Source organism: Oreochromis niloticus, linkage group LG19 (genome assembly GCF_001858045.2).
Source record: "Oreochromis niloticus isolate F11D_XX linkage group LG19, O_niloticus_UMD_NMBU, whole genome shotgun sequence".
NCBI lineage: Eukaryota > Metazoa > Chordata > Actinopteri > Cichliformes > Cichlidae > Oreochromis > Oreochromis niloticus.
This window is the reverse complement of record NC_031983.2, coordinates 12,810,667-12,943,001: the sequence shown is the minus strand read 5'-3', so window position 1 is coordinate 12,943,001 and position 132,335 is coordinate 12,810,667. Positions and strand designations below refer to the sequence as shown.

At 41.3% G+C, this 132,335-nt stretch overlaps 1 long non-coding RNA gene across 2 annotated transcripts; it reads right to left on the bottom strand.

Moving 5' to 3' along the window:
• Positions 1 to 48,540: 48,540 nt before the first annotated feature.
• LOC102078006 (uncharacterized) lies at positions 48,541 to 115,133 on the bottom strand. Of its 2 annotated transcripts, none has more exons than XR_270123.3 (3): positions 115,067 to 115,133; positions 90,405 to 90,643; positions 48,541 to 49,365 (listed from the first exon to the last, which is right to left on the bottom strand). It is a non-coding gene; the product is annotated as an uncharacterized LOC102078006 (long non-coding RNA). The 2 variants fall into 2 exon arrangements; XR_002057412.1 differs by lacking the exon at positions 115,067 to 115,133 and adding an exon at positions 95,995 to 96,088.
• Positions 115,134 to 132,335: the final 17,202 nt, after the last annotated feature.

The following is a 132,335-nucleotide window of genomic DNA, read 5'->3' as shown; positions in this document are numbered from 1 at the left end:
CCTCATGGCTTGCTGTCACAATACTAATACACCAAGTTAATCCAGCAGTCGCCCACTTACAGTTAAATTGTCTTGGTTGCCTAACATCTGGCGCGAATGCTAATGTGGGTGTTTTTTTCTGTTTTTTTCTGTGAAGTGGTTCTTTCAGCTGTTTAGTTGCACTTAAAGAATCATTGTTTGTGTGGACACATTTTTGTGTTGAAAAATGCAACAATTCATTTCACCTTAAGGTTCTCTCTGGAAGTTGAAACTTTCTGACGTTGGCACATCTTACTCATGATAAGTTAAGGATTAATATTCAAGCCACATACTGTACATGTACGCAATAAAGAAAACATGAATGCTAATTGTTTTGGTAACAGAAGCAGATTTTTATCAATGATGTGGCATCCTGTATCATAGGTAGTACTGAAGGTGCAGTTTGGCCTTTAAGGTTCTGTTTAGAAAGACTTGAGGGGTTTGACATGCACCACCAAAGTAGATCTCAAGTTGCACATGTGAGTGTGCATGAGTGTGCACAGAAATTTGTTACTGCACGTGAATCAGAGACATGCCCCTGGTTGCAGTAGAGTGTGCATCTCAAGCAATCCATAATAGATGATGAAATTTGGCAAGCAGTCCAGCCTTATGGTCCTTTCCTCCTCCTGCAGCTGCTTGTTTTCCCAGAACTCATCTGTGCTGCTGACCAAGAGTTGTGTGCGCATGTGTATCAGAGAGAGTGAGAGAGAGATACTGTGTCCGTATGTCACTGTCTTTGCCCACAAGCACTCCACGAGCATCTTTCCATTGCTCAATATGTCAGACTTGAATATGAAAATGGGCAACTTTTTCATCACTCACCCACCATGTGCACATAAGGCCACAACGCTGATGGTGAATGTCAAAGTTGAGCGGAAAGGCCAAGGACCAGTGACAAAGCACCACAGACTCTAAATACATGCTGCACTCTGGTGATAGACACAGATCACAGTCTAAGTTTGGCCACTCCAATAATCAGTCTAATGTTAAAGGAGATCAATTCACAGATGTAATGACGGCAAAAAATCTGCCAGCAGGTATTGCACTGCAAACAAGTAAAAGTTGCTTCATATGAGAAGTGTGTATGTATATGAACTTGTAACTCTCTGTAACAAAGCAAAGAACTAATCCTTAAATTACCAAGCTCTATGGAAGCACAATGCATTGTCCCCATTAAAAACTCATTTTTCAGGTAAACTCACCTGAGGCGAGTTGAACTAAACGATGTGTTTTAGCTCAAACTGTAACACTGCTTAAATGAATGCAATGACATGCAGCCATATGTGAAATATAAAGTTTTCACAGATGTGCAATCTTACTGTTTCCATAGGAATTGAAAGGGTACGTTGCAGCCAGGTGCTGCTAATCAAAAGAATTGATTAACTGATCATTACCAAGCGGGAGCACTTCTATAAAAGTAGATTTCTTTGGTAGTTTGTTGCTCAGGAACGTCCAGGTGCCACACACAATGCCACAATCTTTCCAGGAGTTGATGTCCCAGCTATTTCACTCCAATGTCTAACCCCTCCCAGACTCAGTTAACATATTAAATGTTAAAATTCATGACAGTGCACTTAGAAGAAAGCTGAACAAGTGTGGCTTGTTTGCAAGGGCTGCCAGGAAAATGCTTCTTTTCTGTATGAAGAATGTGAAAGACATACTGCACAGTGCCACGTCTGGCAAAAAACCCAAACACAACATCTCAGCCTAAACACCTCATACCAACTGTTGAGCAAGGTGGTGGAGGGATGATTATTTCGGCTTGTTTTGCAGCCAGAGGACCTGGACACCTCACCTTCTGTATACCAAAGTATTCTAGAGTCAGATGTGAGGCCAGCTGTGTGACAGCTAAAACTTGGCTGAAACTGTGTCATGCAACAGGACAATGATCCCAAGCACTGCAACATCTCTACGGCTGAATGTCTGAAAAAGAAATCAGGGTTTCCAGACCTTAACTGATTGAAATGTTGTAATGAGACCATAAATATGAACAAATGCCTGCAAACCTCAATGAACTAAAGCAATGTGGTAATGAAGAGCGGGCCTAAATATCTTCACAATGATGTGAGAGACTAATAAAATCCGGCAGAAAAATTATTACTTCAAGTTACTGCTATTAAAGATGCTTCAACAACCTATTGAAGTCCCATGACAGAACTTGTTGGGACCTGAAATCCCAACATTTTAAGAAATGTGGTTGAAACGCTGCTTGATCAGCTCATCGCTGTTGTCACTAACTTTGGTTCAGGAATGGGTGCAGCCATGTTTTCAGATCTCTGCAGTTACTTTAGTAACTACATTTTGTTCATTACTAAAAGAAACAATGGCCTAAATTGTCAAAGTAAACCACATCTTGTTATAAACCTTCATGATCTTGTTCATATTAATATATATATAATTATTAATAATCACTGTGCCTTATTTGAGTAGTTCACTTCAACCAAGAGATGCTGAGGACAGTCAGGGAAGTATTGTCGTGATTTCGGAAACACTTAAAGCTGGAACAGCGGCCTTAGGCCTCCTAGATAAGTTCTTTCAAAGTTATTGACCCACAAAGTTCTAAGTTTCTCCCTTTCTAGCACACTTGCATTCATACAAGCAGGGGTAAGCAGTGTGCCATGATTGATGGGATAGGTTGGGCTGGTAAGGGGGGATGCCTGTGTGCAGGCTGTAGAGCAGCTGTTTTCTCCGAGCTCGAGGAGAGCAAAGACAGAGAGAGTATGTGCGAAAGTGAGAGAGAGGAAAGAAAGAGAGAGAGGTCGAACAGAAAGTGAAGGGAGGGCAGAAGGAGGGAGAAGAGAGAGAGAGCAAGTGTGCCTTCCTCGTGCCCTTCAGGCAGACCAGGTGTCTACAGCTCCACGCTGAGTCGTACCACAGAACCTGGCACGGCAGTTCTCAAACAGGTCCTGCTCGTCGTTCCCCCTTTCCCCAAGGATGGCTGCAATTAACACACACACAGAGTGCACAGTGTAGAGAAAACATGCCGAAAATGACAACGCCCCAAGCCACAGCACATGGAAAGGAAAGGGAGAGAGAGAGGGAGGGAGAAAGAGAGAAATGAGGGAAACAAAAACAGAGAGAGGGAGCCAGAGAGACACACCGGAGAGCTTGTTTTATAAAGGTGCAGGTGCAGGATTTGAGTGACTGCCAGGTTGCACTCTCCTTTTCGTTCCATATTAACGTTGTCAGCTTTTTACCTCCCCTCTCCTCACCTGCACTGCTCCATACCTCACCATGTTCTGTTGTTTGCTCATTATCAAGGGCTCCCCTCACACCCAGACGCTACGCGATCCACAGAGGTGCAAGAAAGTTTGGCAAAAAACTTTCGGCTTTGCAGAGTTGTAATATTTTCTGAACCCTTTCATGTGACAAGGCGTTCTCAAATCAAAGCAATGCATATATTTAAAAACGTCATTATTGCTGAAAGAGTGAAGATTTTTTTTAAATGAGTGACAGATGTCAGTCATTTCTGCTGAGCCAGTAAACTGGGACGTGGTGTCACTGTGTGGTAAAGCTGCAAGGACACAATATATGAGCAAGTCCTGACTTTCCCATGATTTTAATTGTGTGCGTCTGAGTCATATGTCAGCAGGGATGATCCAGATCCTGACAAAAGGATTTAATACAGCACATAAAAAAATGCTTTCTGAATTACCCAAATATTCATTCTGAGGAAGCCTTTATTTTGCATGTATTCAAATGGTTACTGTCCATGCTTCATGTCCCACCTTACCAGTTTCTCGATTCTATCATGGCACAGTGCATGGACACAGCTCCTGTGTTATATATGATAAGTGCTTTACCCACCAAGCCTGTTATGGTTTTTGGTCTGTAACACTGACTGACAGACTTTTGTCTAACTGTGGCATTCAAAACTACCATGTGACCAAAAACACATATAAATACAAGATGTTACAGTAAAATTCAGTATGCCTGCCTAGTAAAGTGTGTAATAAAGTGATTCATTGCTACCTACGTAGACCTATAATGTACAAAACATTATTATTCAAAATAAAATATATATATAAAATATATAAGCATAAACAACAGCTGTTGGTATGTCTGAAAAACAGCTGAAAGTTCAGAAACACTTACTAAATATGTCGCTGCACTGGCCAAATCACAGTGCACAGTGTACATATTTAAAATATACTCCTCTGCGTGTGCCATCTTCAGCCCCTTGATTCTACACTTACTAAATATCAATGCCTGTCTACATTATTTGGCTTTCCAGTATCATTTTATCACATTATCTGTGTAGTTTTGGCCCTGCAGATGTTTTCCCTCATAGGAGAGTTGCATTTAATCAGTGAGACAGATGTTTCTCATGACAAAAACAAGTGATCATAGTTGATTTTTTCTATAAATTATACAGTTAGTAGCAATAAATACAAGTGCTTCACATATAGTAATGTGCATCCGAGCTCTACACACACTTCCATCAGCGAAGAGGCAGAAAGAGTCTTTTGTCTCTGGTATATAGTACTCACAGTTTTCATACTGATGAAAAGTATTACAGTCCTCTATGAGCTATAAGGCCATCTTTGACAGAAGCTGAGCTTGGAGAGAAAAAAAAAGTTTCACAAATGGCCAAATGTCACTAATTAGTTTGAACTCTGCATTTCTGATGAAGCCAGTTGGTGTGGTGGGGTGGTGGTGTTGGCAGGGGGCAGCAGGAAGAGGGGGGGATTGATGGGCTGTGCCTCAAAATGTAAATTAAACAAAAGGCGGGAGTTCACATGACAGCTTTGGAGGGGCAGGGCTGGAGCCTTCTGATTTTCTGTGTGAGAAGGAGAACAAGTGGAGCACAGTGCACCAAACATTGGCACATGGCAAACAGCTCGGAGGCAGCGGAAGCAAAATAACTTCTGTTCTAGGGAACAACAAAGGAGGAACAAACAGCGTGGCCCACAACTTTTTGGTCCTTATTATTCTGTGATTTCGTAATCAAGAGGATGGGATCTGATCTACAAACCATGGACAGCTGGTTCATTTCCACCGCCGGGCCTTGTGGGAGATGTAGTTTCTTCTCTCAACGACATATGCAAATCCCAACTGTCCCTCCCCTCTCTCTCCATAATTGCCGACTTTTCAGTAACAGAAGGAGGCCCATTTGCGTGTGTGTGTACACGTTTGTGTGAAAAGAGTGTCTGTGTGTGCAGCCTATGCTCTCGTCAGGGTCCAGCCTTATTTCAAGGGATAAATAAAAGATGCAGAGTTCTTCTAAAGGAGCCCAGCAGAAGGTAGACACAGACAGGCAGATATGGAGGGATTCTTCAGAGAATCTGGGTTGTGCATGGCGCTGCATCGATTCTCCATTTGGGCTTCGCGAGGTTCAAACACACTGCATTGTGGGCCACAGATTGTGTTGCATGGGCGTCCCTCAAGTGACATGTAAAAAGCCGGCCCCCCATCTGCCTGACAGATTTGTGCGGGCAGCCCCTAAAAGCTTTGGCAGAGAGAGACAGGTGGGGACGGACAGACAGACAGACTGAAGGACGAGTGCCACTCAGCACCCCTCAGCTGTCATGCAAAAGAGAAAGTGAAGCTTACTTTACTGGCGACAAGCTGTGGCAGACAACAAACTAAATGCAGACGATAATCTGAACCTGCATCGAGATTCACAGCGTGACTGTGAATAGCTAGACCTGTCTATAAGCTCCTGGAAGCTCCGTAGGGCAGGAAACAGACCTGCTGATGATACACCCTGACAGCCTGCATCAGGGTAAATTATGGTAATAGCATGCAGTCATCTGCCTGGTGCCATTTGACTCGACAAAAACACTTAAACACTCCATCTATTTCTCTAAGTGGGAAGCAGAGAGGCCATCTTGGATGGGTGGGCCTGTGGGTTTTTTTGACAGGAACAGAGCAGAAGAAACCCTAGTGACGCTACAGTGACATCCCACAGTCTGTTCAACACAGAGGCAGGCGTGCTTGCCTCCTCAAAATCTACCAGCACGGATGGATGTGTTACCAAATATTTAATATTTTAAGGCTGCTTCTTGGATCGTGACTTAACCTGAAAATGCAGGTTTTTATAAATGCGCTTTGTTGAACAACCAGTTCAAAATCTCTGGACACCTGAACGAGCCACAGGTGCGTCAGGGGAAAGGTTGAGAATCTTTTCTTTTTTTTTCTCTCAAATAAGAAAGAGAACAAGTGTTTTATCGCTGCACTAGCAGAATACTAGCTCCTGTGTTTGCACTATTATTACTGTTGTTTGCATGCCAGATACTCCTATAACATTTTCTTTTGCTGAAGCATTACCTTTCTACAAATCACTGCCAGCAGACAGAGCAGATTTGCTGCAGTCAACATGTGTTTACATTTCTGGGGAGCTGCACGTCAAGCTAGCTCATTAGCTTAGCCTTTGGATACATGCCTGCAGTGTACCTATAGTGTTGATTCAGCACACAAATATAAGCCAGGCTTAAGTGTCAGCTGATTGCTTGCAATCTCACGGTGACATCAAGTCACTGCTCTGGGCTGCAGGACATTCAGTAATAGCAATGTATTTTTGGACTACACAACCAGGCTCCATGCTTCCCCCCTACCATCTATGCTCAACTAAGCATAGCATTTCAGTTTTCTAATGCTATACCCAATGCGCATGGTTTTGAAATGAAATGTGCCTAAATGCTGAACTATTGCTTTGAAGTACAGTATCGTTTACCATGCACACTGACAAAAATCCCTAGCTAAACAGCATTAGACATGCTTTTAGTCTGATCACATTAGGGTTGTGAAGGGTCACAATGTAATGACAGTTCAATCAAATCAATGCTTTGTTCAAACTTGGAATCGATAGCAGTATATTGTGATTATGAAATGTATCTCCTTGCAGTGCTGAGCAGATCTCCCTCTGGGAGCTTTCTCCTCTCTCTATATATTGTTCATCCAGCTCAGTTTCACTACTGAAACAGGACTATCTGAATACCAGGCAGAGAGAATCGATGCAAAACATGTCAGTGACAGTTCTCTGTTTTCTGAGTGCGTTGTTACACTATAAAAAAGAATGACATTCACTGTAATAATGTGCAGATTTTAAATACAATTTGTTACAAGATATTTTAAGATGTACTGAACCAGAATAAGAATCTAATTCATTATTTATGTCCCAGGACACTTACTTTTACTTAAACTGCAGAAGGCAACATCTTTAAAAATCATAAATTTACAATAAAGACACCAAAAAACCTAGAATTTAGAAATGCCCACCCAAAAGACAAATTTAAAACTAAAATAATTCATGAAGAAATAAATCTCCCTCCCACCCATTAAAAATGTTCAAGAATATCTTAAAAGACTTGAACAGCAGTATTTTACAGGTCCCTCTGGCAAAAGACATCATTGAGAGCTGTTTTTGGGTACAGTCATTTTTGAACTTCCAGTATCACCTCACCATTACAAAACATGTCTACATTTGAAAAGCTGGAGATCACTGAACAACTGCAAAAAGTATTATTTTCAGCTGCTGTCTAGTTCAGCTGGATATAATTTATAGTTTAGACCAGGACTGTGCTGGAGTAAACATCATTATACTGACTGGTAGAAGTCACTGGTAATTCCTAAAATACAGTACTTCTTGTCCCTCAGCTAGAACCCTGTATGTGAAGCACATAATATGTAGTGTGAAGGTTTGGCTGTTTCTGAGATGTTTTTACATCATCATTTTTCCAGTTTAGGTTCAATGGGGGGCTAGATCCTATCCCCATCATGGGATGATAGGCAGGATAGACCCTGGACAGACTGCCAGTCTGTTGCAGGGCTAACACATAGAGATAGACAACCATTCACGCTCACACCTATGGTCATTTGCCAGTTAACCACATGCATGTCATAGGACTGTGGGAGGAAGCCAGAGTCCCCAGAGAAAACATGCAAACTCCACACAGAAAGGTGCCGCATGGGATTCAAACCCAGGACCGTCTTGCTGTGAGCCACCACCGTGCCACCCTCAGATTTACATATATTAAAGATATTTTGAGCCACTTTTGCAAAAAGTTATTGCAATAATTCAGATTCTCCCAAGTCATTTTCTGTTCACATTTAGTAGTTTTTACTCGTTTAAACTAAAAATAAAAAAAACAATGAATCCATACATTGAAAAGTTCTATAATGCGTTTATCTGGTCCTTATTGGTCACTGACATTTGTTAGAACACATGGATTCATATTATATATTCATTCTAAAGAAGACAGATGGGCACCGAGCAATCAGATGCAACACGTCAGAATGACATTGCTGAGAGGCCACCTGACTTTCCTTTCCATTTATGTATAATAAATTATACATAAATATATATATTATACATTTATGTATATTATATGCCTTTCCTTCCACATTATACTGAATACTAAGAGGGCAAATGCAGCCAATGGGCTTAATTAAAGACCCTATCATTCGCATGCATGGTGACTGGTTGCAAACAGACATGCACAACACTTATTAAAAGGAATAAAACTATAAAAAGTCCATGTAAGTAATGGAAATAAAATGTTAGAAAGTGAAGCAGGGAGCGAGGCTTCATCGGGCCACGGCTGGGTCTGAGCCTCAGTGAGATAAATGTCACTTCTAACCCTCCGTTGGCCTATACAGCACAAATGGAGCGACCGCTCTCCTCTTATCATCAGCTGCACACGCACACACTGCTCTCTCCCTCTCGTGCTAGAACAATTAGCTTTATGGTGGCTCAGAGCCTGTGAAATGTCATTCTGCCAGGTAAACTAGCTATTATATCACAAAGGCTGCAGCTGAGTCAATTATACAGCACAGGGAAGAGGGGTAAGGCCCGAGAAGCAGGGCAATGAATTCATGAGTTCATCAAAGGAGAGGTCGGAGGGGTCAGCGGTGAGAGAGGCCGCGAGGCAGGGAGGAAGTGAGCGAGAGAGTGGGAGAAACAGAAAAGATAGAGCGTCAGTTCAGTAGGTTGTCAATGGTATGCTAATATGACATTCACATCAGAGGAGACTACATCATCAAATCAAATAAGACACAATTTAGATAAAAGGCTCCATATGAGTGTTTGCATCTTGATTTATTAGCATTCGCTCTGCTGAAAAATGAAGGTCAACAACATTTTGTGTACATATATTTGAAATTTGGAATATGGCTAAATTAAGCACAGCTCTGTGTATATTAATTAGTTGACTTGGAAGATACTTATTGGGTAATGTAATTTAGCAATGTGAGTATTTCTTTACATATTTTGCACTTTATGTTTGGTGATGTACTATGTGCCATTTTTCCTGTTCTGTTGGGTTTGGAGACCATGTTCATTCAATTAAAAAATTAACTCACTGCATTCAAAAATGTACTTTATGTATCAAGAACAAATGAGTTTACTATGTAGATGTGATCCCCCTCATTATTTATTTTATTATTGGTTCATTTAGTACTAGTTAGTGATCTATGTTTTGTTGTGAGCATTAGTTAGTGTCTTCTTATTGCGTCATATTTTGCATGTTGCAGGTCATAATATCTAGTTTTAAATTCTTATCTGCAAACTGATGACATTAACTCTCAAAGTGATTCTTTCCTGCTGACATGTCAAAGTATTAAATGAGAATACAAGCATCTCAAAACTGCACCTAAGTGGTGTAAATCTACTTCAGTTACACTCCACAGCAGTTATGAGGTGTCCTTAACATTTTGCAAAACAAAATGGTGATGGAGAGGTGGACAGAGTGAACCAGAAGCTGTAAGGCGTATCTGTCTTGCGAAGGTAGTCTTGTCACAGATACTGCCCTCTCAGCAGAGCGACCAGATGGAGCCTGATGCTCAGGGCACATAAAGGCAGCCCCCTGGGGGACTCTGAATCCATCCCCTCACCCCTTCTCACCCCTAAACTGGGGCTCTGACTGGGCAAGGGGACCAGTTCTCTGCCTCTCTCCTACTTTTGAGGGCACTTCCCCTCCCAAATACCCCTCCTGTCTACCCCTTGCCTCCTGCAGCGGACACTGCCCAAATGCCAGCACGTCCCACCTGGGCCTAGCCAAGCCTGACCCTACTGTCGGGGGGGCAGGCGTGACATGCAGTGCACAGAGCACTCACCCTTGACAGAAACACAATGGCCCAAGGACTGGCTGGCTGGCTGGCTGGCTGGCTGCACTAGGTATAGATAATACTGTTAATCGTGCAGAGTAGCAAACAGCTTCACAGAACAATGAGAAACCAGCAGAGCAGTGATTGGAAAATATTTTCCAGGGCTTCAGGTACCATACTCTCATCCACACACACATACAGTAAATGAAGCCACACCAATACACTTTCACAGATGTGTAGAAGAACATGCACATGCATTTATTTATGTTCATGTTTATTTAAAGTCCTCCTTGGCATAGAGGATACTGCTAGTGTTCCACAAATTTGGGGAATTTAGCTTTTTGCTAGAGGCGTTGTGTTGTGTTGCTTTGGGGAAGACTTTGGGGAAAATATTCTGTAGACTAACAAGATAAAAATTTAACTTTTTTGAAAGGTTTGAGTCCCATTATATTAAATGTAATTTAACTACAGGTAATTGCATAAAAAACACCATAAACACAGACAAACATGGTGTAAAAAACAACCAAAAATGAAGAACTCAGGACTTTATCACTGAACTGTATTCTCCAAGGCTTCTGGAGCACGAGTCACCTTGCAGTTTAGTATCAGTAGGTTCATGATGCGTTATAAGCATGAACTCTCTCAGATCTTTTGCACTGGTGGTCCCTGGCATGTGCTTGCCAACAATGCTGGATCCAATTTAAGCCAAACAAAGTTACATTTATCAGGCTTCCTGTTCCCTTTCTATCTTGTTAATTGAGAATAATAGTGCAGAGGATTGTACTTTCTTCTATTATAGACTGACAAGATACAGTAGATGACAAATTAAAGAAAAAACTAAAGGAAATGCATTTGAATTTAAGAAGTGATCTCCCACTGACGACTTTTCCAAGAGTCAATTAGTGCAAAAGCCTTTAGATGATCTGTAATGAATTTAAACTGAGAGAGAGTGAGATAGATTCGATTTAAACAACACTATTACAACTTGCTTTGTCTCTGCTGTAACTTTGCATTCAGTTGAACAATACTTGAACTACACTTGCATAAAACTGTTATACAGTAACTTTTGGTCTCCACTGTATTTCTCATTTCTGTATCTTTTATATTTTCTATGAGCCTCATTGCCATACAGTCAGGCTGTTGTAGCCAATTACTGCTGCTAGCTGCTCAGATGTCGTCAAATTGAGTGGCAGCCTCCCCAGCTCGCCTACATCTGGGGTGTGAGGGGTATGTGTCGCAAACAGTCACACATCCTAGAAATCCACTCTGTTTATCACCTGCTGACATTCATATTCATGTCACGATGCCTGTCTGGCCTGTGATAGGATTTGGTTAGTTCACTGACCAGCAAGGCTCTAATCTGTCTCCAAGCTACTATAAACTTTTATCAAAAAGATTTTCAAAGGGATCTTCATCTTCAGAGTGATGCTAATAAGTGTCAAGACACTTTCACACTGAGGAGGTTTGAACATATTCCATGTTTTACATAGATAAAAATGCATATTTGCTAAGTAATTTACACTCAAAAACCATTAATAAAAAAGCAAAAATGTTTCTTTTTTCATTTGTTACAAACTCATTAAACTGCCTGCTGGCAATGCTTTTGGTTTGGTGTGCTCTGTTTGCTTTAATTATAGTATCCTTGAGACATACTTAAAGCATACCTATAGCCCACTTACAGCATTGACAGTGATTAGACATAGTTTAGAAATTCACGTTCCTATCTCTAAGTTTTTCACAGGACCCTAAATCAAAGAACCAGAGATTGTGGCCAAAAATCTCCACACTGAACTTGTCTGTCCAAAGGACATTGTTCCAGAATTCTTCCATGTTAATTCATATGGAAGCAGTAAGTGTGTACTTATATTGGAGAGCTTAGTGTTCTGTGAAATATTAATTTTTTATATGCCCATATAAGGTCCCACTATCATCTCCAAAGAACTACAATGAAACTATGGTGAGGCATAGAGCAGGAGAACCACAAGTACTCTTCTTGTTGTTGACCATCTGGCCAAATCAACAAATTTGGTGAGTTAGGTGAAGTGTCTGTTTCAGTAGAGCTTCAGCTTAGCAGCACTTCATCAATCAGGCGGCAAGTAACATTTAAAGGACTCTGAGGAAAATTAAAAAGACTGATTGAAAGACCCTCCCATATACAGTAGTGGTGTAAATGGGGGATCTGGTGTGAACACTACTAATATAAAGAATGGTGATAAATAAACTGGGCCTTATATGGTGTTTTTATACTCTACTAAAGCACTCAAAACAATTTGTTTAACTTGCCTTATTCACCCATTCACTTTGTCTATATAACATTCACACTCTGGTGAACACATCAGAGATCAGTATCTTGGTTATGGATACTTTGGCTTGCAGACCAGAGCAGCCCGGGATCAAACCACCAACCTTATGGTTAGGAGGTGACCTGGTCTACCTCTTGAGCTACAACCACCCCAGGATCATGGTAGTAGTATCATGGGAGCAACAATTGCCCATCTTACAAAATATCGATGAAAAGACCTGAAGAAGTTTTCATATGTTTCCCATCCTGATGAACCTCCTGGGAAAAACGGGTGTGAATAGCCTGTAGAGACTTTTTAAAATATATAGTACTATTTTACAACAGCAGTCATGTAATGGTGCTTTATACTATAAGGTAAAGAACCTACAAAATGAGAGTGAGAGCCCCAATGGTCCAGTGATTCCCCGTGAGAAAGCTCTTGGCAAAAATTCAGCAATTACTCAATGCTATGGTTGCTGCCAAAGGAGCTTCTGCAAAGTGCTAAATGAAGAGTCTGAAAAATTCCAATTTTCATTTCAGATTTTTTATTAATTGCAAAATGCAGAAAAAAAGCATGTTTGCAATTATTAGTTATTGAGTGTTGATGGATAAATTGCATCTCATAATATTTACAAATTAAATATACAACACAATAACATGTCCAATAACTGAAAGTGGGTGAACCTTATGTTTTTGTAATGCAGCTTAAACAAAAAAAAAAAGCTGTGCTGATCTTTTTTGCACCACTGTGCACTGTATATGCCTGTAATTCAAAATATATATCTATAAATTCCCCACAAAGTTTATGTTTTTAAATCATTTTTACAGTATATTAAATAATGTATCCAGCTTTTCATTCCTATGCATGTTAACCTTCATGATGGGATTTGGCCCAGGTCTGTGAGTGTGTTTACTCATGTCTCTGTTGGTCGGGGTGTGTGTGTGCGTGAATCACAGGGGGCTTCTCTTCCCTGTTTGGCTCAGATTTTGGCAGCCCTCTGTATTCTGCCATGCATACGGAAACATGCAGGAGTGGGCCTGGAATCAAGGTCAGGCCTGGAAAATGATGTAGCAACACTCCTAAAACCTGAATTTCTGCTGAGTTTGGCATTGTGCTCGCTGTCCCCCGAGGCCACAGCCAGGAGTCACCCATCATGCTTATCCAGACCAACCTGTAATGAGCTGCTGGAAGACGTTCCGATGTAGGAGTAGTGTTTGGAGACTGTTGGCACAATAGTTCTGTTGAAGAGACTACATGGTCTTCTGGCACAAAACTAGGGTTGACTTCAAACTCCCATAGATTAAATGTTACTTAGTGGTAACCTCCATATGTGAAGGAACACACTAAAAATCTCAAAATATAGCAGGTGAGAAAGATATTCAAAAAAGAATTTGAATTTTAAAGTGTAATAAATCAAGAAACTTCTAACAAGTGACAGTTAAATGAAAGCAATTTTAAAGCAAAATTTAAAAAAACCATCATCCAGTTCAGCACCACAATCATCTAATCCACGGTCAAAAAAAAATCCTAATTTACTTCCTACAAGTGTCAGGAGGCAAGAGCGCACAGACTGAAAGTACAAAGACACAGAGATCAGAGAGCCCCCATACCACTTTTGTGCTGACCTTAAAAGGAGCAGCGCACTGTGCAAACATCTGGTCCATCAGCTGGATCCTATGCATCAGCGGGCACAGGGACACACTGGGACAGGTTGGCGGCTGCCTTTGACAGCAACAGTTAATTTCCAACATAATCAATTTATGTGCAGCTCCATAATAACCATCTGTGTTCTGCATGAGGAGGACAGTCCTGAGGAACGAACAGTGCTGGCTGCTCCTCCTCTCCATGGGCGACGCCAGGAGCAAAAGGGAGGAGAAGGAAGCGGAGGAGTTGGAAAACGGGGAAGCGAGGAGTTAATGAAGTAGGTGGGTGAGTTGAAAGTGTAAGAGGGGGTTGTTGCAAGAGTTAGGTAAAGATCAAGTGGGCTAGGAGAAGTAAGAAGAGAGGGGGAAGTAGGTGATGATGAAGAGGTCAAAAAAAGGAAAGATGATGAAATTAGGCGACTGTTTCTAACATAGCCAGGGGCAAGGGCACTTAAGCGGTGGAAGTCAATAAGGTTCAGAGGATGTGAAAAAAAATCCCAATTTCATTTCATTACAGGATGCAAATACAATGAATGAACGAAGTAGGTCTCCTCAACATTTCCCTGCTATAAATGTGGTTTGCTACCAAGGTTAGCTCCCTTGGCACTTGAAACCCACCGCATCCTCATCCACCTCCAATGTCAAAATTTGCCAGGGAAGGTGTCACTCAGGCGATTACTGAATCACCTTAGTGAGCCAATTACACTGCAGGCTGTCAAAGCCAATAGCAAACAGTGCCTCACGCACAGACACCCACAGCTTGGCTAGTGTGAAACAAAACATGAAAACAGAATTAAGCTCTGGTGACCCTTCACCCCGCGACATGCAATTTTCATAAGAGTAATCAGCATAATGTGCTAGCTTCTGCACATAACTTCTGACTTGTTTTGACCCTAAAAGGAATGTTTGTGTGCTTCATAAATTTGGTAAGACTTTCTTTGAAGGTCATGTCTGTAATGCATGCTAAACTTTAGACATTATAATACATTTATGAGGATTTAGAGAATTCTTAAATACATGTTCATAATCACACATGACAACAAGGTTTATAAAGCATAAGTGTTTCTCCATGGCAACGGGATGACACTGGTCCAAGTCCTGAGTTGTGCAGCTTATAATTTATCTTCCTGTCAAAAGCTACGTGAAGACTCTAAATGTGGTTGCTAATAACAGCAATGTCAGTTTAAAGTCAATTTATGAGCTTATTTCACATCAGAAACTTGGAATTTATCAGTTGTTATGATACATTTAAAGACATCTCTGTGGTACAGTTATGGTTTACCTGTTGTCACTTTGGCATGGAGGCAAAAGGCATAATGGAGACTTGACTCAATTTATATGATAGTATATTCAAACTTCAAGTATTTTTTATACCTTATTGCAAGTTTTCATGCAAGATTATAAATATTAGGAGTATACTGTAACGCCCCCTGAATGCACTTCAGGGATGAAAGTGATTTCTCTGTGGCGTAAAGTGCTTTTATCACCCAGTCTGAAACCTCAGCCATGTTGTTTTGGTTCAGGTGTGAATAAAAATCTAAATTTCACATCTTTTTCTTAGGTAGTCTTCGAATACAATCCACCGTTTCCCTCTTTTACCTTGTGATGTGTTCACAAAACTAGAAATTACAAGCATACAAACACATGTAAGTCCACACAAGCCAACTCGTATTGAATCCACCTGCTATTTCGAACCTGATGTGTGCGTGTGATGCCGTCTGAAGTTTTTATATACTTTTACACACCACTACTGCGAGACCTCAGTACAGTCCATCCAACCTGTCATGCATTATACATGTGCTGTGCGAATGTCCATGTGTCCCTGTACATCCTCTGCCATCCTAATTGACATGCAGTGGGCCCTAGCAGCTGTGAAGCTTTCTATCTGTGTGTGTGAAAGAGTGTGTGTGTGGTGTGTATAGCTCTCAGTAAAGCCCCTGCATCCTCTAGGCCACCTGGACATAATGGCCTTCAGCTGCCACCATCACCACCAATATAAGCAGCAGCAAGAGCTGAGAGAGACCCATTTCTAACACATGCACCCATTTTCTTTTTATGACGCATGGACCTCTGCTACTGTTCATTTAGCTGTGTGCAAGGAGAAAACAGACAAAGTGACAAGCACAGACCCTCTCACATATGTACATACCCGTACTGTATCCCTACTGTTTCCACATTTTGCTTTCTTTAGGATTTCAGCCAATGAACAACTAGGGGCCTCCTCTGTCTAATTTTTAATGTTTCATTTTATGTTGAACCCTATCGCAGCTGACACGGGGCAAAAGGTACGATATACCCTGGACATGTCACCAACCGATCACAGGGGCAACACAGAGACACACAAACATGTCACTAACTATTTAGAATGAATTATCCAACAAGCTTATCTTCTGATTGTTAGAGGCACCCGGAGAACAAGTGGCCTTGTGGTTTCAGATCAGGAAATTTCTTGCTGTGAGTGTTAACCACTTCACCCAAACTGTTCAGTTCAGTTCTGCCACACATGAGGAACAGTACAGCTAAGAGATAACAAAGCGTGCCGGAAGCTAATAGCAATGGGTTGGCAGTTTGGAGGTACTTAACACGCCAGCAGTCTTTCCTTTAATGTCTCTTTTCTGTTTTATGCTCAGTCTCAGTCTAATTATGTTCTGCGTAACACTTGTAGTTCAAAATTGTATTGAAAGTATGGTAACATAATGTGTTTTTGTTAGCTATACTAATATCATTTCACTTTACCGTCTTCCTATCAGTTCCGATCCACACGCAACATGTGTGTATTGTATGTCTGTGTCTGTGTGTGAGCGAGTGCACCCTCACAGAGAGCAGGGAAAGGAGAAACTAGAAAATAAGCACCTTCATGACTTTGCCAAACATAATTACATCAGGGATTATTAATTGTTCTGATTCTGATTGAGTTGAAATGAGACTAGTGGAAATAAATTGTTGAGTAATGGAAATAATTTTATGTTTTTTATGCTGTCATTTATAAACAAATGCCAATTATGAATATACAACTGTATATTTTTAATATATGCAAGATTTTTGTTATTATTTTACAAACCCAGAAAAGAATTATTTGGCGCAAGCCTGATATTACCTAAAAAAATGATCCTCAGTATCTTCCTCAAAGGGATTCATACAATGAGTAAAATACTAGAAGTCTGGGAATATGTCATCTTTTATTATTATACAATTTACCACTGGTATTAAATTGATCGTTTGTATTGGCAGATACCAACTGTTGTGTTATTCTGGGAAGACCTTGCATATTCCACCAGGACATTAAAACAACAATTTTAAAAAAGCATAATATTTCAAAAACCTATTTTGAAAACAGGGTTGTTTTATTTTTATCCTAAACCCTGAAATTTAACTTGAAAGTAAAGATTAGTAAAGATGTGTCTACATGAACTGTACTTTACGGAGCTGCAGATTTTTCTATTTAAACTACATTTCAAGCAGCTGTCTCTATGGCAAAGAAATAGAGAAGCTTTATTTGCAACCTCTGATATGTTCTTTGTTCACAGTGTAAGTAAGATCTACTGTGTACACGTGTGTGAGGAGGGCTTTTTTTTTGCCTTCTTCCTCATCTTGAAGTCTTGATTCAATATTTTTTCTCCTTTCCTATATCAGAAGCCTTTGATTCTGTCCTGCTTCTCAATTCTTCATGGAACTCCAGCATTTCAAAGACTTCTTCTTCTCTCCCCTCCTCCTTCCCAGGCGGAGTGCTGGCCAAGTCTGGGAGAGGGACTGCCCATCAGAGGTTGGCTGCTATCAGCAGGGGGCCGCATGTCTCCAATTCAGGTCAGCCTTGGCTACAGACGGGGACTTAAAAGCAAGCCACAACGCGTCCTGTGATCCCAGTAAGCACGCTTGTTAGTGGAATTGATAACGGACCCATACACCTGGGTCCTCTGAAGTTGGCATGGCATTTTAAAGGGGAAGACAGGGAGCCAGGGCAGCCAGATACCGCATGAAAACGTGTCAAACTGAGGAAAGGAGGGATGGGGGGGAAAGGTCTTTTTGGCATGTGACGAAACAGAATATGTTTGAGGGAGCGACCTAGAACATTGTGGAATTATGTACAAATACAGGGCATATGGCATGGAATCATTCTGAGAATCCGAAATATGTTTTGGCTCTATCGTGTTACCCCCTGTAATTTTCTTGCACAAAGTTTGAGTCATAAGTAAACGATTACCAAACGTGTGCAGACACATGCTTGAGTCATAATGTTGCATTTTTATATTAAAATGATTTTTTGTTATGAATTGTATATTTAAGCTTCATATTATTCTCATATGTTTCTGCATGTGTGCATTTTGGTGACAGCAGTGCACCTGATACACTACGTGCCACCATTTCCCAAATAACAGTAATACAAGCGCCATGTTCAGATGCCACATTTATGATAATCAGAGTATAATTCATTTATCGAGTCTACCTTTGCCATGTGTTGACCCCACGGCCATGTTGCCAGCTCACATCTGGCTGCATGGTGCGGCGCTCAGTCCTGGATGGGATTTGCCCCTGGTGATGGGGCATCTGGGAGGCCAGATGAAGCTGAGGCTTGATGAGTGCTTTGTCTATTATGGATATGGGGCTTTATGGAGACATTGACAGCTGCACATTGACAGTCTCCTGAGCAGGAGGCCTACTTCAGCAGTTGTGCTCTTTCTGTTGTCTAGAACAGAGAACAAGTGCAGAGCTTTAAATATTAAATGGATTCTAAGCTTGCTAGCGCAGGTTTCAAGTCAAACCTTCATTTAAAGGGAAAAATCTTTGGATTATAAAGCTTAGTTGTGAACTTTTAGATGATTAAAATGTTGAACTTACATATATGAAAATACATAAATTAGTCAAACTCCTAATCGTCTGCATGGAAGCTGCAACAACTAGAATCAATACATGTTTCGAAAAATGATACCAATCAAGCTGTCAAAACGAGGTTGCAACCGAATGAAACTATCAGTGCATCTGTTGTGCGTCCTGGCACTCCTAAGTGATAGGTTGCGGATCGGAGAGGTGGATGGAGAGAGCGGAACGAGGAACTCGAATGAAAGATTATCCAACGACAAGAGACATGTAGCTACAGACCAGGCAAACCGAGCTGACGTTCTCCAACCTTCCCTCCTGCCCGCCATTTGTGAAGGATTTGGGGATTTCATAATTTCCTGTTCTTTCTGAAAGGGGGATGGCAGCACCTGGTCCACACAGCTGTACTTCATTTAGAGAGCAATTTGAAAAGAGCGAGGGGGAGAGGAGAGGAGCGAAGCAGCCTTGTCATTAAGGGCTCCAGAATGGCCTCCGTTTGTTAGACACATGGCACAGAGTTAATGCCGCTGAATGGGGAATAGGCGCTGTTGATGCTGTCACAAATTTCTCATAAGTGCTATGACATCTGAAAAAGCCACTCCAAGAGCAGGGAGGGGGAAATTCAAATTTTCCTTATCAAAGAGGGGTTTTTTTGTAGGTAATTGACAGCTGTGGCTAGGATGTAAGCATGTGTTTCTGTCTGTTAAGATGGATATTCTATTTGTGTATCATTTCATCTTTCATACACCTTGAAGTTTGTTGTGCGTGCAGGTGATGGCGGCGGTGGAGTTTATATCAATGAGCTGACAATGAGAATAATAAGCAGATTGTTGGTAAACTAAGGTGATGCAAAAGGTTTGTTGTGCGGATGCGCAGCTGCCTCGCCTCTTCAGAGTTGATCTAATTGATTTTGACGTGCACATGTGCAGGGGGGGAAAAATAGTGAGGCGGGATCAAAGGCAAACGCTTTATTGCCACATCACAGGCCCCTGCTGCATTTTGAATTCTACCAATCTGTCCAAACAGTCAGATAAAATCCTGCGATGAAGAGATGTGCTTCTCTCTTTCTAGTTCACTTGCTCTACCCCTCCTCTTCTCCTCTCTCTCTCTGTCTGTCTACCTTGACTGCTCTTTCTTGCTCTTCCTTTCCTTCAGAGTAATTCCCAAGCGGTAATAAGTGATGCAAGAGTCACCAGGGCACTATGAAAACACTGATCCACAAAGGTAAAAACAGCTTCCACAACAACATGTCAGAGACTTGACTGAAGAACTGGAAAACAAAAGATGGTAAAATTTAAGTTTGCGAGTTACAGAAACTGCCATATATGCAAAACTTTACACTGCGTGGTAAAAAATGTCAAGAGTGAGTTTCCGGTCAGTTGGTGAGGAGCGATCAGTAACCGCAAAAGTTTGTGGAAATCAAGTTTAATTCATTAAGGCATACTGTCACTTCCAGTGACGCCATGGAGCAGCAACTGAACAAATCTGGGAATGAAAGCTAGAGTTGGAGTTGAATGGCTGGATTGCATGAGTCTTATTCAAAGATAAACAAAATGCTTTGTAAAAAACCAAAAATAGAAAGGATGACAGTCTGAGATTCAAGACTTAGTATCATTCTGTTTCTGAAAAATTATTTAAAGCTCACATTTAAGTAGGTCGGCAGCACGCACAATAGAAACCACCTTCTTTTCACACCCGGCTACCTCACACAGTTTGTTTTTGAGGTGTGTGCATCGCAGCTGTCTTTTCTTTTTTCTGTAGTTAGACATCTAGACCGCTCAGTGAGCAATAGGCCCGTGCTCTGTGCTCACCGTTAATGGGATGTTGGTGTGCAGAGCTGAAAGCATGTGCCTGAATCCGTGGGCAGAGTGTAATAAAAGAACCACAGTTGGACTAACCATGCTGAGCTCAAAAAGCTACATAGAGAAGATGAGAACGTACACACATGCAAAAGTGGTGCACACACGCACACACACACCTGCCAGGTGTGTGAGGAGGCTGTGTGATACGGAGCCAGGCTCCCACAACCAACCAGTCTCAGAGAGCTGCGCTTCACAAATGAGTCAGAAACAAATCCTGGTAACAAGCACAGCAATAGAGCAACTGCATTTAACCCAGCCATCCTCTTCCACAACAATATAATATATAATACATTTGCTCGCTGAGTTTCACCTCAAGCTGTATTTCTGTTCCAACATTCACTGACACTGACATAACAATGATGGATTCCTCTGCAGGAACTGGAACCAAGAAGCATCCCTTACAAAAATCCAACAACTTGATGAGATCTGTATGAAAACTTGCGAGTGGGCTCTGCTGTTTGTCAAGTGTGCCTTTGGCAGGGCAGTGGTGGTAGTGATGGCTGTGGGTGGTGGTGGGGGTGGAGGGGGTCAGAGGGGCTCTTGGCTGCTCTCCTCCCTCCTGTCAGCCCCCTCTCTCGGCCAGGCAGGCAGGCTGTGTTGGGCGGCCCGGCTCCTCGGTAGCAGATGCGAGCCCTCATGTCAGAGGCAGGCAGTGGCCCGACGGAGTGCCGCTCGTGCTCATACCTCATTGAGCCATCTCCCCTAGCAGATGGCGCGCTGCTGCGGGCGCTCCTCTCCCCGATAATTACCAGGCCTCGCCACAGATGGAAATGTCAGTCAGCCTCACAGGTCCTGGTTCCTGCCACTGCCTCCGTCCGCGGCCCCTCTACCTAGGCCGGGCGCTGCCAACACTCACCATGTGTTCTGTGACTGCTGACTAGGCAGGCAACAAAAGAGAAATCCACCCACATGAATATTCATGCAGGGATGTTAGGTGGCTAGCTGTAGACCAGGCTGGGCACTGGCAAATAGTTGGCCAGGTGCAGGTTGTGACACCGATTTCCAACCTTTTTTGTCTTCCACTTCTATAGTGTGTCACCGTTCACGTTTCATAGCACGGTGCCGAGAAGTGTGCCTTGATCAATCTTGTGCGTGCTGGAGAAAGAAAGGTGAAATTGTACATACTGCTTTGTACAGTTGTGGAATGACATATTTAGGAGATTAGGATAACTGTGTTTGCAAAATGGATTAATTCTAGCAGATGCCAGGACTAACCCCCACTTATCTGTGATAAGGTGACCAGATGTCTCAGCTTGGCAAAGGCAACACTCTCCGAGTTTTATTACTCCGCGCCAAAGCATCCCCCGAGAAATTTCTCTGTGCATTCACAGATAATCTACCTTCGCAGAGAACAAGGCGACAGGGTTTTGCCGCTTTGTGTATTTGTCCATGTAAGAATTTATGTGAACGTGTTGCATGGTTGTAGAAAGCTCAAGAAGATTAAACTAAAGTAAATACCTTTGTGCCTAAGTGCCAGGATAGTGATGGAAGTAAGTAGTGGTTTCCTGAAAATACCACTTTGATATAGATATCGTACAATTAAGTTTCCTAGCAGAAAAAATAACATAACATTTTAAATCAGCACCAGTCTGCTTATTTCCAAACAGGAATTATACAACTTATATTATGATATATTATGTTATAGTGTTAATCTGCAACAACAGTCGCCTCGAGGCGCTTTACATTGGAAGATAAAGACCCTACAATATTAGTAAGAAATCCTAACAATCACTAAACCTGCTGTGATCTAGCAGTTGGAGAGAGTGGGAAGGAAAAACTCCCTTTTAACAGGAAAAAGCCTCTTGCAGAAACAGGCTGCTTTGACCAGTTGTGGGTGAGGGGAAGAAAAAACCCATTTGAATCCCGTAATTAGTAAACAGATACCATATTAAACGTGGAAATTGAGAGATGTTATTTATTTATTTACCTTTTTTTTAAAATAGGACCTCGATTTTAATTTTATGCCTGCAACTCATTTAAGAAAAAAGTGGGAAATGGTGCATTTAGTTTCTTTTTTAACAGTCTGTAAGCATTTGTAGACTAAGAAAGCCTATTGGGGTTGCTGGAAGGCCACATGTTTTCATATTCTTGCTCGATGTCGGACTTAAGCCTGAGCGTCTCTGGGATGTACTTTTTCTACCCAATCATGTCCATAATTAACCTAATTGCTAAATATTTCACCTGGCATTTCTGTTTCAGCTTTAAACAACTTTGTCAGTTGGTTGTTGCTCCATTCCAACTTTATATATTGCTGGCTTCAAATTCAAAATATTTGTGTATATTTTCCAAAAACAGTCAAATTTGATTAGGGTTTAAACGATATGCAAATCACTGAATTCAGTTACACATTACATGTACATTTTACCCGTAATTCCACCTTTTTTTGGAACTAGCACTGTATATTTCTACTGGGGGTGCTTAAAATTTACAATCACTGATTATAGGTGATGGCCATGATTGGATGTCATAAACAAGGGCATTTTATGGCCCATATGCCTTTTTATACATTGAGATCTGATCATTTCCCTAGTACACAGTCTAGGGTGCACTATCTCACCACAGCACATTTGTAGGTCACAGGAGTGTACATAACAATAAAAACTGCCAGTGGTTAACAGAAAAAAAGAGAAATGAGTCATAGCGAAGGTGCATTTTAGTTGATGCAGAAGTGACATTTTGCTAATTGCAGTGCACCGTTGCTTACAGTTTGAAGCCCCAGCCGCAAAGCCCACTTTGGAGAAGGAGAGGAGGCTGTACTGTTGCAGAGCAATGCAAATAACAAACTTGAAACCCCACTCTGCAGTTGCATTTAAAGTCAGTTTCAATGGCAGCCTGATGGCCAGAAAAATGGACTATACTTAATTATATCTTACATCTGGCAATTTCAGAATGATAAATTTACCCAGCCATAGAAATGTGTGATTCCTTATTTCATCATATTTGCCTTTTTACTTAATTTTATTGTTTCTATAGCACCTACTGTCTACCTTTGTAAGATAAAGAACTTCCGGGACACTACATTACCCCACTTATCTACCAGACAATGGCACACGTGGTTGACCTCTCTTTAAAAGGCAGTCGAAGGAACCGATGAAACAAGAATAACATTCTCCCCAACAGCAAATCTGTCACTTTATATATGAAAAACCGAAGACACACATACATATCAACAACTCCAATCAGCGGGAGTTTGGTAAATATCTGCTGTGCAGTGAATTTGTAAAACTTTTGATTGTTTAAACAGTGCAGAAGATCCTCTCTCATCATGGGGATTAATTCGAGCCCAACTTCCAAACCTGCCAAGTCCTTACTCACTGATATCTTGTTAGACAGACTGAGAGAAGAAACTTGGAAACATATGATGCAATATGAGTGAAATGCAGTCAATGCAGTCAGAATATAAGCAGAGAAGTCCTTCCCCCTACAAGACTGAAAGCTGTCAGCACCGCAACAATTTACTCCCACCTCCACACGGAGCCTGAAAAGTAGAAAGGAAGCTTTTGAAATTAAAATCCTATTAGCAGCTAATAAAAGGCAAATATGTATAGGCAGGTATTCCTGCATCATCTGTATGCATGATGTTTAGTTATCTCCAATTTAGCAGCCACTTATAAAGCCTTTGTCAAACTGCAAGAGTGGCAGTACTCGATATAACCTCTGATCATAATTAAAAGTGGTCAAATGAGACTCAAGATATCACACCTTTGTGTTGTACAGATGCAGTTCAACAGAATGGCATCAGTCTGCCTCCCTTTTTTCTTTCTTCTTTTTGTCTTGAGCTGACAAAGCTGGCCCCTCATTTCCATTCTGCCCATTATGTAAATGAGGGCGGATCACATATTGGTTCTGATGAGTAAAGCAAGTGCAGAGGCCAGGTCTCCTTTAGGACCAAGTGGAAATTTGCACTTAAAAGCCATTTTGTGTGATAAAACAATGGCCCAGGTGCTGTGCCCTTGACCAAGGGCTTTATCGTCTCCTGTGAGGCAGAAAGTTGGTGTCACACCTGTTTCAGCTCCTTTCTGTGAGCGCCTGGCCCGGCTCATTCTGTCTGGCTGACAATTGAGTACAGATGATGCTGTCAAAATGAATTAAAGGTTTCACTGCTTTCTAACCCCTCCACTTCCACTGACTCACAGCAAATTTGTTGCTTGTTCAAAATAAGTGTTATGTGTACATACTGGGCATTGCTGTGACAGGTGTGAAAAAATCACGGGCTGTCTTTTTCTGTAGACGACTGTTTCTGTGGATACCACATTCCCATTTGTTTTATATTCTCAGTTTATACTCCTGCAAAACAAAAGGCCAACAAAGCCGATCAACACTGTTAAATATTCTATATTTTCATAAACTGTTTATTGTTGTCAGGGGACCGTCACATTTGATAGATTAACAACAAAGGCCGTATGTTATTCGTCGCCTGGTAAGACTTTCGCTCCTTTGTCCTGTTGGTAGTCAACAAACAAAGCTAGATCAGGGAGATTAGCATCCATCACCCAATTCATTTATACAACAAATCACCTCAAACCATATCAAACAACACTGACGTTTGGCATCCAACCAAAGACAAAATCAGCCCTCTGAGGAATTCCCCACATAATCTGGTAGGATTTGAGAGTAAACAACAGAGCTTGTGGTTTTGCCACTTATTTTGCACATACTTACTATGCTATAGTAACTACAGATTACAGTGGAGTCATATGGCACATCCTTTTGTCTAAAGCAACAGAGAAAAGGCTAGATAACATCTAAAAATGTAGGACTGTAGAGATGAAATTTGTGTTGGAAGGCTGGAAATATGTTTATGAAGCCACAAATGAGAAAAACCTGAGATGAACAACCATGGGCGGGGGGATTGAACAGTTACTCCTGTTGCCCCGTGGGCGAGCACTAGGTTTTAAATTGATGACTTGAATTTTGTAGACTGAAAACTAGGTGGGAAACAGTAATGTGGATTTACTACACAAAAGCACAAAATCTGAGATTTTAGTGAAGTGCTAGGCTATCAGCTAATGTTAGCAAGCATGGTTAGCAAGCCTGATCGATGAACTGACACATATATTTGCTGAAAATACTAGAATTTCAATCAAGAACACTGACCTTAACTTGCATGCGACTGATAAATCAGTGTTGTTGTCTAAGTAATTGCTAATGACACATCATAATAATAAGGCAGTAGCTAAATGTAAACAAAGTTAAGCTTAAATGAATAGCTTAAATGCACATTCAGGGAGCATGATTTTGGAAGTGCCTTGAGGCGACTGTTGTTGTGATTTGGCGCTGCATAAATAAAACTCAATATAATTGAACTGAATTGGAACACTTATCCTACTAATGGAGTTTGAAGTTCACACTCAAACTTACATAACTTTACCGTTATTTCTATGGCTAACACTGAATGCCGTTGTAAGCTAAAGAACACCAGGGACACGGCAGTACCTAAAAAATCTACCAGACAGTGGCACCAACTCGACAAACATACTTACTAAAATCAGGGGAGCTGCGGCCTAGCAGCTGCTAGTCCAACAGCATAAGTCATGCAAAAATATCACCCTTACACACAGATGTTATTAAGGGGAATATTTTAAGTGTGATATTAAAATAAATATCATTGTCTGCAGTTTGTTATATTTGAAATGCACAGATGGACTAGATAGATCACGTTCAGTCACCAATATGCTAAGCTGCACTAACTACTCTTTTGGACTTTATACTGAATGAGCTGGTATAAGAATGGTATTCTTTTGTGTAACTACTGTACCATTTCTTTAATAATTTAACACTGTGAGGTCTAAGCAATCATCAAGTGACAGCACAGAGTTAAGACTTTTAAAGGAAAAAAGCATTTACTGACTTAAAGTTTTTATGATGCCTTAAAAATGGCTTCTAACATTAAAAGAAGTCATATTATCTGAATATATTTTGGTTCGACTTAGTTTCTACTGACACTTTCATCAAGTTTAAGTATTTAAAGAGAAGTTAAATAATTTCAGTATATACAGTAAATACAGCTACAACTTCCCCTTCGGGGTTTGTGCATAATTACGATTTTGTACAAGTTTCATAAGATAAGGAGAAACAATGGTGGTAAAAGAAATAGTTTCAAAATAATCTTTTCTCAAATTGCAAGGGCCAATTATTTTCTTATGATGAAAGTATCCCTTTATCAAGCGGGATCATACTAAGCAATTAACACTGGGTGCAGATAATGAAGAAAGCATCTAGAGTTTAAAAAGGAAAAGCTGTTCTGCAGCGCTATGCACATTTGCATTACATTCACATAAATTCCACTTCATTCCAAATATCACATGCACTCCATTTTGCAATCTGCGCTGCACTTAGGGCCCGCTGCTTTCACAACACGTCCTGAAGAGAGAGCGAGAGTGAGGAACTGTCTGCAAATCGGGGAAAGAAGTACGGAGTAGTTTAGAGCGGGTGTGTTTGAGTGAGAGAAAGTAAGAGTTGGGTGACCTTGTTACCAGTTGGGTTGAGTTGGACAGGCTGGTAGGAGGTTGCTGTCTACGGGGAGGGACAGACAGATGCTCGCTCTTCTCCCTGGGCAAAACATCTCGCCTGGTGCAGGCAGCACACAATCTGGCCCGGGCAGCTGTAACCCTAATGATCACTGGTGGCACTGCACCTGACCAACCGACCAGCTCAATACTCATTCAGCCCTCCCTTTCCTTTCCCTCCACTCCCCAGCCCTCCATCTCCTCTTTGACCTCCAATGCCTCCAAACTCTGAGTAGAAACTAGCTGTGCTCTCAAAGCATAGAGAAAGGAGGGGGGTGGGGCTCAAATACAAGGGTGGTTTAAAGCAGACAGGAGGATCGCTAAGAGAAGGGGATGATATGCAAGTGATGGGGAAGAAAAAAATAGCTGCTAGCATTGCACAAGATGCTTATAAGAAGAGAAATAAGGGACTGAGACATGCTTAGTATGTAAGAATGTAAATAATAACACAGGAAACAGAATACAGAGTGATCCATAAGAAATAAATGAAGCTGAATGGATGCAGGGATGGTGGATATTTAGACAGGAGGGCAATGAGAAGCTCTCATGCTTCTCTACTACAACAACTGATCAAGTCTGAGCTGCTTATCAGATCTCACGCACACTGCTTTCCAGTGTGAGGTGTGAGGGCTTGAATTCATGGGGTTTTGATTAGATGCCCGAAAATGCGAACTGAATGTATATGTGTGTGTATATTGATGGAGGATTTAGATTAATATCGGTGCATTCACGAATGTTCAATACATTTTTGTAAAAAATAGAAACACAACAGACTTTATCAAGAGCAACATAGTATATGGAGGGCATATTTCCACCATTGCCCTAGTGTCTATAAAGTTTACCAACAGTTAATAAAAATAAAAAGTAAACCCAACTTATAACTTGTTAGCTAACTATTGTTGTAGTATAGAAAACTTTGGATAATCAATAACATTTAAAACGGAAATCAGGACATAAAAGTCATCCAGATTACACTCTGTGGGTATCTTCTTCCTTACTGAGACTATTTATTTTTAAAAAACAATATTTTGCTCATCTAAAGTGATCATAGTGATTTTCTTACCTAAATGAAAAAATCACTTTATAATTTCCCTTTCATTCATCCATTTTTCTTTAGCATTTTTTTTTCATATTTGAGAGGAATTAGGGTTTTACCAAACATGTTTTTGTTCCGTGTGTGAATTATGAGTTGTAAGACTCCTAATCCATATTAATCAAAGCTGAGCCGTTGTTTTCTCTAGCACACGCGATGCACGCGCGCACACAGGCGCACAGAGACACGCAGACATTACATAAAAAGGTCATTCACAACAACCTCCCGTGGTAAACATTTTAATCCCAATTAATCGCTAATTCAGCTCATCACTCCATCCGTTCACTTCCGTGAGACGGACCGATCTGGATCCGCGCGGGTGACAGAAAGCTCATCTGCTTCTCGAGCATCAAACATGATGAAAAGAGAAAGAGATTTTTTTTTTTTCTGGTCAAGTGTTAACTTTCAAAAGGGGGTGCTAGTTAGCTTCATTTGGCTCCTCTGCCTGTAGTGCTCTGAAAGAGTTAGAGCCCTTGTTAGACTAAATTAAAGAGGATAATGTGCCGCAATAGAGAAAGCAAACTATTCAGGAGTAAAAATCTAAAAACAATCACTTGAAGTAAAATAATCTTAATTTAATCTTCAATCAGCATAATAAATATTTCCTGAAATATGCCTCTTTTTCGATGTTGTCACTTAGTCCGTCTTAATGTTTTGCTCTTGACTGCTCTGTCCGGTCACACGGCACATTAAAGTATATGCGTGCATGTTTCTGGTAACAGAGATCGAAAAAGCAAGATCTAGATGTCAGAGAGGGAGAGAATAGAGAGCGAGCATCTGTGAGTGAGAGAGGAAACGGAGTGAGAGCTCGAAAGTGCAAGGAGAGGATTGTGGTAGTGTGTTTGGAGATCGGCCTGGGCCAAGAATGTGTCCGTGACTGCTGCTCTGTGTATCTGCCTTGCCTGGGTGACACCGGTGACACAGACATTTCCCAGCAGCCTCCTCGCAGTCCTGAGCCACCGCTGATCTTCCGGGAGCCAATCAGCACACACACACATGCACACACCATCAAACACTATCTCTCTGTCTTTCCCCTCTCTAGGCCGGGCAACAGGCTCTGTGTTAGCCTAAGCAGACCAGGACTGTCAGAACCATATGACCCCGGCAGGGCTGCTCAAACTGTGCTGCTGCTCTTTAATTATACTACATCATCCAAGATTCCCCGTGATAACAGTGTGTTTCAGCTGCTTCACTAGGAACTATTATCTACACATGAGCTTGATTTGATGATTTGTGGGGTGTGTGCCGCTCTTGTGCAGTTGGATAGATGAATGAACAGAAAGACAGACAAGCTCTGAACCACTTTAAAACCCAACAGCCAGCATCTGGAGAGTTCACATCCTCCTCCAGCAGCCCAGCTGTCTATCTGCCATGTTTTCTTTATCAGCCCTCATCATCCGGCAGCCCTACACATGACCAAATTAGTCCCAGTATCAGCCGTTATCTGGCCGCGGATGGCCAGCCTGCCTGACCAGAATCACTCTTTTTCCAGCCTTCTGCTACACTTGCTGATCCAGACTGAGGAAATCCAGGCTACAAATCCTGGGTTTGAGCCTCAACAGACTCCACAGTGCTCCGGCACAAAGAAAAGGGCCTTGCTTCCTTTTAAGGTGGGCTGGCCTTGCTTTGGTTTATAAATATGTGAGATATAAATTATATATTTATATACCAAGCACAGGTCCATCGGTTCCCTGAGGTAACATGAAAAGCACTGGGAAGGTGGAAGAAAAATAATAAATGAGATTGCTAGGCTATAGACCTGCAGATCTTTGCTTACTTTAGTTTCTGCCGGCAGCAGATGTACATCGACCTTGTAACTTTGAATTTCTGCAATGGCTGTGCTCAGTGGACGCCCTGGCAGAGTGCTCTCTCCTGCATAAGCATAGCTGAGGGAAGATTAGAGTTTGCACTTGGCTGGTATTACCACATGAGTCACTCATGCCCTGCATGTGACGTCTTAAGTAAGTTTCAAGTAGCAAACTCAAAGTAGAAGATTAGCCACTGGCATATGTATTCATCTTAATTCATGTAGTATTTTTCTTCTTGGAACGTTGAGTATTGCAGTCCCATGACCTTAGGTGCACTGGAGATTAGTTTCCATTTCAAAACCACTTTCTGAAAAACTTCTCATGCTTAATTAGAGGAGCTGGTAGTCATTTCTGGGAAAAAAAAAAAGTACAGATAAAAGAGTCAATGAAAAATTCATATAAAGCATTCCTGCTGTTTCTTTTACATGATATTCGGGGTAGAAAACAAATCTTAACTGTAGTTCAAAGAACATGTAAACACGAGTACACGGCATTTCATGCATAGTTCCAAACACATGCAAATGCATACGTGCACACAAGATGCTACAGAGGCCCAATGGAGATAGGGAGAGTGTATGTCAGGGGGACAGGATGGATGCGAAGAGGTGCCAAAGACCACAGCACACTGTCTGTGCCAAGCAGAACTGAGCGCCCACTGCCATCCAAACATAAATAAAGTGCTTTTGGCTCCCTGCAGCCACCAGTGTGTGCCGTGCATCCGCCAAGCATGTTTTTTCTAACAAAGTTAAAAACAGGACAAATTTGATGCAATCACTTGCTGGAAATAAATATGTGGCATGTCTTGGACAGATAGGGTGTGAATCAGATGGTTGGTCAGTTATTAAGTTTCATAACATAACTTCAGGATAGATTTCCTCTTCAGACTTTTAGAGCATCGAAGGGAAAAAGACACAAATTGGGCACGCGGCACAAGTTTCTTCCCTGTTTACTTTCTTTGCAGCTATGCAAGATGCCAAGCAGAGTTGCACATATTGAACCATATGAAGTTACTGATCCTCTTCACTGCTGCTATCTACTCTTGTAATTATCTCAGTATTAGGTAAGAATGGCCCTTTTCATGCAAGATATAAAATGCAAATTGTTGTTAGATGATTTCATTTGTGCATCAGATAAGAATGTGTGGGTGCATGTGTGTGTGTGTGTGTGTGTGTGTGTGTGTGTGTGTGTGTGTGCATCCGTACTGATGTTCCTGTTCCAAATAGCCTCAGGCTCAATTCCCACTCTTCACCCTGGTAGCAGTGCTGACTGATTAAGGCCCTGATCTCCACTGCTTCTTGAACAACACTCACACCAATGATACTGCCCTGGCCCGTGACTCTTGGGTGGTTAAAAAGGCATTTTGCCATAGCAACACAGCACTTCTTCTGCCAAGAATTTGACCTGCTGGTAACATGACCCGCCAAATTGTCTCTATCTATGTTTTCTCTCTCTCTCACTCTTTTTTTTTTTTAATTCCTGATGTCTCTCTCCCACATTGTCTCCTCACCTAACTTTGGTCTCACACGGTTCCCCGCATATAGACTAGGGTAAAAAGCCTATAAGCCCCAGCTTTACTACATACCCTGCTGGGTTACTACTGACTTTAATACCTTATGATCAAAGTTTTAAATCCAAGAGTGGGGGGAATAAGCTGGAGAAATCCATAGTGGCAAATCACCGCCACTAACACTCACATGCCAAATTGCAATAACTTTCAGTCACTATATCCGTGAGCCTGTGCCATATATGGAGTGTACATTACGATTTGAAAAGTGCCAATTAGCATATGCTAAGAATGTCTGAATCAAACACTTCTTGGCTCATATTTTCAAACTGGCAAAGATGCAGATTTGCTGTGCAATCGTATTAAATCCTCTGTGTGATATATCCCAGCCTTAACCGGACCACCAAGGCCTATAGACTGGGTTTTAGGTGACACGCACTGCTTTAGTGAAATGTATCTCCTCCATCACCGGCACTGGAAGGCGCTGATTGGCTGACTGGCTGGCTAGCTGGCTGGCTGGCTGACCAGCTAAGTGAAACCCTGGCCTGTGATCGCTCTGATGTGGGGATTTTCTTCCGGCACCAGTCACTCAGCTCCATTCCAGAGAAGTGACTCCAACAGGAAGTAACACATTAACAGAACAATCAGTTTCCTTGTTAGGGAGCTTTACGCCGCCAAAGCCTGCTATTAACACCACTGGGAGATCTGGTCAATTGATAAGACATGCCAGATGAAAGAAACAGAAGGCTGTGCAGGTTACATGGCTGCATTTATTTTTGTCCTTTGGGTAGAATATGCTTAAAAAAGTGCTTTTGAATGTTCTGAAAGGAGATATTGTCAAAACAGTACCTTCATGAGACTGCACACTATGCCACACTTGTTCAAAATGTTTGCTTTTACAACATACACCTTCTTTCTTATTGTTACTGAACAAAGATTACTCATTGTTTTTATCATATCTGTATTAAGTTAGCCCGGATTCAAAACTCAAGTCATAAAGCCGAACGGATAAAGTCATAATAAGAATCAATTCAATTAATTTAAGACAAAAATATATGGAGAAACCTGACCTCATACAACTACCTGCTGAATCTGTCTCTTGATGATGTTATGTGATCGGCATTATATTCAAACTACATAAATTCTATGCTGAAAGTTGTTATGGCTAAAATGAATGCATGCAATCACTAATCAAACCACAAACTCAAAAAGAAACAATGAGATGCAAATCTTCCCAAGCTGCTAACTGAGAGAGGGCAGACTGGTAATGGCTCTTTTGAGATAACATTGTTCATATCAGATAACATTCATACAGATTTGCAAAACTCCCACAACTCTTTGAAATTCCAATCTAATGTGCTGTTGATTTGTTAAATATTTATTGTTGAGACAACTATTCAAAATATTCAGCCTGGTATCAGCTGTGAGGGTGCTGTATATGTTGGGAAATTATGGGACTTTTTTACCGCAGTAGGACACAACACGGGATAAAAGTTAATAATTCTAATAATTATTGTTTCTATTGTTATCACACAGTTTCTCTCCTGCCCTCTTCCCATCGCCTCCCTTTTCTCTCCAGACTCTCCGCCCTTTGGGAGGCAGGGGAAACACAGTCGTATGTGTGGCAGGTGGACTTCCTGTCTTTGTAATTAGAACCAAATTAGGTTAAACTGCAGTTCTTCCCTCAGCCCACAGTCCGTGGAGAGCCTCTGCCCCTCCACCTCCAGGCACACAGAATTAGCTGGGCCACATACTGGGAGCCTAATGGACAACCGTGTACACCATGGCTGCTGCTCATGAGCTAGATAACACCTCACACCTGCACATATCACACATCTCATGCTCTCTCATCATTAAACATCGCATTATATAGCTCCTGATTGTTTACACGGTAGGGCTGCTGCTGCTGCTGTTGTGCTTTTTGCAGGTGGGGTTGGGATGTGAATAAAGCTGGGGTCCTATTGGTGTGAGATGGAGTCTTTATTTTGGGTGTGAGCAGAGCTCTAATTGAAGACTGATGGATTTACATTAATTTCCTCCCCACACCTGCCTCCTTTATCTGCTCTCAGATAGCACAGGAGCGATGGGTCTGCTGGCCAGCCCGCCAGCCTTTCTATTATGAATAATGGGCAGAGCTGAGCGCATGCCTCTCTTCAACATACACAACCACACAGAACACTATTATTCAGTGCAGTTGGTAGCACAGTAGCAAATGTACCTGAGAAACTGTGAAATCCAGCCTGTTTGAGCTGCCAATAATAAAAAAAAACAGCAAAACAGGGAAGAGGACAGGTGCAGCTCCTCTCCTGCTGTTGTCTGTGTACATTCCACACAGCTCTGACTGGTCAACAAAATGAGCAGCTTTTTCAAGCGACAACATGGAAGACAATAGAAACCACAATAAGTTTGTCCATGTTTGGCAGTAATCCATATTTTAAAAATGGAATAATAAACCACAACAGTCTCTTAGAGCTCTAGTTTCAGCAGAAGTTTTAACATTCACCTGAGGCGAGCAATAAATAGCATCCCTTATCTGTCTTTTTAGAGTTGGAGGGGATATCTGACCTAACATGGAATCTGAAGGCTGGGAGGCCAGGGGCTAATGGCGAAGGGCTGTGAGCTGTCAGATGTGACTGACAGAGCTAACTGCTCCACAGAGATGACAGAAAAGAAGCGAAGGAGGAGCTGGGAAGACAAAGCTTCATATGGGAAGTCAGGAAAGGGAGGGTGAGGGTGAGGGCGAAGCAGGAGGTTAAGGGGTGGAGGCGGTAGGAAAAAGAAATGATGGAAAAAAGAGGAGCATAATGTCTCCACCAATGGTTCAGGGCAGATCCAGCCAGCTGGAGAATAACTGCTGAGCTGGGGAAGTGAGAGGAGAACAGACTCACATGATTGACTTGTCATTGATCATAATCTTAACTGCATGCATCCAAGTCCTCTGGGTGTAATTTGTCCACTTGACACGTGTGTGTGTGTGTCTGAGAGAGAGTGTGCCCATGTATGCACGTGTGCCTTTTGTGTACATGTATAGTGTTCATGTATATTACAAAATGTTAAAGCAAACTTTCAGACAAATGAAGGCCTTACTTATAATGAACCTATGTGTAAAATGAAGATACTTTCATAACAATGGTATGAATGCAGCCAAATCAATAGCTGATATGACCATTTTTTTCTTTTTAGTAAATTTATTAATACACATAATACCTGCACCATTTCTCCTGTGCACATACATGTGCACACAGTTATTTGAATTGTTTGGTATATCAGATATTCTGGGAATGTCTGAGAAATTTTCACTCCACTCTCCTGTGGATTTAGGCTGCTTTCTATAGCTTCTGTCTGTTTCATGTAATCACAGAAGGACAATAATGTTGCCCCACATCTGTGGTTTGGCTCATCATTCCTCTTGTTGAAGAGGATCATTCTTTATGACTCTGGCTGTATATTTGAGGTCACTGTCATGTATCAGAATAAAAATGGGACAGATGAGAAGCCTCTCTGATGGTATTAGATTACTGAGATGAATGTAATCTAAAATTCCTAAGCAATACTGTCTAAACATCACAAATCACATAGGCTGAAAGACTGGTTAGCAATTGCCTAGCAACCACTCCCCAACCACTTGTAACCACTGGTTGCTAGGGGAAAATGTGTATTTCCCCACCAGTTGGTTAATGGTTTTGGGAATTTGCTTGCTGTTGCTAGGTAAAACTGGTTGTAGTTGGAAAGCGGTACCAAAAGGTACTCCACCAAAAACCACAGAGGATCACTGGCCAGTCTCTAGACCTGTGTGACTCTGGACTTAGACGTAGAGGTTTCTGTTATCACACTTTGCACTCATTAGGTTAACATTAACATCTTTGTCCATTTACTGCCTGCCTTGGAAAACAGTTCAAAAATTTGAAACTAATCTTTCAACAGGATCAGAAAATATGACGACATGATTGTCATGAAGCGATTATTTCAACTCGACTACAAACAGTGGATCTGTTTTGTAGCAAACTTGAAACCATAGCTGACTCACTGTTTCCCCACAGATAGGCGCTGCTTAACAGATGCCATTATATATTTGGAAACTCGTTATTATTTTTGTTATTTTAAGCTGGTGAAGGTGACAAGACCAGCTGTGATCAATTATAGGCAATTTCTCCTCCTAACCTGCCCATCAAAAAAATCCTGAAAAGCTGTTAAAGATGACTTTCCCAAATGTTTACTGACTATCACACATGTCCAGCAAAGGAACACATAGAGAAAGATATTCTTTGAAGTGAATCATGCTGGTTATGAGGTATCATATGAAGGTCACATCACTAGCTGTAGTCCATGACGACAGCGTTGGAGCCCATGCCTCGCCAACACCAAGCCCAGTGTTTGTGTGATTCACACGAGAGGCAGCTGAATATATTGTTCAGTTATTGATTTATTATTAGAAATCATTTAAAGGAAGGGCAAGTGGATTTTTCACATGCCTGCATAATCAGATTTAAAATGAATAATTGACAGATATCTTGAAACACAAATATCTGAAAAGTATTAGACACCAAGACCAAAAAAATAAAAACAAAATAAAGGATCAGTGGGGGCATCAGTGGAAATTACAGGGAATTCTGGCATTTCCACTGAATAATGGGTTTTATGAGTAAGGGAACCCACTGATTTAGCCTTGTTCCGAAATACTCTATGTTTATATTAACTGACCGAAAGTGACCAGAAAAATGATCTCACTCCCTCACTCAAACACACACACACACACACACACAGCGTATCCAGTCATTCCCATGTGTCTTCTTCTATTATGGAGGGATTGATGTATTGTTAAACAGCAATCTGACAGTGAGAAACTGACCTTTCTTTTATGCTTTCCTTTAGCATTTGCACAAATGGTATTTTCATGTTCATGGCCCTGGTGAGCATTAACACAAAGGCCAACAACTGGAGGAATATCGTCGATGCCAATGGAACCGCTGTGTTACGAGAAGGAAAAAAATATGCACCGTGATCTATTGTACACACTTGGATTGCTGCCATTAAATCATCAATAAAAACAGAGGACACCATCTGTAGCTTTTCACAAATATGTAGATAGCATTTAGTTTGTTAAAGAAGGTCTGTCTTCTGTGTGTATGCGTCTGTACATCTGGATGTGAAGTCATGTGTGCTGTGGTCATAGTGGGTGATGTTTCTGTGTTTTAGTAACCCTAGGGAGCTCGGCTGTAGGACAGCAGGAGGGTCTAAAAACCACTGGCCGGTCATGAGACCTTTGACACTCAACAACCATAGATTCTGGAAAACAGAAGGAAAAATAAGTCAGTGTTTGGGAAAAGGTGTGCGTATAAATGATGGCACAGTGTTACGAATAGCTCTGAAAACTAAAATTAGAGTAATTTTGCTTTTTTCATCCAGTCATTTTAATATTGTCACAATAAACACCTTTATTTTACTAGACTGGAAGAAGAAAGAGACATAACCGGGCCAAATTCAATCAAGAATGAGAAGTTGTAGTGTGGGTCAACTGACCTCACAGGCGCATAAACTAGTGAGTTCAATGGAGAGTAGCGTTGTGTGAAGAAAGACATGCATGCACACATGTAGGTAAGTTACTGGGGGTAGAGCGGTAAAAGGGGAGAATAGGAGAGAGAGAGTGCATATGCGTCAGCTGCCCGAGAGAAGCAGGAAACAGGACAAGGTTAATGTTCTATGACAGACAGAAGCCAGCAACTCTCTTTAATGTTGCTCCCATTAGGGCGCTCTCGGTGCTTGCATCCCACTCTAGCATCCTTTAGAAGACGCCTCTGCCAACAACTGGTGGGAGAGCAGCAGCGTGCCAGCTGCCAAACATGACATTTGCTGGCTAGGCCACTGAACCCCAGCGGGTGACATCTGCAGAGCAGCCTTTCATCCCCACACCGGGTACCTGTGTGGCCCCCGGCCCCTGAGAGCCAGGATGAATGCGCTCACTCTTTCTCCCAGCTGGGTTCCTCATAGCCACAGGGCCACAGCTTTGACACACATTCACACAGACAGAGATACAGCGCACGCGCACACACACACACACACACACAGTTGTGTAAGTACATGTTCATACACCCACACACAATCAAACACACACTCATAAACTTACACAAAAGCGCGCCACCTCTACCTCACAAACACCTCCACACAACAAACAGCTTCCAGCGTCAACATCTGCAGCTCTGGGGGTTGCTTTTGTTTCCCCATGTCGTTTCATCATCAGGGGCTGGCAGTCAAGTTGTGCTGCTATTGTTGTTATTTCAACCGCAGACCCTGCTGCAACTGGCAACTAGGGATGCCATCTAATCCTCACTAGACGTTGATCAAATATGCAAACGCAAGCTGGGGCTGGAGTGGGTGAACAAAAAAACCCCAAAAAATTACAAACAAAGTGAGGAAGAGACACAAATGCAGAGGAAGAGCCGGTAAAGAGGCGATGTAGGAAAATGGCACCAGTCTGATGATGGAGGGAGACACTAACAGGAGTAACACAGGCTCCCATTAAATAAATAAATAAGCTGGAAATATAAATCTGGCTTGTACAAATGTGAGATACAGACTACAGATGTACTTTACCTTGTGGCTCATCTTAATGATGTATAAATCTGCTGTTTTGCAGCTCAACAAGGTTTGAGTTATGGACATATAAAGCTGATACATTTAACACGCTCGTGCAAAAACATCTGCAATCTGTTGGTCATTAAAATACAATGCTACTGTTGTTTTTCCCACATCCTAATCGTGCATCTAACAAAACAGTAATACCCTACTTTTCGTGTACCCATTCCTGCACGGTGCGATGATACAGCTGATGGTCAGGACTCATAACTCACTTAAGTGTCTACTTCTTCATCACCAGTGCCAAAGTGTTCTTCCTTCTCCTCTCTATCTCTTTAATCAGCCTTGATCTTTGACCACTTGTTGTTATGAGTGGTTCTGTGTAGGGGTTCTGCTCCCGGCTGACATCCCATTAGCCCCACATTAGGAAATTCTAATCACTGTGCCACCGGGACACTGGGACTCACAGCTCCTATTTCACTTAACCTCCAGCAGGAGAGATCAGACTCAGCGTCTCAATGTTTGTCCCTAATTACCTCCCTACAGTGAGCTGCCACACACAATTTAATCCAATTTTCATCCCCTCTCATCTTTAACATCTCGCAAAGCAGTCACACACCCATGCAGTGGTTTATATCTACAATCCATATGCTTCCCACTGGTATTGTAATCACATGTTGGATCTGCTTAATTCTATCAATCCATGGCTTGACACCTGTCACTTTTGCTTTTGTTTTGGGTATTAGGTTGCTCGCATTTTAGTTTGCAAATGGTCACAGTTCTAAAAAACAAAAGACTGCACTGCAGCAGCCAGCTCTGCAAATGTCAATAATACCTGATTTGTATTTTGAGTGCAGCTTTCCTACTGATTCCTGACCCCAACTGCACTGTTCAAAGCTTGCTATAAACTACTACAGTCAGGAACCACTGACTAATTCTTAATCAGAATATGTCTTTTAACTAAAACAAGTCTGTTGGACATTTTTATCCTATTAAAATTAGTAAAATCCTGTTTAAATGTAGGAGATAAAAACAATTTACCCAATTTGTTACTTCTAAAATTAAATGCTATAATTCCTTACTAGCTGGATGTCTCAAAAATACTAATAGCCAAATGCTAATCAGTTAAATCAGTTTTATTTATATAGTGCCAAATCACATCAACATTCGCCTCAAACTCTTTACATTAAAGGTAAAGACCCTGCAATAATACAGTAGAAGTAAGGAAATAGACAGAAATGTTAGCCAGATTAATTTTTCTTCTTTGACCCACGTAAAATCCAGAATACAATTAAAAAAGTTTGCACACCCAAAAAAAGCATTTATAGCCAAACATTTAAGGCATCACATTACCCCAAAAGCATGATTTGCTCTCAAAATCCACGTTCACTTGTTTGTGTTTGAGAGGCAGACGGCCTCTCTGCTTCTGAGAACGTGCTTTTTGATAAAGCTTATAGTTAAGGTTGGCTATATCTGAACCACCCTTTGATTCTGCAGCTATAGCTTTGGGCTTCTGGGGTAATTCTCACAGTGTGCACTGCTCCTCTACCTTCCTCTCTTTCACTCCACATGCATTTATATAAGCCAGCATTGCATCTTATTCGTTTTGTGTCTTCTCTTTCCTGCAGTTTTTGCTTCATCCATTCTGTCCTCTTTTCTTTCTTTCTTTTTGTGCGCTTGTGGTTCAAGACTTTGTCTATTATATTGCCCACTTCTTGTTTTTATTCTGTGCTCCTCTCTTCTGTCTTTACTCTCCTCTAACCCCAACTGGCTGAGGCAGATGGCTGCCCTCACTGAAGCTGGTTCTGCCAGAGGTTTGTTTCATGGTAAAGGGGAGTTTTTCCTCCCCACTGTCAGCAAGTGATTGCTTAAAGGGAATTGTTGTGTTTCTGTATATATTATAAGTTCTTAACCTTAATGAGTAAAATGCCCCTGAGACGACTTGCATTGTGATTTGAAATGGATTGAATAAAATTAATTCTTCAGTTTTGGGCATCCACAAATCGAAAGAATAAGCATATAGTCTCAGGGCTGGTTCCTGGCTCACACATACAAGCCTTCTCATAATGGCTGACATACTCAGACTGCGATGTTTCTAATGTATCTTCGAGTGAGAACCCATTCTTACTTTTCAATCTTACTACTTCATACAGATAAGATGAGACAAAATAAACCAGCACTTGGCAAGTGGAACACTCAACACCCCATTCACACAGCTAAAGCTGACTTCTGCACTTTTTCTTGAATTTCTCATTTGATATCAAATAAGCTGCACGGGTACAATGGAGCATGCTAATAAAATTAGTTTGCATAAAGGCCATTCTTGCACAGTTTCTCAAAAAAAAAAAAACTAACCCAGATGCGACTTAAGGCTTTTAGAGCACAGTTTGACTTTTGCATATTTTTAAATCTCTTTGTTATATTTTTTGGACCTTGTGTCATTTCCTTAGAATCACCCTCTAAATCAGTTCACTGTTCACTAGTCTGGCATTGTGACATAAAACAGAGGTTCTCTGATTAAAAAACACTCCAATGAGCAGCGCAGAAGGATTAATAAGTAGCCAATCATTCTGTTCTGCTTTTAAAACCCTTGACGAACCAATATATTGGCATGGCTAGAGATCAGTGTTGACTTAATATGACATTAATATAAGTGGGAATGTTGGTCTCTCCTGATTTATTAGGAAACATTGAATCCCCTTCGGTAATTGATTAGAGTGGATGCAACATGAGACTGAAAATGAAAACTGAGTGTAAGGAGTTGACAATTTCAGTATGTCTGATATCAAGCTAGGTAATATGTAATCACGGATGAGTCTCACATGCAGGAGAAAACAGGGACCAGTGATCAGCTTGAAATCAAATGACTATTTATTTAAGGGTAAGAAAACATCCTCAGATTGAGGCAGTTGATTTTTTAAAACAAAGACATGGGTCTACATGAGAGAGGCGCCGTGAAAGCATTAGTCAAACATCCCCAATGTGACTAGGAATCGAGCATTTGTTTATCTACATAATTATGGATAAATTATGTAGATAAACAATGTGGAACAATTCTCTTGCTATTGGCTAAACCTGCCACTTTAAGGAACCTGCATGTGGCATAGTTCCCTTGTTGTGGGAAGTTTGCAAAGAGAGTGTGTGAAAAGAACGATCGCCAGTTGAAAGTCCATTACTCAGCTACTGTAATCATACAGTGTCTGTTATAGTTAGGAGATATTTAAATAACTGAATTCTGTTCCCTGCTCTGTAAGAATGCAGCATTACATCGGTCTCCCTGGTTTCCTCCCCACTTGGTAACAGTAGGTTACCAATTAATGAGCCAGGTGACAGGAAAGTAACAGCAGCATTTTCAAGTTTCGAAGAATCATTAAAAAGTTAAATTTCACCTCTGTGTGAAAGAACTAACAGCCAAGACAAACTATTCATAGTGATCAATGAATTTCATTTGATGTTCTTTCCAGTGAGTCAAAATGAGGCTACAATAGCTTAACTTGAAAAGATAAACATGTGTGCTATGTGGCTCATTATTCCGCTAAATCCATATGTTTAAAAAAAGGGAGCGCATATTCAAAGTGTCTCCCTGAAATGCTGAAATCTGATTTGACTGACAAAATTCTGAATGAGTGGAATCCCTAGACGATGTAAATTTTCCAAATTTTTCCACGTGCAGATGTCTTCTGCTAAACTAGATTGTGAGTTTTTCTCTGTGTGTTTGTTTGCTTGCGTCCCCGCCAGCCTGATTAAGAGCAGACATGCTTGAGCGCATATGTTTCTATATTTGCATGTTTACGTCTTGGTGTGTGTGTGTGTGTGTGTGTGAGTGTGTGCATGAACGGTTTAAAACCTGTGATGGCATCCCTATGTGTTATCCTGTGTAACACAGTCTTGGTCCTCATTATCATTTCTCCCTGGGCCTGTTCTGGTGTTCAGAGCCCCACCAGAGGGGCCTTTGGCTCGGTGGGAGAGGTGTTGGAGGCGGCCTGGCCCCGCTGTGCTCCTTCCTTCCCCCTCCACAGGGTGCCAGGCACAGCGTGTACCACTGGCAAGCCAAGCCTGACAATGAGGCTGCCTGCACAGCCAACGCCATGTTTGAACAGGGCAGGGGGTTGCCACGTCATGCTGAACACACACTTGCAGGAAGGCCTGCTTGAACACACAAATACACAAATACGCTCACACACATCTCCACAAGGCAGACTCCTGGTGGGTTCAACACATGTTTGGAAGATGCTACAGTGGTGAGGGCGAGTGTGTGGAGTGAGTTTGTGCAGGAGATAAACATCACAGAGACTTTAAAAACTGTAGGTTCTATTGAGATTAAATGGAAGAATTTTGCTGACTTGTTTGGCTTTATGGCGGATTTAGAATAAAATATGAGGCAAGCAAAATCCACATTATACGCAATAAAGGGTTAAATCTTTTTTTTTAAAGTTTGAAATAAAAAGTGACTGCAGTTCAGTGTTTTACTAACTTCACTCTGTCATCCTTGATGCAGTAATTCAGTCTCCTCCTCCCCCTGACTTCATAGTTTCAGCATATTGCGTGTTCCACATTAAGTTTTGATTCAGTCATATGTTCAGCTCTCAGGTGTGCTTCTGAACCATGAAATATTAAATGTGTGAATTCAAGGAGATGTCACATTCTGTGTTTCATTCATTATGTACACCTACACTACTTTGTTGACTCTTTGAATTCTAATAGGTATGGATAGGAAGTAATGCAATCATTATGTTGGCATTACAACTTGTGCTCAGCATCTGTTTAGTTTGTAAACTTTTTCGCAGTTATTTTTTCAGTTGTTGTCTAGACGAAAACGAAAATCTGGTGAATGTTAAAATGTTAAAAGAGCATTAGGAAGGCATCCTAAAAATGTAGCTGTGTGAATATTGGCTTGAAATGTGTTAACATGTGAGCGAGTGTGTATCTATGTGTGAATGTGTTTACACGACCTCCTCCTTCTCTGCTCTTCTCTCTCTAAGTGTCACATCTCTTCTCGAAGCCGTCCGTGGGAGTCAATCCCACTCAGTCCCAAATAAAGTAGGGCCACTGGTAGATATTAAACAGTGATACATGCACAGGCAAGGGCGTAACTGTTCTGAAACCAAGACAAAATCTATGATCCAAATGTCTGTGGTCTCCACTGTCGCACACCCTCCAATATAAGCATATCCAGACACATACGGATCACTGTAGATGTACATGTATGAAGAAAAACTCGTGTGCAGTTAAAAATATTGCCAGACCAGTATACAGTACTGGCAGTTCTGTGCCAAGCTCTTGAGCTACCCCTCGAGACTCATTTCGTTGTATTTGGAAGAAAAATGGGAAGTAAGTGCAGCAGTTTACTGCAACGTGCAATTTAAGTGTATAATGAAAAAAACAGAGTTTCTAAAATTCTAACAAGCTTAAAAGTCAATATTTGGTATGACCTGAAGATTAATTCTTCAGCACAGCCTGAACTCTCTTAGGCAAGCTTTCTTAAGTAACCTTAAGATGTAGTTCTGCCGCTTTCTTTGAAGGACCTTCAAAGCTTTTCTTTGGATGTTGACTGCCCTGAGTCGGGGGAGGCCTATCCATCACTGATAATTTCCCATTGTTCCATTGTTTTCTATCCAGCTATGCTTTTACTGCATTTGTAGTGTGTTTGGGCAGCGAAAAAATAAGCCATTGTCAATCAGAATCAATCCAGATGGTATTTAATGATGGATCATAATCTGGTATTACTTTACTTAAAAGAAGGTCTGGACAACTATTGCTCAAAACTACTTTAAAAATCACAAGAAGGCTGATTCATTGGACGCAAAATATAAAGAAATGAAGGATGGCTCAAGACTTTTGCACAGTACCATCACTGAGTTATTTAATTTAGCTCCACTTAAAATAACTTGTCCACTGAGCACACTTCAAAACATGCAACTTTGCTTTAGAGGCAAAGTTTTTCTATTTCTGTCTCAAAATCATGGCTCGATTTTTACATATATGTCTTCATTCAGGCAGAAAAGGCTATTGAGGAATAACAAAGACAACTGAAACAACTCCAAAATTACACATGATTATACAAGATGCACTGACATGTAACCATGACTCTTAGTGCACCTCTGTTCTGCAAAAACAATAACACCCCTCGGAGTCTCCCACCAATCTCAAACTCTCCGTCACTCTCCCAGGCAGTCAGGGGCGACGGGGAGTTCAGAAGGGAAAGGGATTGGGTTACCATGACATAAATCTCCCCGTCTCCTTCTCCTGGAGGTGGGCAGCAGGGCGACGAGGCTCTTAGCGTCAGTGTCTTTGGGAATGCCGGCATGTTCCCTGGAGGAGATAGGGGAGATAGGCTTGGCGCCTCCAGAGGAGTCTTTCACCCTCTCTCTCCCTCTTTCTCTCCCTTTCTCTTTCTCACTCTCGCCATCTCTGCTTATCTCAAAAAAACCACAATAGGGTTTTGTACACTGGAGCAAAGCAGGGAGGCTTCAGATGGCAGCCGAGTATGATATTCAGGAGGACAGAAGGCTAGAGAATCACTCCCTCTGTTCCACACAATGATACAATACAATGCAACACACAACACAATCTCTAATGAAAGCAGCAGAGATTCCTGTTCACCTGGCATTTACTACATACAAACCGCCTTTGCTGTGCATGTTCACAAGCAAAATGACTTTTAAATATTTTTTAAAAAGAAAGGAATGATTCTTTTGGTGTGCATGTTTACCTAAACTGTTATAAAATCAATGTAGTCACGTGTCAGTTCATAAAAATAGCTGTTGTTACTAGCTGAACGGTAAAAAGGGGGGTAGGATTGGCCACATGAGGACCACACCAGGTACCAGCTAAGTAATGAGAAATTAGATCTGGCTCGGTAAAAACGTGTAAACTAATCACCTTTCATGCAGTCGGTCTGTTTGCTGCTGTTTGAAGGAGGACAGGAGATCAAAATGGTGATGACACACAAAGCACATTGGCTATCATGAGCTGCTGTCCACAGCAGGGCATGTCTGTGTCAAATCTGTCACAACACGATCCGACCGAAGTCCATCGCATTTCTGCAAAGAACACGATGCAGCTCGTTCCATTTATGACTGCGTGGCGCAATGTGGCACAACCTCAATCTGGTAATAAATATTTTCAGCTCGCTTTCTGTGGGACAATGAAAGGCTTTTGTGTCATGGGTTTCTCAAGCTTCACGCGTCACAAAGGTCAAGCATTATCAATCTACAGAATACTGCAGGCCAATTATATGGAGCTCACCGTAAATCTTATCATCTGTAAGTTTCACAACCTTGATGATTCCAGAGGCCAAAGGCTGTGCCCTTTCTTGTATTTACTTAGGGCAGGTAAATTGGAGAGCCAGCAGCTGTAATGGAAAATAGCCTTGGAGACACTTGAGTGCCCGAGACGAAGAGAATAGCAATTATTCTGGAAAATCAATTTTCAACCCAATCTTTCTCCCTTATCGACCGCTGAGAAGGTGACAGGAAAATTTATACCTCAGACTGTATTATAGGCTCTATTTGCTACTGCAGAAACACCTCTTATTTTTCTTGACATTTGACTGCAGCTGAGTATACCCACCCGACTTACTCCTTTTGTTAATGTATATTTTTTAACCTTCTAGAAGTTCATTCATTATTACTGTTTTAATGCTTCTATTGGTTGAGTGTGCTAATAGAAATCATATTGGTTTCATGGTTTAAGAATAGGAGAAGCATGAGTTAGATCCATAATTTGTTTTAGTTTTGCCTCTATATCCCACCACACAGGATTTTAAATCAATCAAGGCGCGATTAAAGTATAAACTTTCAGTTGTAACTGCAAGAAGGTTTTTGCAAACATACTGTATTAACTGAATTACAGCTTTTTTAGTACATGGATCAGTACATTTTCAGAGGCTTAAAATTAAGGAGACAGTTGACTTAGGACCAGTTTAATGGGTGTGCCAAGTTTGTATTCTGTAGCTTTTAACTGCAATTTTAAATATGAGGCAAAAGAAATGTGAGAGAGGCCATTATCAGGTTCAAATATAAATAAAATATATCTATCGGAGAGAGAGCAAAAACTTTAAGAATTGCGAAATCAACATCCTATCACGTTCTTAAAGAGAAGGAATGTGCTGGTCTGCTCAACATTATCAAAAGGCCTGAAAACCAGCAGAAGACAATTAAAGTTTATGATGACAGAATTATTTCCATGGTTGAAAAAAAAAAACCAAATTCACAATGTCAAGAAAATTTGCAAGGAAATCATGCTCTACAATCCTTTGTGGACAAAAAAAATAGGGGGTGTACAACAAGGTGCAAACTACTGGTTACATTCAAAAACAGGAAAATAAGATTAGACTTTTCCAGAAAACACCTGAAAAATCTTTCAAAGGCTCTGGAGAGATAAAACCAAGATGAAGTTATGAAGAAACACATGGGGAAGAATCACATCACATCATGGGTCAAACATGGTGAAGGCTTATGACATTGGCATGTACTGTATGACTGCCAGTGGAACCAGGTCACCAGTGCTTATTTATTGTTAACAGGGTTGATTTGACTGCTGATAGAAGCAGCAGGATGAATTGTAAGTGTATGGATTTTTACTCTCTGCTCAGATTGAGCCAAATGCTGTGAAACTGATTGGATGGTGCTTTGAGATTCAAACAGATAATGACCCTAAGCATACTGCAAGAAAACCCAAGAGTTTCAGAAGGCAAGTCAGTCACCTGATTGCAGTTCAATAGGGCATGCTTTTCAGTTACTGAATACAGAAAGACCAACAAATAAGCAGCAACTGCATCCTGCCAGAGCTGCTCAAGAAAGGAAACACAGCATTTCGTGATGTTCATGGGTCCTAAACATCAGGCAGTCTCTGAGCGCAAAGGATTTACAAGAATTAAGAACAGCCCTTATATTTAAAATTATATCAGTTTGTCTAATTACATTTGAGCCTCTGGAAACAAGGGTGCATGTATAAAAATGTCTGTAAATCCTAAACAGTTAATCTACAATATTTGTTAAACCCCTTGAATGAAATCTGAAAGTCTGCATATTAATCAGTGATTTAAAACGTAACATGATGGTGTTGTTGTCTTTATCCAACAAATTATGGACCTAACTGTATTCGACAAGAAAATCTCCAAAGACAATGATATCTAAGCTGTAGGTGCTGCTGTTGCCTATGTTTTCCATGTGTGTCTGTTGGTCCATGCAGGCTCACACACATGTACCTTGTGCCATACCTCTTTATAATTATTCCCACAGTCTTATCAGTGTTTATTTTGCTACTGTGAAAAGCTTACCGCGCCAGCATTCTTTGCATGTCATTCCCTGACCAAGATTTATCACTGTGTTTATCCCATTAATACGTCAAGGCTCTATGTAAACTGGCTTCAGAGTATTGCAGAATTCATTTTGTCTGGCTGTCTATCACAATGGCTCGTTTTATACATCTTTTACTCTTAAGCCTGCATCCATCTGTCTTGCCTGTTGTTCAGTTTTGGCTGACACAAGGCAGAGTTTCTGCTCAGTACTCATTTTAATTTCTTTCTATACACTTTGTGTGTACATTAGCAAGGTACATGCAGAGAAAATGTATGTAATAATATATCACGTGTCTGTTTGTGTGTGGGTGTGTGTGTTTTCACATGACAAAGATGTAAATCACAAGTGGCAGTCCTCTGATATGGACTAATAAAACTCACTGATCTGGAAGCGCTAAAGGCTTTTTCAGCATACACCCTGCAATGCAGCCCAGTAGCAGTTTCTGTCTTTTGCACACACACACTCACACACAAACACACACACACATAGACTTCCCCCTGAAGACTACTGTGGGGCCATTTTCAAGATTACCCATAACTCCTCAGGAGGGAATTCATAATATGTGTTGTCTGTTAACGACGCACACATAAAAGCACACGCGTACGAACACGAGCACAACCACACAACCAGCATGCGGAGAAAAACAAAAAAAACGCATAGATACACATGTTGCCCTCCTTTTCCTTAATATCCTGACACAGCAAAGGAAAAGGGGGATTGGAGGATTTACAGTGCTGATTCTGAGAAGTAGCATTTGCTTTTGGTTACCAGGGACCTCTGTGGGTTCAGGAGGCGGTGCATCGTACCCCCAGTAACTCCACCTTGGGTACTTCTCTGTCACCTCCCCTCCTTCGCCCTCACACTGGAGAATCAAAGTGCTTGTGTGTGTGTGTGTGAGTACTGACTGTTGAAACAGATGCCGGTGTGTGTGTGCCACCTATGTCAACATGGCCGGTCTCCGGACCTGATGCTGCTTGGAGATAGGACCCTGCCCACAGAGCCATTGAGTCTAGACTCCAGATGTGTTCCTCCACACACACACACACAAACACACACAAGTACCAGTGCCGGTCCAAAGTAATAATTTTACCAGATGACAGTCGTTTACTCGCACACAGAGCCCAGTATGGATAATAATTCCAATCTTGTCACTCTTAAAAAAGATTAAATAATCACATATTTTCTCATTTATGACAACAGAGGCCATCTTCAGTGTACAGTAAGTGGACTGTCTAATTACAATTGGATGTAGATAGACAGTCAAATACCAGTGACGACCATACACCACACAATCTATTTCCAGCATGGATTTTACACATAACCTGTAACCAATGCAGGCAATGCTATTGCAAAGACAAACTTTATATAACTGTTTATAAGTTTTGCTTAACATTTAAGTAGATATCAAATGTGTTGTTCCACAGTATTGCACATTTAAATTACCCACTGCTTCTTCTGAAATAAACAGAAACATATGCTGGCTGCATATGCTCCACACTGCTTTATTTAGACTGTTCTATAGCGGCACGACAACAAGAGTGTTTTTGTGAAAAAGACACATGGGTAAATTGCAACTGTTATACAAAACAAGACTTGGGAAGAGGAAAAGTAAAGAGTAAAAGTGTTCAGAGCACAGATGCACCCGCTCTCTTGCTATCTCCTGTGCTTGTGGGTATACTGCCGATCCAGCTATTCTTGTTGGTTTGTTAATTGTTTGTCACCCACCAGGTGCCATCTGTCTGTAGTCCCACAGTCCCCGAGCCATGTGGGCCGGCCTGCCTGGCGCCTGCCAACGTCACTGACCTGCAGCAACCGTCCACACCTCCGTCACACACCTCCTGATCCGTCTGGGATAAATAGCTTCTCCCTCAACTTCTGTGCCGCCATCACGGCTTCCCAATCTGTCCTGTGTTAGAAGTGGAAGAGGGAGGGGGGTGACAGGAAGAGACAGGGAGGGAGGGAGGGAGAGAGAGACACAAATAAGAGGAAGGAATGGGTAAATGGATAGAGGGATGCATAGTGTGAGAATGAACAAGACACAGAGATGGATGTGCGCAAAGATAAAATGGCCTGTTTGTGCTTCCTGATCTGTCTCATTTTGCAGAAAACACAGTTCAAACATCACAGGCTGCTACAATAACTCAGCAACAACTGTCGCATTTGTGTCTACAAGCCTTGCATACTGTGGGTGCCAGATCAACAATCAAATTCTGATTTCATTATAGCGTTATTTTGCACAGCACTGACTGCACCTCGCTACTTTAGGAGACACACCAACAGGCGAGGGAGGTCACCTTCACCTGGGCCTGATGTTGGGGCAGCTGCTTGTTGAAAAATGAGATCAGCTGCTTGCTCACCGGGATATATACTGCAGTCTGGAAGTACCCAGGGTCTAGTGTACCAGGTAGCATACGGTGGGCCCCGTACAATAAAGACAGGGTGAACAGCCCCCTCTCTCCCAGCCTGTCTGCCTGCCTGCCTGCCATCCTGGGGCATGTTGGGTCACCTTGACAACTGGGCCCAGTGAGGGGAGCTGCACCCCACTTCAGGGCAAAGAAGAAGGCAGTATGGGTAATGAGGCGTTGCCATGCAAGTGGAACAGCTTTTGAATAACCCCATCCGCACACAGATACACATACACACTATTCTATTTGTGTTTACAGGAGGGACAACAGCTTGTAGAAGAAACCTCTGCGGAGTTGTTGGTCCAGGAAGGAAGAGATTCATGGGCATCATGGTGGAGGTCAGCTAGTCATGAGAGAGTTCATGCACAGATAACTTCAATAAAGCATCTAAACGTGATATATGATGTATATGTGATGCATGAAAAAGGATTAGCAGGAGTAATTTGCTATTATGTAGAAACACCGGCAGGATGTCAAAACTCCCTCATCATAATGAAATACTTGTAAAGGTTATAGGGTTTCTCTTCTTTCCAAACTGACATTTATGTTTTGTGGACTCACTAGACTCAGCTCAGAAAACTGTAAATCCAGGCCAATGTAATGTTTATTTTAAAGGAGGAGGAAACACTGGATTTTCCTATCCAAGCACACCTAGTTATAATGATTGTCAGAAGTGAGGTTTAATCATTCTACATCTTGGTCTCATAAATTTGGGGAAGGTACAGTATTCCCTCATGTTGACTCAACGTTAAACATTCACTAATAGCCTCAAAAACTGTGCGGTGTCCCATGAAGCCAATGGAATCCTGTGAACGGCAGAACAAGACCCAGTGGGACTTTCTGATCACCTCTACACACACAGAGACTCACAGTCAGTGTAAGGTACACTTATAATCACCACCACAGATGTACTAATCGTTACTGAATGCAGCGGGCATGCTCTAACGGTATAGCTAGTGCATATCTTGTTTCTTTGGCAGGAGAGACAATGAGACAAAGACAAACTAGTTCATGAAACAGCATGTAGGAACATATTGCTGACCACCAGCTACATTTGTTTGAACGGAATAAGCCTGCAATCCATGTATTAAAGCAACATCATACAAAGAGGCTGGAGTGTATAGGCTCCAATCCAAAGTATGAACCCCGCATATGGGTCATCAAATGTGTTTTTTTTTATTTAAGTGTTCTTCACGCTCACATGCTTATAGTCCTTGAGTGGTGAATATATTAACACGGAACGACTTGTGAACTTTAGTTTCTTATCTCCTTGCAAAAAAGAAAAAAGATTCCACTTCATTATTCAGCCATTCCTTCTGTTTGCAATTGGAAACAACCCTTTCCCAGTATAAATTGCTGAAAACTCTTGGAAACCACATAGAAATTCCACAAATGCATGCACTATATCGTATTAAGCTGTAAAGCCATATTGCAGAAAAATGGACCGCAGAAGGAGTTCATTTCTTTCACAGGTTTGTAAAGATGATGTATGATAGCAGGACGACTGTTCTTTTTCCTCTTATTATATATATATATATATATATATATATATATATATTTTTTTTTTTTACTCGTGTCTGTCCACTCTGAATGCTAGTTAATCTCCTGCAAACTTTGCTACAGATGCTGGCAGATTGGTTTGAAATGATTATGGGAGCCAGATCCCGCTGTCCAGCTTTCCAGTAACACTCCTACATGGAGATGGAACCAGAACTTGGGCTGAGGCTGAGACTGGAGCTGGTCTGCCAGGGGACAGATGCCAACAGGCCCAAGAAATTAATACCAGCACTGGGGCCTCACTAAGGTTCAACATTCAGCTCTCGCTGGAGCAGAAAAGACGAAATGACCGGCAATGATGTCACCAGAAAAGGTGGCTTGACTTTGAATGCTAGCTATGCTTCACCTGGAACTAACAGGGGGAATTAGTTCCCATTGATGAGAAACACCCAGAAACAGAAACATGACTTTGATGTGGTAAGAATATATGCCTCAATATAAGCAAAAAATTAGATTTACATATAAAACCATGTAATTTCTAAATCATCCCGTCGATGAACCATCTAGTTAATCGGACTTCATTCAAACTAAGAAAACGCTCAGTCTAAGCATTACTTTTCTGTTCAGCAGCAGCATTTCTATGATCCAAAAGAAAGGGAGTGGAAGTGTAGCAACAATGACGAGTGAAACTGAACCACAGCTCCCAAACCAAACCACAGCTTCCTGACTTTTGCTGCACCCATCACATTAGACTTAAGTTGCCAAAAAAAATCTGATTTACTTTGACACAACATATTAATCACCCCCCGAAGGGGAATTACAATATTATTAACCGCTGGAAAAGAAACCTGATGAGAAAATAAGTTGATAAGATACAGATGAACATTATTAGGACCATCGTGGATTTGACGCTCTTGGCTTCTGTTTTTCGGTTTGAAGACACAACGGTTTTGATTATACTGTAAAAACAATCAAATCAAATCATAGTCACTTTCTGTCACTGCACATTCGCGGAGAGTTAAGCGTTGCCATCGTTTCTGTGCTTTTTAATGAGCTCTGGGGACATTACAGGCAGTTTATAAGCTGCAATCGTGATCCTCTGTGTCTAATCACAGCAACGATGGTTTAAACATCAGGAAATCATTTACATTGCTTTGGCTCAAGGGGAGTTTCAAAGTATCCAAGTAAAATTATGATAACAGAAGACTACTTACACACTCGAGTGTGCACACGGACTATTTTACGGACCAGACTAGCTTGCGTCTGTAAGATATAACTCAAAATGTGGTTTCTTAATACTTTGCAGGGAACTGAATAGATTAATGGATTAAGAAAAGACAACCATTTAATTACATTTTAAAGCTTCTGCAGTAAAGCAGGGTATGTAGTCATTTTAATCTATTGACTTCATCATTCAAAACAAAAGCCTTGTAATTAATTTGTAACTCTATAATTGACTTGTAATGAATTTATAAAACTTTTCATCCCTGTTAAAAAAAACAAAAAAAAAAACAACTTCAAATGGGAACAAACAATCAATCATCTCAATGTCTGTTGCAATACTAATGAACCGCGACGGGTTCCTGTCAGAGAAATGAAGGCCAACATGTTTCAATAAGGACGCTTGTTTCTTCTTCCCATAAATATGTTATCCTCGGTTATGCCAGTGCTGGAAAGCGTCCAACTCAAGCCATGAGACAACATATTTTGTGTGGGCTAGCTAATAATGTTTGCCCCCACTGCTTCTATCTGTTCCTGCCCTAAGAAAAAGAAAAAAAAAACACTCCAAGAGTAGGAGGATTTCATGTACGTTAACGGGAAACTTTCATTTTGTAATGGAAGAATGGAGTCATGGTGTAGAGTAAAAATAAAAACTGCGAAAAGAGAGAGCTTAAGCCAGCCTAGTTCACAGTGGGATAAAGAATTTCGCTCACTGACCCTTTTAATGGAAACCGACACTGAACATTCAGCTGGGGGAACAAATACACAAAACGGCAGAGCTTCTATTTTTCTTTTTCCACTTCGTTTTGCTTTTTTTAACCACCTAACACTCCCGGATGGCGCACTGTCCTAAAACTGACCAGCCTTGAAATATGACGAGTTTAATATGTCCTACATCACCGCTGAGCGCGATTGAGTTACTAGAGTAACAACTGGTCTTTCCCAGACTGCAGCAGAGCAGCAGAGCCCACGGAGGAGCAGTGTGAACATAACCCCTTGTCAAAAGGGTTCAAACCCAGGAGGAGACAGAAGTCTGAAGGAATGGAAAAAGCGGAATAAAGGGGGAAAAAAAGCTCCTTAAAGGAAGGAGACTTTCAGGTGGGTAGGGATTCAGGATAGCTGCTCTGATAACAGGTAAGGATAAGAAGAGCAGTCGCTCGTCACAATATTGCAGCGGTGGCGGGTGGGTGGGCCACGAGGGGAGGTAAAAATAGAGGAAGGCAGGCGGGGGGGTGTGCAGGAGGCAGGGCAGCCTTACCGGCGCTGTCACCAGCCCCTGCGTGTTTGGATAAGACCCATGGAACATGTGGGGGAATCAGCATGAGGCATCACACCTGGAGGAAAAGACAACTAAATCCAACCCCCAGTGCAGCAGGCCCTGGCTCCACCAAGTCTAGCCAGCATCTGGAATGGATATCTGGAGATGCAGTCGAATTCACAGCCTCTTCCACGCGCGCTTCTCACTCTATCTCTGTTTTTTTTTTTTTTAAATGCACAGTGAAAAGGTTGTGGAGACTCACAGAGGAATTGTGTTTATAAATAAATGCTTTTTCTCAAACTTGGTGCTATCCCATCTGCTTGGCAGTAACGGTATTGTGTTGTCGGTAAACTATAATACACTTTTTTTCTTATAATTGCTAGCTTCCCTTCACCCCCAATATGCTTCCACTTGACTCATCTTGGCTTTAGCAAGTATACAGATGCCAGCAGTTTTTGGTTACAGTAGCCTCATTCTTCTTTTGCCATCTTTTAGCATGTTTCAAAGGAACAATGTTATCCACTCACAGTCAAAAACAGAACTTTGTATGTATCCAAGCATATCTTTTGATGTTTCAGGGGTAACACGTGCTTTCCTGGACTACAAGTTTAAACTGTTAGTGCCTGACAATAGATGAGAAGCCACCACCGCTGCCCACGACCTGCATGACGCACCACAGTGACTGTGTTTTATGGATGTTTGTGTGTATGTGTTTGTATATGCTGTTTGTCACGGGCCAACCGTCCATGTTGTGACTGGAAGAATCCCGGGCACAATGTTTGTTTACACGGAACCGCTCACTCACCCAAATAATCAGCCGCTGTGGGCCTTTCTAATCCCTACACAAAGTCAATGGAGCCAGGTTGAGCTGGCGACAGGCGAGATAAGATACTCAAACACAGCCTCTTGATCTACGAGCCGCGGCCTCTCCTTCCCACACCCTCTGTCCCCCCTTTGTTTCCTCTATTGCAATTCCCAACGTGACACGGATTTGAAGCTCACGGGATGCATTCAGAAAGCGGGCCCGCTTGGCTTCTGAGGCTCAACTGTTTCGCCTCCCTCTACCTAGCTGGTCAGCTGAATTTTTGTTTTGGGATTTTTCTTTTTGTTTTCATCCTTTTTGCACGTTCTCGCAGCGCAACGTACAAGTCAAAGCAAGCTGCCGTGGTCTGAAGAAACGCCCACTCGCTTGCAAAGGAATGCATATCTGAATTAGTGTATTGTTATGGTTTTGGCTACGTTGGTACTCACTTTGCAACTCCCGGTGTGCGAGTGTGATTCTGCATGCGTGCTTGTGTATACACTGATAGAAGTATGTGGCGAAACATTCATTAACATTCCATTCATGACCTCGGTATTATGTCCACAGTGACAGAGAGCATATATTTGCCTTTCACACCTCTTGCATCGGATGAGGGGAAATGATAGAGCGTTATGTGTGTCAGTGTGTGTGTGTGTGAATGAGATAGAGGGACAGAACGAGGGAGAGAGCAGCAGGGGGATGGATAAAACACAGCTCGCTGATACAACATAATCTATCTGGAACCATGTCTCAATATCACAATATTTCACACATTTACGTATCACAAATGTGGCAGTGGCAGCCTTCTCCTCAGATCAGTGGAGTTATTTCTGCCTTGTGTGCTGGATGCTGCAGGACCGAGATACAGTTTGCAACGGCACAGATGGGAGAGGCTATAGCATCGGTACCACAGTATCACATGCAAAAATGTTTGGTATGTTTTAACACAGATAAAGCTGACATATTCCGAGGCGTTTCGCAGACAATACCCATGAAGGAACAATCTCCCATCTGGCAGTGCAGTCTCTCTAAAATCCTCTCTGTCATGCTCAATGAGAACTGGAGAGACAAAACATTCCCTGTCTGTATATCAGTCCTTATCAAGGCTGTACCTTGGGCCTTGCTGGATATCAGCAAAACATCACCCCGCAGGGTAGGGCCTTTTAAAAAAGGAAAACCCTGCACTTTATGCAGTAGCTCCAAATTTATAAACATCTCTTCATGGTTTGACGCTATACAGAAGCAGTTTATGTATTCGTCCCGAGGGTATAAGTATGGGATTGGATAGCAGCATAGTGGACAAACTTCTTAGCTCTGGAACCACATGTACAATTTCCTGGTTAGGATCAAATCGATCAGCTTTACACTGTGTCCTCTTCCCTTCCCACGCCTCAGTAAAGAAGGATTACTTTCTGAGGCTGGGTTACCCGCCACCCTTAGGAGAGGAATGCCAATGAAGTCACTGCTGTACTGCTTCTCTCCACATGATGGTGCAGAGGACAACTCTCCCCCCTGACAGCATGAACGCTCACATTCATCTTTAGGTCGTTACATATGTAGATCGGTGCACACAGACACACGTGCTGAAACACGGACGATGTATTGAGAGGGATTATTTTGAACTACATCAACAAACAATCCGCCCGGCATCTGAAATATTTATTTTCATGTATGTAAATTGAATTAATTACGTTTGCGCTGTTTGCACTGAAGAGATGCGAATTTGTGTAATGGCTTAAGTTGAGTGGGCATTTTTAATTGTTTTTTTGTTTTTTTTTTCATTTAAAGCTGCGTCCTCATCCCCTGCTGTATGAGGTTACTGTCTTTTAGTCAGTGAACAAAGAGCCGTACCACTCAATATGACACACAATCTGTGTCTTTGCATGCGTGCGTCTGTGTCCTCCCTGTCTGAATGTTGTCACACCTGTACCCTCTGTCATGATGTTATCAGACCCTAAACACCTGCTCCACAGTCTAAGGTCACCAGCTACATAAAGTAAAAACTGCCTCCCTGGCACAGTGAGACGGGCATCTGAAAATACATTCTTTTGTGTGTAAATAAAAAGAGCTGCGCTTTTGTTCTATAGTTATTTATATGCAGCTCGTGTCACCCAGCACATCAGTCACAGGTGTCATATAATCCAGAGGATGACCTTAATAGAGGGAGACGGGGATGAAGAGAAGCAAAGGAGAGTAAGGACACATGCAGGGTCATATTCTTGTGATGTACACAGACTTTACGCTCTACAGTACCTGCTTTGCTTTTAGGAAAGCGCTATGCAATATAAATATCAGTCCAAGTTACCATCTTTAGTAACGTAACTAGTAAAGCAAAGTGAAAAGGTACTGCGAAGTAGATATATAGTTATTTTGAGCTCCATGGTTTTAAAATATTATTAATATTGGATGCTTATTCTCTTCACAATAAAAAACAACAACTTTAATTCTACTAAGCATTGACACAGCACAATTGCTTATAATCACCTTTACACATAGAAAAACAGCTTGTAAAAGTTAGTGGAAATATGATGAGCTGCTTAGCTACATTTAGCATTAGCGTTAGCAGTAATTGTAGCTTGTTTTTAATTTTTGAAGTGCAGCGTCACTGCAATTACACAAATACAAAAGAGAGTCGGAAACCTGGTATTTTTACACGCTTACATTGCGTGTTACACTCTTTTTACTCTTTATCATTTTCCTCACATCACTACACATTGCTCCATTTTATTCTCATTAATTTGACATACAAAAATTGTAACAATTCAGAAAAATCTCTGTGCTCCAAATCACTGTCTTCACACATGCACTGTGATAGGTGGACAGACTGTGGCAACAGTAGGAAAGATTTTGAAGGTCAGAAAAAATGGAATGCCTGAAATAAAATATTACTTTTTACCTTCTCCTGAAAACTGTTTTGTAAATTCTGAGGTATTTTTATATATTTCCAAGGTAGTCTGAATGTGGTGTGTAAATATCAACCTCACAAGACAAACAAGTGTGGATTGTTTAAAGCAGTTTCACCAGCACTGCTAATAAGTGCATGACTTAGAAATTTTGCGTTTTGCTTCTGTATGTCACCAGATGGCGAGATGAGGTCTATTCTTTTGCTATTTCAATATGATTCACATCCCCCAATGAAAAAGACCTAACTATTTTTCAAGAATAGACATGACTAAGGGCCAGAGCCACGTATCAGCGTGATGACTTGCAGTACAGTAAAAGGGAGCTACTTCAACTACGACCAAAAGTTCCTTGCAAAATACTCAAGAAAACTGTTGCAGGTAAATCTGGAAACAATCTGGCTTCAAAGGAGGAGATGCAAACAGATGGTGATGTGTGACCGAAATGTAAAAAAAATGACTCCATTGATTGTCGCTGGACCACTTGCTAGCTGCACTCACTAGCTGCACTTGCTAGCTGCACTCCATATTACAGAAAGCACAAACGGTGAATGGAAATTCATGATGCAGTCACACAGTGAAAAGGCAAAACTTCAAAGAGCAGGTTAAAAAGCTCAACCCAAGATAGAACAGGTAGAAAATATATTTTTCAGGTTTATTATGTGATAATATTATGCAGGTTTCTCACCTTTTTCACTCACTATGTGTTAATAGACCTCTCTGCATTGAATTATGCTTGTTATTAATCTCTGTCTCTCTTCCACAGCATGTCTTTCATCCTGTTTTCCTTCTTTCACCCCAACCGGTCGCAGCAGATGGCCGCCCCTCCTTGAGCCTGGTTCTGCTGGAGGTTTCTTCCTGTTAAAAGGGAGTTTTTCCTTCCCACAGTCGCCAAAGTGCTTGCTCATAGGGGGTCATATGATTGTTAGCTTTTTCTCTGTATCTGTTATTGTAGGGTCTACCTTACAATATAAAGCGCCTTGAGGCGACTGTTGTTCTGAATTGGCACTATATAAATAAAATTGAATTGAATGTTACATGGTTATGTCATTTTAGTTATTGTTAAACTAAGCAATTATTTGGCACTTTTTAAATTCCCAGGGAAAACACTACCTCAGCTACTTTTGACCTTACATTTCACTTGCACTGTATCACTGGATATACCAAAGGTTAATTCTGTCGCTACATCCAGATAAACAGAATCAACTTTTTGGGATTTCCTTACCTGGATAATTGAGCATGCATCAAGACATCACTGGATATACTGCTGTGTCACTACTATTACACTATAATCCTGCTGTAAGCACCTTTTTCAGTAGTTTAACACTTCCAATTAGGTAGTGTGTCTTCAATGACAATAACTACTTGGAAAAGAATGGAAGGTGCTCTATATTTACTTACACTTACAACTGCTGCTGCTTGCAAGCATCAATAGCAAAATGTTCAGTAGTTGCTTTATGATTTTTTTCACTGCATACTGATTCATATACTATACTATACCTATACTGATAACTAAAGGTCTTAGCAAGTTTCTAGAAAATACTGCGATACATATCATATATTGCCATTCAGTTATTATACAAATACTTGAATTTAAAATTTAATTTTTCAAAGAAAACCAGGTTTGCTGTCCTCATAATTGGAATTTTCTATTTTGAAGAGCGGTCCTGTCCAACTAAAGACAGGCTTATATCCAGTTTATCTGAGTCACTTTCTGCATTTTTTATATTCCAAGCCGCCTACTTTTGATCAGAACTGTCCTTCATTATGTTCTAGTTTGTTTAATTTCAGACATGACGAGTGATAGCAAGACTCCACAGTGTAAAGATGTGCACACTCTCCAAGTCACTATTATAGACTTAAGTTCACATTGAAACTCTGGCTGAATGTGAGAAATGAAAGCTTACTTTGGAATAAAAACTTTAATTTCATGTAACACTTAAATAGTTTTACTTTTACAAACAAACAATAGAGCAGTGTCACTAAAGACTGTTTTCCAACAAGCATTTTGCCATAAGCTGTATTCACTTTTCAAAAAATTAATTGGTTATTAATAAACAAGGCAGGACACAGAATAATATCCTCCAGGTTGTAAAGCAAACTGTATTAAAAAAAAAAAAAACTCCTTTTGTGAAACAGGTTCTTAACAAGGCTGCAGGACATCACCGCAATGGCTGGATTACTGTGTGTAGATAGTGTGGAAAAAAAATTGCATTACACTGCTGTGCCTGTTGGTGCTTTTGCTCAGAAATACTTCCATTTCCAATCCTTAATGACAAACAAGAAAGCTTTTCTGATTGAAAACAATTCCAGCACTTCAAGCCATAACAAAAATCATGACAAGAGCATTTTCACCAAAAGGAAGACATTTCACGCACTGGGAGCCTTTTGTGATATTTTCTCTCCCTCCCTCTTACCCTTCTTCTCTCTCTCTGTCTCTTTCCTTTGTGTGCGTAAATCATCTCTTCCCTGCGGCCTGTCTGTGATCATGTTGATGGGAAACAAAGAAATCATCTTGAATGGCACATTAATTTCCTCCCTTCTCCCCCTGCCCTCTGCCTAATGAAATCCCCTCTGCCACGGGGCCTGAGGAGCCACACTGGCAAGCCGTCACCAGCCAGTAAATATGTTTACCTTGGAGCACTACGCTAATGGACTGTTTACTAGGGGGAGGAAGCAAGGGGTGTTACAGCGACCATGCACGCTGGGTGTGGGGTTCTGTGTTCCTCAGACCAAATGACAGCTCTTTTGCTTCCCCCATCTCCTAAACTAACAAACCTAATCTAGAGTGTCACCAACAAGGTGTTCAGATGGAGAGCCAAAATGCATCATCTTTAGCTAGCGTAACCACACTTTTTAACATCTAATGCTTTGTGAGTCTCCGTGTGTGATAGCTGCTCTGTTCCTTGATTCTGGATTAAGAATATAAAGAAAATGCATCACAGACATGTCTCCTGATCTTTCTGCAAATTAGAATTATTATTGTATACATGAAATTGCTGCTTAGAGGATTCTCCAAAACAATTGTCCTGAGGAAGCTCAACGACGTAACCGAGAGACACGACCAGCTGTAATCTGCTTTTTTACCAGCTGCTTTTTTATTATTTTTTTATTATTATTTCTGGTGTGCTTTGTGTGCTTTTGCAGTGTCTTTCTATTTTCTGGTGTTTTCTTAAATTGCGATACATTTGACCTTTCAGGGCCACCGTATTGGCTTTATGGACTCATGCATGAGAAGTTAATAAGTTAATGAAGAGTTGGCCCAAGAAAGATGTGATTCTTTAGTAACTTTTTTTTTTACTGCAAACCACAGTACAAAACATTTTTTTTTCACTCAGAATCAGTTGAAATAAACCAGCAGTATTAAAACAAACATGTACATAAATTCATTTACATACATATAAATCAAAGGCGTGTCTTTTAAATTCATGAAATGATTTAGAACATATAAGACATGCTCTATGTCATTTCGAAAGTGTTGGCATGTGTTGTGTTGGTCACAAACTGTCATCCAAGCATCCACACACCCTGCAGCAAACATGCAGGGCTCTTTAACCATCAGCAGACAACTCCTGATAGACTGAGTTATGTGAAACTTGCCTTCTCTCATGTGACAAAGCCACAGAGATCCTAAAGAGACAGTGAGGTGTTAGGCTCATCATTACAGTCCTGTCCATATACAGTTGGCAATCTGGCCGTGTAATTCTGAATCCTCTGACATTTTGATGGGAATAGTGGATTCCTTATTGGCAGTAAAAGACTCCCTAAATTATAACAGAATGCATTTTTAGGATTTTTGCTTTTCTATGTCCAATTTATTTAAACCTCAAATTTTTATTTAAAGTAGTGCCGTGACTGCAGCAGTGAACCCTCAGAAATACGATCTACTCAGATATATTGACAGTATTCATCCTTACACAACCTACACTCAGAGTGCACAGTACACTTAATCTGCTGGATAAATTGGCCCCCAAGCTCAGAGACAGTTTACAGGTGCAGTTGGAACTTAATATTAGCTCATGAGTCCGTTTACATAAATGTGCAGCGGCGTCATGTCATTTTATACATGTCAGTTAATGCGAATGCCGACTTTTTCTGTGTTTTTCTTCTTACGTGACTTAATGTTCTGAGGGCAAATGCAGCAGTTGTCTGCAAAGACGCCACCCGTCTCATCTACGGGTGTCTGGCGACTGGCAGCACTATCAGCCACTGTGTGCCTACATGTCCCCGTATCCACACATACACACACCAACGCTATCGCACAGAGAGGGCCCTGCAGCTGGTGACAGGCTGCTCCTCTCAGTCTGCTGCCAGCCTGTTCAACACACAGCTCTCTATCCAACTCTTATCTCTATTGATTTCCTCCCCTGCCTCCAAACTTAGATATGCACTCTTTAAAAAACAGGCCAACTGCAGAGTTTGGGGCCTAAGAACGCAGGACATCTTACTCCTTGGGTGGTGAGTCCAAAGCGTTGACGCCATCGCCTTTAGCTATTCTAATGTTGTTTTGTAGTTAGCTCCAAAGCACTGGTGATATCTGCACCATCGGCAGGAGAGGAATAAAGGCTGGATACTGCCCGTGACTTCTATGCTAAAAGTATGAATCAAAGGAGCTGCTAAATATGCAGTCGGGGAGTTTCCAGTGATGTATGTGTTGGATTTATGTTATGTCCATATATTGACATGGTCATGAATTTCCATGTCAAATGTCGCAGCAGGATATCGCTGAAGGCTGTGATTCCTATCCTGCTGAGATAGGAGATTCAGTGTCCCCATTCACCTCTGCAACATGGTCTTACTCCTGCACCGTCCTCCAAGGTCTCCGTTTCCTCCTCATCCTTGTCTTTCTTTCATTCATTCCCTCCTCTTTTCCACTCCACTTTTTCTCCTGCCCCTCCCCCCACTACGCTCCACTCTACCACCAGACCCCTCCCCAATTGTTCCATCCCCACAGATACAACCTTTATGCCGGCAGACTTCATCGATTGATTTCCCCTCACTGTGACACATTTGGTGCAGCCGCATGTGGCCTATTAATTATATCCACAGCAGACTCTCGTCACGCTCCCCTTTTCCCAACAATACAACATCCCCCTGCTCACACGCAGCGCAAGCAACCAGAGATCTACTAGACAGCATCCCTGACCCTGCAGATCATTGTTTAACCACTGGATTTAAGCAGGAATCAGACAGAGATGGGAGAGGACTTAAATCTGCAGCATTTGAGTGAAGGCAAACAGACAGTGGCAGTTGAGGCGAAGTTGGGCCCATGTTGCGTGTAATCTGGCTAACATCTGTTAGCCATCATACGTGCATGTGTGTGTACATGTGTGTGTGTGGCTCCATTTAAAGTCCAGGATGGACTAAGAGCCCGAGGAGGCTCCCTGCATCCCCGCTCGCGGGCTTTTAACAGCATCGCTCCAAATGTTTCCCACTGCACAGACAGACAGAAGGACAGTGAAAAAATAAGAGGGAAGAGAGAAGATGACACAGACTCAACTGAACACAGAAACACTTAGCGTATCAGACAGCTTTTTTCCACCATTGTGCTTGTTTGTGCTTTTGCCCACTCGTGTGTGCTTCTGTGTGTGCATCTGGCAAACAATACAGTAAGCCTTCGCTGCAGGCCTCTTACAGCCTCAAAATCCCGGGTTTTTATATTTAGCTCGTAATCACTATAATTTCCAAATTAGATACAGGCTGGCCAAGTACACATTCCTTCTGTACAATAGCCCTAAATGGTTGTTCTATCATCTCTGGAGAAAATCTCAGAAGAGAGACATTTTAAATATTAGAGTGATATTCAAAGACAATCCACAGTAATGAAAACAAGTGGAGCGCACTAAACAGCTGCTGTTGAGGATATTGTGCACGGGGAGGGGAGGGAGACGGAGATTAAGAGCAGATTACAGAGCCTTTCCCTCAAGCATCTCCGTAGTCCAGATTGACAATGTGGTTGGATTGGGAGATCAACCTGGAGATTTTCATATGAAAAGATGTTTTCCATCAGAGATTAACGGCCGTTATTATTTATTAACTTTTTTTTTCCCCGCTCTGTTCTCAAAGTCTCGTTAGCCTGCTCTAAGAAGAATACAGAGCACTTTAAGTAAGAGGAAGGGGAGGGGAACAGAGGATGGAGGAGGACGTCGTATTTGAGTGGCATTTCTTGGCATCGGTGCAAAATACTTAGGATGGTGCTTTACATCTTACCATAAACAAAGGCTGGGGCTCGTGTATTATTTATTGGCAATAATACTGAAGGGTGCCTACTTGGGACAAATATGTGAATCATGATCATCTGGAGTTTACATTTGCTCATACTGTATCTGCTGGTTTGTTTGTGCTCACTCACTCATTAAGATGCTTATTTGTTTGCTGTCCATACAATTACACACAGGAGGATACGAATGCAAACATGTCATTGCAGTTTTTGGATGTTTCTGCTTGATTTTCTCCTAAAGCAAATAATCTGTGTCTGCATGTTGTAATCTGTTAGAATTATGCTGTTAGTTTCTCATAAAAATAGGGGGGGAAACGATTTATTGAGATATGTGTACAGTCTATTTTCTTATTTCACATATTTAGAAATATGCGAAACAGACCAATGGTTGTTAATAGTATTAACATGATCTAATCTAAATTTACCACCATAGCATTTAGAGCATCATATATATATATTTTTAAGGGTCTTTGTGTTTTACATTGCTCTATAATTACAGAAAACCAAACAGCAGCACACAGTATCGTTAATAGGGGTACTCCTCAATGTCATGAAGAGACAATACCGAAATAAGAAAATGAAAAATAAGGTCTCAGATCCCCCCCGGCTATTGATTTTACCCAATGTTGGTACAAATGTGTGTGTTCCATTTATAAATGTGTTGCATCTGTGCATACATGTGTGAAAGTGCACATGCCTGTGTGTGTATGGAGGCTTGTACATTAGTGGTGTGTCTTCACAAATGATCCCATGCCAAAGAGGAAAAATCCCACAGGGTGAATCAATAGATAGTGCCGGATAATGGAGGCCTGCTCAGACAGCTGTGTTCTGCCTTTCTGTGTAACTGACTGGCTGGCTGAATGAGTGGATGACTGGCTGGCTAACAGGCTGGCTGAGGGACTTCAGTTAGCCCACGTAGCATCCCACACCTGCCAAGGCATAGCTTGCTATGTACTGGTCAATGGACTACACCCACTCAGAGCTCGGTTCACGAAATAATCACAATTACAGACATTCACCGGGGCATGCACATTTGCATGAGCAGAAAGGACAGAAGCAATAACAAACACTAAAATGTTAAGAAATGCAAAGATTCTCTTAAAACAAATCTATATACATTTAGATGTAATTACATTTCACATACACTCCCCCTCTCTTACTGGACCTTGTAATCAATGATAATAAAATTAAACCCCTTATCTCATTTACTTAAGTGCCCCCGCCCAAGTTAGCTGAACAGCCAATAAGCAAATACCCCAGCCTTGATGAAAATGAACAGATTACAGTCGTGCATCAAAACACAAACACACTTTGTAGTGCCATTAAAAGTATTATTTACAAAAGATCATCTGACTGAAGCTTCCAATTAAATATCTGCTGAGAGCATCAAGGCATAAATGATGACATGCCGCTGGTGCGGTGGAAGATTTTCATGTAAGATTAAAGCGGGGAGATATAAAAAAATTATTGTGTTTCAGATGAATTTGTACGTCCACAACTTTGCTTTCTTTTCCATTACCGAACAGCATCGCTCGCTTGACTTTTCTGGAGGTTTCGATAAGGTTTCTGATAAGAATATGATAGAAATGCAGAAAAAATATTTGTTAATTAAGAAGCAATGAAGAAAGGACAAAGGTTTATACAATGCATGTACACACACGCACGCACACGTACAGTGTAAGCGCACACAAAGAGTAACGCAGCTTCTGCAGGCTTGATGTGCTGTGGCTAATGAGAAAGGACAGTGGCGCACAGTTACCATGTCTCTTCCTCTCCAGAAAAATGAGTTCATCGTTTCACATCATTATTTAAATCAACCCCCTAATTCCTAAAATATTTGCATATTTAAATCTGGCTGGCTTTTGTCTTGCCTTGGGCTGACGCAAATCAAAGTGATACAGAGGGAAATGATGAACGGATTGCTACTATGAACGCACTCTGGAAATCGTTCGCATCAAATACAGTGCAGCCACAGAGACAATGTACCTCTGAGATGGCTCTGTAGGAATGTTTGTCAGTCTATTGTTACAAGTGCATCAGTGTTCCATGTCGTACTTGGCTTATATCTTGCTCGGTCGCTGGTGCTGACACAGGACGTGTCGCATATGTGTCATGTGAATAATTGTATGCAAAATATGCAGCCAAATTAAAGCACTAAAGCAAATATAAGATAAGTCAACAATATGACAAAACATAACACTGAACAAGAGTTTCACCCCCCCCCTTTTTAATCGCCATATCATCATTTTAATAATCATTTATGCCATAAAATGTCACAGAACGGTATATTTTAATGTACATTTAGTTAGTGCATACATAAAATATACAATTTTATGCTGCTATTTTTTTTTAAAAAGCAAATGCTGTCAGATGTCCTGTATACCTGACATGTGCTTTATTTGCTATTTATGGTGCTAGTTTTTATTTGTTTGTTAGTTTGAATTTTACACTTGGCTGTGTATCACTTGAAAAATATCAGTCCTATTATAATTTTCAGTTTCAGTATGAATAAAATTAACTAATAACAGCTGATTTTTATGGGCAAACAGTCGTGCACACGCTCAGAGAGCTTGCATGCTAACTTGCCCGTGTTAGCTTTGTGAGTGAATGCTCAAATTTAACCAAAGCAAACTGTGGAAGGACCACCACAAAGGAAATTGTAGCAACTTCATGGCACACTTTAATCACCTTTGCATAGCTTAAGAATGAATGATTTAAAGAAGCTAAGAAGACAACTAAAGCTAAAGCTAGCAGCTAGCGTCCTAGATAAGCACCTAGGACAAAAAGAAAACATTGGAAATCTCAATCGACCAGGAATATTCCGTGCATCTCTACTGTACATACCACATTGGGAAAATCAGGATTTACAATAGGACCTGTTTGATAAAAGATGAATGATGAGTCTGACCAGGAATTCAGAGCCCACTTTTTAGTAAATGAAACATTTTCAACCACCAGAAGAACTAAAAGTAAAAAGAGCTTCCAGAATTTTAAACATTAAATAATACAGTTTAAGTGTTATTCAGTATAACAAATGACTAAACTTTCAAGAGTAAATATACCCAGTTTCCATAATGGCCACTTTCAGTGGTATAATTTAACTGTAGAGTAGCATAAAACATGCCGTATGGTACTTTAAAATTGACAGTATTTATTGCTAAAGTCACCTTGCAATTCTTTTATATCCAAAAAACAATTAAGGTTTGCCTCGTGTCCATACTTTCAATGTTTCAGAAACAGAAGTTCACTTTTAAAACTTTCTTTGCTAAACTTGTTGCAAAATACATGAGAGGAAAAGGGACATGTGACACCACGTCTGAGCAAAGCCGAAGGTGCAGATCTACACCTGATCCTCTGAATGGAGTCGATATTCAACGCGGTCTCACTGTCCAAGCAGGTCAACAAAGCACCAGGAACATATGGGTCATATCATACCTGCCGAGGCAAGGCCCACCGCACGCTGCATTGTACGGAGTTGCTCGAGTGTGCGTATATGTGTGTGCGTGTGGACAGTAAGCGTCTTGTTTGCATCACCTAAATGGAACATTGCTGAACCGTGTCACTGGAGCAATCAATAGACATACTGTAGACATCTGGTTAGTGAAGGTATGTAAAGTATGCATGTGTGTGTATGTGCGTGCATGGGTGTGAGGATGAAGGGTATTGTCCGGAGTCCTCTGAGTCATGTAATATTGCACGGCTGTGGTAACTGAAGAGGAGAGTTCCTGTAATGTTTTATTCATTGGAACATCAAAGATACGTCTAGGATGTCAAAACTTCAAAAAAAAAAATCAACTATATTCAACGCCAGGTCCACAGAGCGTACTGCAACATGGTTACATTCATCTCAGTTTTAATTTTAAATACTTTTTTCTCATTCGAAACGTAGCAAAAATCAAATTTTCAAAGAAGTAAGTTGTTACTTTCCGCCCAGCCCATCCCAGCACTAAACCTCTACACGATGATTCACATATAACAAAAAATACAACAAGAAAAGCAGAAAGAGAGTGAGACGGCCCGAAAGACAGACAGATACGCACGCACAAATACAGAAGCAGCAGAGAGATGAGTGCTAGTGTGAATAGGAGGGAGAGAGAGTATGCTGAATCCCACTCAGACCACCTGCTCATCAGTTCCTCTGGCACAACAGATACTGTCATTGTCCACACAAACACAAACACGCGCACACACATACTAAGCTCAAATATAAAAATCTCCCGGTGCGCTCACAGAAAGCCTTTCCCAGTCCCTCCCACATCAGATGCTGGGCACACAGACTTGATTTAAAACTGTTAGGTGCCATTCAATATGGGCTTGGTTTGGAGCCAAGCCTCGGACATTTCTCAAAGGTTCTGCTCAGTTACCTGCTCGGTTATTTGTTCCAGCACACTTCAGAAAAGTAGCTGGTGGTGTCTTCGTGTCACTTCCCTCACACGGGCCCCCGTATTTTTTTTTTCTTCCTGCGTTTTGGTTGTTGTTGAAGAATAATTATTTGTATAATTTATACCTAATAGAAAAAGATTACTGATCAGGAAGAAAAAACAAAAGTGTGCTCGGAAAAAGGGTTTGCCAATTAGGAAAAATGTCACAGCTGCAATACTAAGCTGTAAATATTTCATACAAACTAAAAAATAATCCAATTTAAAATGTTGTGGGCTCAAGCTAACATTTAGACGCAAACAAGGTACGACGTTTAGAACCAGTATGGGGTGTTTTGTGGACTGTGTCTCGACAGTTCCCCCAGCTCGCTGCCGCCTCCCCCTTCTGTTGTTGTCTATTGAGGGGGGATTCCATTGTAGAGACAGGTGCAGCTATGCATCAGCCCTACCCCCTAGTGAAGAAGAAAATCCACAATGTACACACAGTAGCACAAATACGTATTGCTACACAATATAATACACACAAGCACGTGTACAAGCACCCTGCACACCCCTCCACCACCATCCTCACCCCATTGGCTGTTGGTCATTGTTTGGTCAGAGTATTTGTGTGGGGATACTCAGGTACCCAAGGTAATGGCACCTGGGGTTATTCAGGCCTAAATGGCAGCTCTGGCTATGCTGCAGCCCACAAAGTGCCTGTGTGAGTGCCGCAGAGACTAATGTGCCTGTGCACACAATGTCTCGCTCAACTACAAAGGACAGGTGTGTGCATGTCACTAAATTGTCCCCCCGTTGTCTAGGCCTCTCCGAGTGGCAGGCCCTGTCCATTAGCCGCAATTTAACAGGATGATCAGAGTGCTTGAAAAGGGCCACATCAAACAGGTCTGGAGAATCCCAGGTGCCCGACGCAAACGCAGGCATCAGCAATAACCAAGCCCACTTACAGGCCTAATGTATTCTGTGAGGGAAATGAAGATGTTCCTCCTCCATCCAAGGCTCTTTTGTTCTGTGGCGGACAGACAGCAGGGATTGTTTCGAAGTTCACATGATGTCTGGGTGATGAGAGCGGTGAGGGCAATTATCTTTCTGAGATGCATATTAATATTTCACTAATGGAAGCCTAATGGTCCTGTTATGGTAAAGTAATAATATACTGCAGAGAGTTTAGAATACAAAAGCTGATGTCAAGTACAAAGGCAAAGCAAAAGCTCTGATCGTGCACCCAGAATTTCACCTTATGAAGCAAGGTTACAAGGACGCGAACTCACTTATCACTGTTGTGTTTATGCTGTCAGCTTTATGGTCAGAGCAAGTACAGAATCACAGTTTCCTGTCAGTGTAAAATATCTGCGCATTAGTATAAGTAAACATATCAAGCACTCACATCGGTTTTATCTACTGTATCAGCTTTAAGGGAAAAAACCTGGAGAAGTTCAATCCATCAGTCATGTCGGTCTTCTATGATATAATTTCTCCCGAATCTAGGGCAAGGTCCAAGCAGGACAGCGGAATTGGGACCAAAAGGACAGCACGTCCCAAGTTACCTTGTTGATTTATGACCAGAAATCTGCCCCTGTGGTGACCTTTATAGGTGTTGCCCAGACAGGGATGCAATGCTCGGGCTCGAGATGACAAAGCTTCTCTCCGAAGGTCATACCCTGCCCTGCAGCCACGTTCTCTGAAACTCATCACAAGCCCCAGACACACTTCTCCAACTGCATTAACTTCTTCTGGGAAAAGTGTCTAGCCGCAGGCCTTAGGATTGTGACACTAAAGCAATCATAACCACCTGCTCGTTGACGTGCCCCAACTGTGCTGAAGCGCGCCGTGCTCCATTCTCAGGTTTGCTACTCTCAGGCACACGCACGTTAGCTCATTTAACCGGCCGTTTCAGTAATCACGCGCTTTTTAGGCAGTTTGTTGTAATCTAAATGAGAAACAGGGACGCATCATGAAGTCATCTCTATCACCAGTAGAAGTTAGCAATTCAGTTTTACAGTTAAAGCAATTTACAATTAGAGCAAACATGCACACTGAGCAGCAAATCTAAAAAAAATAAAGAATAATTTTGAATTATGTTTGAGGGACATATACATTTGAAAACAGTATGTGACGGATGAGACAGAAATGCACAGAGTGAAAAGAAAGAGCGAGAGCGAAAGAGACTGGGTCCTTTTACAGTGACAGGTGTGCAACACTGGCTGGCCCCTTTGAAAAGCATCTATTTCCTTAGCAACTGGACGTCAGCTCAATTCAGCCAGGCGATTTTAGCAGATGGCTTGGTAAATACCTTGCCATGTGTTCCTGAGGAGAAACTACAATGCATCATGAAAGAAAAAAAGAAAACACATACTTGCCCAACACACCATATTCACAGAAATCACACTTCTTTACCCCATCGAAAAATCATGTTTGTGTTCAAAAAGGCAAATGTGTTTTCATACACGTGTATTTAGGTTTTACACTTGCAATTCTTTTATTGCTGCCTTTGCAAAGTTAATAGCAAATGTAATATAATCTTTTATGACAGCTAAAGGTCTGATTCCATTGTACAAACCCTTTTGCACGTACAATCAAAGGTACAGGAACGGGCCTTGAACAACTGGAGACAATAATGATCTGTCTCTCTGACACACTGTCGACATGTGTGTGGAAACATTGCAGATGGATGTTTCAGTGGGAACATTTAAGGCTTAGAGACAAAGAAAAAAGTATTTTTTACTCTTTCTTCTTAATTATTCCTTCTTGTTATCTCTTTGCTATACTGACAGCCCTTGACCTTCCAGTTAATCTCCCTCTACATTCAATCTGATTCCAATTCTTTCGCTTTTGCATTTTCATCCTCACCCCATTGTAGTTTTTCTTTGTCCATCCATCAGCTCCATCCATCTTCTTAACCACCTATCCCAGCTGTCACTGTGCAAGGGTACACCCTAAACAGGACATCAGTCCATCACAGGTTTTCTTTGTTGCATTCTCTGGTCCACTTTCCCTGTCTTAACCATATTTGTCTCTCTTCTAATTCGTCTCTTCCTTCTCTCTGTCATGTGCTGCAGCTGCGCAGGGCAGCTGGGACCAGCTGTACAGTTAAGTTCAGCTACAGACCCTGTCATTAACATCAAGCCCCCTGAGTGGTCCAGTGCTGGGGCCTTGTGGTCATTGTGCATGTCTGGTTGTATGTGTGCATTCATGTGAGTGAGTGAGAGGGGCACATCCTCTGAAAATGGGGATCTATGTTTAAAAATGGCTATAATTTCTACACAGTTAATGCAGTACTGTATGTAAACCCTATGAATTAAAACTGAAAGTCGGCACTTCATTGACTCCTTGTTTGAATGATTTAGAAGTACAGTGTGGTACAAAGACAAAATTGCAAAAAAATAATGTGATTACTGACAACTGACCGCTCATGGCCTATACTTCATTTCTGCAACTGCAGGCTGGTTGGTTTAGTGGTTGCTGTGGTCCTTACTGTCATCTGGCTGCTGTGGTCAGCTGCAGAGCACAATTTTTTGGTAATGTTTTTATACTGTTCATAAATCAACAAGTACAATGTTGGCTTTTATTCCATTTTTGAGAATAAAATCGCTTCAGTGAACACAACCGCGACTCTGCAGTGGCTCCCGCTCACGTTGCCTTCTGCAGTCACTTCACCCAGAACGTGCACATATGCATTGTGTGAATACGCTACCTGGATATGAAGCCAGTGACATCTCTCACACAGCTATTACATCCTCATCGTGAGTCCTAAGCTTACAGTAATGCAGGCAAAACCAGCCATAAAAAAGTCAAATAAAATAACTGTGGTAACCTATAAAGGTTTCAGTTGCAGACGAAGTCCCACTGTCGAAGAAACCACAGATTACTGCCATCCTTTAACTCAATCAGTCTAACAGCTATAAACATTAAAATGCTGTATTGAATCTTCCAAGTAATAACTCACAATTAAAGCACTGGCACTACTAGAGGATCATTGTCATGAGGTGGTTTGACCATTTAAGGTTAAATGTGGGCGTGTAAAGGACAGTGTGAATTGTGTATAAGGGGAACACCATCTGCAGGTGCGAGTACACATGGCTTCAAAACTCTGATTTTTTGGCGCTTTCACCATTTTCACCATTTTAACAGTGTGTTATAAAAATGTGTCCGCCCAAATCGTCTAGGGAGCGGAAAAAGGACTGCATGAGTCCCACACTGTGCTCCAAAACAGTCGAGTTTTTCTGACCACAGAACATGAGACTTACTGGTGAGGCAGCTCGGAGACATCAGAGACATCTGCAATCTCCTTCCTCAGGCATGCTCACACTTTTATGTTTGTTTTGAATTTTCTACGTGCAGCAAGATTTGTATACTATAATTGCTGTCTTGCATAAATGTAAACAATTTTTATGGTAGGTTTATATAGCTCTGTTAGAAAAGTCTATATCTGGCAGTAATAAACTAGAAATGACGTTGAATAAACTCAGTGAAACTAAATAAGCCTTTCCTCTGCCGATCTTAAATAACTGAGTTTACTACCTTTACAAATGCGTTGTTTCTTTGATGACTGTGCAGCCTTCATAAGCACTGTTTGTCATTTTAGTTAGATTTCTGCACACTACCTGAGGTTCTATCCACACTAAAAACCAACAAAAACACCCTAAAAATGTATTTGTAAAATGTAAGAGAGAAATGGTCACTTATATGGAGCCTTAATATGTTTTCAGTATACATACAACCAGTACAGAAGCTGTCTATAAAGAGATGTAGCTGTATGTGTGCCTGCCACTGCTACTGTACAGCATGTTAATGCACATGAACAGAGCTTTGTGTCTCCTTCCCTGCCCACTGCCTGTTCACCATTCAGCTCCCCATATGCCGCTCCCCTGCGCTCCTCTCATCCAGCCACTGGGAGCTTGATTAAGCCTGACTTGTCACCAAATTACACACACAAAGTTTACATGCATTCCCCGGCTCTCCAGCTGTTGCAGATTTGTTACAAAGAATAAATCTTGAAGCAGTTGACTGAGCAGGTCTGGGGTGTCTGCCGCCTCATTGATAGGGAGAGATGGGACAAGGGTGGGGGTTTTGGGGGGACTGAGAGAGAGAAAGACGAGAAAAACAGGCAGAAATTACATGAGAGGATCCAGGTTGATTCAGAAAGTGACCTTTATTTGCATCTGCTTTGATTACCTCTATAAAGCTCTTTGAGCAGAAATCTTAATAGACTGTTTATTTGCTTTCTTCGTGGAATCAGATGCAACACTACAAAGTGCAAAACTCCCTCACACAAAGGGAGAGGTTGTGGTGGCACATACACAGGACGAAACTAGCAGCGATGTGGGAAACAGTGTAACAGTCTAAGAAATGTCAGTGAACTTTTGTGACTTGTAGCAGAGCAGAGAATACAACAGCTACTGCTGTAGCTGTTAAAGCAATTTTTTCTTGTTCTTGCTTTCTAAAATTTGAGCTCCTCAACAGTTCAGGGCCTTGTTGTCAGTGAGTGAGAGGTCCAAACATCAGGCAGGTTGGTTTAGCCCCAGATCATTTTTATTATGGTGCCATGCTGTTTTATATACACTCATGCTTTGTTAGGTACGCCTGTTCAGCTGCGCTATTAGACAAATCTCTAAGCACTCAGTGGGGTTAGACATGTAGACATGTTCAAGACAACCTGCTGATCTTCAAACTGTGCATCAGAATGAAGGAGAAAAGTGATTTAAGTGTCTTTAAATGTGATATGGTTGTGTGTGAGTATTTCAGAAACTATCATCCATCCCTTCGAAACCACAGTGTATGCATCTCCTTATGACTGCTTCCAGAATAATAAGAGACCATGTCACCAAGCTCAGATCATCTCAAACTGTTTCTTGAAGATGAGGTCACTGTACTCAGATGACCCCCACAGTGAGCAGATCTGTATCCAATGGGACGCCTTTGGGATGTGGTGGAACAGCGGAGTCATATCATGGATGTGCAGACGACAAATCTGCAGCAACTGTGTGATGCTGTCATGTTAGCATGGACCAAAATTTTTAAGAAATGTTTCCAGCACCTTGTTGAATCTGTGCTATGAAGAATGGAGGCAGTTCTCAAGGCAAAAGGGGTCCAACATGATACTTAAAAGGTGTACCTATCAAAGTGGCTAGTGAGTGTAAATACTGCCCCAAAAAGGGAACAATTAAATCAAATGTCACGTCTTTACTGACTGTTGGTTAAGAATAATGTAAACCAACAGCAACATCACTGCACTGTACATACACTAAAAAAAGCTGTAGCTGGTAAAATAAAAATCCTAAATCAAGCATATTTGCATTAATAATATCAGCTTCTTACCTTTTAAGAACAAATCTACTTTAAGAAGGAGTGAAATTTGAAGACTTAAAATCAGATTAGCACCAGCTACGGCTGATGAAAGTTAATGGAGACTGCTGTGAAGTCAGTGCACTTGAAATCTTGATGTTTCCTCTCAATAAGCAGCTTTTTTCACTTTCAGAAAATGACACGATTCTTTTTTCATCTGTTTCTCCTCTACCTTTCATGATTATGATTTCTCTCTTAGATCATTTAAATGGCTGTGGCAGTAATTGCTGTGTGGGCATCATTACCCAAGAAAGCATGAATAAGACACAGTAATGAGCAAAAACCCTGGAGCTCGCTAGACCGTTGATCAATACCATTAAACAATGTGCACTTTGAGCTGAGCTGCGTTCGAGAGCTCAGACACTCAAATGGATATTCCTCATAGCACTAATGGCTTTGAACTAGGCCTCCATTACCATGTATAAAACGCAGCTTATTAACATAATCAAATCTCTCTCTGTGTTTTTTTGCGTCAGAGATAATATGAAAAGACAGGAGGTTGCTAATGTAATTAAGCGTATGCTATAATTACTATCCCCTGATCACATGACCTCTTCTCCTAACAAAGCTGAATAAATAGTCCCATTACCCTGACTACTGCGTTGTGATTTGGTTTACATGTTGTCTTATGTTCGTAAGTAAAAACAACATGACTCCGTTTACCAATCGTGCTGCATGATCACAGAAACTCAAAAGCAGAACTCTCTGTGTTAAAATGTAGGAATTTCAATAGTTCAGACAGGAAGGGCAAGCCTGCATCTTACAACAAGAAAGATCAGTGGGTTTAATTAAAACATTTTAATTTGCATCTTATGGCATTGCAGCCATCTCAACTTGCAGCCCTTTTCTCCCTCCATAGGCCCAATAAATAAATAAGAAGCTAAAGGAGAAATTATTACTATTTCACTAATAATTACTAGGATGCTAATGGCTATTGTATTGATTGCTCTGCCCTTTGCGATCAAGGTTATATGAAAATGTAATCAAAAAAGCTTTGATAATTCCTGCTGAGCCATGAAATTAGAAAATGTAATAGAGAAGCTTAGCTGCAAAGTCTTACCTCCACTAAACCTGAGGAAAATAAGTCCCACTGTGCAAAGTAGCCATCAGTGTACTCTGATTTCCTGTGAAATTACAGTATACTGATTACTGTTGCAGCTTTTTTGATGCAAATTCACTTCAGTCTTTAAATAACAGCACTTACATGGGGACACCAACTCAGCATCTGCCAATTGTGTGTATAGATATATATATATATATACACGTGTGAGTGTGTATGTGTCTATATCTGGTGCACGTTGTGTCATCATTAACATGCATCTATTGTGTTCACTAAGTTTAATATGATGTAAATGTGATGCTGAAGGCTAATGGAATGATTGATGAGGTTGTGAAACTGATCACTGGAATTGTGTCAGTTAACAGTCACCAAAAGCACAATGAATGACTGGATGATAATGATGCATCCACATAGCTGCAGATGGCTCTACTGTACGGTAGAATTAAACAATGGCTTCATAAATAACCATTTAACCCCTGGAAGCATTTGCTGTCATTCACATTTTGAAGTCATTTCCACAACTCAAATCTCACTCAGGCAGAGTATATCAATTGTGTCAACTCATTAAAAGCACATTCTTTAATAGAGGCTTGTCCTAGAAATGAGATGCTGTTGCCAATATATTGAGATTTATAGTGCAACTACTAGCGCTCAGTGTGCTTCTGGAATTCAAAAAAAGAACTGTTGCAGTACGACTGTGTGGAGCCAGCAGTGTGCAATGTATAAAACATAAACGGCACGAAAAAATTTCTAGCCACAAAAGGAAAAACAAAAATTCATCCACATGTTTTGATGCAAAACATTTGCTCCTTTGCAACACTCACAAATTCAGACACTAAGTACATGGCAGTCCCAGCCCCGTGCATGTCGATACCCTCCAGACATCCTCCCCCATATCCCAGAAACCTCGCTGTGTTTAGGAATCAGGCTCAACCATGACTCTGCGTAGCGCCTGGGAAGATATCACCACACGTCCAAAAATTTCCATCAATGGCGGCTCAACTCCTCCGCAGCAACTCTCTGATAGGTTAATCCCTGTATCACACTTCAGCACCAGTTCACTAAGCGGCTTAAAAGGACACATTAGAACGATGACAATGACCCGCTAATGGTGTTACATTTCTCTGAAGCATTATGAGCTATCTTTGTCACGTTTATCTTATAATGAGATCTGTCAATTTGGGGGGAGAAGATCCCATGCAGCAGCCAAGGACGTTGATATTTCACATAATAAATAATGACCTAGAAAAAGGAGAAAACAAACCTTGATCCCTCTCCCCTGATCTGTTTTCTTTGCAGGCGACAGAGCGGGCAGCCCCATGGGGGCCTTGGAGCTCAGACCATTTAGATTACTGGCTGCTGTGCAGACCCAAGTCCTCAGGGCCACCACAACACCCCCAACCACACCATGTGTGATTGATGACTGCTGCTTCCCATGAGCATTTTCCAACATTTCCTCAAGGAATGTCCCCTGAAGAAAAAGTGCCATAATTCATCAAGTTATTACTATACTAAATTTAAATAGTCATTTTGCACCTATAATTTCATTATAATATGCATTTTCATTTTCCTGCTTCATCCTAGTAATAGGGAATAGCATAATATAACCCACATAGATGTTATTTTAGCTCAAGACATCTGTATTACTCTAGAGGCTTTACCTTACAATGTTAAGCGCCTTGAAGAGACTGTTGTGATTTGGTGCAATATAAATTGAATAGAACTGAATTTAATTGAATTACTATCATGAAAAAGGGGATTTCAGAAAAGACTCATCTTGTGAACTTTTTCTGAGTAGCTAAACTGTGGAACCTCTTTCTACTAATTTTTGCTAAGTGAAGCATTCAAAATTGCATTTCAGTGATAAACATCAGCTGATTCATAGTGTGCTGTGCAGCAATTTCCTCATCCAGGCAGGGTATTTTTAGGTGTTTCTGCTAAATGAATTTTTCCTCTAACCCTTTTTTCCCCCCATTTAAACTATTCAAAGTAATTTGATCAAAATAAGAACTTTCCAAATTGTTCTGCCCAGAACAGTCATGACATCTAAATCCTGAGCGAAGTAGATGAACCTGTTCAGTTTTTGGTTTTTTTTAAGAACAGTTTTAACAATTTCTGCTGAAATCTGTCCAGCCATTACAAACTATAACACATTTAGTCTGAAATAAAAGGCATTACATTTAAGTGGTCTTGATTTCAGTTGGGTTACTTACTATTTAATAGAACAAAGACTGAGACGTTGCCCTTTTAACACTTAATGCTCAGATTACTAGGGATTATAAGTAACAGGACACTCATCCAATATATTCTTCTTGGGCGGCTGTATTTCACAGCACAAAAGAGGTCATGCTCCTGGAAGTCCTCAGTGGATTCAGTCAATGAGCGTAAATGCAAAAAAGACACAATAAATATGGTGGTGCTTCTCTTATAGCATCAGTATCATCGTCATATTTTAGTCGGTTAACCCTAAGTTTACTTAAGAGGCAATGAAAGTGCTTATTAAGGTAGTGAAGATCAGACTAAAGGAAGTAACACACAAGAACACAGTAGAGCTGAAGATGATGATGAGACCATAACATCACTATGGTTAAGCTAAGGGGCAAAGCCTGCAAGCATAATTGAAAGCAAATAACCTTGAAGATTTTTCTTTGAAACTTGTCATTATTATTATTAGTAGTAGTAAAACTGACAGTTTTGTTGAGATTGAGATTATTATTTTCAAGAGAGACATGTAAAAAATGAGATAGACAGAAAAAAAATTATATATTGTACGAAATCAAGAAAGTCATGTGCAAGGCTACTTGCAAATTAATAACTACTTGCTTTTAAAATGTTCCAGTGAACGTATGAAATTTCATAGTTTATTCCATTTAAAATATTTAAATCCAGTTTTCCCAAGTTTAGTGTGAGATGTTAAAAGTGTTCTGTGTTCTGTGACCTGACAGTGTAAGTACTATTTTTGAATTCAATTAAGGTACAGAGTTAAGCAGGCAATTTATGGCAATTTATGCAGTAGAGCCTTAAAAATAAACACCGTACAATGCTGTTCTCTTTGATTCTCTAGGGAGGACCACCCCATCTTTTCATTTACTAAGATGCAATACACATCAAAAGGCTTCAAGGTTGGATGTCAATAAACAATATTATCACAATCAACCACTGACAAAATTTTAAATTGTGCAAGTATCTTATGACTTGTGAATGAGAAACACTATTTGTTTCTGTGTTGAAATGAATTCAGTTTTATTTTGTAGCCCCAGCTCACAACAACAGTCACCTAAAGGTGTTTTATATTGTAAGGTGGAGACCGTACAATATCAGAAAAAAAATGAGAAAACACTTGGCAACAGTGGGAAGGAAAAACTCAACTTTAACAGGAAGAACCCTCCAGCTGAAGCATGTGACACTGATCTTGTTTAAGTTAAGTTCAACTTAATTACATAATGTGCCAGAACATAAGCAGCTTAATGCAAACCTTAAACACAAAAGTTTCACAGTCTATTGATACTAGCCATGGCAGGAAGCTCACAGTTCATCACACAGTATGCTGGCAAACTGCTTCAAGTTGACAGTAAAAGAAACAACATGCGCTAGGCTAAGCTGTTGTAATGGATTGCTACAAGCAAAAAACAATTATTTATCAAGAGTAAAAAAAAAGCATAGTTACTGGGAGTAGAGACTGATGGTCGAAATGAACGAGCAAAAACAAGTTAATTATGCAACATCTTTTAGTTTTTTGTTTTTTTACATGTCCTTTGTATATTAATTATTCGATCTTGGTGATGTCGTTCACGTGGGTTACAGCACAGTTGCAATTAGATTTGCCCGAGCAACAATTTGGATGATTGAAGAACTCATTTAATGGGATGAGGGGACTTTGTTGTCTTGTTTTATTTTAAACACAGCTAACACAAGGTTAGGATGACCTACATCATCATTGGTTTATAACATTATGTATGCCATATCAATATGATCTGTGAATATCTATTTGAAAAGTTTAAAGAACACATTGTCTGTGTACACAGAAGTAAACATATAGCCACACACACACATATACGATAAATAAACACACTCATCCAGACAGTAGTACCGCTGTCTAGGACACTAATCCAAAAAGCGCTAAGCTCTATTACTTTTAATTATCCCTGACAGCCTCTTGCTTTAATCTACACAAAGCACGTGCAAACGAGCTGTTACACTCTGCCTCCAAGAAAAGGGGGACAGGAGAGGACGGCAGGCTGCCTGCCTGCCTGCTGAGAAGGCCCTCTCTGTGCATGACATGGACATGGGCTTTGGTGACCCGGCTGGCGCTCGCCTACGTCTCCCCGCCGGCTGAAGGCTCTGGGGCCGCCATGTGGCATCTGCTGCCATGGGGCTGTGGATGAGACTGGGGCTGCGACTGGCCCTCTGTTCACTACGCCTGTCTATTGAGCTGCAGCACATTTCTGGGACCTGGTGCTGTGTTACAAACCAAACCGATTCTACATAGGAAGTGGCAAGGTCACCCCTCGCTCAGCCTGGAAGACCTCCACCTGCCACATTCTGCTAGGCTGTCATGCTACATAGAGATGGGTGGGGGTTAGGGTGGGGGCACTTTGTTCAAAATTCAAAAGGTAATCCCTTGTGCACTCTCCTTCCATACACAATATTATTCCCTGCATTACAACAAATAATAACAAAAGTACAAATTATATGATGAGCTTTAACCGACAATTTAACCTAAAGGTACAAAAACATGCAAACTATCTATAATCTGAACCTGTACGGTAAAGTTGGTGATTGAGCTCATTTATAATGTTAGCTATTCTCTGGCAAGGGAAGAGGGCGTGTTTAGCCCTGAAGGTTACTTCTTGTAAATCCTTGCATAGTTTATTCAAATAGTGCCCTAACCATGGTCTCCAGGACCTTCCCCTTACAGCAAGCAAAGCATGACCTTTACATTTGACGCTTGACAGTTCTTCAAATTCACCCAACCAGAACAGATTAATGCATATTTATGTGTTTGTTAGTGAGCAGTGGATGCTCTCCATCTCTTCGAGAACAAAAGACAAAAGAGCCCTTAGCAGACACACACATGTGCACAGCGTGCATGCGTGCTCACTCACAATAATGCACACCGATAACACTGACAATATCTGCATTATTATGGATGTTTTTTGACCAGGTGGAGGAAAACAATCCTAAGATTTAGCGCTGTTTAAAATAAAGGGCATTCCTATGGTATTAATATATAAAGCGCCACTTAAAATCACAGTGACATAATGTACATTCGCAAAACTGTACTAAATCATTCCAGTTTTTAATGCTACTTCCCTGCGTTCATTTTGTCATAGTTGGCAAGTAACTGCTTTTTTTTTTTTAACATAGTTGGTCTGTTTTACACATTGGCACCTGGTCGGGGGAAGACGCAGCCAAGATAATCTATTTAGACTGGCCAGGTTGAAGGCTGTCATATATTATGAGTATATGGCCCCTCCTCAGATGGTAGTCTGACAGTTTCAGCCAACCAGAGTCGAGGTCCAGCGGCCTTTACGTCTGTCGCCGTGTATGGATGACTGTGACTCTCCAGTCTGGTCCGAGGATTCAAATTTCACAGCTTGAGGAAGGACCTGGCAGACATTTCAGTAACACAACATCAGCCTTCTGTTTTTTGCTCAGTACCACTCCTTGAAAAGCGCAGGAGTCTAAAAAAAAAAAAAAAAACGCTTCAAAGAAAATTTTATTTGAAAATATTTTTGCTATCATGTGTTACAATAAGTCATATTTAACATAGCTAGGCAATCAAAGCTAGCTGAAAATACGCAGATGTGACATTCAAGTTCAAGCATATTTTTTTCCTTTAACTACAACAAAAAATAAAGATTTCTTTTTTAACCTGAACTCTTCTATTTGTGCAACAGTAAATCGTTTCTTGCCTTGCTCATGTTAACGTGGTCTCTTCATGCTGTGTGTATGTTTGTGTTTCGCTTTGCGTGTGGGAGAGAAAGCTAGAGAGAGGCAGCACGCATGTCAGTGTGTTTACTGGTTCATGCTCGTCATTGAATAGACTCAAGGTTAGCTGGGTAAGGTCCAAGGAAACAAGGTGCAGTAGTCTAAACACAGGCAGCTTTTCCCTTCCATCTTATCAAGGTCTGAGATGAGAGATGAGAGGGAGAACAGATTAAGACAGTTAACCTCACTCTTCCAGATAAAAAACACCAGGAAGCCAGTGAAGAGCTAATATGCAGCAGCAGTAGCACTATAGCTCTTATGCATAATGATACAGTGTTTTCCAGCAAAGCAGCTATTAACAATCTAAACCCTAGAAAATTTTCACTTCTGTGTCAGAACAGATTAAATTACAAACTGGTTTAGAAACTGTGAAAGAATAAACACCATTAGCAAATGGCTTCTAGTGGAAGATGAAAGCACAGATTACATTCAGTTTCGCACAGAAAAAAAAGAAACAAAAAAGCTATTCCTGTAGAAAAATGCTGCACTATTACCGAGCCACCCACTACCCCAGTTATTTGGACGTAGTAACCTCCACGCCTCAGTGCTGCAGAGTTCTCTGGCGCAGCGAAAATCTAAAAAGCCACATGTGTGGGAGCTCAGAAATAGTGCTCCATTAAAAGGTCCTGACTCACCTTGTTTTAAGCACAAGGTCTAATTGCCAGCCTCTTTTCCAGAGGGCCAGAGCAGCAGCTGGCAGCAGGCAGTATCTACAGGGATAGCCGCTAACGACAGTGCATCCAGCAAAGAAATAAGGCCCGCAGACCCTGGCTGACTCACGAGCATTCGCTCTATTCTGAGATAGGCAAACACCACAGGAGACAAATACGCTGAGAATACCCTCCCTTACTTCTCACCATACGTTTGACTTATAAATGGTGTTTATTATTCGAGCTCTAGCTCACTCAGTCTTAAGTGTCTCATATTAAAGGAGTCATTATTCAGTATGTGGTACCCAGTTGTTTAATAATTTAAATTAGTAACATTCAAGGCCTGCTCATTTCACCAGAGACTAATTTTTGCAAGATATTAAAAGCAGTGATGAAGGTGAACAGAGGTGCGCTGATTCCTCTTCCAGTGATACATCGTTGCTATTAAAGGTTAACAGCTGCAGTGAAGCTTATTTTAGGCAGACCAAACAAGGATGATTTAGGTGTGTAGTACATTATGTACTAACTCGGCCCCCCTTCTTCTTCTTTTTTCTTTTTTCGCCTCTCGTGTTTTGCTTCACATTATGTTTCTCACTCCCTGTGTTGCAGGTGTGTGAAGGTTAGATGCAGTCAGATATAGATGAACAATGAAAAGGTGGCTCCATGATGGATTGTTCAAAATAGAATAAGCTCAAAGAGACGCGGACAAAGAAACAAACTCGTATACAGGAGCGTTTGTGCTCAGTGCAAGCGTGGGAGAAGCATTTGTATACACTCCCGAGCCTTCAGGACTTTAACCAACAATTCATAGTGGACACCTCCTTAGGGCACAGCTGACCACATACACGTCAGGAGCAGAAGGCAATCCTACGCAGTGCAAACACAGCACACTGTTGCCTTTCTTTCACTGCTGGCCTCACATCGCAAAAACACCCAACACGGAGGTGTGACTGACTCCCACACTGGCTTGCTCACCTTCATGCACCCTCATTCAATTATTCTCCTTCCCAAAACTGCAAAGCCTCACGGAGGTTCTCAAGGTGGATGTCAGACCCAGCAACAGTGACCCAGCTTAAAGATATTTAACTCAGGCTACTTAATCTAATTTCTGCCAAACTGCAGGTGGTTAGAGAACATTTATTGAGGTGGGAAAAAAGGGAAAAAACAGCATTAATTTTAAACCTGCTTATGTGGTTTTACAGTAGAAATGCTGAGGCTCTGTCCAGCTGGCCTTGTAAAAGTCGTGAGCTTCAGCAAGGGCTAGGACAACGCCATTTGTCATAACGTCAGCAAATTCAATAATTAATGGGCCGTATCCTATCACGGCTCTCCAGTTTGCCACCCCCCAGGTCTCAGATCTCTGTCCCCCAATGTTCAGGAGCATATTGTAGGCTCTCTCTGTGGTTCACCACGAACATTTAATTTCTCATCATTATGAGATGTCCAATTGCATCCAGACAGTTATTTGCTCACAATGACAAACGTAAATAAAAAAAAAGCTCCCAGTGAGACCCATCCCACCAGGGAACCAGCATCTAAAACGTAGTTATTGACCAATATGAGTAGTTTGACACAGATGACAAAATTCCTCATTTGTTCCGATTCATATAATGAAATAAATATACTAAAATATGGAAAATATTCATTCTTGTACAAATTGTAAAAACTTGCACTTGTTTATTTCTATGCACTAAAGAGTATCCATGCCTCTGCAGGTCTATGTTCATGTGCACAAATGTGCATAACAGTCTCAGCGTTTGGTCTTGTAAGCACAAGGCCAAGGAAAAGAGATAGTGTATTATTAGGGGCCAGACAGGTGCCAGCCCAAACACAGCTGGCACCTGGGGATGGAGAGGTGGGCTGGACACTGCCACAACGCTTTTGATTAATGTAAGAGCGAGCACTGGCGACTGCAAGAATGGTTACACTGTGCCCTGCTCTGCTCCTGCCAAGGAGGTGCGTGTAGGCGAGGGAGGTCCATCACTGGCAGCAATGTCTCAAAGCTTAGAGTTTTAAAAGAGTTACAGTGTTACTGACAATGTTATAATGTCCATGTACATGTCGTACATGTTTAGTCCCACAGAGGCCAATTTAAACAATTATGGTCCAAAGTACAGACATGCTGGTACTTGCGTTACGAAGGCTCTTGGCGTGCTGGGCACAAAAAATACATAAATAAACATCAAACAAACAAACTGTTTTTCTTTCTGCGCACTTGCGTTACAATCAGCTGATTTCAGTTCGTGTGCTGGGAGGTGGAAACTGGTAGAGCGGCCGACTGCTTTTGAGGAGTAGAGATATGGAGATTACTTTCCTTTTTATTGCACAAAAGGTAAAGATTGCGATGGTGAAATGCAAACTGCATCTAGGACAGAAACAGCCACGTTATACCGCTAACACAACTTCAGCCCTCAGCAAGCATCTGCACAGACAGCATGCAAACACAAAGCTAGCCAAGAACCCAGAGTGATGTTATAAAGCTGAGTGAATGCCAGCCCGAGCCCAGGCCCTGATCTTTAGCAGGTAACAAAGGCAGTGATGAGCAGTTGGGCTTGGAGCACTGTAGCCTCCATTTCTGGCTGTACATGTTTCTACAGTAGAATCACTGTAGCGATCATTGTGAATTCCCTTTAGGGTGGTTTTCCACTTTGCTTTGTGTTCAGATATTATAAACTTAAAGAAAAATCATGTGTGTCATTAGGATAGGGATCTATGTTTGTGTGTGAAACTGCAGCCTAAAATCAGTATTGTTAACTTATAATTATGTGGCAATGCATTTCAGGTCACTTTACAGAGTAATGGGAAAATAACACAGCATGTAGCATAACAAATTGCTGTAAATAAATAATGTGCTGTATTAATTTAAAGAGCAATGTAGCACTTTTTTGTTGGTGGTGGTGGTAACAAATAGGTAGTATGGTAGCTAACTAGTAATCAAGCTAATAATTTTCAGTAATTAAACAGGATTTCGGGTTGTTGTCCAAGACATTGTTGATTAATTTCTACAGTACTTCATTTCTCTTCTGAATTTGCATGTGATTATTGAATAAATTTTCACCTAGCACTAACTTACAGTGCAGTTTTCAGTGGAATATTATGACTGTCTTTATGTCTTTACGAGACGAGGAGCGATAAAGACAAAAATACATTTGTTTTCTGTGGTTATCAATCCATCACACAAGCACTAAAGAAGTACAGCTACTTGTGAAAATCATAATTCTACATTCTCCCCTCTTCATCCATGTCCTCTACTAAATCCTACGACCACACAGTTCAAACAACAACCACTTCTAGCACGAGCGTGTGTTGAGGCAGCCTGCCCTCCCTCGATTTCTTTGTTGATGTTGACATTTAGCCTGATACCAGAGGAGGTTCAGTAGTACATCACATCAAAGACATCATGAAATGCCGCGATAGAGGAGGGTAAGAGATGTGTTGAATCAATAGACAGGGACGCTGTTTTATTCACCCTGTCATTGCATTTCATTATAGTTTTGCATAGCATGAGTGTGCTTTACCACAGCCTCCATTAACACTACACCGGATGCCGTCTCTGAGACAACATTTCCCTCTTTGCATCTTCCCCACCTCTCCACCCTTTTCCTCTTTTTCTATCCCTCTTCATCAGGCCACACCTCCCTCACCCTCCACCCATCACCCTCTCCCCATCACCCTCTCCCCCAGGTGGCTGTGGGGCCGGCCTGTCTGAAATGTGATAGGCATAATCCCATTTAGTCTAATTGCATCTGCGGGAGAGCAGCCCTATGTGTCCCATCGCGTGCCCACCGAACCCCTTAGAACACATTATGCACACATATCACACAGAAACCTCCTCAAAGCCGAATCAAATGTGCACACACGCGTGCACATGCTGAGCTCGTGCATAACACATGTACTGCGCTGCACATTTCTTTGTTTGTCCTTATCGATAAATTCTCCAAAAGTGAGACACTGATGCTGGTGGGGGTCTGTGCCCAGTCTGCCTTAGCATAGATGAGAGAGTCAGACAACCATGATAAAAAGAAGAGTGCTTTAGTAAATGGCCTAATGGAAAGACTAAGGGTTTAATCTGCGCATGTGTGCGCATGTGTGCACATGTGTGTACGCTTCTGTGCAGCGGCCCTTGGGGGTTGTGGTCCACCATGTGAAGGGATGATGCTGCTGCAGGGAGATCTGGGGAGTGGTCCACTGCAATGGAAGCTTTAATGAGACTCTGTTCTCCCAGGCTACTGTTCACATACTAACACACCAGAGTGAAGAGGGGCAAAGGCATTGGGGCCAGTGGCATAGCAGCACATTAAGGGTCTATTTATTGTCACTCAGAAACAGTTCGTAAAGCTGTGTCGCCACAGAAAGTGTTGAGCCAACCAGGGGGAAACGCTACAAATAAGGCGATTTCTGAAGCTACAGTATCTGACCATTCAACAAGTCTAGAAGTTATATGAAGCCTGGCCATGGATTTAATCTGCGATATAGTCCATGTTGACATTTGTAGTGAGTTAAAGATTTTTCGTGATATTAAAGCTACTTTACTGTAGTACATCATGCTGTTTTTTTGTTGTTTCCTTTTTTGTTTGTTTTTTATTATGCGCCTTTTCCGAGGGAGGCTGTGACATACTGAGCAGTAACAAGGCACAGATCAATCTGCAACACAAAGGAAATCAATGCTCCGGAACCGAGTTACTCCGATGGGCTCAGTGCAGATCATTAGATTTGATTCGAGGAATAAAGGACCATTAAAATAAATGAAAATGAAAACAGATTCTGTGGAGGAATTTATTTGCATCCTAGGAATATAATAATTGTGTTGAAGATGCCGATCATCATAAACATTGTTTCTGGAGATGGACGGCAATAAAAATAATGACTCCTTCACTGTTTTGGTACTTTCTCTTAAATGCCAAGCATCACTGCAAACATGCTTGTGGGGGGAAAAAATACATGTGAGTCATAATCTGTGAAATGAAACTATTATCTTGAAAATAATAAATAGATCCACTCTGCATAATGCGATATCACACTTACAGAGTGCCATTCGGTACATCGTTTTGAAATAAGATCCATATGGTCACACTGCTTTGGAGATAGGGAAGGGAGAATGCTCAGTCACCTGTTATTCTAAAGTATGGCTAAAACTGCAGCGCTGGTTTTCAAATGAGACAGCTTGAAGTGTACCTGTACTGTTTAAGAATAGCCACTACATTACAGAATCTCCAGCTGTTCCTTTATCCCCTACTCAATCCAGTCATTAAAATTTTCACATCTTTTCAAACATTTGTTGAGAAAGCTGCTAAATCACGCTCTGATATCTAAGCAGTAAACACAAATCACAAGAAAAGAAAGTTAGTGAAGGGATGCAAATATTAAAAAGGAAAGTCAGAGAGGGGCGGGGAATAGAGAGCTTGAAAATAACCATCTAAGCTTGCATATTGCAGCAGCGTTCACTTCTTAAAGTTGAAGGGTTTCTTTCTGTCTATGTGTGGATTTGTGTAACTTTATGTACTATACATGTAATTCCACATGCATGCATGCCCTCGAGGTCCTCGAGTCAAGGTGTGTATGGGTGCAAATTCGATTACACTCGAGTTAAAGCAATTTCCTGTGGAATTCAATTCTTGTCCTCCGTTGCAGGTGAGATCCCCGCGGACGTCTGTGTCTTCTCAAAGAAATAAAGCACCTATAAACAGCAGCCTTAAAAGGAGGGAGTAGAGCCAAAATGCAATTAATATGCAAATTCAGGAGGAGACTTAATGGGGGAGCCTTAACAAACATTCGTGTGTTGGGAGATAAGGCTGTTTTCAGGTTGTTTTCCTCTAACCTCTGCCTGTCCAAAGTCAAAGCCTTGGGGAGCTGAAACTCTCGAAAAGGCGTGGATGTTGCCGGTAATGGATTATTGCAGTGGGAGACATAGGGCAGGCTAGGGCCGTGTTTCAGAGTGCGCGCTGTTTGTCATGTTGCGCAGTCGTGGAAAATGGCAGTCAGTTAAGTGAAACAATTCACTTCCTTCCTTTTTATATTATCCTGTCTCTTTCTTCCAGGAGTGAGCAATTTGCTGTGAATGCCATCAGAGTTTAGAGGGCAGAGGGAGGAGATGTAGAATAACTACCCTAAGGTGAGAGACGGAGGGCAGCAGAGAGAGGAGAAAGTATGCATTCAGACTGTGAATTCATTTCCCTTTCTTGGAGCCAGCAGCACTTCAAGAGGTTTATGGAAGACACGAAGAAGGAAAAGATGAGACCGCTGATGTGGAATGGTGTTTCTGATGATAGAGGCAGAGGAGAACGACGAGTATGAATCGCAGTGATGGAGGAATAGTGAGGCTAGTGGTTTACAGGAGGGAGAGATCAGAGAGAAAGATGGACAGGTTTGGGTTACAGGCTTGCAGGTCAATGCTGCAGTCGAGGCCACAGCAGCTCCGTCTGATGGATCCAAGTCCCCCGGGACTCTACCCCCTTTTCCATTCCACCCCCACCCCCGCCTCTTCCCTAATGATTCATCCACCACCTCCAGCCCCCCGTGCCTTCACTATGATTCACACCCACTCCCCAGGCTAAATTATTGCTGTAGTCCCTGAGAGAGCTCCATCACTCTCCCTCCATCTTCGGTTATCATCAAACAAGTATATGAGCTGAGACCAGTGCCTGATTGCATTGAGGAGCCCAGCTCAGCAGTTTTTATGAGACTACGCGTATTTGTTCGCACACTCGAGCTCACACGCCGCTGGCTTTGATGGCACTTTAACAGGAAGAGTTTTCAATCTTAAAATGCTTGAGTGTTTACAACTGATGATTCAGAGTCGATTTAGTGGAGGGCAGTGTAATTCCACAGGCAGGACACTATAAATGTTGATTAGATGAAGGTTGAGTGGAATATCTAATCACCTGGGACCCATTGGTATTCTTTTCATATCGTGTAACCTCGGTGGAAGAGAGCAAAGAAACAACTATAGTACATGATCCCTACCATCGTTCGTGTTCTCCAAACAGAATAATGTGAAAAAGACGATCAAAGGTTAAGATATGATAAGGTGAAACGCAAAACATCATCAGCCTTTAGTCTGTAGAACTGTCTGCTTCAAACTAATTGACACCACATCTATGAAGCCATCAGCGTGACTACGTTAGAAGTTTGCAGCTCAACAACAAACATATCATCTACAAACGACGGGCTAAACTTTCCCAAATTAGGATGTTACGCCAACTTTTGTTTTTTAACGCTTGAGATTATGAGGGTGAACATATCAGAATTGGCATATGTTTGGTCTAATTATCATTTTTGAAAGCAGGTGCATTCTGGGAGAGCTTCATCTCCAGCGTCTGTCAGTAACAGCAGCTACCCAGACCAAGCAGGATATAAAGCCAAAAAAAAAATCATATTACAAAGGCAACTGTCAAATTTATTGCCCAGGACATAAGGATTGTATTTTTTATTTTTATGAATAGTTCTTGTGTTGGGATTGTGAATTCATATAGTTCGATTTCAGTATGTAAGGCGCAGGCTGGTCATTGAGTATGTGACTGACCGCTTGGATCCAAATGAGAGATATGTCGTCATCAGAGGGTGAATGTGAGGTTCTGTGCAGACGTCTGCATGGCCTCCAATTTGTTGTGACCTTGCAAACAAAGTTCCTACACATGCTAAATTATAAGGGCACCGCTATGCACAATTAGACTATTGGTGTAGAGGAAATTACTCTGGCATCGGCATTTATTTTGCAAGTAATAGCTGCCGGTTGCCCAGTAAGTTCATTCCTTATCTATAGTCTACTGTAGTCTGTAAACTTATACATATCACATTTAACTTTTGTAGTTTTACAGCATTGTGCTGGGTCAAACATTTCAAATACAGCATTACACCAAAACCTAAGCTTGCTGTTTTGCTTTGCATATGACTCTCAGTGGTTTAGCCAGTAAACGGTACTTGTACTCTGCCAATGATCTGCACACGCTACATGCTCAATGCAGCCAAAGTGTTAGTCTTCTTTAAAAGAGACATTTCAATTCTGTCAGCATCACAAAACTCTATGCAAATACAGCCTGTCTGCATGGTTAGGTAGAGGTGAGTGAGAAAATATGTGTATTTGTAATTTGGGTGAACAAACCTTTTAATGCATCCACACACAGACACAGATCGTCCTCCCACTCTGCCGCCAGGCAGGCACACACCGGGGATGATCTGGCTTGTTCTGGCCCCGTGATTAAAGTGTACTGCGCTTACCTGCCCAAGTCCAATCAGGGGCCCGTACTGATTGCGGCAGCTTGCAGCAGACAAGAGATGTCGGGGAGGTGGGGGACTGGGGAGGGGTTGGAAGCTCCATCACTGGTGAAGTGACACTGTGGTGAAGCCATGGCAGGGTGGCAGGAAGCTGCAGCCCCGGGGAGGATCCAGCTCTGCTCTCCTCTTCACTCCTCTCTGGCCAGACGGGGTGAATCAATCATCTCCAAAGATGTCAGCATCTGCCCAAGCAATTTCAGATTGGAATAAATGGCAGATGGGGATGTTGTTCCCTCTGTTTAATCAGTTCCACCAAATGTGGTTTTATCTCTTATAAAATGAAACCATCTGTAGCACGTAGGTGTAAGGATCAAGTGAGGGAGGACGGAGGGAGAGGGTGACAGAGGGAGAGAGGAGAGATGTGCGTGTGTTTGGAGTGTGCACGCATATGTGCATGTGTATGCTTTTTAATGCGTATGTGTGTGCGTGTGTGTGTTTTTTGCGCGTTTGTGGCGATGGAGGGCAGGGAGAGAGATGGAACACTGTGAAACAGACGCAGAATAGTGGGAGTGAAATAGGAAAAAAAAGAGAGAAGCACTTATCCATTATAAAGAGGGAAAATGTAATCTTAGTGCAAGCTCACACCTCCACTCTAATCTCCTCTTTCTCTCTCAAAGGAGTACCACCCAGGGGCCATCACCATTATATCTAGACCCATCTATTTCCTTCTCCTCCTCCAACCAGACACTAGGGCTGTAATTTGGTCCCCCTAGCCCCAACCGAGGCAGAAACATCCCTGACAAATCCCCTTGTTTTTAAGCGGGGATGATAGTGTATAACCATTATAGTTCTCAAAGCTTTTACTGTAGGGATTGTCTTGGTAACACTTTACTTCGAGGTGGCCTTATTTCAGTGTGCAGCCAATTATGGAAAAGTCTAAGTAGGAAAAAAACTGTTTCAGTGAAAATCCTTTGATTACATTAAGTTAATGCAGAATCCAAGGCGGCTACAATGTCAAAACAAGCAGCTACATCTGTACACTCGCTCTTAGTGCTGTTCTAATGTTGTAAGCACATTAGGCACGAGAGAGACTTCTATTAAACACTGCAAAAGTAAAGTGTTACTAGGCTTTTACGCAAGGTTGAGAGGCTGATAAGAAACCGGGGGAGATGCAACATAGGCGGCGGGAGAAGAGAGAAATACTGTAGGCGTCTGTGCCCCACTGTGTATGATCTTCACATGTTCTGGCTTATAGCTGTCATTAATGAACGTCTGACAGGGTTATTCACCGGAGACTCTGAGGCAAGAAAATTCAACACCTCCAGCAATACATCATCACTCTTCTATCATTCATATCCATGAAGAACACGACTCCATATGTGGAGAGAGCCTGTCTTTGAAATGTATGTGTAATACTTGTTATTAAAGCGATTTTTCAAATATACAAAACATAAATCTAAAATTTTAGAGGAAGAATTTGAAATTTAATAAAAGTGCTCCCAACAACACCTCCCAAAAAAAATGACTATTATTCCCTGAGTGTCGACTGGAAGGCGGTCGACTCTTTTTTAGACTGCCAACATTAGGATTACACCCTTAGCCAACAACAAGTGATGGGCAAACTGTTCCTTGATCATTTTCTCAGCCAATCATTGAGCCGTATTTTTTTTTTTTCACTTGGCAACAGACCTGTAAATCTTAATTGTTAGATTCATAACAATTATGGTAATCAGGGGAAACTGATGAAGTACACAGTATGTCAAAGAGTATATAACTAAACATTATTACAGCTACTAGTGAGGAAATGGGACAAGAGTTGAATAAGTGAAACATGTTTTTAACAGACACACTGGTCCTGGGTTTCTGTAACTCCTCTTAATTGTTATTTTACCTTTGTAATGAAAATGTGTGCATGGAGTTTAAATCCAAATTTTAAAAAAGAATACGCATAGAGAGGTGAGAATAGCAATAAGGAAGAAGTAAATAAATAATGTGGTTTTATGACATTTAATTCACTAATAACATCTTTTACTCACTTTCAAATTCTTGCCACTTAATTAAACCGTAATGATATAATTATTAGCCTTAAATTAAAGACGGTGTCTTCGGTCATTAATCCCTTTATGGGAGCAGATGATTTGAAATTATTTCTTTAACATTTTTGCCCAGTTGGGTTGAGTGAAAATATAAACTTGGAAAGGAGCACATCGATATGTTTTTGTGTCTCTCATTCGAGTCATGAAAATCTTAAGGAGGGATGAAATGCTCCTCAACATTCACTAAATGAAACTTTCATTTCTTGATGTGGTTGATGTGACCAGGTGATTAAAGAAAACTATTAAGTAATTTTATTTTAAATATTTAGGTTTCATTTTTAAGATAATATTTTAAATCTTCAGTTACAAGCGGGCAGTTTTTTGGTCGACAAACTGCACTCCCTGTGTTCTCACTACTCCCATCTTATTTGTGGGTACAGGCAGATCTTTTTTCATTCACAGCACATTATCTACATCATTATTTTAATTAAATACAAAAATAATTAGAGTATTTCTCATTCATGTGGATTTTATCACGTGACGGTGATGATAAAAAGTTGTTCTATATATAAAAAGCATAATAAATACAGTGTCTACTATGTCTCAAGATGCTTTCTACTGACCCTCCCTCCATCTGGCTGAAACCGTGCTCCAGTTGGGCACCCTAATGTGACGGGATGTATTGTGATGATTGCGAAAATGACTTGGACTCACGCGGAGTGCTAAATGGACTCTATAAGAGCCGGCTATATCTGGACAGCACAGTTCACATCCACTTTATTTTCTGGTTTTATTAATTTTTAATATTAAAGGCTAAAACGGCCCACAGTGTTATAGAGACAAAGAGACCACCCCCCGAAGACTAGCATTTTAAATTGATGTCAAGTGAGAGGCGGCAATTATTCAAAAAGTATTTTTAACCTGTGAATCAGAACAAGACGTATTACAATGGATGCGCACGGGCAACAACGATTTTTGCAAGGAAAAATTTGAAGAACGACAATGAAACTGAAGCATGCTAATGTGGGTAGCAGACTGAATTGGTCTTTTTCACCAAGTGAGGTTATTACAGTTCTTAATTATGCTGTCTAGACTTTGTTCATCTTCACTCAGTACAGCTGGCCAGTTGGAGATGCGGCATAAGTGCGAGACCATTAAAAGCATATCATAACATCATCAGGCCATCATACAGGAATAAATGCTTACATTTGGAAATGGCATTAAAGCATCGTTCTTTTTCTAACCATAAACATTTAAAACTGAATGCACTGGATATACATAACTAGCATGGAAAAGCTAAGCAGATGAGTGGATTATCAAACAATATTAAACATTATCATGTATGTGAGACCTAAGTTTGGAAAATGAAATAAAAAAACAGCTACATCTATCACCTTATAGCACCATTTGCAACATTTCTATTGTAGCTGTATTTTAGCATCTCTGTATTCTGATAGTGTTTTTCTCTATTTGGAGCATTTTCTCACCCTGTATTGCATCGTATTGGATTGCTCTTATAAACCACTTTGGTAATAAAAGTGTCAGAACATTTTCTGTACTGCTACACCAAATGTATCATGAATGAGGAAGGGATAAGTGAGAGAAAAGAAAGAAGAAAGGCATCAAGTGAGCTGCAGCCGGTAGCCAATAAACCATATTCAGATCACAATGCTGGCACAGTTGCTCAGTTTGCTAAAAAGCATTTTCATTCCTCGTTTGTGGTACAATCAGTAATAAATGCTGTTACTGGTCTGTTTGACAGAACAGTGTAGTAATCAGTCATGTGCTGATAATCCATACCGATTGGTCACAGAGCAAAAAGACAGGAGCCCGTTTGTGTTCTTCCAACTGCAAATAGAGCCTGTTATCTGCTGCTCGATGTCCAGATGCATTGTCTGAATAATCACCTTGTGAAAACCATCTTGCTTGTGCTTTGTGCCTAACATGTCTGACGTTCTATTTCTATGTTTCGTAGAGACCAGGAACCAATTTGGGCTCCAGCAGGCCTTGAGACAGTCAGGTAGGCAAGAAGGGAGGCGATAGCTGAACAGAACGAACAGCCAGCCATACATATGGATCAGGTCGACAGGCTGAGCATTAATGGCCTCCCTCTGGAATCTAAAACACCAGCACAGGCCAGAGAGGAGCTCCTGGGGGAAATCAGAATACCAGCAGCCATTCAGGTCAGCTTGTACTTGTTCGCTGCATGTTACAGCTCCATTTTCTTCCCCCACCCTCACAGTCAGAGAGCCTTCTCAGAGGTGATTTATACGCTTGTATTATGTATTGAGCGGAGAGCATTGTTGACTGCTTTCTGCAATACAATTGGGTTTCTGTTGAGAGTGGTTTGTAGAAGGGTGAAATATGGTTTAGATGAAAGGCTTGATTATGTAAGGCGACAAGGTGCTGCTTTTGCTGTTAGAGAAGTATTTTAATATAATTCGGGTGGCACTACAGAAGCCTCTGCTCTCTACAAAATCACTATGAAGGAGCAGAAACTAAAATGATTTGTCAAATTGTTATTGTTAACAATATTATTCATTAATGACAAATGAAATATTTCCTGGATATAGCGGATGGATGTTTATTTAGATTTAGCTGAGTGTCTGCCCCTCCCTCAGCCTGGTTCTTCAGCCTTCTTCCTGCTAAAAGGGAGTTTTTCCTTCTCACTATCGCCAAGTGCCCATTCACAGAGGCCTGTTTGATCGTTAGGGTTTTCTCTGTATTATTGATGGGTCTTTCAATATATAAAACACAATAAAACTGAATTGATTTAACTATATTTTTATAGTGAGTTTTCAGCACTTTTCAGCACCTGACAGTGCTCGCGTGCTCTCCCTCCAGCACACTCTTATTTCCAGTATGATGCCTATCTACTCACCACTGTTTCATAAGTGCCCATTTATGACCATATACTGAGGCATTTGATATGTTTTGCCCTTACTGTCTTACTACAGTTCTTAAAATACAGTTCTTTAAAAGTCTCATTTCCACATTAAGGACAACAAAGTTTAGAATTTAATTTCACTTTATTAATTTTGTCATTTTCTGTGCCTAGGCCATAACTTTATTGTCTCGTATACTGTATTTACAAGAGTAGGTAGACCTTGATTTTCCACTAAGCTACAATATGTGCTTCCAGCCCTGAAGTCGACACACACGTGTATTTTGCCCTTCAATTTTGTTTAAGATTTTGGGGAAAACCAAGCACCAAAACGTGTACTTCCAATGTGACTACAGTACGATATAGTAAGAATGAGTCAAATGTCGAATTATTTAAAACACAAGCAGAAAAATACCTGACACACAACAATAAAAAGGGGGGAAGTAACATCGTACAATTTCCCTACTGACAGTAACCACAATATTGCATACTGCAAGCAACCCAGTTGCACCCTGACTAAGAGATGTCATTATTTCATTTTCTGCCGCTTGCTATCGCTGTAACTCATGCTGCTCTCCCGTGCAGCGATCTCCCCATCTTAGAAATCAAACAGTACAACTGAAACACTTTCATTCTGCCCGTTCCAGTTATTCAAAGAAATGTAGGCGCTTACTGACTCATGGTGCAGCTACAAGTAACACCACCTCACAGCATGACTCCTGAAATGTTGCCATTTGTCACATGGAGCGTCTTACAAAGATGGTTTTCTCGCACACTCAACAAACCTCTGTTTTTTTTTTTCACTGTTCAACCCTGCTGTTCCGTATACGTCACAGTCTACAGTAATTTAACCCATTTTATTCTTCCCATCGAAAGTGGTGGGAGAACAAAAGGCTTTATCCGCTCTAGTTTAAGAATGCTGACAATGTGACTGTCATAAGCAGGACTTGTGACCTTGCTAAAGTGCCATTCCCACCCACACACCCATCATATCAATACTGCCTATGTCCTCACCAGTAAAGTTCTTGTAAGCAGTGACTTGTGACTGTGGCAGGACATTGGTGGCTATTCAGAACTGGTGTACTATTCATCAAAGAAATAATGTGTAATTGTTTTGATGAAGGAAAGACAAATCCCTTGTATAATTAACATATTACCCTCTGCAAAAAATACCCATAGTAATTTAGAAGTCAATTTTTTAAAATTCCCAAGTACTAAAGACATTTGATAATAAATATTTTGTAAAGCATTTCTGTTTACAGAGACCAAAATATAGACTTTTGAGTAAAGGGAGATGCACTCAACACATGCTTTGACAGTCAGAGCAGAATGATAATCAGTGGTAAAGTAATACGGGACACAGAGCCAGGCCCGATAACACATGCTGAAATGGTCACAGTCAATATAACTTCATCTACGTCCATGCTCCATCTCTGCTGCCTTGAATTAGATCAGTAAAAACAACTAAATTTGCAAGCAAAGTGTTAATTTAAGTGTGAAAGCTTTAGCAAAACTGGTCCTTTTTTTAGAGTCCAACAGTGCCAGAGTCAATACAATTGGGAAACATGAGCTCTGCGCTGACACTCGTGTGTGTGCTCGTGTGTGTGAGCGCACCCATACCTCCTGGACTCAACACATATCACTCACTGATAGACTCCAACTGGTCAGCCCTATTCTTCCTACCCTCCATCCATCCATTTCCATCGTTGTGCTTCTTCGCTCTGTCTTTATTGCTGTCCACGCAGGGCATGTGTGTGCGTGTTCGGGTGTGTGTTTTGCTACTATAGATGAGGCAGAGGGACGGCTATGTCTTGATGCGGCAGCAGCAGCAGTAGCAGCAGCAGCCTGTGGAAACAAAGGCAGGGTGATTTATAGCCCCGTACTGAGAGCATAAATCACACCTGCAGTGCCGCGCCTTTAAACGCCCTGCGTCATGACAGCATTTACCTTTTATAAATGATTGGGCTGAACCTCCCATGGAGCCCGAGACCACAAAGCTCACTCACTCCCCCATCTAACTCTTCCTTTGTTTCACCTCTCTCTCTCTCCCTCTCCCTCCGTCTCATTTCAATTTTCTCTCCCTATCTATCTCGCATGTCATCCTCTCTTTGCTCTCGCATCTCTCTGCTTCTGCCTTCTCTGTCTCTGTCGAAATTTCGCCCTCCTTCTTCATGTCCCGTCAATCCTCTTTCCTCCTATCTGTCCTCACCACAGCCTCTGTTTCTCCATTTGCAGGGCATGATGGGATGCTCCCAGTGGCGCTTTGCGCCGCACTCACCCAGTGTCGACATCTGTAGGGGATATATAGCAAAAGCTGCTTAAAAGGCGGCCGCAGCATCCACAGCCGTTTAGGAAATGAATGTGTCAGTCTTGGCCCTATCTGCCTTCCTCATGGCCACTTTTGTGTGTGGCAAATACACAACGAGGAGGAGGAGGAGGAGGAGGAGGTGTTGGGGGAAAAATTACACATACACACACTCACACATACACACATAATGGCCACACCTGTGTCATGGAGGAAGTGTGAGGCAGAGAATACACAGCCCCAGCTGCAGGAGTGTGGCTACAGATAAAGGTGACGTCTTGAGGCCATTACTTATCCAGCACAGCAGCAAAGGTTTGCAGATATTATACCTGCTGTCTCCACATAATAGCTCTGGGTTGGAAGCCACGCATACACATTTGGATACACACACAGCATCCGCACGGATGCAAACAAAGCGAGCGCAAGCAGCATGGGACACAGGCAGGCCCACACATATTCAGACCGCAAATTTATACACATTTTCAGCGCTAAATCGCAAACACACAGACACACACAGCGAGCCCTCGCCTCACTGACTTAAAACAGATGAAAGAGCTGGTAAATGAAATCTGACTCAACAGTTTAAAATGCAGCTCGGCAGCGCTGTGAGCATCAGTAGAATAAAACGACAATATTCCTCAAAGCTGCCACAGCAGCAGCCAGCGGGAGTATCTAAACAGAGGTTTGTTTTAAGGGCTTGCTTTCCTTAAGGACACGGCATGTCTGGTACAGGTGTGGGAGAAGTATTTTGCTTTTGTTGGTGCAAAACACACTGTGGAAAACTCCCTATTTTAGATGAGTGTCTGCACATTAGGCGCTCATTATCAAAGTGACAGCACTGTAGAAAATACGTGAAGTAAGTGCGTTTTACAATCCTAAACCTTGCCGTGCAAAAAGAATGAAAAAACGCATCTTTATTTCTTTCACTTTTCAACTTGAAACTCTAAAAGTAAGTGACATGGGTGCCCTGTAACACCTAGCTCAGCTGCTACCGTGAACTACAATAGCTACTATTGTTCTAGTTCAGCAATTTTACATGTAAACCAAGAATTAATTTGAGTTCCCAGCAACTACACAGATGTGTCTACGCTTTATGATAAGAAACTTGGCTCAACTACTTAAATCCTCCCAGTTGTTTTTCTTTTTTTCCCCTTATCTGAAAATTAGCATCTAAAAAAAAAGAGAAGAGATTACATTTATTATTTTAACACGATGCAACACATTTTTAAACACACATGCTGCAGCTCCTAAGTGGGAATCAAATTAACGACTAACTTCCACGCTGAACAGAACCCATCTCATCATGTCCCTGAACAACCTACAGCACGCACAGTGAATTTATACCATCCATGCATTAGCGCTTCATTTAGTCCCAATTCCATCTGTTAAATCCTTACACACTTGATCTTCTCTCTCTAGCGCGGGGTTCTCATATAGTTCCAACTTTTCATGGCAGCAAATGAAAAAGAGGGACCCGGACAGACAAGATGAATCGAAACCCAGCCAGTCATTTCAGCTCCAGTTTGAATGTGACAGTTGTTCTTTGTATTTGCGTTGGACAGTCTACAGTGGAAACGAGAGATGCCCTGCAAATGTGAGCTATTCCTCTGCCAGGATGCCGGTTGTTCTACTGTAACTGAGCAGGAGCCTGTGTGTGTGCAGAAAATAAATACCAGCACCCTTGCAGCGAATAAAGCTTTGCAGACATTCTCAAGGTCTAAAGAGATTTTTCTTTTTTTTTTGTAACAGACTATTATAATATACATTTATTAAAACAGACTCTAAATGTTAATGCTTTATGCATTAGCTAGAACATAGCTAGGGCTTTATGCTGTTGGCAGAAAAAGCGGTTTATTTACCGTTATGATGCTGGGAAGATGAAGGCGAAGAAGGATGACAGCTTGTCATGAATGTCAGCAAAAGACTGACAGTTGTAACTTTTTTCCCCCCTTTTGTGGAACCAGAATGACTCACTCATAAGTGAGACTAATGGTTTTATTCAAGAGGAAAGACAAACTCAAACATTCCCTCCTTTGGAGAACAAGCTAAAGCCCTCAGTGGAGGCTAAGAGGCTAATTTCCAGCTCCTATTAGCATGCCCTCTGTTAGTCTTGAGAAGCCTTGTGTGCAGCAGACCTGACCTCCATGTTTAAAACTGCACCTCAACACGGAGCAGGGCGTCCACTCCCCTGAACCTTACCTTGCACTGTCTGAGCTAAGGGATCAGTAGAAGCAATGGTCCATACTGTAGCTGCATGCACACAACCAACAAACATTGTTTTCTGTCTGGGGTTAATTGGTTTGATTACATGCCTTAGGCTATGGTGGATTCAGTAGGGGACTTTAGGCCTTGCAGTCACAAGGGCATATGAAGTATTCAGATGGTATTAATTAACTATTCATAGGAGTCTAGCCCTCTGCCCAAGGTAAGTGTTTACCTCATCTTTATCGCCTCCTGAAAGATCTCCTTTTATAGTTACTAAAAACGACTTGTCTACCTTCCTGAGTAAAGGTTTAACTATTTCAGCTATGCAAATTAATCTTGTCCCATCTGGTAGAAATGTTCAAAAAATGTCTTTGGCTATACGAAAAGTAAATATTTTTGATATGCCTGATCTGTCAGAATGAAATCTCAACAGCTTCGCTTTGCCAATCTCCCCATTAATAAAAAAAAAAGAAAAGAAAATCGGCAGTGCAGGGCATGAGTAAAACTTCGACATAGCTTAAAAGGTATGAAAATACAACCGTTTGATGTTTGAATCTGAACTCGAGGAAAGGTACCGGCTATCATTTAATTAGATGGTGTGACTTTGGATTAAAAAAAAATAAAACAGAACTCGAGAACTATTTAACCTGTGCCAGTTTTAATCTCCTGGGTGCTTATTAGGTAAGAAATACCTCCTCTATCAAGGAATGACTCTTCTTTAATCACTTTTTCTAGGGAGTTACTGGCCTATCAGGCAACAGCCACTCATGCATGAGCCAAGATTGTGCCCTAATCGAATCTTTAACCATTAGTGTAATAAATTATGAACCGTATCAGCATCCAAGGCCCGCCGAAGACTCCGCTGTGCCATTCGGTGCAGAGTTGCGCCGTGCCCTAAAATGTCAGGTCATCTTAACCTCAACCTGTACCATTTCAGTCTGAGATGTCACAGCTAAAGGCAGCGCAATGCTTCCCGACAGCAAAACTTTGCCCACAAGCAGCAGACAAAAAATACACAGTAATTATCTAAACCTGTTAATAAGAATACATTGCCACACATATATACAGTTATATCCACTCTTATGCAGGCAGCACCGCAAAGGCACAACATTTGCACGATGGCGTCAGCTGTTTACAGTGAGTGCAGACTCTCCTCTTTCTCCTCCTTATAATCTGCACCTGCTGCAGCCCCCAGCCATGCACTATAGCTGGTATACATTATGTGGCTCAACATCACGGGTAAAGAAATATATAAATAAATATAAACACTGGCTCTGGAACATGTTTTCTCCCTCCCTCCCTCCTCTTCCCTACACTGAGAAGTAATGAGGGGCTACCTGTAATTACAAGCAGCTGCTGTCTTCCCTGACGAACGCTAATTGCCAATAATGATTTTGGAGAGCTGTAAAAATTCACCGGCTGACGCTCTCTCCTTCTCGCTTGCTCTCTCTCTCTCTCCCCCTCCTCTTTTCCTCTCTCTGTGGTTTGTAGAGGCAGAGAAGGAGAGTTAAAGGAGAGAAAGGGAGAGAGAGGCAGAGAAAGAGGAGTTGGTGGGTTTATTCTCTCCCTGCCTGTGTCACAGTCGGGAGTGCAGTTAGCTAATTTCTGTTGCTGACATATCAGAACCCTCAGTCGCCTGTTTGCCATCTCTTTCCCTCTCTTCCTTTCTCACCTGTTTGCCATCTCCTTCACGGGCTGATAACAGCTTTATTAGAGCTATAATGTGCAGGTGGAAGTTTAAAGGTCCCGTATGAGCACGGCGAGGAACAGAGGGGAGTGTAGACAGGAAGGCTTAGGTGAATGGGTGAGGTGCCTAATAAGCCACATGCATAATTAAAAGACAACGATGCCACTAATTAATGAATGCTTGTGTTTGGCTGTGCGTTGTAATGGAGACAGCGTCAGCGGGAGAGAGTCTGTCTGAGGGAAATTGAATTAGCCCCAAAATAAAGGGAGAGGAAGACTGGCAGAGTTAGGGGACTGATGCTTCTCGGCACAACATCCCGGCACATTGCGAGCCGGTGTTACAAATCTTCTTTTGACAGAAAGTCTTTGCTTATCCTAATATTCTGATTTTATTTTGAGCAAAAGCGGAAATTCATCCAAATCTCGCCTTGTTCTGGATATATCATTCTGGCAACACGCAAAACCTGCAAATATGTCTAATGACTCACGAAGCGCTTTTCACCCTCGATAGCTGAGTTAAAGATTGTTCAGTTCTTCATATCACCGTGATGCACACACAGCCATGAATGTAGAGCACTGGGTTATATATATAAGTCACCGCGGTGCAACACTGATTGTCATTTCTAGCCGTTTGAGGTTTTCTTCAGTCCAGTGACCGCCCCCCCACCCACCCCAAACAGCTCTTCGCATGAACCAGTCCGTGCTTTTCATCTTTATCTGCCCCGGTGTTGAGCATCATCTTGTCGCTGTGATAAGTGTTCAATAACAGAGTGAACAAACACGCTGATGCGGTGGCATAAAGTCCACACATGAAAGAGTTTTTCAGTTTTACAACGCACAAACCCGCCCCACCTTTGACCTGTTATCAAAGGTACTATAAACGTGACACAAAAGGAAGCCTGAGTTCCCACCATTTGTGGCAACACGTTTACAGACTGTCCTCTCTGAGCAGTTATGACAGAATAGGCAATCAATGAAGCCCTAAAAGCACATGAGTTATGTTCTAGTTCACTGCACAGACCTGCTTTTGAATGATACTAATATCACTGTGTTTATCTACGGAAAAATGCACCATTTACAAATATTTCAATAATTAATTCATAATTAACATCAAATTTCCTGTTCCAGCTTCTTATGTGTTCTTTTTTTGTTTGTTTGTTTTGTTGCTTTTCCATATTTTACTTCATTGTAAACAGCATATCATTGCTTTTTTACATCATACACTTTTTTTAGTAATTTTTTTTGTTGCATTTTCCAAATTAACTAACCTAGAAAAGAATTATTTTTTAACTTCTGTCACAAGACATGTAAATCTTACAGCTTGTGAAAATGTCCCCAGCAAAAGGTCTCCAGCTTTAAATTTAAAGTAAAGATCAGAGCAAAAGGTAAGCAAGGTTTCTTCTGTGTATATTATACATAAACACAAAATTTGTCAAAATGCAAAAAAGCTAAAAGCTCGTAAAATAACAGTACATCATGTAAAGGATATGAATGTTTTGGAGAACAGGGTTGGTCAACTAAAACTATTCTAGTAGATTGGTTCACGCTGGTTATAGCAGTGAACAAATTTGGTTGATGTCTTCAATTTTCTTAGTGAGAAAGATAACCAGATTTCAACAGGTTGTTCTTAAAATTCTTAAACAATTAATTTTTTTACTTGATATTATAGTTTACATTTTCCCCCATTTAAGTAAGACCTTATAACAGAGCTTTAGGAATAAAATGTTCTTTCTGAATCACAAAGCTTTTACAAAACCTGCTTAAAATATGTGGGGTAAAATATTAATATTCAATTTTCTAATGAGTGAAAGACACTTTTCATTTCTTTACTTTTTATGCTTTTAGTATAACTAGTTTGTCTTCTAGTCCTACACATAATGCTGGATTTTTTTTTCAGATTCCTATTGGATTGCTGTTTTGTTTTGTGTATTTTTTAAATCAAGATATAATTAATTGTAAGCGAAAGTTTAATTTTAAAAAAATATTGCATAAAAAAAATCTATATATATGTATATTCATCCTAGATCAACTGAACGACAGGGATGTTCCTTTGAAATCAAACATGCATTTTGAATTAATTTTACTGTGTGTTGATCTGAAAATGAAAGAGACTAGTTTTAGCCGACCTAATCACCAGTAGCTCATCTCCAACATGGATTTATTCCCTCACTGCTTTGATCGCTAACTGCAGATTTTATGGACATCTGTGGTTTTGTAAAAGACCTTTGAACACGCTGAACTGTGGGAACCTCTTGCAATAAAAAGGTGCTTAAACACTATCTTATCTCAGCTGCCTTGAAAAGCTTAGGCGTTTATTGTGTGTTTATTACTCTGTAATTATTATACGAGCCGAAGTTTCTTCTCTGTGGGAAAATTGTCACGGCACTGACTCATATTGTCGCCGCAAATCGCCGCGAGATTCTTTATGTCATTTTCAAAAGTACAAAAGAATATTACTTTGAGCTTTTGGGAGGCAATAAAACAATATGATATCACCAAGTCTGATTGTCTCATTGTTTTCTTCGTAACACTGCGCAATACCCAGCAGCTGTATCCAGCCTCTTACCTCCTTATTTTCTTTCTCTAATGGGTAGGCAACCTGGAAAAAACGCTGCTTGTAATGATTTCATTGTTTGGAGAGCTCAGGCGAGTTCTGTTTTTTGAATCCACTGATGTCATGACAGCTCCGAAAACATTCCCATGTAACATGTGGCAAAAGGCCCTATTAAATTACATTGTTCTGGACTGAGCTTACTTTTGCACGCCATTACATACGTTCTCAGGTTGCAAATTGTTCTTATCTTCCCAGATGCAGAGTAACAGATGCAAAGTGACTGTTATCAGATTCTGCGTGGAATCATTAACTAATATGATTTGTTGAAAAAAACACCTGAAATGACCCGATTTGAAATTTTCAACTCCCTCATCTCACTACGGGGACTTCATTTATCTGCATAGGCCAGTGCAAAACTCTTAACAGGCTGAACCAGTTAAAGGCATATTTCCCACAGCCAGCATCTTCGGATTTGAATACGGTGCCTGATATTTGGTATGTAATAAGGGGCCTGCAGCCTTTCCCTCTCAGTGAGCAGTAAGGGCCCGTCTTCCCGATAATACCATGCATGGATAACTGAGTGAGACGCCATCAGATACTGAAACCAGCAGGCTTAAGGGAAATGAAATTTATTTGGAGGCAAGAGAGTGAGGGCGGCAAGGAAAGCGGCGAGGATAATTGAAACGGGGAGCGTTCAGTTGGGGAGAGAAATTGAGATGTTGTCACCAAGTCCTCCTTATCATCATCAGGACCACTGTGCAAAAGCAATTAAAGAGCCAAAAAGAATATCTGGAGTTATGCAGAATCCAAGAGAGCAGAACGCAAGTCAACAAGGTGCCCTGTGCACATCGCGAGCACGAGCGCAAACACACACGTGCAGCCTGTGAAGAAGAAGAGGACTCGACTGACAGATTGCACTTATTTGCGTTCGTTTTGTCGAAAATGTTTCAGTCTCCAATTTGAAATTACACTATGGGCCAATGAGTTATTCATTAAAGTCAGATTGATCTGCTGTTGACCATTGCTTTGCTTTTCCTATAACATGGACATGCTATGTTTAAACGCTAAAAAATATTACGTTTTGAGCATGATTTCATGACTAATAATTACATACACGGCCCACAATGTCACATATTTCACATGTTTCATTTCAGCCAATTATTATAAATAATAATTGGCTGAAATGAAATATGTACCACAATATGTACAATGATGGCACGAGTCCAGTTTGTTCTAGCTGTGTGTCATCTAAGAGGCTCCGGGTGCAATTATCTTTTTCCTCCTTTGTTTTGTTTTGGACACAAATTATAGTCTAGCAAAGTTGCAGAAAGAGGTCGTCCTACTTTAAAGTAAACCGATTCCTGCTTCTTCTGTTTTTTGTTCCAAAGGAAATGTCTGTCTAGTTTTCGGATTGCCGAGGCTATCACAAGTAGAGGCTACTCCACGGTTCACCCTGGCTGAAATAAAAAAAGATCAAACCTGCGAATGTGCTTCAACAAGTAGAGTGATTATTTAGTCCCTTTTGCACACAGTAACAAAGGCGAACCATGATGAGGGTTTTACAGTCTCTCATATTCCCATGTCTGATTTTCACGATGTTCTGGCATACCTCAATAAGCTAAATCTTGTCATTTCCTTTCTCCAAATTGAATTTCTAAGGGGATTTAAATGGGCCAACTATGAATGATGCCATGGGCGAGAATGCTCAAATTACCAACAATGTGGAGAAAAATGAGTCTGAAAGCAGACAAGAGGCATCGGGGGGTTTTGAAGATGTGGGTAGACTGATGCACTTTCACAGACAATTCATCAAAAGCCTCTTTTTCTCCCCTCCACGAATGCCGGCCACTTCTTTCTCCTTCACGCGAGTTGAAACAACCTGTCTGTTGAGCCCTTACCTTAGGAAAAAAAAACAGACGATCATACTATTAGCTGTGTACATTTTTAACTGAAACTAAATCATCACTGGGAAGAGACCAGCGGGGAGAAAGAGAGAGAGCAGCTGAACTGCTGAGGATTTTTTAAAAAAAAAGCAAAAATTAAATGAAAGAGGGAGAGACTGGATAAAAAAAAAGAAAAGAAAAAACACAAACAGGATAACAAAGAGAGAACTGGAACGAGTAGCGACAGACAGAGAGAAAACGAGAACAAGGGAGCGGGTGAGAGGAGAAGAGCAGAGTGGCGGTGGCTCGGTGGGGGGGCCCATAGTAATGAACAGGTGGTGGGGGGAAGAGAAGGTTAAGCCTGTTTCTGTGGGTGTCGCTGGAACCTACCCCGTGCTGTGTGGACAGATGTGTGGACGGGCCTGCTAGCTAGCTCTCACTGTCTCTCCCTCCCCTCCCGCCTGGCCGGTGCTGCCAAAGCCCACTAGCCTGTGCTCAAAAACTCACTCATTTATCCGCCTTTGTTCTTTGTTATTTTTGGACTCGGACGCGGCAGCGAAAATTGTCTCTCTCCAAGGAGAATCACGTTCCTGTCTTCCCGTCTCGTTAGCTTCTGTCCATGTACGATGCGCAATAATGTGACATTTGGGAATGCTGTGATGTTTGGTTTTGTTGTTTTGAAGCTGCTTTGAATCTTCTCTGCCGGTGGCATATAGAAAGAAAGATTAGGAGAGTTAGTTTCTCGTGTTTGAAAAGCCAGGTGGCTAAGGGAGCCCCTGACAGGTACTATTCTAATGAACACACACGCTTCTGCTGTTGTTGCTTCAGGCCTGTTGACAACCAGAGAGGAACAGGATGTTGTCACTCAGACCTTCCACAGGGTGTGTATATGTTGCTCACGAGTCAGGGCTCTGTGTGACAGGTGTTTCCTTGTTTGTCTATCAGACTGATTTTTACATTGTCAGCTCACAGGCAATGATTTATAATTTATCAATGAAGGACCCAGTGGAAAGAGTGTAGGCTGAAAATCTCCAGATAATTTAAGTAATCAAACTGTCGTTAAGGTCTATGAGGAATTCTCCGTTTCCGAATGGAAAAAAGTAAGAAAAGTACGGAAAGTAGAAAATATGCGTGTTTGTGTGTGCCTTTCTAGGTGGAAATCACCTGTGTTGGCAAAGCAGAGGCTGTATTTTGTCAGTGCATAGAGATCTGGTCTGCACCTGTTGTCAGACACACACACACAAACACACGCGCACACACACCAGATGAAAATCAGTTGACAGCATGGCCAGCTTCATCAGATGTGCCCACTCCTGCTCCGTTCATTAACGTCCAACCGCAGGCGGCTGGCCTGGGGCCTACTGCGAGTCCCACTCGGCTAAACAGCACCTCCACAAAGCAAACAGAAAGACAGAGAGCGAGAGAGAGAGAGACGCGTGCAGGCAAAGAAAGACGTTCGAACAAAGTGAGGAGGGAAAAATAAAAGGTAGATTATGCGAATGCAGCTAGAAAAACAAGATCACAATAGCAACAGAAAGATACACGCAGGCACGCGGAAAACCAAAACTACCGAAGATTGGCGAGCTCAGCCATAGCCTTGGTTTGGAGGTCAGCTGGGAATTTTGGATTGGCGTCGCCTGTGTGACGCCCACACGCTCTGCCCGTTCTCCCTGGGATGCCAGCGCCACCTGCTTACATTGTGGATGGCAGCTTTGGTGCCCAGCAGGAGGGCTGGATGGACGGACTCACAGACAACATGTTTCAGCTAGTTTGTTTGGAAACCTGCGGCCGCCCAGCCAGAGAGAGGAAAACTTTGGGAGAGAGGGGTGAGAGAAACAGAAACAGAGAGAAGGATTTTCAAGAGTTTGCCACATCTCGCTCGGTCTCGCTGTCTGACTGGTAAGGCGTGTGACAAACAGCGACCTGAAATTGATTGGCAAGTCGGTTATAGACTGATAAAAATCCAAGTGCTGAGATTTTTTACGCCGCTCACTTCGTCGGGCACGGGAATGATGATGGCATTTAGCCATTGTGACAGGCAGGTTTGTCATATAATCATGCAAACCCCGCAATATCCATCTCAAACCGACATTATCACACCATATGAAACCATCTGACCAGTAAAGGGAAGCTGCTACCGTTTTGGCCAATACATGCACCAACAGTTCAAACCTGTGGGACTGAGAGAAAGAGGTGATTTCCCGAAGCCTCCCACTGAATGTGAACTCTTTTTCCACATTAGCATACCGAGTAAGCACACTGGCCTGACTCATAACAAATGCAACCCTGGAAGAAACAAACATGACATAATCATTGCGAACATCATCACCAGCACCCACTTTCTCTGAGTTATCATTTACCTACTTCCACCCGCTGAGATAAGTGAGCAAAGAGGGGGAAATGATGCTAAAAAAAATATATATCACACACTGACTGCTGTATTTTTTTTGAGTTACTGGAAAACTATTTGAGGACAGGAGTGTAGCATGTGAGTATTTTTTTTTTCCTGAGGAAAGGGTGAAGAAGCTGTGGGCAATAGTAAGCAAGAGAAGAGAGTGAAGGGGCTGGAGGGGAAACCACCTGCGGAGGAGCAGAGAGCGGTGGGGCCAGAGGAGATGAAAGAGTAAGGTTTTGATAGCTTCCTTCAAAGCCCCTCCAAAAGGTAAAAGTATCCCGGAAGACACACACAACCCCACACTCGCTATATCTAGAAGTAAGCATCCGGTGTCAGAGGAGTTTCTGAGAAAGCACTCTGAGGTACATCAGATTTTTTTTTTTAACTCCACTCCTCTCTTCTCTTCAGCAGAACAAGATGTTTCTTTTGTTCTTGAAGCAACTCCCAGACAGGAAGCCAGGGCACGAGATGAAGATCAACTTGTTTCCTTCTTTAAAAAAAAAAAAAAGTGCCTTTCTAAGATGTCAAGGTTTTAGTGCTCCTACGCAATGTCACCCCAGCCCTCAGCAAATATATTTTAGGACTCACGAGGGAGGATGTTTACATTGATGACGAGCTGACAAACAGTTTCTGAACAATCTGCTTTTCAGATCAAGGCTCGACCTTTCTGTTATATACAGAAGAGAAGAGAAGAGAAGAGAAGAGAAGAGAAGAGAAGAGAAGAGAAGAGAAGAGAAGAGAAGAGAAGAGAAGAGAAGAGAAGAGAAGAGAAGAGAAATGCTTTTCGTAGTACAAACGCACCCTTGATATTTATGCACAGCCACGACGGGGCTAATCAATCATTAATATGCAACTGGTTATAGCCTCACACACGTTCACACAGAGCAGAAAGGTCAAAAGACATTTGTAGGCCTAAATTAAATATGGAAGATGATACTTTAGAGCCACTCTTTTACCCTGTCTCCAATTCAAACATGCTCTATTTACATAAAGCCATTTACAGTACAGCAGGAGCACTGAAATCTAATGAAAAACGTGATTGTAAATAAATGCATTATGAAGAAAAATAATAGGTAAAAACTGTGAATTTAAATGAAAAACCAATGAAAGAAAATGATATATATACATATAAAAGGGAAGCTTTTTTTCTCGTTGCAGCACATTTTTCTTTTACTAACACAATGAATCTTGGGAATATTTTTGGATGCCTCTGCATCACTGCAATTTTTGTTTTATTTTCACCAGCACTGATCATTAAGCTGTTATCCACTTTTACAAGCGATGTCTATTTTTTTTGAGGACACTGAGAAATACCTTCTTCTCCAAGTAGAAACAAAGCAGGTTGTTCTACGCGCTGCGCTCGGTGTGTTACTTTAGAAATAAAAAATATATATTTTTACCGATTTACAAATTAATACATGGTCACATACGAGCATTCTCTCGTTTTATCTGCCTCTCGCTCTCACTCGTGCTGTATCTTGTTGACTTTCTGCCAGTGGTGAATGTTGATTTCTGTCTGTTATGAATCCAAACTGCTGTCAACACTCTGCGGGTGTCATCGTAACATACTAATCTTCCCTCTTTGTCCCAAAGGCGCAAAGTCAAATCAGAGAGAAATAAAATAAGGGAGGTGGGGGAAGAAAAAAAAAGTGGATGAACGGATATTGAGAGCGAGAGAGAGCGAGTGAGAGTGGTCACATCACACAGCACTGCAGGAAGTCTTCCTCCAGTCAATCATAACCGCCAGCCTACTCAGCTTCCTGCGCAGCAAATCTCATTTGCTGCCTCTTCTCCCTCGCTGGTGTGACTATAAAGGGGGATGTGGGGATAATGTGCATTATTACTTTTATCCAATGTAAGTGAGGTGGGCCAATAATCGTGCAATGTTGGAGTTTCATTGTTCCCAGCTGCTGCGATCATTACTAAACGTCAAGGAGATGCAACATTTCCTGTCGACTTAACGACAGTAATCACTTCCCTCTCCCTGCGCACTCTCTCCCTTCGCTCCGCTGAATACTCTGCCACCCAGCCCAGCCCAGCGAGGTGCAGAGATGAGGCTTCTTCATCATCTTTATTGGATTCCTCCTCCAAACCAAATCACAGTAAACACGCACTGCATCATTTTCCCATATTTTCTCATATAGACTGACTGCCTGACTGCAGCTGGTGGAATTATTGGCTAATAATAAACTTCTCCATCCGCTCCTAGAAATCTTTCTGTGCGAGTTACAGAACCTGATGCACTACCGTGTTAGTAGTTGTTCAGACAAAAACCAAATTAAAAAGAAAAAAAAGCTGTCGTGAGCAACGTGGAGGAGCTCAGTAAAAAGTTGACTGCCTTTCTTTGTTGCTTCCCCTCCGTCTTCTGTTCCCTATCTCTCTCTGCGTGTCTATCAGGCAGGTGAATGCCCTGCAGACAACACACCAACAGTCTGACTTGATTTTCTGAAGGTGTTTTTGGGTTGGCAGTAGCTTCACAGGTATCACAGCTGAAGTGAGAGAAACAGAAAACGATCTGAGGGAAATGGTGAAGTTTTGATAAGTGGCAGATAAGTTTTTTTTTCTTGTTTCTTTTTTTTTTGTCTATTTGCTGAAAAATAAAATTAGGCAGGTTCATTTTCACCATTGTTTAGCACTTGTGTTGCTGCAATTGCCTTATAAATTACAAGACAATACATTCTACTTTTCATAGATTTGGTTCATTCAGACACAGTAATGCTCAAGCAAAAATCTCAGTATCTTGCAGTATAATCAGAATAGATGAAGTGCGTTCTTTACAGTCTCACAGTACCAAATGTGTGACTTCCACCCTCTTTTATAACTGCTGACAATATGGTGCCATTTCTAATGCATCTGGGCCGTGGCAAATCTTTTACCAGCACAGTGCATTGCACCATACGCTGGGAACAACGATGAACCACTGAGGCAGATGTCATTTACGACGCGCTCCATCATCACATGTAAACATCCCCACTCTTTCACTTAGACAAAAACACACACACCTTGTTTTTGCCTTATGGTACAAGTGGGGGTGGGGAAACGGGGGAAGGTGGGGGTGTGTGTTGGGCGGGGGTGTCTCTCTTCCTCATTCGAACAAACATTCCTCTGCATTACTGCCTCCCCCTCCCCTCGATACGCGTGTTCATTTTAAACCTAGCCCGGCTTTTGATCTGAGCCGCGTATTGTACTCCTGCCTGCTGCCCTGGCTCCCAACACCCACATACAGGGTGTAAAGAGAATTATTCATTGTTTTCACCACACAACAAAAGTGTTGGAGCTCAAAGAGCAGCTGCCTTCACATAGTTAATTTAACGTTGCTGGGTTTCGAGCCACAGTGACGATCCGAGGTGTCCTGCTCGTTGTTTTTCCATTACAGAGGTGTGCTTATTAAAAATAGATGGTGGGAGAAACTTAGCCAAACACACTGGATTTCAGATCAAAATTCGACCAAAGCACATAAACTGTTATACTCTTCATCATTTAAACTCATAAGGAGGGTGCAGGTCTCTTAAACCAAAAAGGTAAATTATTCTAGCTCCCTGATGACTTCTAAAAGAATAGTTTTATTTGACCTTTTCTTACATTTAGTTAATTAATCCTTTTATTTTCTTTCTTTCAAGTTAAAATGCCTAATATTTGCTGCTTCCAGGTTGGTTTGCCCTCATATTATATCATTGTAAATTATTTAATAAAGTTGTGTTATTTTAATTGGACAAAACTTGAGGTGAAGTGAAAGTGAGAATACTGGATTTTGCAACACTGATTTCTTTGGGAGGATCCCGGGTTTTGGTATCAATTAAAAGAAAACAGTACTGCATTGGCAGATTTTCTAATATTTACACCAATTTAACAAAACTTGAGAATATTTATTTAACAAATACAGAAATACTGTTTCAACTGTTCTTTTAAGGAAAATCCTCCAGACCTCAACAAGGAATTTTAAACTATGCATATCAGTGCAGCTGCAGTTTGTTATTTTTGTTTTTGTTAGTATTTAAGATATAAAGTGAGTGCACAGCTGCTGCATGTAGTCCTACTGTCCCTAAACAATGCATTTGTTTACAGAATAATTAGAACTAAAGTACAAATTTATTTGGACTAAACTTCATTGGAAATCGGTGAAATATTAAAAGGCCTACAATATAAAGCATTAGCAAATAAAAGGCACTGTTTTCTGCACAAAGGATAAGAGACATAGGCCTCTCCCCTCTGGGGCAAAGAACACAAAATAGTGCTAATTGAGACAGGACAGACAGTAGCTGGCAGCAGCGCTCATCACTGTAGTTCACTGCTGAGGAGAGGAGAAGCAGCTGAAAGCCTATGCCAGATCTCCTCATGCACCACTGATTGCAACTACTTGGCCTGATTTTGGCCTGGACTAGCCTTGCGCTTTTGTGTCCCAACTCACCGCCCAGTGCCCAGTCCCTGCTGCCACTAGCCCATTACTTGGTGCTCAGCGCCCAGAGGTGGGCTGTCCTGGAGTCCCGCAGGCTTTCACCCAGCACAGACGAAGGGGTTTGTGCCAGCAGTTAAAGATGTGCAGTGGTGTGCACCACGAGCTGCAAGAAATGATCACCAACTTCACAAAAACAAACAGTGACACCCACAGTCAGGAGATCAGTTGTGGCTGGCTAACTGGTTTACAACGACACGAAGCGAAGGGTTATGTCCTCAATGGTCACTGCAGGAGCCAAAATTATTAGGGACTGCAGTCTCTGATATTTCTTTTTGTTTTAGTCAACCCCATCTAGTGGCTGTAATGAATGGGACATGAGAATATTAATTTAACGTGAGATCAGAGAAATAGTCTTTGACCCCTCATTCCCTAGGATAAACTGCTCCCGATAGTCCTGTTTTATTTTTCATGCAATACTTATTTACAGTTAGGTTTAAACTTCTGAGACTTCTATGTATTTATGATAAAGAGCCCAGGTTTAGTTTAGCAGGACATAAAGTCAAGCTCTATATGTAATACTGATAATTCAGCTCAGCAAAGGAACACATCAGCTGATACCTTTCTACTCAACCTGCAGTCAAATCAGTTGCAGCTTCCTGTGCAAGCCGCTTTGCAACCCGCCTCCACCCTCAAGCTCTTCCATTTCATGCTGTATCTGATCTAATCAATACCACGTCTGCTGTAACTGATGCCGGATCTCTTCTGCACCAGAAGTCTTGCTGCTGCTCTCCCATTCCACATATGCCCATGCAAAGCCCAGAACAGAGCCATGCCGTGAAATGACAATTACTGCAGGTGGAGAAAGTCTTCTTTTGAGTGATATGGTATGAATTATATGTTTTAGGCAACTGTTTCTTTCAAATGCAGCTCATGTTGAGTATAGAGTCATTTTTACCATGACTGTGATCAGAAATAATCATTACAATGAATTTCCTGCAATCATACTTACAGAAACAGTATCGATGTAAAACAGAAAAGCAAAAGCAGGACAAGCTGCCCATCGTTTCACTGCACTGTCAAACTAACGCAGTAGATTTCAATAAATATGATAATCCTGCATACTGTCAGCTGGAACAACAACCTTGCCGTAACTTCAGTCCATCACAGAGAACTAGTTGGTTGCTCAAGCTGTCAGAAAGTTTGCTGCTACACAGTCCCAGCAAGGCAGCATCTTGTAACTTCACTTATTCTGTTCCTGTGCCAGACTCCTTCCCGAGCCAAACTAGGAAATGAGACTCTCTCTGAACCTGGTAGACTGAACAGAATGTGAGAATTGACAGGTATAGCAGCATCTGCCAAACTGTGAGGCTTCCTGCCTCTGCCATCCCATCACACTCAGGATCAATCTCCATGACTCACTGAGCTCATATCCACATGCCGTTTCCTATCAGCTGGGAAGTTAATGTACAGGTTAATTATCCAGGCAACTCTGTTTGGAGAAAACAGAATCGGAGCCAAGTGAGGTTTGTTAGGCCAGCATTGTTGTTGTCATGCGTGATATTCTTGAGTTACCACTCCTCTCGGCTTGTGATAAATCAGCTGATAAAGAAATGCCAGAAAGCAAGTATCATTTCCAAGGCGGGTGACTTGATGGCCTGGACAAATGAAGGCAGATGTTGTAAAAATCACTCAGCAGCTGCTTTTAAGTCTACAGTAAACACCAACAAATCAGCAGCCAAATACTGTTTGTGTAGAGAATGTAATTTGTCATTTTCATGGTAAAGAACCCTCTGCACTCAAAGAGACCTGAGATATTACCATTTCATGATTCACAAATCAATTTTCACACGCACTATGAGGCTTCTTTTGTCTTCACCCATCTCCGTCCTACGCTGCATGTCACATTACCGCCACGTATTGTCAGACCACCAGGAGAGGATGAAGACACTTCCATATTCTTTGCTTTTAAACTATATAGCAAACAGTGCAGTTTTAAGTAGCATTATTTACCATTTCTAGCTTCTTACAGGGGGTTTTTTTCTACGCAACCCCATTTGACCTGCTCAGCTCCACTGTTCCTCCTGCAACGAGCCTGATCACAGCTCAGTGCATCACAAAGCATTAGCCTGTAGATGAAAGGCGGTCTACAGTAGGATTAGTAACTGTTGTACATGCCCCAATGATTGAGGAATGCTCTCCTGCCCCACTCAAGGACACGCTCAAACACTCCAGACTTCACTACGTCTGCAGCAAAAAGGACGGCACTTTCAGGTCTAGGCTGCCGTGTGAGTTCTTACTGTAAGCCTCGTGGAAATACTCACGTGCATATACTCTGGAGGATTCGCATTCAGTATTCTTCAGAGAGTGACCATGAAAGAAAGGAAAATCTGAAAAGAAACGCATATAAAAGAGCACTTACAAGTAAATGAATCTTTAATTTCTTTCCTCACATTTGTCTACTTTTAATAACCACAGCCGCCTGGGGCTCTAAACTTCAATAAGCGATGACTGCTACAATCCCTGTATCACAAGACAAGCCTCTTTTTCTTCATCATTGTTAAAAGTGCTTTGATGAAGCCACATTGTCTACATCAACTAGCAGGGTGGTAGAATTTTTTTTTTGTATCAGCTATCCTTATTTTACCTTTAAGTTCAGATCAGTAAGAATGGGCATGGCTCTGAGCACAGCCGAGCCTTAGTAGCCAAAGCCTCATTAAGATGCAGACACAGGAGTATGCTAATTTTACCCTACATCCTAGAAAAGTAAAAAGACAACAAAAAGGGGCTTCATTAAAGAAGACCATGCATTATTCAGAGAGCAGCAGGCCAGAGGAATGGCTTAAGGCCAATTATCCTCTGCTGGAATCTTCCCCTGGCTCGCTTCTATGCTCCACATTCAATGTCTCTCTCTTTTCTTTATGTATGCATATGCTAATACATAGTTGCTAGTTTATTAGGTACATCTAGCAAAAAAATTCAACAGTAAATTCTATGATTTAAAGGTTAGATGTTCAGTTTTTAATGAAACTGCTGAAGAGCAGTATTGATTAAATTAATTTGGTGGTGGTGGTGGAGATGTATTTTCTTACTGTTAATGTTATTTAGTCTTCCCTAATAAATTTCAATGGGGTGAACAAAACAATAAAGCAGCCAGTGTGTTGCAATTTAACATCGTGGCTGACACTATAAACCCATGAAGCTACCTCAACAAAAATGAAACCCTTCTAGCTTCATTAATGTACAATTTATTAGAAAACTGCTCGATTACTCTGTATAAAGTTTAGCCAGGTGCGGCTAATAAATTAGTTACACAGAGCCTAGAGCAGGGGTCTGCAACCTTTTACACCCAAAGAGCCACTTGGACCCGGTTTCCACGCAAAAGAAAACACTGGGAGCCGCAAATACTTTTTGACATCTAAAATGAAGATAACACTGTATATATTGTTTTTTATCTTTATGCTTTGTGTGAACAACTAAGGTGTGCTGCTTATGAAATCCATGAAGTGCTACAGAGAAAATTAAATTATATTTATGTAATCAACACATTTTGAAGTCTTAAAGAAATATAACAAAAGCAAAGACACCCAGTTGAACTAAAATGATCCATGTAGCAAACAAAAACTGTTGTCAGCCGCCACCCTTATATCGCCTTTGGGCTTTTGGAGCCTTGACCTGACTCTTAAAAAATAATTGGAAAAAAGCACTATGCTGCTGAAAAATGAAAGATATTTGCAAAATTCTGCCTAAATATGTATTTTACCTGGTTAATGCGTGCGGCGGGGCGTGGTTTGCAGCGCCGCTGCAGGGGAGGCGGACGCACCTGAGCGACACCCGCAATACGTCTGCGCTATCTGTGCTGTTGTGTTGTTGGTGGTGTGTGTCGGGCTGTGAGCTGAAAAGCTACAGCCGGCTGTATGCGTACAGCAACCGTGTGTGAAAAGTGCTCAATAAAGAGATGCTCAAAAGCGTGTTCATGGAAACATCGTCGGGTCTGCCATGATTTGTTTACAATGGGACTTCTGCTCCTGAACCTCTGCGCACAGAGTCCGCAAATCGGGGATATACGAAGCCAATTTACGCAGGACTGTAAGCTGTCATCTGTCAGGCGTGAACGGTGTTTGTCTTTAACATAGTTCACGGTGGAGAACAGCTGCTGACATAATGTGGATCCGAAGATCCATAATTGGCCTACCTGGGGTTGAAAGTCTCGATAAATTCACGGCGTTTCGGCGGGTACACCGGCTTCCGCGAGTGTGACTGTTATTTTGAGCGATGAAAAAATAATAGAATATAATTTTATTTTTATATTTCAATATCACAATAATCTTCCAATTTAGAACTACGAGTTAAAAAAGAACTAACATAAATAAAATACACTTCAGCTAAACACTTCTAATTTATTTGCCCAAACCACGCGGAGCCGCAGTATAAGATGCAGTCTGATATCCCTGTGTTAGTGTAGTTCCTACATCATCATAACAGTGTGAGACCAGGACCGCTATTGCAACTGGCCAATGAGCATTTAGTTAGCATTCGCCAAGAAATTAGTTAATGCTATTAAAAACTATTACAAACATATCAACAATACAACAATAACCTAAATTTGGTTAACAGTAAACCTAACTTGTTATATTGCAGAAACTATTTTGTTAAATACTTGAAATGCTTACCATTTGCTCTAGAAGAGATTTTTACACAAACAAAAGTATTTTTTTCCTCCACTTCCGAAAGCTATGACATCACAGCAACATGATTGGTCAGTTGCAGTTTTGATCCCAGTATTATACCAAAAACTGTTTTCCGATGTTTCTATGCGTTTTTAATGTCTACTATCATTGGAAGGGCTTATATATAGCAGATTACCTGGTTCTCAAGTGTCTTTATGACCCTGCATACATACTCTGTATTCATTATAATTGATCTCGTCCTTTTGAGCCACTTAAAATACCTTTATATAAATGTGATGTTCTATTTGTTGCAATTTCTGCTGCTTTCGTGGCCTTTCTTTTAAAAAAAAAAAAGACATTTTAATGTCAATGAGAATTTTACTTCTACTTTTTTGTGTGTCTATGTGATTATGGGAAAATGTGGTATAACGTATTTAGCAGGAGGTGCCAAAGGTGTAGTTTTAAGTGTACCACACAGTCACAAAATATTATCGGTGCACAGCAAACATGAAAATGAAAGAAGCTGCAGCTTGTGTAATTCTATGGCAAGACTGTCTCTCTAATATCCTGAAAAAATCACTTTTTATCTAATCAAGCATTTTAATGAATAGCTCAGAATAAAGCAGTAAAGCACTCCAGCATGCTGCTTTTCTCTTTATTGATTCATTCTGTAATTGGTTATATTGGTTATTAGACAACACAGAAGTAAAAATATAGCACAGCCACAAAAGTTCAACAAAGAGTTGACTAATTACACAAATTTACCAAATATTGAAACTAAAATTAGTCAAGTTTTTCCTGATGCTTTGTACTTTGCTGCCTTTTCACCATTAGGTTTTCAAGACAGGAATTTATTTTGATCCCAAAAGTATGCCAAGAAAATATCCCCCACACAATTACATCATCCATGCTTTCATATTCTTCACACCAAATTCAACATCCAACCATCATAGCACAAACTGAGACTCATAAGACCAGTCAGTGCTTTCTAATCCTCCATTGTCCAATTTTGGTGAGCCTCAGTTTCCTTTTATTAACTGAAAGGAGTTGTAAGGTGAAGACACTGCAATAACAGACTGTAGACTTTGTTGTAATGAGCGGTTATGTGTTACTGTTACATTTGCCTTCCTATCGGCTCAAAGCAGTGTGGCTGTTTTCCACTGACCTCTGGTGCGCACTGGATATTTTCTCTTTTTTGGATCATTCTCTGTATGGCTGAGAGGGGAAAATCCCAGCATATCACCAGCAACCATGGCACATTTCTTCCCCATTCTGATGCTCAGTTTGAACTTCAGCACGTCCTCAGGAGCACGTCTGCGTCTCTACCGTAAATGCACTGAGTTGCTGTCATGTGACTGTCCGATTATATTTTTGTGTTAATGAGCAGTTATACCTAATGAAGTGGCTGGTGATTGTATATGACTTTAGCACGACTAATGTACTGAGAAAGTGCATCATTTTAAACTAGCGCACATTTACAGTCTGGTACATGTTGCTGGGAAGTTCACAGGAAGAAGCAGAGTTGGTGGACGTCACTGCCAGAACACACAGCAGGAGGAGGTTGCAGCTAGAATACACAGCTGCTGGGACACAATTCATTAACAGTGGAACATAGGGAAGTGTGTGTTTGTGTGAGCAGAGAGAGAGAGGAAGTCATGTGGCAACAGCCTGTCCTTCTGTCAGTCATCCTGTCACAAGACTTGCAAAGTGTGTCCCATTGTGTCTATGTGGTTGCGTGTCTGTGTGCGCACGCATGATGTAGGCTTTTCATGAATCCAGCTGTAAAGTAAAGGTAATTCAACAGTTATCAATTTGAAGCAGTTTCCCAGCCGTCTCCTTCACTTTAGTCAGATTCTTCCAGTGTTTCCAGTCGCATTTAATTGTCCCAGCAAGATCATGTGTGTGTGTGTGCGCGTTTCAGTGTGTGTTTGTCAAGCCTGGGCCCGCTCCTGGGCCTGTTCAGTAATGAGAGCAGACAGTGCATCGGCAGCAGAACCCCAGACCTGTCTGCTGCATTGGAGATATATGGGGTGACTGGACATCTGAACCCTGTTTGAGACACATAGACACACATACACAGACACACTCAGTGTATATGCATGCATGCTAGTTCACACAAACCAGCATCCCTAGGGACAGGCGTGGAAAAGCAGATGAGGACATTTATCTCACAGTCACCAGAGGTTACAATACCAGCCAGAGGACCAAACAAACAAACACAGCCTTTATGTCAGTATTCTGACTTCACTTTCAAGAAATCTGCAGGGAAAATCCAAAAACATCTTTACATTGGAAAACAGAAGTTTGGCTGGAACCTGATGGGAAAAAATTATTGCTTCAAAGAAATAATGACTTGGTATTGTTTTTCTTTTTCTTAATACAGAAAATGAATTCTCGACATTTCTGGTAACCAAGTTACTGAAAAAAAACACTAAACAGCAAATTAAACAGTGTCATAGAAGTGCACATCTATACGCATTTTATGAGAAAAGTAGAGGCATTGAGCTTTTGACCTATCAAAGTGAAGTCAAAGTGAAGTGTTATAAAGTGTTAAAACACAGATGCCGATCCTGTACTATACATAATCAAGTCACAGCTGAGTCTAAAATTATTAATATTTATACGTAAATGGTTAGTCAGTTCAAGTCGCTTTAATTTATAGAGCACAGTTATAATTACCAAATCCTTATGATTTTACAACTCTTCATGCTGTAAAAGTCCAACGAGTAGTTTATGGCCATGTGAAGCCTGTTCCCTCATTAATCCATGACAAATTCATTCACAGCTCACATGAGGTGTGAATGAATGAGGTCCAAAGAGATTCTGATGCAAGTAAAGTAAGCCATCATTAGAAAGAAAACCAAAAATAGACTTCAGGAGTGGTCAAACAATCTGGTACAGTCTTTTAAAAAAGAAATTCCGGTGTTGCTGGCCAGGTCAGCAACATCATAATGTAAACCAAATAAGTTTAAACCGAGATACACCAAATAATAAAAAAGTAATACATCTAAATTTTCTTGTTGTTTTTTTTCCTGTTGGAGAGAGATGCCTTGTAACTCCCCCAACTTTTTAGGATTTCTAGGACCAGGTGAAGTTCCCTCTATCATAAAAGCATAAAAGCACCTCTTCCTAGTATCTAGAGAATTCAAACCTATATGACTGCCATACAGATACTTCTGGGTCAAGTGACGCAGTTAGAAAGCTTCCTAAGCAAAACTGACCACACCCCAAGAGTCTCTCAGGACACTGATATTGGATATTCTTCAATGGCCAAGTCACCTGATCATAATCCAATAGGGCATGCTTTCCAGTTACTGATGACAAAACTGAATGCAAAGAGACCCACAAATAAGCAAGAACTGAGGACGGCTGCAGTAAAGGACTGGCAGAGCAACTCAAGGGAGGAAACACAGTATTTACTGATGTGTTTGGTTTCTACACTTCAGGCCATCATTGACTCCAAAGGACTTTTGTGAAGTATTAAAAACAAAGCTATAATGAAAATCTTTATTAAGTCAATTTTGCTATTACTTTAAAGCCTCTGAAAATGGAGCAATATGTAGTTATTATGGTTCAATTTTTTGAAAAAGAAAGCCCTCACAAAAGGTACAACCACTTGATTCATATAATCATGTTACACTCATTACACTAGCGCATGGAAGCATCGTTTCCTCAGCTCACGTTTTGAAATTTGCACAAAAACCGATCAGCATCGGAATGGAAACATACCTCCTGTCTGTCTCTCACAGGCAGACACTACCAGGGCTCTGTACCAACTAACACAGTCATACTAATTGACTAGGCATGGGGGTCCAGAGCATGAGCTTCTGCCAAAAATGTGCAGATTCAGAAGCACATGAACCTCGGCAGTGTCCCTGCCACATTTCCCCCAAAGACTTAAAACACACAAAAAGCCCCGATACACCTGGTAACATGAGTTTCATATAGACAACATAATGCTGAGATTTAACTGAGTTTATAGATATGTCCATCAGTATATTCAAATATCTGAAAATAGTTTGAATGACGTAATGTTAAAAAAAAGGAGAAAAAAAGGTAGTTTGCTAAAATGTGCCCTAACCTCCAGGCTGCTGAAACTTCAATTAGTCCTATGAAATCACCAGTGTCCTGGAATCATAGATAAAACTAGCAGGGAGTTGGAATTCCTGCTCCTATCCTCCCTTCCAGGCAATTTTCAGCCAAAATCTGGACTGACGATTAAGTAGGATTATGTGCTCTATAGCGAGGTTTAGTGACAACCATGTCCTGTGCTCAAACCCAGTGAGAGGGTGTGAGTCCAGGAGTGTGCGTGTGTACGTGTGCAGAAAGGGAGAGCAGAGGAGAGCGAGCTTTTGTTCCAACTGAGCCCCTAATTAGCCAGGCTAATTGAGCTGTTAATTGATCTGTTGTCTTAATTAAACATCTCCTGACGCTTCTTTGCTCCTTGTAGTTGGGAATCTGAGGGATGTGTGTGTGTGTGCGTGCAGGAGTGTGGAACGCAGAGGTAGCTAGCCCAAACAGATGATGATAATCTGAGCCGGCTGATGACTCCATTAGACACTTTAGTTTGGGGCTAAAGCTATCATTATAGGTTTGTCTGGGGTTATTGGTGGTGAAATGCATTTAAAGTAGAATCTGATTACATTAATCTATGCAAGATGTACTTTAATAAAGCTGCCAATTTCAACAAAATCTGTTGACTGACAGGCAAAGACTTCATCATTTATTCAACTAAATATGACCTTTTGTTCAGAAAACAGCCCCAAAGCTGGAGTTTTTTTGTTGTTGTTAATGTTAGCGCTTAAGTTTAACTCATATTTTTTTTCATTTCAATATGAATGCAGATCAGACTATACAGAAAGAAACATCCTTGGATATAGTAAAGAAACATAACACTATCTTTATACAGAAAAGATGCATTTAGTGAGCTGCTGACAGGTTCATTTAATTTCTTTCAAGCTCTAATTACTCCTGAAATCAAGGTAAGTTTATGCAAAACTGCAATAAAAAGGGACAGTTAATTGCAAAGTTGCAAAGTGGATAGGAAGCCTGGGAAAGTCCTCTCGAACTATTTTTCTGCCACATTTCTTCATCTGCTTTAGATGAACAAATGTAGAACACAAAAGTTAACTCAGGTTTTGCTAAATACTGCCCTAAATGTTTCATATAAAAGCCCCAGTGCTACTAATAACAACAGCAGAGCCAAAAGATATCAAACGTCTTTCATGTCTCGAGTATTTTCTAATAGTTTTCGTATGGGCTCACAGATTCAGTATTCAGTATTTATTGCTATTTGATATTATACAGCGCCCTCCATCAGCTTCCTGTTTTCTTCCTGATTTCATTTTATTCAATTTTGTTTTCAGTCCAACTCTGTAGAAAAGTGGTCATTTCCTCTCCTAGCACATATATACAGACAGGAGAGATATGATAATACCTGGAACATACTGTGTGTCCTTTTTTTTTTTATTGTAGGTGTGTCTCCATGTGTGTGGATATCAAGGGGGAGGATGCAAAGCGCAGATGCTAACTTTGTCATCTGCTTGGATTGGGCGGTGGCAGATGGCGCTTCGGGGCGCTTGCGACACCGGTGTTTCCGAGCAGGCTGGGGAGCACATGAAAGGCAGGCTTTGTCGCCATGTGGCCAGCGGGTGTCAACAAGGATGTGATGAAGTAAGACCAGTGGCATGAGGAAAGGAGGAGGGGGGGGGAAGAGAAAGGCATCATGAAACTCTCACAGACCTAGAATGATTAATTGAGTATGGTAATGGTTAACCAGCATGGAGTGATTTTGTCTTCCTGGGAATGTTGCACAGATTAAGTGAAGCGTTTGACTGAGCTGACCCTTGTGCTTAATGGGTGGAACACAAACTTGGGTGGAGATGCAGTTTATAAAAACAAAACCAAACTCAAATTAATTTGGGATATGTTGAGAAACATTTATCTAAAGCTTTTGATTGATATCTCTGTGACCTCACCAAACTATTTAACCACTCTCTGCCAGACAGAAGACGTTAACACTATGTGCTGCACAATAACAAAGCATTAGAACTGCTTTGAATATTCATTCTTAAGATAAAATAATAAAACTGCTAATCACCATCATCTTTAATAATTTTATATGAAAAGTCATTATATTAATCCATGACAAAAACAACAACAACCATCTATATGTGGAGCTTTTTCTGTTTTTAACCAGTGTGCTTTTGCTTGGGTTTTCAATAATAAAGCAAGCCAAGCACACCATGGCAGATGTCACATACATACTCTGGACTATTAAAGAGGTTACCATGGCAGCACAGCGTGGTCACACACTGACAAATCTATTATAGCTGTAACCACTGTATGCCATATTAAAGGCAGTAAATTTCAGTCTGTGAGCAAAGTATAATAAATGGAAAAATGTCCCTCATTGAAAAAAATATGCTGTCTTTATCATGTGAAAGTATAGTTTAAAGGTTTTCCCGTTCAACGTGTAAACACACACTCATACTGTGACAGAGTTAATAACGCTGAGTGGCTGTTAGCTCTAAAAGGTTGGGTTTCTCTGTATAAAGTAAGAGGTTTAGCTTGTGTTTCATTGATCTGAACTAATTTGAATCAAAAACATATTTTAACCCAAAACAAAATCATTCCTACGCCTAACCAGCAGTTTCAAGCAAGAAAAAGCGAATCAAGAGCATAAGTAAAACTAAACAGCAAGTGAAACCAAATTAAAACCCCAAACAAGACACAAACCACATTCTCTTTGCTGGAAAACCCACTAAAACTTAGCATCACCACAATCGACCCCCCAACATGTCTGCATGCCGTCATCACTCGTTGTGTTTTTCTGCAGAAGTTTGTGTATTAATGCATGGATGGGAAAAGACCTGCTGCATGTTTCTCAGCAACATCAGCAACAGCTCACAGAACTAGATACCCAGGAAACCGTTTGTGATACCATGGAGGATGAGACATAATTTTGTTGTAAATAAAGATTAGAACATTGGTGATCTGTGCAAATGTATTCAATTTTCTTCTTTCTATATAGAAAGATTCACAACAGAGCTACAGCCGTGTTAATTTCCTCTGTTTCTGGTGACTTGGTGTTGTATTTTATTGCTGATCAAATAACCAAATAGACTTGATAACGTAGATTGCCACTGTTTCTGGGCCACCGGCAGGTGTGGACAGACTTTCCTCAGCTTCTATTAGGGACTTTGGGTAAACTAAGCACTTTTCAGACAAAAATAATTGTGTTATCCTGTTAAATTAAAACTGTCTATCAATATTACAGATGTGCATTATAATTTTATTATTAGCCATAGCCACTAGTCGCCACTTTAGCAACATCTTAACAGATGGCTAGTGTGGGTAACTGCTAATAGTTAAGCAGCTAACATTAACACCTGCCAGGTTAACATTTATGATAACTGTTTACTAGCAAAATGACTTCATGAAGATCTTGATAGTCGTTAACATACTTCTTCAAGTTTGTTGCGCTGCTGTTCATGTGTTCAGCTGCTAGTGAGGGGAGGGGCTGTGTGAAGTTTTGTGTCAGCTGGAGGAGGTGAACACGGCACTGTTAGCATCAGTACTGGTGTAGGTGAGTATATTATGGAAAAGTAATTTTTAGTATCAGTTAGCATCACAGTATCTGTATTTTTCATAACACTGTATAGGTAGCCAATGGTACTGAAAAAATATCAAGTACTGTTGCAGATTCATAATTTTGGTAACAAAAGGTACCATAAATATCGATTCTGGTGACGTCCGTAGACAGAACAGCAGTATTTAACATCATGGGATGAGAACACACTAACTGTTATGTTTATAAGCTTCACACTTGTCTGGGATGATAAATTTATAGAACTGTACAGCAAAGTTTCACATACAGCAGCTGCACTGACAGCATTTCCATCGCAACTGGATGCTTGTCAGAGCAGGCAGATCTGGCTCTATGATTTAGAACTTCCCTCTGTTTTGTGCCACAAGTTATCAGTGAGAACTAGCCAATAGGATTTAGCATCAGAAGGAGAAGTGCAGTATATCAATGTTCACATCAGCAGAGAGGAAGACTGCATAGCAGCTTGCTATAGTGCAATGTTGCACATCTGAACTGTTCCCTTTTATCAACGGTGACGCCAAATCTGCTCTGTTTACGATAGATATGACCACAACTGTAACTCACAGCTTTCTGGTTTCTATCTTCGGTGTTACAGACAGTCAAACGTCAACATGTCAGTAATATTTCCTCATGTCAGGTAATGTACAACTGCTTTCCTAACTAATAATTCACTCGGCTTCGCTGTATGAAAAACACAGTGCAAGTGTTGGCGCCTGATAGGAACTGTTCTCTAACGTCAGAGCAGGAGGGTTTTGTGCTTAGGCATTCGTCACACTTAATGTAAACAGATAAAGTTGGTCAAGTGTGCTCTACTGGAACACATTATGCATGTCAAAATAGGGTGCACTAAAAGGTTTTCTACTTATGTGTTCTTATGTTTTTAGTATGGAAGTGCCAGGGTCAGAAAAAAGGCATGAACGGCAGCAGTGGGAGACATGACTGATATATACACATACATATATACACACATATATATATACATGTATACATATAGAGAGGGAGAGAAAGAGAGAGAGAGGTGTGAGGTCATATAAAGTTCAAGCTCGCCCACAAGTATCTGCATGTTTCCCATGGAAAATGACAATTACATTAGCTTTTGTAAATGAAGGTTGCTGATGTGTCTTGTAGATGTATACTTGAGTGTTTAGTCTGTCATAGGGATGTGTCCAGTGCCAGTAAATTAGTGATGGAGATGGTGCATACAGAGCCACATGGCCGGCTGTAACCGGTGAGTGGGTGGGGAAGGAGGAGAAAACAGGAAGTCATTATTACACTTCCTGCAGCTGCTTTACACCTACTGACCACATGGTCTGATTGGAATAAATTCAGTAATAAACTTAATATTAACAGGTGTTCCTCTCCACAAGCACAAACACATGCACATGCTTTTTTGCCACATGCCTCACTGATTTTTTTTTCCCCCCAGAGAACTATTTCTGAGTTTGCAAAATGAGGAAATATCCAAAATTACATCCGTTCGCTTAGATGAGCCATTCACTAAGAACGGGAAAGTCCATTAGACTCCAGAACAGAAGGAAACAAGTCCAAAACGAGTCTGCATATGTGGGTGGAATGTGTGTGTTGTGTGTGTGTGTGTGTGTGCGCGTGTGTGCGTGCATTCGTGGCGTTCTGCCTGTGTGCGTATATGCTTGTGATTGAGTCAGGGTGCATTTCTCTGTTTGAGGGAAACTTTGACAGCCTGGTGTCTTTGTTCTAAAGTTCAGACAAGGAAGCAGATGGCTCCTCTCAGTATGACTTAGCAAGCTAGCTAGCTGTAGAGAGGAACTTCACCGCCTCTCTTGGTGCCACTGATAGTGCAGTATCAAGGCCAACCCAAGCTATAGATTAAGCCACAGCAAGCAAATTGTTTACCGTAACCAAAAAGGTGAACAATATGTAACTAAAAGAGGTTTCAAATTTTCGCTTTTTATGCTACTTTAGCTGTGTAGTTGTATATACAGTGATTGAGATCTGCGGTAGATTATCATCTGGGGCAATCCTTTGTGCTTAATTCTATTATGTATTAAAATGACAGCTGTGTATTGTGTAAATCGCTCCTGCAAACAGAACAGGAATGCTACCTGGTAAGGTAAGAAAGGCCACAATGACGTAAAACAGGAGAAGAAGAACAGGACAGCAGTAGGAGACAATTATGTTTTTATATCAGAAAAATATGCTAGCTCCTAACAATCAAAATTAAATTTATCTAACGACCTAAGCTCTCCTTATAAACCCAAAGTAGCTTCAGTTGTTCTTTTTTTAATGATTATGTTACTGTTGTAAGCCACGTAACTTTGATCGGCTAATTGACCCACCCCCCACGCAATCCCATCCCCACTCACACAGCCCTCCACTCCCACACCGAGACACTGTTTCCCAAAAATATTGAAGACTCCCACACCAGAAGTCAAGACCTCACATTCCTCTTCTTTGAAAAAAAACAACAACTTCATGCGCAGCAGTTATAGTCTACCTCTTATTTTACTCTCACTCTTTCCCCCTTCACAAGACGTTTGGTCCTTAATGTATTTCAGAGAACATCTGCTAACTATCACTGAACCTCGTGGGATTTCCATTTAGCCCAGTTAATTACTCTATCAAGCCGGGTTCATTATCATATTCCTCCTCTTTAAAAAAAACGCAACCGACACTGCGACTGCGCTTGTGCGTATAGGTGTGAGGGTAAGTGTGTGCTCAAACGTGTGCGCCTGTATGTGCGCGGCATCATCTTAAACATATTCCTAATTGCAAGTGGTTTAGCCATAATACTTGTGTTAATGAACCAGAGATGTCTATAGGAGCCAGCTCTGGAAGTCAAGTAGGGAATCTGTTAGTTTACCTCTCTGGGGAGGACACCGAGCTGGTATTAATCTTGATGAACAACAGCACGGTGACTTCTGCTCGTCTGCTTCATTCCCTGCAGAGGTTAGTCCAGGTGACTGATTGCACTCCATCTACGTCTCACAGGATTTGCACGTGAAGGTTTTGATTTAAACATGAGACACCTGCTTGCGTGACAATGTGACATTTACAGTTAAAAAATGGTTTCAGGCACGATAGTTAAATTCAATCACACTCTTTAGGAAAATAATTCACTTAGGTGCGGATGGAGAGCCTGCATTTGCCGCAAACGGGCAGGGCATTTTCAATACAAAAACTTTCCCAAGATAATTTTGGAAAGTGCAGGAGCAGAAGGGTGTGCAGTTTAATTAATGGAGAGAAATTTTTCACCCAGAAGGTCAAATTTCTCCTTCAAGGATCGACAGACAGTCACAAACAACAACGGCAACGAAAAATAATACATCAAGGGAACACTGTCTTTCCTAATATGGATACCAAGTACTTTAAAATGACACCCTTTATAATGACTCTACTGTCATATCATTTTTAAAGTGCTTCCAAGTGAGTGACTATTGTTTTTCTTTCTGGAGGTCACAGGATTTAAAGCATCGCCAGCTGTTCTGCTAAACAACCATCCAAAGAAAAACAATCACAGATGCATCTACTAAAATGTATATGAGCTGGAAGGTTGGCAGGATCAGTGAAGTCATCTAAAATTAAAAGGTTGCTGGTACAAAAACAGCGAGAGTTGACCTAAAATGCCACGACAAAGAAAAAATGTAGAAGACAAACTAAGATGAAGAAGACTTTCATTATTGCAGTTATTATAATTTAGTAAAAATAACTCCTAATGAGAACAAGGAGGTTATTTTGCTGTATACATTTTTTACTACATATATATCCATCACATGCAATACAGAAACAAGTCAAGAATAGACTCTTTTTTCCTGATGATTTCCTTACTATACAATAATTTTGTAAAGGCCCAGTTTTTGTGTTATTGTTACAGTCTAGTACAGTATTAACCTACTGTCTTTTGAATGAATGCCTAACTCCTTTCACTGCACCTAGACTCAGACGTTTCAAGTACATACAGATGAGCTTCCTTTACCATATGAGGGTCTATATGGCAGTGGGTGTTCGCTGAGTAACAGAGCAGTAAAATCTACCGTTTGATGAGATTAGCTGAGTGGTGTACTTGAAATAACCTTTCATGCGCTGCCATTATTGTATTAATCTATTCTAAAACAATTTGGTTGAATTAATTAGGCCCTACATATTTCAGCAACACTCACAGGCTGCCTGGAAACAGATGGCTCTGAGGGCGAGCCACTCTCCAATGGATGTGTATGGCTGAGGAGTAAAAGAGAAGAAGAGAAATAGTAATGATGAGAAAAGGAGAAGAAGGGGAGGAAAATGGCAGTTTTGAGGGAAGAAAGAAAGTCTGTTTCCTACATCGAAACCTCTGCATTGTCCAGCTGACAGACTGACGAATGAGAGTCAAAGACTGAGCGAGGAGAGACAGAGAAACAGAGAAAGTTGCTCAGGGTCTCAGGTCCTAATGCTTATCAGTTCCCCTGCAGCTGACAGGAGATTGGTAGCTTAACAACAGTTGGGCAAAGAAGGCTATTATCTCAATCCTACAGTGTTCTGGATGGGTTCAACCTTGAACAGCTTGTAGATGATGAGCCTATCCATATGGTGTTTAAATCGCTCAGCGTTTCCTCAGCCATTAACCTTCAGGACACCTTGCACTTGTCCTCCACGATGACTGACAGCTCCGCACAGATTTCATAAAACATTCCCACTATTAAGTACAATTTCATATGTGCATAATATAGCGAAATACATCACAACCACAGATTTTCAACCGTGTTTCTGTCCCTCGGCTTGGATCTTGGCGCGTTAAAAAATAACTTTATTACTTTAAAACAAACAAACTAAAGCATCTGAGTGTTAGAACTCAGTAAAATATTTGAATTTTTTTTTTTTTTTTTTTAATTTCATACTGGTCACGCTACAAATTTATCAGAGTCCCAGCTTGCTGATCATCTATAATATAAAAAAAAATTCTTACTAGTAGCTGTGATGTTATTGCTAACTGTATATCGTGTTTTGTGGAGTTGAGACGTGGGAATACCCATGCTGCTTATATGTGCAACCGAGACGTGCCAATACCCATGCTGACTCACTGGCTGAGTTTCACTTTCAAAGGGATGTGCAAGAGTGCAAAGCTGTGAGGACAGTCAAGATGTTTTACAGACTGTGGCGTGTGGATTTAAGAGCGGAGGAGCTCGAGTGCTGAAAGGCTGAAGCGTTTACGAGCCGCCGCCGCCACATCGTGAAGGACAAGTTAATGGGCAGCTAAGAGGAGGTGGGTCATAATGCACTTGGTGGCTCGGGTCCAGCCATGTCTTGATTTTTTTTTTTTTTTTTTTTTTTAAACAGGAATCTCAACCCTGCTGATGACAATGGCCTCGGAAAAAAGAGACAACGGGAGAAAAAGTAAGAGCGAAGAGGGGTGGCAGGGGGGGAAGCAAATGAAGAGGTGGAGAGACACTAAGAGAGACGCTGCAGAGGTTCTGGGGGTTAGGTAATGCTGCCACAGAGCACTTAGCTCACTCCAAGTCCACGCCAGCTCTTGTTTCAGGGCTTGGGTAATGGACATCAAACCTCTGGCACCGTCTGCAGAGCTAGGGAAATTAAAGTTTTCCAACTCCAGACTTGGCAGGAGCTGTGGCAAATGATACCTTTCACCTGAGCGGGAGGAGGGATGGGGGAGTAGTGGGGGAGTGGGCCTTAGCTGCGAGAGTGATGTCACTGGCAGAGCCCTCACAAGCCATCTGAGAAACAGTTTAAGCTGGAAAACAAAACACAGGAAACCAAATCGGGAGGGTGTAAGACGTTAGCATCAATCCACTGTTTGTTATATGTCTATGACAGAATCTGCTAAACTACAAATAGCTATCTCACATTACAGCCCTTTCTTTCCACAGCAGTATGGCAGGTTATGACCCATGCCAGTGTCTCCTCTTTGCCCGCATCATTACCATTTAAACTAACATGAACATCCTGCTGCCCAACATGAATCAGGCAGAGCGATCCCCCGCGCCCACTTTTATTACCTTGTTGACACCAGCTGCTGATTTTAAGCACTTTAAATGCTGAGTCTGAGCGGTGGCTCAAATCGTAGAATTAATGCCATTATTCCTGCCCTGCTTTCTTTTTGGCAGTGCTTTTAAGCCACCGACTCAACAACAAGCCTGGGTTTTATGCATTGAGACAGCTGGTGGGAATAAGGCACTTGCCAGTGGTATAAAACACCGAGCGTGTGCGCGCGCATGTGTGTGTGTGTGTGTTTGTAAATGCAGCGAGTGCCGTCGCGTGTGGGAGGGCATCAGAATATTAAAAACTGTCTTTTAAAAGTTGCTTGTCCGCAGTCCAATTATTAAAATTGCACATTTGTCGCACTGGTCAGTCTTTGTAAACATGGATTTATCTCTCGGGCTCAGGATTTTGGCATTAATAAAGGTGATTAAAATGCGGTGGAAATGTGACATACTGGAAACCAAATGTTACAGATTCCTCCTTCCTCTTCACCAGTTTGACACTCAACTTCCACTCTCTCCACACTGGCACGCTTCATTACTACTACGCCTGTGTGAAGTCACACGCCTCTACTTGCACACAAACACACACCACCACACAGCCACGCACTCATGAAAGTGTGTGTGCCCGTGCAGCCCACGCCCCACCCCTCTCCCCACCCCCCCACAGCACACACACACGTTCCCTCACTTCATACACACAAACTAAGAAATGCTATCTAGCAGCTGTACCTCTCCTTATGCGCAGAGAGTGTTGATCCCAGTTCTTCTCTCACACACAGAGAACATATGTCAGTCAGAAACAAGTCAGACTCTGTATTCCATCTTCTGAATAAAAAGTTTGCTTCTCTTTCACACAGCACTTCTTAAGTCTCCCCAGACTCTCATTCAAAGACCCCAAGTAATAAGCGGAGGTGACCTTGTTGTGTCTAGGTGCGCGCGCGCTCGAATGTGTGACCGTGCACGCGTCTGTTATTACAAAGGGAGGATCTGAGGCGCCTCAGGTAAAACAAATACAGACTCTGATAGATGCCAGCAGCACCTGTCTGATTTACATTTCCTAATTGCAAATGAATTACCAAAGAATCATTTCACAAGCACCAACAGGCAGCACAACACTGACACGAGTTCTAGCTGAAGGAGAAAGTGTTTTCACAGAAATATTTATAGGAGACTTAGAAAACTTTCACACAAGCCAAAAGTCGCCCGCAGCCTGTTTCAATGAACTATATGTAGCAATGCAAATGATGTTCTATACGTGCAACTTTAGACTTTCACAGTTTAGAATTTGAGAACGTGCTAAGTAGTGCAAGATCATTAATGCTCGTACAGGATGAAAGCTGTAGTTGTTTCATTTGGAGCCCAC